The 136,841-nt window shown below is 42.1% G+C and overlaps 2 protein-coding genes, 1 long non-coding RNA gene and 1 pseudogene across 3 annotated transcripts; 3 read left to right on the top strand and 1 right to left on the bottom strand.

The window, feature by feature from the left end:
• The first annotated feature begins 12,115 nt into the window (after nucleotides 1-12,115).
• LOC135521648 (serine/threonine-protein kinase H1-like) lies at nucleotides 12,116-34,858 on the top strand. Its single transcript, XM_064947334.1, has 5 exons — nucleotides 12,116-12,399; nucleotides 12,655-12,754; nucleotides 12,971-13,337; nucleotides 13,536-13,741; nucleotides 34,406-34,858. The coding sequence occupies exons 1-5, from the start codon at nucleotides 12,116-12,118 to the stop codon at nucleotides 34,856-34,858; spliced, it is 1,410 nt and encodes a 469-aa protein (XP_064803406.1).
• A 1,935-nt stretch (nucleotides 34,859-36,793) lies between these two features.
• On the bottom strand, nucleotides 36,794-53,951 carry LOC135521649 (integrin beta-1-like; annotated as a pseudogene).
• A 3,772-nt stretch (nucleotides 53,952-57,723) lies between these two features.
• LOC135522623 (uncharacterized) lies at nucleotides 57,724-68,261 on the top strand. Its single transcript, XR_010452708.1, has 3 exons — nucleotides 57,724-58,028; nucleotides 67,171-67,265; nucleotides 67,519-68,261. It is a non-coding gene; the product is annotated as an uncharacterized LOC135522623 (long non-coding RNA).
• Nucleotides 68,262-69,728: 1,467 nt separating this feature from the next.
• LOC135522622 (enhancer of polycomb homolog 1-like) lies at nucleotides 69,729-121,322 on the top strand. The gene is made up of 14 exons (XM_064949060.1): nucleotides 69,729-70,287; nucleotides 87,453-87,612; nucleotides 88,388-88,533; nucleotides 88,790-88,996; nucleotides 89,216-89,364; nucleotides 90,997-91,153; nucleotides 92,439-92,597; nucleotides 92,871-92,960; nucleotides 93,260-93,408; nucleotides 96,799-97,220; nucleotides 114,197-114,366; nucleotides 116,228-116,369; nucleotides 116,625-117,039; nucleotides 119,360-121,322. Exons 1-14 carry the CDS (start codon nucleotides 70,135-70,137, stop codon nucleotides 119,433-119,435), a joined length of 2,595 nt encoding a protein of 864 aa, XP_064805132.1. The 5' UTR covers nucleotides 69,729-70,134; the 3' UTR covers nucleotides 119,436-121,322.
• The last annotated feature ends 15,519 nt before the right edge of the window (nucleotides 121,323-136,841 follow it).

Consider the following 136,841-nt stretch of genomic DNA (forward strand, 5'->3'; position numbering starts at 1 on the left):
GTAAAAGAACCCATGAGCACTAATAAGTGAAGATCATAGGAAAATGTCAAATGAAAGCCAAGAGCCTAATTTATTTATTTTAATTGAGGCATATATTTAATTTTTCTCCCATTTTCTATCCAAAACAATGTGGAATAAGCAAAGGCTTTGATGTCTTCTTAAAAAAGTCTTAAAGGTATTAGAAATACATCAAAACACAATCATGCTGAAGTAGACCCCTGCCATCTAATATCAACACATATTTAGTTTAGAATAATTTAAGTTTAAGAAAATATTGCCTTGTGCCTTGAAATTCCGTTACTAAAAACCCACGTATCTTCAAGATATTTTCTAATTTCTCTCCCTTATGAGGGAGAAGTACACAGAAATAACAAGTAAAGGTAGACACATCAATCTGTTGTAGTGTTTTTACTGATATCAATTTTGCTTATGAATTATATATTGTTTAAAACTTGAAATGTTGTTACCAAATCGATAACAGAATTTCAGAGAATCTGTCACGGAATTTCTGCAATTGAATTGGCTACAATGGGAAATCCTAGTAGCTGCAAACCACAGTTGGGTCACCTGCTACTGAACTCCCTTCCACTGGCAGACGATGTTCAGCTGATGGTCAACGCAAGAGTGTGAAAAGTCTGGACAACCCTTCCATGTCCCTCTCCCTCTCTCTTTCCAATTAATGTCACCTCTTCCAGCTCTTACTGACACTTACCCATGAGCCCCCTCTTTTTCCATTTACTGTAACAAGCTAACAAGCATCCTCACCCACTGAGCAGCGACCGAGACCAGACGCCCACAGACATAATTTTTTGGTCCGATCCGGACCGGCCTTGATTTCTAAGTACACAGACATCTGGACCGGCCTTCACTTGGCCCAAACATAGACATCCATGATTGGTTCGGACCAAATCTGAACCAGACAGACGTCTATGTTTCACAAATTTGAACACCACATTGCAGTACAGCAGATTACAATACAGTAGAGCACAGTGGAGTACAGTACAGAAAAGTATAGTTCCGTAAAGTACAGTGGAATAGAGTTCAGTACAGCGCACAGTAGAGTACGCTAGAGTTGCGTACACTATAATGTACTGTAATGAACTATACTCTACTTTACTGTACTCAACTTTACGATACTTCCATTTACTGTAACAAGCTAACAAGCATCCTACAAAGGTAGAAATATGCAATATCCTCCTTTGCATATTTGGTAATTATTCTAAACACTCGCTATTATTTTAATGAGCTTCACCACTAAATTAGCCCAAATTTGGTTGGTCAGGACCGAACACAAATCCATAATTATGGCAAAACTGGCTCTCATGAGGACCGTCACAGGGAAGGAAGACCCAGAGTTACCTCTACTGCAGAGGATAAGGTCATTACAGTTAACTGCACCTCGGATTGCAGCCCGAATAAATGCTTCACAGAGTTCAAGTAACAGACACATCTCAACATCAACTGTTCGGAGGAGACTGCGTGAATCAGGCCTTCATTGTCGAATTGCTGCAAAGAAACCACTACTAAAGGACACCAATAATAAGAAGAGACTTGCTTGGGCCAAGAAACACGAGCAATGGACATTAGACCGGTGGAAATCTGTCATTTGGTTTGATGAGTCCAAATTTGAGATTTTTGGTTCCAGCCACTGTGTCTTTGTGAGTAGGTGAATGGATGATCTCTGCATGTCGTTCCCACCGTGAATTATGGAGGAGGAGTTGTGATGGTGTGGGGGTGCTTTGCTGGTGACACTGTCAGTGATCTATTTAGAATTCAAGGGACATTCTGCAGTGATACGCCATCCTATCTGGTTTGCGCTTAGTGGGACTATCATAATTGTTTTCGTCAGGACAGTGACCCAAAACACCTCCAGGCTGTGTAAGGGCTATTTGACCAAGAAGGAGAGTGATGGAGTGCTGCATCAGATGACCTGGCCTCCACAATCACCCAACCTCAACCCAATTGAGATGGTTTGGATGAGTTGGACTGCAAAGTGAAGGAAAAGCAGCCAACAAGTGCTCAGCATATGTGGGAACTCCTTCATGTAAAAGCACCTGTGTGTAGCTGGTGTAGAGAGTCAGGCGCAGACAGCAAATATGAGTAATCAACATACTTTACTCAAAAAGACAAATTTACAAAGTAACAATCATGAGCCCACAAAGACGGACCGAATTACAGTAAACAATCACTCACAAACACACCATGGGGAACAGAGGGTTAAATAATAAACAAGTAATTGGTTGAAGCCAGGTGTGATAAGACAAAGACAGAACAAATGGAAAATGAAAAATGGATCGGCGGTGGCTAGAAAGCCGGTGACGTCGACCGCCGAACGCTGCCCGAACAAGGAGAGGGACCGACTTTGGCGGAAGTGTTACTTGAACTCACTTCAAGACTGTTGGAAAAGCATTCCTCATGAAGCTGGTTGAGAGAGTGCCAAGAGTGTGCAAAGCTGTCATCAAGGTAAAGGGTGGCTACTTTGAAGAATCTAAAATATATTTAGATTTGTTTAACACTTTTTTGGTTACTACATGATTCCATGTGTTATTTCATTGTTTTGATGTCTTCACTATTATTCTACAATGGGGAAAATAGTAAAAATAAAGAAAAACCCTTGAATGAGTAGGTGTGTCCGAACTTTTGACTGGTACTGAAAATGCCAGTATATTTCAAACGGCACAAGTAAAAGTTCAAATCAAATCAAATCACATTTTATTAGTCACAAGTGCTGAATACAACAGGTGTAGACCTTACAGTGAAATGCTTACTTACGAGCCCTTAAACAACAATGCAGTTTAAAAAAAACAAGTAATAATAACAAAAACAAGTCACAAGTAATTAAAGAGCAGCAGTAAAATAACAATAGCAAGACTATACACAGGGGGATACCGTTACAGAGCCCATATGCAGGGGCACCGGTTAGTTGAGGTAATATGTGCATGTAGGTAGAGTTATTAAAGTGCCTATGCATAGATGATAACAACAGAGAGTAGCAGCGGTGTAAAAGAGGGAGGGGGGCAATGCAAATAGTCTGAGTAGTCATTTGATGGTGTTCAGGAGTCTTATGGCTTGGTGGTAGAAGCTGTTTAGAAGCCTCTTGGACCTAGACTTTGTGCTCCGGTACCGCTTTCCGTGCAGTAGCAGAGAGAACAGTCTATGACTAGGGTGGCAATTTTTAGGGTCTTCCTCTGACACCGCCTGGTATAGAGGTCCTGGATGGCAGGAAGCTTGGCCCCAGTGATGTACTGGGCCGAACGCACTGCCCTCTGTAGTACCTTGTGGTCGGAGGCCGAGCAGTTGCCATACCAGGCAGTGATGCAACCAGTCAGGATGCTCTCGATGGTGCAGCTGTAGAACCTTTTGATGATCTGAGGACCCATGCGAAATATTTTCAGTCTCCTGAAGGGGAATAGATTTTGTTGTGCCCTCTTTACAACTGTCTTGGTGTGCTTGGACCATGTTAGTCTGTTGGTGATGTGGACACCAAGGAACTTGAAGCTCCCAACCTGCTCCACTACAGCCCCGTCGATGAGAATGAGGGCATGCTCGGTCCTCTTTTTCCTATAGTCCACAAACATCTCATTTGTCTTGATCACGTTAAGGGAGAGGTTGTTGTCCTGGCACCACATGGTCTCTGGCCTCCTCCCTATAGGCTGTCTCGTCGTTGTCGGTGATCAGCCCAAACCACTTTTGTGTCATCGGCAAACTTAATGATGGTGTTGGAGTCATGCCTGGTAGTGCAGTCATGAGTGAACAGGGAGTACAGGAGGGGACTGAGCACGCACCACTGAGGGGCCCCCATGTTGAGGATCAGTGTGGCGGATGTGTTGTTACCTACCCTTACCACCTGGGGGCAGCCCGTCAGGAAGTCCAGGATCCAGTTGCAGTGACCACACAGTCTTCCAGATCAGTAAGTTTTCTCATGCATGTTTCAGTGTTATTTGCCTCGAAGCGAGCGTAGAAGTAGTTTAGCTCGTCTGGTAGACTCCTGTTACCGGGCAGCTCTCAGCTGTGCTTCCCTTTGTACTCTGTAATGGTTTGCAAGCACTGCCACATCCAACAAGCGTCAGAGCCGGTGTAGTACGATTAGATTTTTGTCCTGTATTGATACTTTGCCTGTTTGATGGTTCGTTGGTGGGCACAGCGGGATTTCTTGTAAGTTTCCGGGTTAGAGCCCCGCACCTTGAAAGCAGCAGCTCTACCCTTTAGCTCAGTGCGGATGTTGCCTGTAATCCATGGCTTCTGGTTGGGGAATATCCATACTGTCACTGTGGGGACTACGTCATCGATGCACTTATTGATGAAGCCATTGACTGATGTGATGTAATCTTTAATGTCATCGGAGGAATCCCGGAACATTTTCCAGTCTGTGCTAGCAAAACAGTCCTGTAGCTTAGCATCTGCTTCATCTGACCACTTTTTTATTGATCGAGTCACTGGTGCTTCCTGCTTTAATTTTTGCTTGTAAGCAGGAATCAGGAGGATAGAATTATGGTCAGATTTGCAAAATGGAGGGCGAGCTTTGTATGCGTCTCTGTGTGTGGAGTAAAGGTGGTCCAGAGTTATTTTACCTCTGGTTGCACATTTAACATGCTGATAGAAATTTGGCAAGACGTATTTAAGTTTCCCTGCATTAAAGTCCCCGGCTACTAGGAGCGACACCTAGGGGTGAGCATTTTCCTGTTTGCTTATGGCGGGATACAGCTCATTCAGTGTGGTCTTAGTGCCAGCATCAGTCTGTGGTGGTATGTAGACAGCTACAAAATATACAGATGAAAACTCTAGGTAAATGTGGAGTGTGGTCTACAGCTTATCATGAGATACTCTACCTCAGGCGAGCAAAACCTTGAGACTTCTTTAGATAAGATATTACAGTTTTGAATATCCCATTGGTAGGTTAATCTTCCACGTAGGTCATCGATTTTATTTTCCAAATATTGCACGTTTGCTAGCAGAATGGAAGGAAGTGGGGGTTTATTCAATCGCCTATGAATTCTCAGAAGGCAGCCCGCCCTCTGGCCCCATTTTCTCCGCCTACCTCATCACGTAAATGACGGGGATCTGGGCATGGCCCAGGGGAAACAGTATATCATTCACATCGGACTCGTTAATGGAAAAAAAGGATTCTGGCAGTCCGTGGTGAGTAATCGCAGTTCTGATGTCCAGAAGTTATTTTCGGTCATAAGAGACGGTAGCAGCAACATTATGTATAAAATAAGTAAATAAATAAATTACAAAGAAACAAACAGAAAAGCACAATTGGTTAGGAATACGTACAATGTCAGCCTTGTTCTCCGGCGCCATCTTGTCAGGTTGTTCACTTGTTGTGATTAAAGTGCTAAATTTAAAAAACACCTGACATCAAGTTCTCTTTTCATGAATATGGCCTCCATGATCATTTTATCTGTCATTTAGAGATGATTCAGGGCACAGCAACTTAATGAGTAATTCAACAGGCTCCAATTTCAAATTAAACATGGTATTTTTAAGAAGTGGAATGTCCAGATCCTTCAGAAAAAAAACACAGTTTAAATAAGTTTGTCGCTGGCTTGATGGATGTGTGATACAGACATTAGATTAGCAGGAGTTCAATCACCAGGCACTCTATCACTTACCGTATTCAAATACTATATTCTCAGCCGACTATTTTGTGGCATAAAATTCGAAGATAGAGCTCAATTAATGCCAGCCTCCTTCCTTGATTTACTTTGCAACGTCTTGATAATGTTTAGATTATGTTGTTGGGCAATGGGAATAAATGTGGACAAATTCTTGTCTTTTTTAAACAACTAGATATCTTGTGTTTTCAGTGTGAGCACTATAATTGTACAGGTAACATATAAGAATATAACTTATTTGCAGAGAGAATAGCAAGGAAATGTGACCAACTATGTTTTTCAGCAGCTGTGCATGTTTTGCACTGTTGTAAGGTAGAGTTTAGTCTGATATTTCCATCTGAGCCCGCACACTAAAGGTCAGGTACTAAACAGAGCAGTTTAATGGCAGAATAAGAAAGGGGAACATCAAATTATTCACATAGATGGATCTTTTGAGGGTCAAATGTTTTCTGAGGTGATTCATTTTGGGAGGCCTTTCAGAGTTAACCATTATCCAACATTGTTTTAACAGGAATAGAGTAATGATCTCTCCACATATATTTCAAATTCATAATCTGAGTAATTATCTAATCTAATTAATGACCTTACACCATCACTTGCTATTAACTCTAGCCTGATGTAAAAGCAATTAAGAAACCATGTTCATTATGCGAGTCTATAGACTGACAGATGGACTGGACATAGCCTAACCTGAACATGGCGAACCAATGACCGAATCCGTCACCAGAATCCAATTTTGCCAACTTGCACAGTGTCCATGATTTGTTCAATCAAGACATCACAACCAATTTATCTGCTGTCCTTTCTACTCCACTTTGGCTGGGACAGTAGTAGCAGCGGGCAGTGTGTGTGTGTGTGCATGGGTGTGTGTGTGTGTGCGTGTGTGGGGGCACTAGTCTAAAGAAAATTGGAGTATCCGTCAGCCGTCCCGTAGGATCCTGCCTTTAGAAGACACAATATACATCCCAAATGGCACCCAATTCCCTTTATAGTGCACTAGTTTTGACCAGGACACATAGTACACTATATACAATAGGGCTCTGGTCAAAAGTATTGCGCTATATAGGGAATAGGATGCCATTTGGGATGCAAACACAGCATCCTCCTCCTCCACTCTGCCTCTTGACAAACCCAGCGCTCGCCTCACTAGTCAATGTAATTAGTTTTGTTTCTCTGCTATTGTGTTCATCCCAAATGGCACCATATTCCCTATATAGCGCAATACTTTTAACCAGAGCCCTTATTTGCTTTGGTGAAATTTAGTGCACTATGAAGGGAATAGGGTATAATTTGGGACGCATCCATTGTGTTTCTCCACAGCACCTTCTTCATTGTTCCCTGCATAGCTTCTGGAATGGCGATGGAAGTGTACCATTACACCATTACACCATTCCCCGGGATTGCATTAAAGGTTTTTGATCAAGTTTCACTCGTGTGAAAAATAAGTGTTATCCAAAACATTGATCTCTTCCTCTCTTCCTTCTTTTCTCCGAACGGCTCATAATAGACAAACATGCTCTGTGTATACTTGCCTGCTCTCTCGCCGCTAGCTTCTTTGCTGCAAAACAACAATTACAGAGTGGTGTTCCAGTGATTAATCAAGGACAGGTTTAATTAATCAGCGAGATAATACAACTAAACTGCAAATGGTTAGTTATTGATGAAGGGGGTTATGAGGGGCTTGACTCGCCACGGATGATAGAACAAATCTAAGAGATTGATAAACACAATTTTATTTTATCTGCCCAACTGTGGACCTCTCGGAAAATACCTCTTATCTAATGTGAACAGGAGGCTGCTGTGTTTAGGGTGTAGAAAAAGACTGAAAATGTGTGTGTGTGTGTGTGTGTGTGTGTGTGTGTGTGTGTGTGTGTGTGTGTGTGTGTGTGTGTGTGTGTGTGTGTGTGTGTGTGTGTGTGTGTGTGTGTGTGTGTGTCACAAGGGCACAACAGCGGGCTCTGAATGTGGGTTCTGCAGTCGTATGGAGTGCATTGTGGACACTGTACATACTGATATGAAATACCATTAACTTCTTATCACAAACCAGGGCTTCTTTTGACTTTATTCTATACCTTTTGTTTTCTTTTATGAAATTCACACTTGGGAAGTTTGTATGATTTATTTCAGTCAGTTGAAAGTGGTACTACTCTAACAGCCTCAAAAGCCTTTTAAACTAGAATATTGCCATGAACAGTGCATTCTGAAAGTATTCAGACCCCTTGACTTTTTTCCACATTTTGTTACGTAAAACCCTTATTCTAAAATTGATTAAATCGTTTTCTTCCCTCACCAATCTACACACAATACCCCATAATTATAAAGCAAAACCAGTTTTTTTTAAATATAACGTTTACATAAGTATTCAAACCCTTTACTCAGTACTTTGTTGAAGCACCTTTGGCAGTGATTACAGCCTCGAGTCTTCTTGGGTATTGTCACGCCCTGGCCATAGAGAGGCTTTTTATTCTCTATTTTGGTGTGACTAGGGTGGGCATTCTATGATATTTTTTCTATGTTTTTGTATTTCTTTGTTTTTGGCCTGGTATGGTTCTCAATCAGGGACAGCTGTCTTAGGTAACTCTTGCCTACATGGGTTTTGTGGGTAGTTGTTTTCCGTGTCAGTGTTTGCACCATACGGGACTGTTTTGGTTTTCATTTATTCTCTTGTTCTTTTGTATTTAGTGTTCAGTTAATTAAAGGAATTATGAACACGTACCACGCTGCGCTTTGGTCTACTCCTTCTTCCTCAGACAAACATCGTTACAGGTATGACGCTACAAGCTTGGCACACCTGTATTTGGGGAGTTTCTCCCATTCTTCTCTGCAGACCCTTTCAAGCTTTGTCAGGTTGGATGGGGTGTGTTGCTGCACAGCTATTTTCAGGTCTCTCCAGAGATGTTTGATCGGGTTTAAGACCTCATGGCTTGGTTTTTGCTCTGACATGCACTGTCAACTGTGGGACCTTACATAGACAGGTGTGCCTTTCCAAATCATGTCCAATCAATTGCATTTACTCAGCAAAGAGTCTGAATACTTATGTAAATGTATGTTTTTTTTTAAATGTACAAAGAATTCTAAAAACCTGTTTTCGCTTTGTCATTATGGGGTATTATGTATAGATTGCTGAGGGGGGAAAAGTATTTAATTAATTTTAGAATAAGGCTGTAACGTAACAAAATGTGGAAAAAGTCAAGGGGTCTGAATACTTTCCGAAGGCACTGTATCTCAATAGCTTGCATTGAATCAAGCTTCAATCAATGTACTGTAGCGTCCTCTTCTGGGGGTGTAGTTATACATCAAGCTTACTTACTTTTCAATCAATGTCAAACTGAACACATTTCATTTTCAAAGCAAAAATCACAAACGTCATGATTTTGAATACGTTCACAAATCAATTCCCTATTGTCACAAAATTATCTCTGTGCACTTTCCAGAAGGTGTGTTGTGTCTATTACTGTGCATTCTGAGAGTGATTGCTACTGAGAGCTGAGCAAAAAAACAATTTCCTTTACAAGATGGACAAACAAATTACTATTCAATTCTACATCATCCAACCATAATAAGAGCAATGAAGGGACTTGCTGAACTGAATGCAGAACATTACCACTACTCCTCTCCACTAGTGATTCCCATCCCACCAGTCCATAATGTGTGTGAGTGTACGAGTGTGTGTATACGTGTGTGTGTTTCCCATCCCATCTATTCTATAATGACTTTACTCTCCCAAGGACTCAACGGCATGCGGCAGGCAGGAAGCAGACATGCGGCAGGCAGTGAACAGCATTACCAACACACACACACAGCCAACTGCATTAACAACACCACACACATGTTGTGGTTCATCTGTAACTGGGTACAGCCTTTTAGTAATCAGATAGTGGTTCGATAAGACTGAACTGCTGACTCCCTGAAGAGGCCTTCTGAAGGACGATTTACCGCCTCGCTGCTGATCTGATGTATATCCTCTGTTGGCTTGAGACTACACTCTGTGTCTGTGTGTGTGTGTGACACAAAAGAAACACTGAAACAAACGTCTATTTTTGTCACCTCCTCATAGGTTCCAATGCCATGTAGAGCAGCAGTCGTTGCAGACTTACAGTTGTTGCCATATCTGTCTTCAGGTTGTGAAACTTTTTATCTGAAACAGAGAGTAAAGAGAATGGCATAAATGGGGTTGATCATCAGCTGTGCACCTGAAGGCAGTTTAATGGGTATACTAGTTAAAGAACCTGTCATAAATCTTGACACTAGTGACACTAGAATGGGGGAATGCATCAGTTGCAACTCAATAATCACTACGACTGAATTATTACTCTGTTGTTATTATAATTCAGAATATACACTGACTGAATGGGTCTGAAACAGCAGGTTGGAGGAAGGAAAGCTCAAACAAGGAATAACATCACAACCTGGTGTCTGAATTTGGAAACAGAAATGGTGATGACGTTGCAGTCATATCTGTCTATGTAAGGGTTCCCCAACTGGCAGCCCGCGGCCATTTTATTTGGACCCCCAATTGTTCTGAGCAAAAACATTTGAATTGCTTGACATAAGACTGAAAAAAGGCCAGAAAATCAGCTCCAAGTGATATTAATTTTGAAAATCTGTTCCAATGTATTACCATGCATAATAGAGAGATATATGTGATTGTTTACAAATGTAAGCAAGGTTTGAAGTGATATTGTTTTAGTCATCTGTTTGGGCTTCTTGCAGTTTATTTGCAGTCTATACATTTCTTGTAAATATGTTCCGGTCCCCAGACCATCCGCTCAAGAAAAAAAGAATCCCGCAGCTGAATCTAGTTGATGGTCCCTGGTCTATGTGCTATGGACGTGCCAGACAGACAGAGAGTGGCGTGTATTTATGGATGCCAAGGGAAGCCAGGCTTCCCCAAAACATTTGTCTGGTCAAAAAGAGTATGACATTGTTGCCGCCAGTAGCGTTGAATGGAAGGGAAGCCAGCGAGCATTTGGACTCCCTTGATAAAAAAAATGGTATACTAGCCAATCAGCGTTGAGCTAAACTGAGTGAGCGCAACTGTGAATGGTGCTTGTGCACCAAAAACAAAGTGTCAAGGAAAGTCAGTTTGGATTTGGCTTCACTCCTATCACATAGAAATATGTAATTGACAGTAACAACTTGAATTGCTGCATCTGGTTGTGTTGTTGTTCTGTGGTGGCTAGCTAGCTATCTAAAATTGTCCCTTTCCTGAATTAGGGATTTGGAGTTGTGGTTTTACTTAATTCTCCTTACTGGCCAATGATTATAACGGCGATTCTGATCCAACCATAAAATACATTGTGCCCCTGGAATGAGAGGATGGAAGTTCAATATGTAGCTAGATGTAGAAGGTTCACTGGCTAACATTTCCCATGAAAGGAAGCTAGACTAGCTAGAAAGCATTTTAGCAAGGTAGCCTAGGACAACAAAAAATAAAAGCATGTACTGTATGACAGTCATATAGAATTTGTCAACATGAATGAGAGGAAGATGGCATTGGCATTTCTAGGGTGAATCAACATGATTTTACTACTTGCATGAACGCACGCACACACACGCACACAAATCAGAACCATAGACAGCCACATCATATTTAGCTTATGTTGATTGGACTAAATTGCAGTTGCTCTCTGTGGTTCTAAATCAGTGGTTGTTCAGCAGGCCGAAAATGTCAGAAACATTAACTTGCTAGACCATACTGTAAGCCATGTAACTGTTTGTTACATGCAATATGCTTTGTGGACTTCACGGACAGAGGTTGCTCTCCGGTTTTGTGATGAAACAAGGGTGTGGTTGAATTTATTCTGCCACTGTGCCTTCTTATTGTCTCAGCCTTAGGTATATATCAGTGTCACAAGGCATATGAACTAACAGGTTGTAGAGAAAACAACGCAATTACACATAGGTTGTAATATGGCATTTTTTTTCTGGCTTTGCTTCCCCAGTCATATTGCCCACTTACCGCTACTGCAGACAGACACCACACAATGACAATTATAGAAGATGAAAGCTATAATAGGCCTATGGTAGGTTACTCTGTCATCAACCAGCATCACGGGCCAGGGTGGGTGGCAATACTACCAGAAATAGCCTAGTTCTAGAGGATAGCCCAGTTCGGAGATGATTATACTTTAACAAGCTCTGTGAAAGAATGTCAAAAGCTTCAAAACAACTCATACTGACGTGTTATCTTTGGCAACTGACTGATGTGGAAGAGCATCCGCACCTTGTGCACCTGCGTGACAGAATGTCGAGAAAATCCTTTTCCGTGAATCCCATCCATTCACACATTCTAAGCGTTGCCTGCACCTGCTCACTCACTCCTCCAGACGTCTCTTCACCAATTTAGCCGTGTATGTGTATTGTAGTATAGGTTCAAGCTGGCGTTGCTGCTGATCGAGTCTGTTAAGATTGTCTACGTTTTTCTTAGCGCACGCAATTACGCAAGCAGCAACTGTCCCTTTTCTCTTCATGCCTTTGTTAGTTGCGCTTTAGTAATGGGCTGCGGAAGCACCAAGGTGCTGCCAGAAAGCTCGGTTAAAAACGGTTACGTGAGCTTCGTGAAGTCGGTAGTGGGCTACAGTCACAAAAGAAAAGAGTTAGACGATGAGCTGCAGAAGTGTAAAGGGACGCAGAAAGACTTTTGGAGTGTTGTTCAGAGCAGTGGAGTTACGGGTACACAGGCGCCGTCATGCGTTCTACTGCCGACGGGCCAGGATGGGCAGAGGCACAACAAAGTGGCCAAGTACAAGGCGAAGTTTGACCCCAGAGTCACAGCAAGGTAACTGTATAAAAATCGTTAACGTTTGAAGATCAGTAGTAGCAATATAAATCAGTGCCGATTCATTGTAGGTACTTAGACTAATTAATTTGCTAATGTTGTTGATGGTGATGATGATGACTCCATATTCTATGATATTTCATATTTATCTGCCATAGAAGATCTCACCTCACTAGAGTTGAATACAGTAGAACAGAACTCTATTCTACTTCCCACTCACCCCTTTCTCTTCTCCCTCCTGCCCTCTCTCTCCAGGTATGATATCAAGGCCCTGATCGGTAGGGGGAGCTTCAGCCGGGTGGTACGCGTTGAGCACAGAGCCACCCGCCAACCCTTCGCCATCAAGATGATGGAGGTCTGTAAACGTATTTCTTCCAGTAGACCTAGGGAAGAGGTAGGGGGACAGTGAATGTTCATGAGGGGAGAAACAGAAGGAGAAGGAAGTGTGCAACATTAGTAAGGGCAATTACACCAACAAATTAAAAGGGCAGTAATATCAGTTGTCAAACTATTCAGGATTGTGTGTCGTTTTTTAAAGTAAAATAAAAATGTAATTCAACACTTGTTGCAGGTGGAGGCCAGGGAAGGGCGAGAGGTGTGTGACTCGGAGCTGGGGGTGCTACGCAGGGTCAGCCACCTCAATGTGGTACAGCTGGTGGAGGTGTTCCAGTCGCCCCAGAGGGTCTACATGGTTCTGGAACTGGCCACGGGCGGGGAGCTGTTCGACCGTGTCATCGCTAAGGGCCATTTCACCGAGTGTGATGCCACCAGAGCCCTGCAGATGACTTTAGCCGGGGTGGGGTATCTTCATTCTCTGGGCATCACACACAGGGACCTGAAACCTGAGAATCTGTTGTACTACCACCCTGGAGCCGACTCACGCCTGCTGGTGACTGACTTTGGACTGGCCAGCTTTGGGAACAGGGACCCTGGAGGGGGTAAGGATGGAGGTGGGGATGGAGTGGGCAGTGGACGTGGAGATGGGGGCTGTGGAGTTGGAGATGGTGGAGTTGGAAGGGGTGGAAGTCTGGGTGGAGTTCCAGGTGGTAAGGTAGCAAATAGGGATGGTAAGGAAAGCTGTGATAGAAGGGATGGAAAAGGAAGTGGAAGAGATGGAGGAGGTGGCGGTAGAAGAGACTGGTCCATGACGACCACTTGTGGGACGCCAGAGTACATGGCCCCAGAGGTGGTCTTGAGGATGCCCTACTCCTGCCAGGTGGACATGTGGGCCCTAGGGGTCATAGCCTACATCCTACTCAGTGGCTCCATGCCCTTCGAGGACGACAGCCGGCCCAGACTCTACAGAGCCATCCTCAGGGGAAGGTACAGCTTCCACGGAGAGGTGAGTTGTTGTTGAGTTCCATCATGCGTTTCTTAAAGGGGCAATCTGGGATTCAAACAACAACAAAGCTGTCGCCCCACTGCTTTTTTGGTAAACAGCAGAGGGATAGGGCTGGAGCAATGTAACCACTCTCAATTCATAGAGTTTTCGGTGCAAGGACTGACCATCCGTGAGATCCAAATCCTAGATTTCCTTCTTTAAATGTTTTTTTTATACTTTGAATGTCTTTTTGGTTGTTTGGCTGTGTCGTCCCATCGTGCACAGCAGGCCAATGATCTGAGTGAAGTCCTTCTACATCCACTGCCTGCCACGCATCACACACTTTCAAACACGGTCTTTCACTCATGCAGAAGACACACACACACACACACACTGTCACACAATTTCTCTCAACAAGGAAACATAACCATACAGTTACACAATCATATCCTCATCATTATTTCACCAGATAATTTCTAATTGTCTGAATCACTGAACTGAATGTCTCACTGAACATCTCAGAACCATCATGTGAAGTTTTTCTCCATTGATCCCCTTCAGCAGATCAGCATCGTAACACTGAATGGACACGTATGTTTTTTGTGGCGTCTCCATTTGATTCGGCTCTTTGAAAACGCTTAGAGGGTAAATAGGGCCTTGTCGTTCATGTCCTCTCTGCTCCTTTCTGCTCCGTGCTGTAACTGAACTGGATATTTTAACAGTTCTGTTTGAGCGCTCTCTCTCTCTCTCTCTCTCTCTCTCTCTCTCTCACACACACACACACACACACACACACACACACAAGCTCAGTCTCTGTGGCGGTGTGTTTGTGGGGAGGTTTGGGTCCGTTCTTTCACGCTGATTACACCCCAGCCTGGGATTATTCAGTGGGCTTTAAAGCATGGCCCCATTCTGTTGTATGCAGCGACTTGACATTTCAGTCTGCTCTATTATTCCAATGTTTACTGCGGCTACACTGACCAGACAGACCACCAAAGGAATAATGGATATGGCTGAAACCCTGGGTGGGATTTACAAAAAAAACATATTTCACATATTTATGGCTTTATAGAAATATTTCTTATGTAAAACTGAGAAAATATATTTGTGTTTTGGCTGTATAATAACCTTGTCTGCAACAGTTACGAAATGAATAACTAGTCTACTGATTTTGCTGCACTATTTATGTCTAGGGGTCTTAGGCCTAGCTACGTGGTCTGTAACCTGATTTGATGTGTGCATAAATGTAAGAAGTAAGCGTGTGCGACGAGGTGTTGAATGTACACGTAACTGCCAAAGTAAAGGAAACACTTGATTAAATTGAGGGAAAGAAAGTTTTTTGAAAGCAGGTGCTTCCACAGAAGTGTGGTTCCTGAGTTAATTAAGTAATTAACATCCCATCATGCTTAGGGTCATGTATAACAATGCTGGGCAGGCCGTTATTTTGGCCATTATTTTGGCTCCCATCGCTATGCCCCCATAGGATGACAGTGCCCCCATCCATCCACAGGGCACAGAGTATGTGAGCGGAGTTGAGCGGTCGGAAATGCCGCTCATCTCTCATGGAGTGGTGCTTGCGCACTGCTCCTGCGCTCCACGTCCTTTCCAACCGTTCCGCTAAAAAACGCTCCTTGCTGAAAAGGAAAAAAACTGTCTCTCCAAATTCACTCCATTCATTAAAATCACAATTTATCCAACAGCCATTGATTTTTATGACTACCTGGACCTACCATTTGGATATGAAGCATTGAAACCAAACCATATGATTTGAATGAAAAGTATTTTAATAAACAACAGGACATTTTAAGAAGTGCTCATCATTTTAAATAGGCTATGTGTTGTATTAAACAACATATAAACACTCTAAATAGGTCAGGAGACAGACAGGTAGCCTAAGAAGGATGAAAATGAATTATTTAGGCTATATTATTTCAATTATGTCATGGCTGGCAGGGACATTAAACACTCAGCATTTTAAACAACATTTAGTTTTATTAAATCATTATAGTCTATAAATTGCACATTTAGGCTGTGACTTAATTAGAATACAAATGAAACAAAAAAAGGCCTTATTAAGCTACATCTACAGTGCCTTTGAATTCATTTTTAGAAACATGAGTTTGGCAAGAGTCTGTGGCTTCAGGCTCATGCGATGGTGCCATATGCCATAGCTGACTCAGTCACCAGATCACAACCCAATTGAACAATTATGGGAGATTCTAGAGCGGGGCCTGACAGAGTTTTCCACCACTTTCTAATAAAACACCAAATTAGAGTTCCAGAAACTCAGGTTACAAAAGCCCATCCTTATACATCACATGTTCACAGGTGTGTGCAACCAGACTGTCTGTCTCTCATACCACCCACACACACTTACAGTGCCTTGCAAAAGTATTCATCCCCCTTGGCGTTTTTCCTATTTTGTTGCATTACAACCTGCAATTTAAATAGATTTGTATTTGAATTTCATGTAATATGAACACACAAAATAGTCCAAATTGGTGAAATGAAATGAAAAAAATGACTTGTTTCCAAAACAAATACAACATTTTAAACAAAAAAGGGGTGCGTGCATATGTATCCACCCCCTTTGCTATGAAGCCCCTAAATAAGATCTGGTGCAACCAATGACCTTCAGAAGCCACATAATTAGTTAGATTGCACACAGGTGGACTTTATTTAAGTGTCACATGATCTGTCACATGATCTGATCTCAGTATATATACACCTGTTCTGAAAGGCCCCAGAGTCTGCAACGCCACTAAGCAAGGGGCACCACCAAGCGAGCGGCACCATGAAAACCAAGGAGCTCTCCAAACAGGTCAGGGACAAAGTTGTGGAGAAGTACAGATCGGGGTTGGTTTATAAAAAAATATCAGAAACATTAAACATCCCATGGAGCACCATTAAATCCATTATTAAAAAATGGAAAGAATATGGCACCACAACAAACCTGCCAAGAGAGGGCTGCCCACAAACTCATGGACCAGGCAAGGAGGGTAAAGAGACCAAGGTTAACCCTGAAGGAGCTGCAAAGCTCCACAGTGGAGATTGGAGTATCTGTCCATAGGACCACTTTAAGCCGTACACTCCACAGAGCTGGGCTTTACGGAAGAGTGGCCAGAAAAAGCCATTGTTTAAAGAAAAAAATAAGCAAACCTGTTTGGTGTTTGCCGAAAAGCATGTGGGAGACTCCCCAAACATATGGAAGAAGGTACTCTGGTCAGATGAGACTAAAATGACGTTTTTTTGGCCATCAAGAAAAATACTATGTCTGGCACAAACCCAACACCTTTCATCACCCCGAGAACATCATCCCCACAGTGAAGCATGGCAGTGGCAGCATCATGTTGTGGAGATGTTTTTCATCGGCAGGGACTGGAAAACTGGTCAGAATTGAAGGAATGATGGATGGAGCTAAATACAGGGAAAATCTTGAGGGAAACCTATTTCAGTCTTCCAGAGATTTGAGACTCGGACGGATGTTTACCTTCCAGCAGGACAATGACCCTAAGCATACTGCTAAAGCAACACTCGAGTGGTTTAAGGGGAAACATGTACATGTCTTGGAATGGCCTAGTCAATGCCCAGACCTCAGTCCAATTGAGAATATGTGGTATGACTTAAAGAATGCTGTGCACCAGCGGACCCATCCAACTTAAAGGTGGTGGAGCAGTTTTGCCTTGAATAATGGGCAAAACTCCCAGTGATTAGATGTGCCAATCTTATAGTGACATTCCCCAAGAGACTTGCAGCTGTAATTGCTGCAAAAGGTGGTTCTACAAAGTATTGACTTTGGGCTGGGAGAATAGTTATGCACGCTCAAGTTTTCTGTTGTTTTGTCTTATTTCTTGCTTGTTTCACCAACAAAAATATTTAACATCTTCAAAGTGGTAGGCATGTTGTGTAAATCAAATTATACAAATCCCCAAAAATCAATTTTAATTCCAGGTTGTAAGGCAACAAAATAGGAAAAATGCCAAGGGGGTGAATACTTTCGCAAGCCACTGTACATCCATGAACACACACACACACACACACACACAAACAGACGTGCATACTAGTGATGCGCAGGTCAGCTGTTTGTTCAACCACACGCCTGCAATTGCTAATAACCCATCTGTGATAATGTGAAAATTTGAGGCCCCCACCTGACCGTAACTCGCAAATAGGCCAATAGAAAATGTGCTGTTACACAGGTGCACCTTGTGTTTGGCACAATAAAAGGCCACTCCAAAATGTGCAGTTTTGTCACAAAACACAATCTGCTTTATATCGACATGTACGACAATGTTTACTAGTTCCCGCCAATATCCAGCAACTTTGTACTTCAATGGCTGTACGAAGTTGCTGGATATTGGCGGGAATTGGTAAACACTGTCGTACATGTCGATACAGAGCACACCAAACATGCTCAATTGGTGACATGTCTGGTAAGTATGCAAGCTTTCAGGAATTGTTTACAGATCCTTGCGACATGGGGTCATTATCATGCTGAAACATGAGGTGATGGCGGCGGATGAATGGCATGACAGTGGTCCTCGAGATTTCATCACGGGTATATCTGTGCCTCCAAATTGCCATAGATAAAATGAAATTGTGTTTGAAGTCGGACAATATTCCACAGGCCACAATCAACAGCCTGATCAACTCTATGCAAAAGAGATGTGTCGCGCTGCATGAGGCAAATGGTGGTCACACCAGTGACTCACTGGTTTTCTGATCCACACCCCTACTTTTTTAAGGTATCTGTGACCAACAGATACATATCTGTATTCCCAGTCATGTGAAATCCATAGATGAATGGGCCTAATGAAGTCATTTCAATTGACTGATTTCTTTATATGAACTGTAACTAAGTAGAATCTTTGAAATTGTTGCATATTGCATTTATATTTTTGTTCAATATAGTTGGCATCAGTAAAGTTCTCTTTCATCTCTGCTTCTCTCGCTCAACAGACATTTAGGGACCGGGGAGAAAATGCAATAACTTTTAAAAAAGTGAAAGATTTTTCGTGCAAAATGTTCAAATGATATCAGTTTGGCCGGTTTTAAGGAAATTAAAAGCAGTGGAAAATACCCAACATGTTTCTGATAAGATTTCAGTACTGCTTGGATGCATATTATGGGATCCTGAGTGGCACAGTCAGCTAAGTCGTCACTACAGACCAGGGTTCGATCAAGGGCACAATTGGCCCAGCATCGTCCGGGTTAAGGGGGAGGGTTTACCCTGAGTAGGCCATCATTGTAAATAAGAATGTGCTCTTAACTAACTTGCCTAGTTAAATAAAGGTTAAAAAAAATACATATCTTATATGGTTGAAATACTATCAGCTTTTATCAATCTGATAGAGATAGCGCCTTTACAGACAGTCCCTAACTACTCATTCATTTTCTCAAGAGGCTGAAAGAAAAAAATCATATTTCTCCACTCCTGTTCCCAAGTCAAAATGTACATTTGGTGTATCATTTTACTGCAAGATATGCTTAATTCTGCAGGAGTTTGTATTATATTGGTTATGTGAGAGGTTATAGACCTACACGCAGTGTCGAGATTTCAGTTAGGCTTTTATCAATCTAAACAGTAGGCTATAGTTCCCTTGAAGTCCCCCATCTTGTAACTCTCGAATGTGTGTAGCGCTTCACAATAATCACACTGCACACTTTTACCACTTCACAAAATCACACCCAAACATTACTTTTATGGCCCTCCTTTCTCTTTATTTTAAACTCTCCTTTTCTCTCATTGAATTCTACTTCGACCTTGTCCTTTTTGCCACAGTGGATCGCCATTAACTTTTTCTGGCCAAGTTCCCAAAAAGCATTTGGCCATTGGCGAATATTTGGCGCATACAGTTAGTCCATAAAGCTTTGGCTTACATACTCCACTCAAAGCGTTAAAGGACCCCTATAGTACAGTAAATTGTGAGGAGCCAGCCAGAGATGGAGAGAGATAGGAAGATAGAGGGAGACAGTGAAAGAGAGAGAAATGGAGACAGAGCGAGAAAGAGAATGGGAGAGAGACAGAGGGAGAGAAAGACGGAGAGAGAGAAGGAGAGCGACGGAGAGGAGAGCGAAAGAGTGGGGGAGGAAGTGGAGGAGGAATGATAGCCCAGGTGTCATCCAAACTTCTTCCTTTTAAGAATGATGGAGGCCACTGTGTTCTTGGGGACCTTCAATGCTGCAGAATTGTTTTGGTACCCTTCCCCAGATATGTGCCTTGACACAATCCTGTCTTGGAGCTCTACGGACAATTCCTTTGACCTCATGGCTTGGTTTTTGCTCTGACATGCTCTGTCAACTGTGGGACCTTATATAGACAAGTGTGTACCTTTCCAAATCATGTCCAATCAATTGAATTTACCACAGGTGGACTTCAATACAGTTGAAGAAACATCTCAAGGATGATCAATGGCAACAGGATGCACCTGAGCTACATTTTGAGTCTCATATCAAAGGGTCTTAATACTTATGTAAATAAGGTGTTTTTATTTTTTTATGCATTTGCTAAAAATTCTAGAAACCTGTTTTCGCTTTGTCGTTATGGGGTATTGTGTGTAGACTGATGATATTTTTATTTTTATTTAATCCGTTTTAGAATAAGGCTGTAACGTAACAAAATGTGGAAAAAGTCAAGGGGTCTGAATCATTTCTTAATGAACTGTATGTGCCGGTACTCATTTTGGGTGCCGGTACCTTTTCATATTTAGTTGCAGTGACTCGTGAATACTTTTGAGCTAATATTCTATAGGAGCTGTCTGTATCCCGTTTTAACCAAACTAAATATGCTTCTCTGCATCTCTGCTAAATCTGGGTAAAGGATTGAAAGGAATGTGAGTGTTATTCAGTACATTTAGTAATTGCTTGCTTTTTTAAAGTCTACCAACCTTGCCAGCAGGCATGCCAGCTAACATAGTTAGACAAGCTAGCTACTCTAGCTTGATTGATAGGCTAAAATGGCTTCTTGGTGGCTAGTTATGAGGTTAGGAGATTGTGAACCTATCTGGGCTGAAGACAGCTTTATGAAAGTGCTAGGTGGCTAGTAGTATTACAGAGAAACAACAACAACAAAAATGTAACAAAAAATGTTTTAACGGGACAAATCTGAGGGGCACGTGCCCCCTATGGGCATGACGCCACGCATGCACACACACACACACACACACACACACCACTTCTCCTTCCCCCACTGCAGTACAGCATCACAGGTGTCACAACCCTGGCCTCAGGCTGCATGGTAGAAACTCTGAACTGGAGAGGTGAAGGAGGAGGGATAGGGGATAGATGGTGGGAAGGAAGTTGCCTCTGGGCTATTTGAGCCTTATCGCTCAACCTGTTCACTGCAAGCATGAGTTCATTGTGAACTTGCCTTAGCATGGTGATTTTTCTGCATTTGAACAACAAATTACAAAAGCCACACAATATTGACCTGCATGGTAGATTTAGCAGCAAGAGCTATGCATGATTCTAATAGTTAGCCCAGTCTGCCACCTAGTGAGGGGACTGTGAATGAACTCAGCAGTCCATACAGAAAAACAATCTCCTCTTTATATTCCACTTGAGTCATGACATTTAAATTTGTTTACCACCTGGATTTGATATTTAGACTTTGAATGGTCATTTATGTTTGGTATTACAATATACATGCAGGCCAGTTATTTGTTTGATTTAAAACACCTGGCTACATTCTTCCATTGGCCTTAATAGCTGTGCTATTATAGTGGTATATACTGTATGTACTAATGTTATATAAGGTTGTCTTTGTTGCTATGGAAAATCCCTGCTTGGGTTCCACTTCCCATAACAGCAGCTAATAAATCTTTAGCAGTGACTGTCTGAGAGGCTTGCGTGCAGTTTTACATTATTCAGAGTGCATTATCCACACAATCACATTAGGGCTGTAATCCTAGCCTCTAGCGTTTTCTTTATTTGTTGTAATTATATGTTTGTCAGGTGAGGATGGATCCTGGCGCTAACAGAGCCGGAGCGAAGCGACTCACTGACTCCTCACATCTTCCTGTCTCTCTAACAGCTAACGGCATGTTGCTCAATAAAACAGGCCCTGAAGTGTTTTCTCTTCTCAGGTTACATCCCCAAATGGCACTCTATTCCCTATATAGTGCACTACTTCTGACCATGGCCCTATTAGTAGTGAACGATGTAGGCAAGGGAATAGGGTGCCATTTGGGACGTAGTGTTATTCTCCTTCTTCCTCTGCCCAATACCTTTCCCTTTCTCTCCTAATCTGACTTTCTCCTCAGCAATGATATATGGTTCAGGCTCTTGTCCCTTTCCACCAAACCTAATAAATCCACTGTCTTTTCTATGTGAAAAATTTACAAAATAAAACAAGAAAATATACTTGTATTTCAGGTCGTTGGTGCACTACCACAGACAGAGTTGCCACAACTCTTTCCTCTTCTTCAGTGTATTGATAGATAAGAATACTTGGGGAAAGTATGAAGATCGTTCATATTATTGTAGTGGAGGCTGCTGGGGGGAGGACAGTTCATAAGGACATCCGTGATTGGGAGTCCAATAGGGCAGTGCACAATTGGCCCAGCGTCGTCGGGTTAGGGTTTGGCCGGGGCAGGCCGTCATTGTAAATAACAATTTGTTCAGCTGGGGTAGACAATCTGGACCCTCTCTACCTAAAATTATCCGCCGCCATTGTTGCAACCCCTATTACTAGTCTGTTCAACCTCTTCCGTATCGTCTGAGATTCCTAAAGATTGGAAAGCAGTCGCAGTAATCCCCCTCTTCAAAGGGGGAGACACTCTAGACCCAAACTGTTATAGACCTATATCCATCCTGCCCTGCCTTTCTAAAGTCTTCGAATGCCAAGTGAACAAACAGATCACCGACCATTTCGAATACCACCGTACCTTCTCTGCTATGCAATTTGGTTTCCGAGCTGGTCACGGGTGCACCTCAGCCACACTCAAGGTCCTAAACGATATCATAACCGCCATCGATAAAAGACAGTACTGTGCAGCCGTCTTCATCGACCTGGCCAAGGCTTTTGACTCTGTCAATCACCACATTATGATCGACAGACTCAACCGCCTTGGTTTCTCTAATGACTGCATCGCCTGGTTCACTAACTACTTCTCAGATAGAGTTCAGTGTGTCAAATCAGAGGGCCTGTTGTCCGGACTTCTGGCAGTCTCTATGGGGGTGGCACAGGGTTAAATTCTCGGGCAGACTCTTTTCTCTGTATATATCAATGATGTCACTCTTGCTGCGGGTGATTAGTTGATCCACCTCTACGCCGACAACACCATTCTGTATACTTCTGGCCCTTCTTTGGACACTGTTAACAAACCTCCAACAAGCTTCAACACCATACAACACTCTTTCCGTGGCCTCCAACTGCTCTTAAATGCTAGTAAAACAAAATTCATGCTCTTCAACCGATTGCTGCCCGCCCCCGCCAGCCCAACTAGCATCACTACTCTGGACTTCTGACTTAGAATATGTGGATAACTATAAATACCTAGGTGTCTGGCTAGACTGTAAACTCACCTTCCAGACCCACATTAAGCATCTCCAATCCAAAGTTAAATCTAGAATCAACTTCCTATTTCGCAACAACGCCTCCTTTACTCATGCCGCCAAACCTACCCTTGTAAAACTGACAAACCTACCGATCCTTGAATTCGGCGATGTCATTTACAAATTTTCCTTCAACACTCTACTCAGAAAATTGGATGCAATCTATCACAGTGCCACCCGTTTTGTCACCAAAGCCCCATATACTACCCACCACTGCGACCTGTATGCTCTCGTTGGCTGGTCCTCACTACGTATTCGTTGCCAAACCAACTGGCTCCAGGTCATCTACAGTGCCTTGCGAAAGTATTCGGCCCCCTTGAACTTTGCGACCTTTTGCCACATTTCAGGCTTCAAACATAAAGATATAAAACTGTATTTTTTTGTGAAGAATCAACAACAAATGGGACACAATCATGAAGTGGAACGACATTTATTGGATATTTCAAACTTTTTTAACAAATCAAAAACTGAAAAATTGGGCGTGCAAAATTATTCAGCCCCCTTAAGTTAATACTTTATAGCGCCACCTTTTGCTGCAATTACAGCTGTAGGTTGCTTGGGGTATGTCTATCAGTTTTGCACATCGAGAGACTGACATTTTTTCCCATTCCTCCTTGCATAACAGCTCGAGCTCAGTGAGGTTGGATGGAGAGCATTTGTGAACAGCAGTTTTCAGTTCTTTCCACAGATTCTCGATTGGATTCAGGTCTGGACTTTGACTTGGCCATTCTAACACCTGGATATGTTTATTTTTGAGTCATTGTATTGTAGATTTTGCTTTATGTTTTGAATCATTGTCTTGTTGGAAGACAAATCTCCGTCCCAGTCTCAGGTCTTTTGCAGACTCCATCAGGTTTTCTTCCAGAATGGTCCTGTATTTGGCTCCATCCATCTTCCCATCAATTTTAACCATCTTCCCTGTCCCTGCTGAAGAAAAGCAGGCCCAAACCATGATGCTGCCACCACCATGTTTGACAGTGGGTATGGTGTATTCAGGGTGATGAGCTGTGTTGCTTTTACGCCAAACATATCGTTTTGCATTGTTGCCAAAAATTTCAATTTTGGTTTCATCTGACCAGAGCACCTTCTTCCACATGTTTGGTGTGTCTCCCAGGTAGCTTGTGGCAAACTTTAAACGACACTTTTTATGGATATCTTTAAGAAATGGCTTTCTTCTTGCCACTTGCCACTCTTCCATAAAGGCCAGATTTGTGCAATGGACAGAGTCTCCCACCTCAGCTGTAGATCTCTGCAGTTCATCCAGAGTGATCATGGGCCTCTTGGCTGCATCTCTGATCAGTCTTCTCCTTGTATGAGCTGAAAGTTTAGAGGGACGGCCAGGTCTTGGTAGATTTGCAGTGGTCTGATACTCCTTCCATTTCAATATTATTGCTTGCACAGTGCTCCTTGGGATGTTTAAAGCTTGGGAAAAAAAATTGTATCCAAATCCGGCTTTAAACTTCTTCACAACAGTATTTCGGACCTGCCTGGTGTGTTCCTTGTTCTTTATGATGCTCTCTGCGCTTTTAACGGACCTCTGAGACTATCACAGTGCAGGTGCATTTATACGGAGACTTGATTACACACAGGTGGATTGTATTTATCATAATTAGTCATTTAGGTCAACATTGGATCATTCAGAGATCCTCACTGAACTTCTGGAGAGAGTTTGCTGCACTGAAAGTAAAGGGGCTGAATAATTATGCACGCCCAATTTTTCAGTTTTTGATTTGTTAAAAAAGTTTGAAATATCCAATAAATGTCGTTCCACTTCATGATTGTGTCCCACTTGTTGTTGATTCTTCACAAAAAAATACAGTTTTATATCTTTATGTTTGAAGCCTGAAATGTGGCAAAAGGTCGCAAAGTTCAAGGGGGCCAAATACTTTCGCAAGGCACTGTATAAGTCTTTGCTAGGTATAGCTCCGCCTTATCTCAGCTCACTGGTCACCATAGCAGTACCCACCCGTAGCACGCGCTCCAGCAGGTATATTTCACTGGTCATCCCCAAAGCCAACGCCTACTTTGGCTGCCTTTCCTTTCAGTTCTTTGCAGCCAATGACTGGAACAAATTGCAAATATCACTGAAGCTGGAGACTTCTATCTTCCTCACTAACTTTAAGTGTCAGCTGTCAGAGCAGCTTACCGATCGCTTCAGCTGTACACAGCCCATCTGTAAATAGCCCATCCATCCAACCAACTATCTACCTCATCCCCATATTTGTTTTTGTTTTTCTGCTCTTTTGCACACCAGTATTAATACTTGCACATCCTCATCTGCACAAATCACTCCAGTGTAAATTGCTCAATTGTAATTACTTCGCCACTATGGTCTATTTATTGCCTTACCCCCTTACTTCATTTACACGAACTGTATACAGATTTTTCTATTGTGTTATTGACTGTACGTTTGTTTATCCCATGTGTAACTCTGTCGTTCTTTTTGTCGCACTGCTTTGCTTTATCTTGGCCAGGTCGCAGTCGTAAATGAGAACCTGTTCTCAACTGGCCTACCTGGTTAAATAAAGGTGAATTAAAAAAGAAAAATAAGAACACAATTATATGTAAGGTCCCTCAGTAGAGCAGGGAATTTATAACGCACATTAAACAACAAAGACCAGGGAGGCTTTTCCAATGTCTTGCAAAGAATGTCAACTATTGGTAGATGGTTAAAAAAAGAAGCAGATATTGAATAATAATGGCAAAATTATTAAATACGCTTTGGATGGTGTATCAATGCACCCAGTCACTACAAAGATGCAGGCGTCAGTTGCCGGAGAGGAAGGAAACCACTCAGTAATTTCACGATGAGGCTAATGGTGACTTTAAAACAGTATCATAGTTTAATGGCTGTGATGGATCAACAACATTGTAGTTATTCCACAATACTAACCTAATTGACAGAGTGAAAAGAAGGAAGCTTGTACAGAATATAAAATATTCCAAAACATCCATCCTTTTTGCAACAAGGCACTAAAGTAATACTGCAAAAAATGTGGCAAGGCAATTAACTCTTTGTCCTGAATACAAAGTGTTATGTTTGGGGAAAAAACAATACAACATTTCTGAGTACCAATCTCCATATTTTCAAGCATCATGGTGGCTGCATCATGTTATCAAACCTAACTTTATTTATATGCGCCGAATATAACAAGTGTAGACTTTACTGTGAAATGCTTACTTACAAGCCCTTAACCAACAGTGCAGTTCAAGAAGAAGAACATATTTACCAAGTAGACTAAGATAAAAAGTAGCACAATAAGAATAACAATAACGAGGCTATATATAGGGGGCACCGGTACCGAGTCAGTGTACGAGGGTAGTTGAGGTCATCTGTACATGTAGGTGGGGGCGAAGTGACTATATATAGGTAACAAACAAACAGCGAGTAGCAGCAGTGTACAAAAGGGAGGGGGATCAATGTAAATTGCCCGGTGGCGAATTGTTCAGCAGTCTTATGGCTTGGGGGTAGAAGCTGTTGAGGAGCCTTTTGGTCCTAGACTTGGCACTCCTGTACAGGTACAGTGCCTTGCAAAAGTATTCATCCCCTTGGCGTTTTTCCTATTTTGCTGCATAACAACCTGTAATTTAAATGGATTTTTATTTGGATTTCATGTAATGGACATACACAAAATTAGTCCAAATTGGTGAAATGAAATGGAAAAAAATAACATGTTTCAAAAAAATTATAAACAATAAAAAATTAAAAAATAAAAGTGGTGCTTGCATATGTATTCACCCCCTAAATAAGATCTGGGAAACCAATTACCTTCAGAAGTCACATAATTAGTTTTAAAAAGTCTAAATGTGTGCAATCTAAGTGTCACATGGTCTGTCACATGATCTCAGTATATATACACCTGTTCTGAAAGGCCCCATAGTCTGCAACACCACTAAGCAAGGCGCACCACCAAGCAAGCGACACCATGAAGACCAAGTAGCTCTCCAAACAGGTTAGGGATAAAGTTGTGGAGAATTACAGATCAGGGTTTGGTTATAAAAAAATACCAGAAGCTTTGAACATCCCACGGAGCACCATTAAATCCATTATTTAAAAATGGAAAGAATATGGCACCAGAACAAACCTGCCAAGACAGGGCTGCCCACCAAAACTTACGGACCAAGCAAGGAGGGCATTAATCAGAGAGGCAACAAAGAGACCAAAGATAACCCTGAAGGTGCTGCAAAGCTCCACAGCGGAGATTGGAGTATCTGTCCACTTTAAGCCGTACACTCCACAGATCTGGGCTTTATGGAAGAGTGGCCAGAAAAAAGCCATTGCTTAAAGAAAAAAATTAACAAACACATTTGGTGTTCGCCGAAAGGCATGTGTAAGACTCCCCAAACATATGGAAGAATGTAATCTGGTCAGATGAGACTAAAATTGAGCTTTTTGGCCAAGGAAAACGCTATGTCTGGCACAAGTCCAAAACCTGTCATCACCCCGAGAACACCATCCCCATACTGAAGCATGGTGGTGGCAGCATCATGCTGTGGGAATGTTTTCATTGGCAGGGACTGGGAAACTGGTCAGAATTGAAGGAATGATGGAACTAAATATAGGGAAATTCTTCAGGGAAACCTGTTTCAGTCTTCCAGAGAGTTGAGACTGGGACGGATGTTCACCTTCCAGCAGGACAATGACCCTAAGCATACTGCTTAGGCAACACTTGAGGGGTTTAAGGGGAAAGGAGAACATATTCATGTCTTAGAATGGCCTAGTCAAAGCCCAGACTTAAAGATTGCTGTACAGCAGCGGAACCTATCCAACTTGAAGGAGCTGGAGCAGTTTTGCCTTGCATAATGGGCAAACATCCCAGTGGCTAGATGTGTCAAGCTTATAGAGACTTGCAGCCGTAATTGCTGCAAAAGGTGGCTCTACAAAGTATTGACTTTGGGTGGGTGAATAGTTCTGCACGCTCAAGTTCTGTTTTTTTGGCTTGTTTATTTTTTGTTTCACAAACTAATTATTTAGCACCTTCAAAGTGGTAGGCATGTTGTGTAAATAAAATGATACAAACCCCCAAAAAACTATTTGAATAATTCCAGGTTGTAAGGCAACAAAATAGGAAAAAAGCGAAGGTGGATGAATACTTACGCAAGCCACTGTATGCTTGTAGTCGCTAAGGACTGGGGAGCTTTTCAGTATAAAAAAACAAACAGAATGGAGTTAAGCACAGGCAAAATCTTAGAGGAAAACCTGGTTCAGTCTGCTTTCCACCAGACACTGCGAGATTATTTCGCATTTCAGCAGGACAATAACTTAAAACACAAGGCCAAATCTACACTGGAGTTGCTTACCAAGAAGACAGTGAATGAGTGGCCGAGTTAAAGTTTTGACTTAAATCTACCTGAAAATGGCTGTCTAGCAATTATCAACAACCAATATGACAGAGCTTGAAGTATTTTGAAAATAATAAATGGCTAAATGTTGCACTATCCAGTTGTGGAAAGCTCTTAGAGACATAACCAGAAACACTCACAGCTCTTATCGTTTCCAAAGGTGCTTCTACAAAGTATTGACTCAGGGGTGTGAATACTTATGTAAATTAGATATTTCTGTGTTTCATTTTCAATAAATGTGCAAAAATGTATAAAAACCTGTTTTCATTTTGTCATTATGGTGTGTAGATGAGTGAATATATTTAATCCATTTTAAATTCAGGCTGTAACACAGCAAAATGTATAATAAGTTAAGGGGTATGAATGCTTTCTGAAGGCACTGTAAACAATCATCAGTCAGAAAATTATGATTCTGAAAGACAGACAAACACCGGCATGTGGTGTGGGAGCTCAATCAAAAACTGCTTCTCTCAGGTGTGAAATAACACAATGAAGGGAGTCTGTGAGGAGCATGTTTATGGTGCTTTGTGTGCAGTACTTTCTGGTCAGTTACAGACAGACAGTTGACTTCTCCCTCTTTCTCTTCATCTCTCTCAGCTCTCTCTAGTGTAGTACACCGTGTCTATGAGTGAGGCCTGCTTCTCTTTAAATTCATCTCCCTGGCAACAGTTTTGCAATTGTCAATTTCATGGTTGATTAATTGTCATTACTGGGTGAGAGACACAAAAGGAGAAATGCATTTCTGGATTAAAATAGAGAGGAGCGAGACCTTCCCCAAAGAGCGAGGTTTATCTGCTTTTGCGAGGTTGAATTAAGAATAAGAGAGAAACATCCATTCGTCCACTGTTTTCGTTGGGTTGTTGTTGTGGCCCTGATTGTACAGAAGAACATTTTAAAGTGAGATGTTTGATATATTTTAATAGAAGGTATCATGCTCTACTTAGCAGTAAAGTGAGAAAAGCTTATCATGCATTGCATTGTGCATTGACAGTAATAATACAAGTAAATGGCACTTAGCTTGAGGTAACAAATGATTACACTATTACAAATAATCAAAGTCTCAAAAGTATTTATAGAGAGAGCTTAGTGTGAAGGAAATCAGTCATTATTTTGGGGTTTATGATTTTCTTTGTTGAATGACATTGATGAGTTTGAGTCTTGGTTGTTTAGGCGACTGTTAGATTTGGTAGATTTTGTTCTTGAGCTATTATGGTATTAAAGTATTATAATCAATATACAGTACCAGTCAAACGTTTCGACACACCTACTCATTCAAGGGTTGTTCTTTATTTTTACTATTTTCTAGAATAATAGTGAAGGCATCAAAACTATGAAATAACACATATGGAATCATGTAGTAACCAAAAAAGTGTTGAACAAATCAAAATATATTTTATATTTGAGATTCTTCAAAGTAGCCACCCTTTGCCTTGATGACATCTTTGCACACTCCTGACATTATATCAACCAACTTCACCTGGAATGCTTTTCCAACAGTCTTGAGGAAGTTCACACATGCTGAGCCCTTGTTGGCTGCTTTTTCTTCACTCTGCGGCCCAACTCATCCCAAACTATCTCAATTCGGTTGAGGTTCGGGTGATTGTGGAGGCCAGGTCATCTGATGCAGCACTCCATCACTCTCCTTCTTGGTCAAATAGCTCTTACACAGCCTGGAGGTGTGTCGGATTATTGTCCTGTTGAAAAACAAATTATTGTCCCACTAAGCGCAAACCAGATGGGATGGCGTATCGCTGCAGAATGCTGTGGTAGCCATGCTGGTTAATTAGGGATAGCCCCTTTTTTTTTCAATTTTCACCAAAAATGACACACTCAAATCTAACTGCCTGTAGCTCAGGCCCTGAAGCAGGTATATGCATATTCTTGGTACCATTTGAAAGGAAACACTTTGAAGTTTGTGGAAATGTAGGAGAATATATCACAATAGATCTGGTAGAAGAAAATACAAAGACAAAAAACAACCATTTAAACAATTTTTTTACCACCATCTTTGAAATGCAACAGAAAGGTCCCACATCTAGCCATCACTCTGGTTGTAATTCTGATGGTGTAAACAAGATGGCAGCCGTGTGTGTGCCAACGGATAACTTTAAGTATGAGCAAACTACATGACATTTAGTGTGAAGTCACCCAGGTACATTTGGGCAAATCGTGAAGAAGACATTTTTTATTTATTTAACCAGGGAAGTCAGTTAAGAACAAATTCTTATTTACAATGATGGCCTAGGAACAGTGTGTTAACTGCCTTGTTCAGGGGCAGAACGACAAATGTTTTACCTTGTCAGCTCAGGGATTTGATCTAGCAACCTTTCGGTTACTTGTCCAACGCTCTAACCACTAGACTACCTGCCACCCTATTACAATTTTCTGCAAGAATATCGTCAAATCAGAATACATGGACTTTTATTTAGCTTTTCCAGTATTCGTAGCCATATTATAAGTGCAACATTTGCAAAACACCCAGTTTTCATAAGTTCACAACTCTCCATATTCTAATCATTTTTGACCAAAAGGAAAAGTCTTGCAGTCGCACAGCTACATTTTGCAACAAATACGGGGTTTCCGAATACTCCCGTAAAGCCCGGTTCATTGGCTATCTAGCTAGCTTTGTTTGACCCCGATTGGTGCTTTTTTGACAAAATTATAGTCAATCAAGTGAAGACTGCCCACGTCATCGGCGTGCCATGAAGGTCTCGCTCTCTGACCAAATTTGATGTCCTATAGGATGTACTACACCCCTAATGATATAGTGAAGTCTGGTTACTTTCTAGTATCTCTGGGGAATAAATTACGAACGTGATTTGACTGGTTGAAACAACGTTTAGGGTTAGATTTTCACAGATTCCTTTCTTTGCAAATTGAACGAGTGGAAATACAAAATCGATCATGCATGCTATATGGACTTTTTTCTGATATGATAAAGAATTTTATCTAACAAAACTACACTTCATGTTATCTCTGGGACCATTTTGATGATAAATCAGAGCAAGATTTCAGAATGTAAATACAGATTTCACCTTCAGAGGTGAATTTACCAACCCTATTGTGGTGAAAAAAGTGTTTTCAATTGGACAGTGCAGTTATATTAACAAAACTTTAAGCTTTCAGCCGATATAACACACTTATATGTACCGGACATTTGTTGTTTCTCTAAAATCTGCGAACGTGACACAAGGCGCTGCATGATTTCCAACTGTCCCGTTGATGGGTCGCCTATCCCTAAGAAGTTTAATGCTTTTGAGCCAATCAGTTGTGTTGTGACAAGGTAGGGCTGGTATACAGAAGATACCCCTATTTGGTAAAATACCAAGTACATATTATGGCAAGAACAGTTCAAATCAGCAAAGAGAAACGACATTCCATCATTACTTTAACACATGAAGGTCAGTCAATAGAAATTTGAGCATTTCTTTAAGTGCAATCGCAAAAAAACATCAATCGCAAAAGCCACAGGAAAGGAAGACCCAGAGTTACCTTTACTGCAGAGGATAAGTTCATTAAAGTTACCAGCCTCAGACATTGCAGCACAAATAAATGTTTCACAGAGTTCAAGTAAAAGACACATCTCAACATCAACTGTTCAGAGGAGACTGCGTGAATCAGTCCTTCATGGTCGAATTGCTGCAAAGGAGCCACTACTAAAGGACACCAATAAGAAGAAGAGACTTACTTGGGCCAAGAAAACGAGCAATGGACATTAGACTGGTGGAAATCTGTCCCTTGGTCTGATGAGTCCCTATTTGAGATTTTTGGTTCCAACCGTCTTGTCTTTGTGAGACGCGGAGTAGGTGAACAGATGATCTCTGCATGTGTGATTCCCACTGTGAAGCATGGAGGAGGAGCTGTGATGGTGTATGGGTGCTTTGCTGTTGACACTGTTTGTGATTATTTTAGAACTCAAGGCACACTTAAGGAAAGAAATTCCACAAATGTACTTTTAACAAGACACACCTGTTAATTGAAATGCATTCCAGGTGACTACCTCATGAAGCTGGTTGAGAGAATGCCAAGAGTGTGCAAAGCTGTCATCAAGGCAAAGGGTGGCTACTTTGAGGAATCTCACATGTAAAATATATTTTGATTTGTTTAGCACTTGTTTGCTTACTACATGATTCAATATGTGTTATTTCATTGTTTTGATGTCTTCACTATTATTCTATAATGTAGAAAATAGTAAAAATAAAGAAGAACCCTTGAATGAGTAGGTGTGTCCTATTTTTTGACTGGTACTATATGTATTATTAATATTGATTTCACCTGTCACTGTTGTCAACGCCGATGCTAAGCATGCTATACTTTCTAATTGTCACGCCCTGACCTTAGAGATCCTTTTATGTCTCTATTTTGGTGTGAGGTGGGGGGTGCATTTTATGTTGTGGGTTCTATGTTTTCTCGTTCTGTGTGTTTGGCTGGGTGTGGTTCTCAATCATTGTCTCTAATTGAGAACCATACTTAGGTAACCTTTTCCCACCTGTGTGGTGTGGGTAGTTATTTTCTGTTTTGTGTGTCTGCACCAGACAGAACGGTTTCTTTCGTGCTCTTCGTTGTTTTTTTGTTAATCAGTGTTCAGTTCAAATAATAAAGATGAACACGTACCACGCTGCACCGTGGTCCTCCACTCCTTCCAACAGCCGTTACACTAATACCAAAACAATTGCATTATTGCCTGCTGCACCTGTGAATGTGGAGAGGTGACACAAAGGTCACTAAGTCACAGTGCACTTCAGGCTTTTTTAGCACAATTTGGGTTACTGTTAAGAACAACTTGATTATGAGGATCATTGTCTCTATGACAGAATGCCAAAAGGATTCTGATTTATTAAACGGATTATATATTCTTTATTGAAAAGACACTGCACGTTGATGACGGTCTACTTGTGAGTGTCATTTTATTCATTACAAAGGGGGATAATTTGACATTTGAATTAACAATGAACTGAAAGACCCCATAGATGTGGTGTGAAGCAGGGTTGTTTTGTGAAGCTAGTGTAAATAAAATAATTATCCTAGGACCCATTCCCACATAGACCTAAATCCAGTTTTGTCATATTCATTGTTACAAAGTAATTCAGCCAAGACCGGTCCATTTACCCAGTGACATTTAGCTGTGCTTTTGTATTTCTCATCCTGACTGTTGGGCAGCAGAGTTCAGGGAACACACTCATAGAGACCTATTTAATCAAATCTTGGTCTGTGTGTCCCATATGTAGTACACTATAAAGGGAATAAGGTGCAGTTTGGGATGTATACCTGGAAGTTGGTGTCAATTTTGATTGAACGGGACTTTGAATACGTCCTGTCATCGTCCAATCAAGTATTTAGAAACTAGATTCACCGAATCAAATGGCTGTTACACTTGAAGGGTATCTAGGGAATAGTGAGAATGGACTCTGCTATTTTAGAAATGCAGTATAATCTGCAATATAGACCATCTGGTATTAGTATTTTATTAGGATCCCCATTAGCTGTTGCGAAAGCAGCAGCTACTCTTCCTGGGCTCCACATGAAACATAAAACATGACATAATACAGAACAGTAAAAGACATGAACAGCTCAAGGACAGAACTACATCAATGTATGTGAGCAGTGGAGTCTAAAGTAAATTAGTTGAGGTAAGTCCTACTAAGGGCATTAGGACAGATAGCTGTTATTATGAAAGTTGACCTTTCATTTCTAGTCTTTATAACAGGTCTAAGTCTGTACTGTAAGTCGTATTACTGTATACATAGTGTGAATGATTACCTCTCTCCTCTCCTCTTCCCATCATAGCCCTGGCCCTCTGTTTCCAACCTGGCTAAGGACTTCATTGAGCGCCTCCTAGGGGTGGACCCTTCATCTCGACTCACCGCCATCCAGGCCCTCCACCACCCCTGGGTGGTCACCATGTCAGCAAGCTCCTCATCCATGACCAACCTGCATCGCTCCATCTCCCAGAACCTCCGGCGGCGGGCATCTCGGGCCTCCGTACCCTCCTCTTCGTCATCCTCCCGATGCCCCAGCAGCACAGGGTCCGGGGCCAGCCACAGTCGATCTACACACCAGTGGGAGAAAGATCTGCTGCAGAAGAAGCAAACCCAGAGACCCACCACCCAGAACCAGAGACGACAGCCAGGGAACCAGGCTACGACCCAGTCTCTAAGACCCACCTCCCAGCCCAACAAGCCCCCTGAGCAGGTTCAGCCAGCGGGCTCCACTACCACCACCCAGCCAGGGTCGCCCTGACAAAAACCCAGTCACAGTCAGGCTAACATCAGCAGCACAACAGCTGTTCAGGCTAAGTCTGCCGTCTTGCTGCTGCAGACATCGGCGTGTCTCCCAAATGGCACTCTATTCCCTATTTAGTGCATTACTTTTGACCAGTGGTGTCTGTGGGTCAGGCTGAAAGCTTTAGCCTGTTCTGTTCCTGCCACTCTGTCTTAGTTACAAACCCATGCTCAGCTATACACTCTGATCCCGCTCAGGCTACCTCAAAGCCACACAGACTGAGGCTTTTCCTAAGACAGTACCATCTCCAACCCCAGCAGAGATGATCAGACTTTGCCTTAAAGAATAGGCAAAACATCAGATTTTTAAGGTGTCTTATAAGTGAAACTCTATTTTCTTTCAGGAAAGTAAAGGGTTAAGTAAATAAGTATGAGTGAAACTCTGCGGGATGAGGCTTGACAGGCAGGGGTACGCTACCTCTTGAAACACCCAGCTCTGTAATAGTGTAATAAACTATCATCAATATTTAAATTGAGTACCTGAAAACTTTATTTCAAATCCAAAACATTCTAGGAAAAGGCTATGCGGGGAGGAAAACAAAAATAAAATCAAAGTTTGAAAGTGCATCAAAATGCAAATAGGATGGGAAGAATAATTGCTCCATTTCATCTGGCATTATCACAAATTATATTCATGATTTTTTTTGTGTTTTTTATTAATCTTGGTGATTCATATTCTCAGTTGAAGATGACTTGGGGTATGTGCTTAATGGCACTCTATTCCCTATATTGTGCACTACTTTTGACCAGAGCCCTATGGTTCCAGTGCACTATAAAGGGAATAGGGTGCCATGAGGGATTCAGACTTGCTGTCTGACTTACTTGGCTAGTTTCCACTTTGGAGAGGAGAGGAGACAGTAAAACTGATGCTGGTTCAATGATGGAGTCAGATGTAACATATAGCCTATTTGTGTGGAAAGGCCTCACTACACCACCTCTTTACCCCAGTGAATGGTTGTAAATATAAATATGAAATCTAATCTGCCTGCCACCTGCATGTTTGTTTTCTTAGTGTCTGCATCCTTTTTCTTATTCTGATGTAAGGTGAAATAAACTGTATATTACTCCAACAAGTTAATGTGTTGATGATATATAATGATCTGTATTATTTGTCCACAAGGTGAGCACCCTGTGGCATGGCTGAATGAATGCATCCTTAATGGAAATGATGAGAGGCACTAATGTGTGTTCTTCCATTGTCCCTTGGTGTGGAATTATCTTTCCCATCACAGGCTCAAGGGCCTAAGAGTGAGTAGACTTCTTGAGTTGGTTTAAACGCGTCCATCATTTCTCCTTTGGATTGACAAGAGATGTGATGGCACTCTTGTAGATTGGCTTCTCACCCTGTAATGGTATAGAGGAACACTATCGGTACATATATGATCCCCAAGGATTTCTCCCTCCACAACCCTCATTCACAGACAGTGAAGAGACAAAACAGCTAATGTACTGTATATTCTTGTGAGTCTGGGGAAACACTTTCCCTGATACGTCTGACCTGTAGCTTCCATGGTGTCTACAGCCACACCAGGGCAAGCCAGACACTGAGAATAGGCCTACGTCCCAAATGACACCCTATTCTCTATATAGTGCTAGGGGACCTGGCCAAAAGTAGTGCACTATATAGGGAATAGGATGCCCTTTGGAACGGAGCCTGGGCCTGCGGTCAGAGTGTATAGCAGGGCGGGCAGGACTTGCAATTAGCCAGGTCATCCCTCCCAGTTCTTTGTGGAAGCGGGCGAACTCTCGATGGTCGTGGATGGAGGTGAGTCGTTACCAGAGCAGTACAGAGAACTTTATTTCAAATACAAAACGTTCTAGGAAAAGGCTATGCAGAGAGGAAAACCAAAATAAAATCAAAGTTTGGACCCAGACACCACTGCAGTCAGCTGAACTACATCAGCACCTGACAGGCAGAAAATAAGATCAGACATTAAAGACACAACCTCCCATTTCAATAGCCTCACTTTGCCACTTTGAAGAAGCAATTGGTGTGTCATTAATTCAAATTACCTTCGAACAGCAGGAATTATGACAGAGTGTGGCTTTAAATCTGGGATTTAAACAGCAACAAACTGGTTACCCAGCACACTTTTGGTGAACAACTGAGGTATGGGGCTGAAGAAATTAACCACAATCAAATGAGTGAACATTCATGAGTACAAAATGATTATTATATTTGACAATATAGGTTTTAGTACCTCTCTTTAGGGCTGCGTGAATGTGGGCAAGGCCTGTCTCTGTCTGGCCAGATACAAGAAGAGAACCAAGCAACCGTCCGTGTCCCTCTCCTTACATCTGTGGAAACTGTTGGAGGGGTGGTGGTGCTCAGAGGCAAGGGGTAGCTGACCAGGTTGCTTCCCACCAGGGTAAGGACACCAGGGTAAGGTTCAGGTGGGCACATCTCCTCTGACAGACCCTGGTAAAAGGCCAGACACAGGATGCAATCACTGTGGAGGGAGGAAAGTAGGATCGATGCAAAGTTGAAAAGCTATTTCACTTACGTTTTCTCTTTCTGTATTGCTATGTGATTATATGTATAACGTTTGATGTGTCTCTCTTTCATGAATACTTGTATGTAAACATTTAACATTTTTGTCATTTAGGAGACGCTCTTATCCTGAGCGACTTACAGTTAGTGCATTCATCTTATGATAGCCAGGTGAGACAACCAAATAGCTAAGCCATAAACTAGGTTTCCATCCAACCTTTTCATGCTAGTAAAGTACATGTCGGATAAAAATGTCACAACAGGCCTGATGGAAACAGAACATTTGTTGGTAAACTTTCCAAATGTCGACAAAACAAAATAAGCTAGACAAGGTGGGTTCTTTTCGTGTCGGTAAAATGAATTATGCGAGAAATGTCTGTGCGCAAATATTGATATAATAACCATCATCACAAAGTCAACTTGGAGTCACGCGATGACATGTTGTGTGGAAAGCATGCAGTTTATTAGGCTACAGATGAAATAAATGATGATGAATTTCACAGGGTGGTGAATTTCACACCTGCTCCCGCTCTCCCCCCCCCCCAGGCTTGCCCTGCATTACGCACTCCTGCCATCATCAATTACGCACACCTGCCTACCCTCATCACACGCATCAGCGATTTTGGACTCACTCACATCACCTGTTTATTCCCTCCCCTATATTTGTCAGTTCCCTAGCTCTGTTCCCGGCTGCTGCATTGATCGTTATTTGTCTGTGTTAAACGGTGTGTTACACTGTTCCTGTCTCGTCCTATGTCCGTTCCATATTAAATGTTTGACTCCCTCTACCTGCTTCACCTCTCCAGCGTCATCCCTTGACAGGTGGTTAAAGTGCAAGGTGATGAGCTTGATGCTCCTTTCCAATAAATGTCCATGGGCTTATTCTGGTGACATGATCATCTATGCTTGGCTGCGGTTTGGCAAATAAAAATAATCTCGCTCTTTAGTCCATAATGATCTCATTGTGTAGGCTATACCCGTGCTGTATCTGCAAGCTGTTGGCGAGAGTGCCCGTGCCAATACCAGAGTGGGCACACTCGCTATGTGACGCAACAATTTTTGTGAGAAAACCATCAGTTGAGTTGAAAATGTGATGGAACCCCAACCATAACTTTTTATTCAGTACATGGGAATTGTCATCACGCACAGCCTTTTATTTCCACAAGTCAATGTGATGGAAACACATCTCTGGTGGGGAAATGCCCATATTGTTTTTATGAAGATTTTATAATATTCTTATGAAAATCTGTCGCCAATTGGATGGAAACCTAGCTATTGTAAGTAACATTTTCCTCAATAAAGTAGCTATCAGCAATGTTGGTGCTTGTAGGAAGAAGTCAAGTCTGAGTGTAGAGCTCTCCTTGCAGTCAAATTCCAATGTATGCACTTGTTCTTGCAAATGTTAGATATAAATGTTCACTTGGCTGCCACTCCGTACCTGTGTGCGGTGCATGCGCTAGGGCAGGTGGGGCAGAGGTCACAGGCAGGGCCCTTGGTAACGTCCGTCCTGGCAAAGACAGGCACCACAGCTGCAGACGCCCCTCCCTGCACAGGCTGCTATGGGACAAACAGTGGGCACTCCGCACGGAATCACAGAGACGAGACGAATGTGCACACACACACTGACCATTACAAAGACAACGTTACAGTTGACCTGCCTATGTAAAGCAGTAGAAAACAACTGTATGTCAGATGTGAGAGAGAGCACACACCTACCTCCACATGGTAAGCCCCGGTACTGGTCACAGCGGAAGTCACTGCACTCACAGAACTGCACATAGTAAGCATGAAATGTGGGATTTTTGTGGCTTTTATGGCACAAACACTTTCCACAAACATACTCCCTATACCCACTGCACTCGTCTGAGGCATTGTCATGGCAACACAGGTGTCTCCCATGATCCCCTTTGCCCGGCTTTACTTTCTCACACAACGTTCCGACACACCCATCCCTACAAGTGTAAGAGACATGATGACCTCGTCATTCATATTCAATGGGGTAGGATTTGCAACTAGCACTATATATGGAATATGATGCCATTTGGGACACAGATTCTTACCTGCACACTCCACACTCGAGGGCACTGTTACCATGGCTACAGGCTGGGCAGTGTGGAACCCTGTCCCTCTGACATGGACGGTCACATATGAGCTTCAGCAAAATCTCCAGCTCCTCACTATACCCCTGGGGCTTGATGACCCCTGGGGCTTGATGACCCCACACAACTGTCCCATACTGGTACCAGACAGACATGGAGGGGCAGTGGTTCCATTAAACTTCACCTAGACGAGAGATGTGAATATAGCCTGAATATACAGTAGTTATGTAGCCCTGAAATACATCTGAAGTCAGAAGTTTACATACACTTACGAGTCATTAAAACTTGTTTTTCAACCACTCCACAAATTTATTGTTAACTAACTATAGTTTTGGCAAGTCGGTTAGGACATCTACTTTGTTCATGACACAAGTAATTTTTCCAACAATTGTGTACAGACAGATTATTTCACTTAAAATTCACTGTATCACAATTCCAGTGGGTCAGAAGTTTACATACACTAAGTTGACTGTGCCTTTAAACAGCTTGGGAAATTCCAGAAAATGATGTCATGGCTTTAGAAGCTTCAGATAGGCTAATTGACATCATTTGAGTCAATTGGAGGTGTACCTGTGAATGTGTTTCAAGGCCTACCTTCAAACTCAGTGCCTCTGCTTGCCATCATGGGAAAATCAAAATAAATCAGCCAAGACCTCAGAAAAAAATTGTAGACCTCCACAAGTCTAGTTCCTCCTTGGGAACAATTTCCAAACGCCTGAAGGTATCACGTTCATCTGTACAAACAATAGTACGCAAGTATAAACACCATGGGACCACACAGCCATCATACCTCTCAGGAAGGAGACGCTTTCTGTCTCCTAGAGATGAACGTACTTTGGTGCGAAAAGTGCAAATCAATCCCAGAACAGCAGCAAAGACCCTTGTGAAGATGCTGGAGGAAACAGGTACAAAAGTCTCCACCGTAAAACAAGTCCTATATCGAAATAACCTGAAAGGCCACTCAGCAAGGAAGAAGCCACTTCTCCAAAACCGCCATAAAAAAGCCAGACTACGGTTTGCAACTGCACATGGGACAAAGATCGTACTTTTTGGAGAAATGTTCTCTGGTCTGATGAAACAAAAATAGAACCTTTTGGCCATAATGACTATTGTTATGTTTGGAGGAAAAAGGGGAGGCTTGCAAGCCGAAGAACACCATCCCACACGTGAAGAACGGGGGTGGCAGCATCATGTTGTGGGGATGCTTTTCTGTGGATGGTGATATATTGAAGCAACATCTCAAGACATCAGTCAGGAAGTTAAAGCTTGGTCGCAAATGGGTCTTCCAAATGGACAATGACCCCAAGCATACTTCCAAAGTTGTGGCAAAATGACTTAAAGACAACAAAGTCAAGGTATTGGAGTGGCCATCACAAAGCCCTGATCTCAATCCTATAGAAGATTTGTGGGCAGAACTGAAAAAGCGTGTGCGAGCAAAGAGGCCTACAAACCTGACTCAGTTACACCAGCTCTGTCAGGAGGAATGTGCCAAAATTCCCCCATATTTTTGTGGGAAGCTTGTGGAAGGCAACCCTTAAACGTTTGACCCAAGTTAAACATTTTAACGGCAGTGCTACCAAATACTAATTGAGTCTATGTAAACTTCTGACCCACTGGGAATGTGATGTAAGAAATAAAAGTTTAAATGAATCATTCTCTCTACTATTATTCTGACATTTCACATTCTCAAAATAAAGTGGTGATCCTAACTGACCTAAAACAGGGAATATTTGCTAGGATTAAATGTCAGGAATTGTGTAAAACTGAGTTTTAATGTATTTGGCTGAGGTGTATATAACTTCAACTGTATGTATCTCTCTCTCACACACACACACACCTCATCACCAATGGATATATTGGAGCACCACCTTCCCTGGTCCTCTCTCTCCAGCAACTCTTCATCATTGTTCTTACAGTGGGAGCTGTATGATATCTGGAAGCCTGCTGGCAGCTATCTCTTCTCCATAACAACCTCAGAGGTCAGGTCCTGGGGTCAATAACAGAGTTAACCTTTTTAGTTGAGTGTGTGTGTGGGTCTGTGTGTGTGTGTGCGTGTGCGTGTGTGTGCATGTGTGTGTGACAGTTAACCTCTGTAGCTGAGGAGGTGTCAGCAGTTCGTCAGCAGCCTCATACACACAGAAATAATGGCCTGTGTAGGAAGGGAGTATTTTGCTGCACTTACGTTATATGCCTATTATACGCGGGATGTTTTGGGAGTTGTTGGAGAGCGTTCTGACAGCACTTTTCGAGAAGGTGCTCTTCAGGATCTGCCAGAAGAATAAAACAACACTACATCCATCTTGATAAAATACAGAAGAGTTACTGTTAAACTATATATACTGTATTGTGCTGTCAAAGATATTTAGTGTAATGTTGTGGTTGGAGGGAGGGAGGGAGGAATGGATGAGGAGGAGGAGGAGACAAAGATGGGTTTCTACCTCGTACAGGTGTGGGACGTCCTCGGTCACAGCAAAGATGATCTGGATATATTTTTTTCGCTCAGCTTCTCAGCAAGTTGAGCCACAGAGGGATTGTCCTAACAGGAAGACAGACAGTACATTCTCTCTATTTCTATCTCTACCCCCACTCTATCAGACAAACATTCAATTTCCTTCTCTGAGAAGGGATAAATAAATCCAATTTAGAAGGAGTGTGGGGATCCATATTTCACATGTCCATTCCCCACCCTGGGTGGGTACTTATCCAAACAGAAATGGTCTGTAACACACTCAGTATCACAGTGTGGATGGAGGCTCGATAAAACACACACACACACACTCATAGACTCAAACTCACAGACTTAGTTTAGGAGATAAAAGGCTCTGTCAGGATTATTCCATGGTGAACCCGGCTGTTTCAAATCAGGAAGTGCCTGTCAGTATCCTCTTTACAAATGATATTGACCTTTAAATCACTGCCGTTGACTTCTGTCTGTCGGCTACTTCTGCAGTCTGTACTGCATGGATTTACTGGCACTCCCTAATATCCTCTCACACTAGCTACTGTAAGAATATAAAGGAAGATACCACTATTTAGTCTTCCGTTAGAGACATGCTAGCGTGACCAATGGGATACAAACCAAGGTTTCCTGCATGCACTCTACAAGTCTGTATTATCCCACTGCGTTTTAGCCTTGGAATTAGCTCAAGGAACTCTGTGATACTTGCAAATCCTATTGTGTTTATTGAGGGGTTCTGGATAGAGCATAGCTGTACCTGGAGGTTACCTCTGGTGTACACATTGTTTTCCAGGTGACATTTCCCATTGTTGGGCAGAACGATCAAATCAAATCAAATCAAAATCCAATTTTATTTGTCACATACACATGGTTAGCAGATGTTAATGCGAGTGTAGCGAAATGCTTGTGCTTCTAGTTCCGACAATGCAGTAATAACCAACAAGTAATCTAACTAACAATTCCTAAACTACTGTCTCATACACAGTGTAAGGGGATAAAGAATATGTACATAAGGATATATGAATGAGTGATGGTACAGAGCAGCATAGGCAAGATACAGTAGATGGTATCGAGTACAGTATATACATATGAGATGAGTATGTAAACAAAGTGGCATAGTTAAAGTGGCTAGTGATACATGTATTACATAAGGATTCAGTCGATGATATAGAGTACAGTATATACGTATGCATATGAGATGAATAATGTAGGGTATGTAACATTATATAAGGTAGCATTGTTTAAAGTGGCTAGTGATATATTTACATCATTTCCCATCAATTCCCATTATTAAAGTGGCTGGAGTTGAGTCAGTGTCAGTGTGTTGGCAGCAGCCACTCAATGTTAGTGGTGGCTGTTTAACAGTCTGATAGTCTTGAGATAGAAGCTGTTTTTCAGTCTCTCGGTCCCAGCTTTGATGCACCTGTACTGACCTCGCCTTCTGGATGATAGCGGGGTGAACAGGCAATGGCTCGGGTGGTTGATGTCCTTGATGATCTTTATGGCCTTCCTGTAACATCGGGTGGTGTATGTGTCCTGGAGGGCAGGTAGTTTGCCCCCGGGGATGCGTTGTGCAGACCTCACTACCCTCTGGAGAGCCTTACGGTTGAGGGTGGAGCAGTTGCCGTACCAGGCGGTGATACAGCCCGCCAGGATGCTCTCGATTGTGCATCTGTAGAAGTGTGTGAGTGCTTTTGGTGACAAGCCGAATTTCTTCAGCCTCCTGAGGTTGAAGAGGCGCTGCTGCGCCTTCTTCACGATGCTGTCTGTGTGAGTGGACCAATTCAGTTTGTCTGTGATGTGTATGCTGAGGAACTTAAAACTTGCTACCCTCTCCACTACTGTTCCATCGATGTGGATAGGGGGGTGTTCCCTCTGCTGTTTCCTGAAGTCCACAATCATCTCCTTAGTTTTGTTGACGTTGAGTGTGAGGTTATTTTCCTGACACCACACTCCAAGGGCCCTCACCTCCTCCCTGTAGGCCATCTCGTCGTTGTTGGTAATCAAGCCTACCACTGTTGTGTCGTCTGCAAACTTGATGATTGAGTTGGAGGCGTGCGTGGCCGCGCAGTCGTGGGTGAACAGGGAGTACAGGAGAGGGCTCAGAACGCACCCTTGTGGGGCCCCAGTGTTGAGGATCAGCGGGGAGGAGATGTTGTTACCTACCCTCACCACCTGGGGGCGGCCCGTCAGGAAGTCCAGTACCCAGTTGCACAGGGCGGGGTCGAGACCCAGGGTCTCGAGCTTGATGACGAGCTTGGAGGGTACTATGGTGTTGAATGCCGAGCTGTAGTCGATGAAGAGCATTCTCACATAGGTATTCCTCTTGTCCAGATGGGTTAGGGCAGTGTGCAGTGTGGTTGAGATTGCATCGTCTGTGGACCTATTTGGGCGGTAAACAAATTGGAGTGGGTCTAGGGTGTCAGGTAGGGTGGAGGTGATATGGTCCTTGACTAGTCTCTCAAAGCACTTCATGATGACGGAAGTGAGTGCTACGGGGCGGTAGTCGTTTAGCTCAGTTACCTTAGCTTTCTTGGGGACAGGAACAGGCTCGCTCCCAGGTTCACTGTCTCCAGCAAAGTGGAAGCCAGCATCAGTGGAGAACACCAGCAAACGGGTGACGTTCCTCCAGCCAATATCCTCCTGGGAGAGAAAAGAGAGTCAAAGAAAGAGAAGGAAAGAGAGAAAGACAAAGTGAGAGGCCCATTAATACGCACAGCCAATTGGTCTAAAAATGATCCCAAAGGGAGTTAAGGTAACACAAACACACTAACCCAGACAAAACAACATAACAATCCAACACAGCAGCTCTACCCCCTACTGGGTGTGTATCCAACCTCACTTTATTTCACACATGGCGGCCTGCATCAAGGCATCCAGGCCCCCTCTGGTGAGTCAAGGTTTCCGGAGTTTCGATGCCCCCCTCATGGTCTCGTCAGAATGGTTCAAAATAATGGCATTTAACAATTGTAGTTATATGTCCCCTCTGCTGACATACAGTATTAATTATATGTCACTATAATGACCAATGACTTATATATACAATTTATATATACACATGCCCTACCAGGGCACAGGTGCAGCAGGACTCTCTGGGGCTATAGCTGGGTAATGTGGTTGGGGTCCAGCCTGGGCTGGTGTTTCTGGTCCTGGGGTCTGAAGGTGACCTTGTGGTTCTCCAGGAGGGAGTGGAACCTCTGGGGTTCTTGAGGTGCTCCACCAGGCAGCCTCTCTCCAGCAGAGCCCTGGAGGTGTCACAATGCTCCCACGTATGCTTACCTGGTTCTATGAAATTCTACACATCATGGAAGAACAGTAAAACAAAGTATCATGCTATTTGGACATTATATGAAGAAAAAAAAATGCTTTCTTAGACTAATGTACTCCAATAATTTAAGTAGCAAATGTAATTCAAGTAGGCCAGATGACTGAACCCTCTGTTACAAGAGCTTACAGTACCTTCTCCTTACACCAGGCACAGTGTGGTCCAGACTCCAGACACTCTCCACAGCTCTTGACCCCTCCTGTCTTCTCTGGCCTAGGGCAAGGACAACAAGTAGAACAACAACCTTTCACTGCCACCCACTGCAATGTGCTTTATCATTCTCTAGACTCAACAGAACGATCCTCCTGTAGTTAATGTAATATGAAATTGTGAAAGGGGAAAGAATTATGATCATTGTTATTTTTTTGCATTTATACCTCTATTATGAGAAAGGTATTGATTTCCCTTGATTTCCCTTAGTGTAGTCCTGGCAGCAAAATAACAGCACAGCACATCTGACCATAAACACAAAAACAGTTTGCTGACTAGAATTTGATAGCCTTTCCTTTGTTGAGGAGAGAGTGGAGAATGATTGATCAGCAATTCTTTAGCTTTTGTAGCCCTTTCCTGCGGTCAATGACCAAAAACGCCCTCTGATCTCATGGTTGGAATGTTATTAATATTATTCAAAATGTCATAATTAATAAACTTGTAGTTTAATTTTCGAAGAAAGCTCTGTGTTTCTATGCAAACTGTTTTGTTATATTTCAATCTTCTGTGATGTATATAAAGTGTAATATTGGGATGCAAACTCAACAGAGACCTGACCATTAACCCCTCCCTCCTGCAGGACAGCCCTCCCCTACCACTAATCCAAGACCAGCTCTAACAGCAGCCAACTTCCCTGGGCGTCCCAAATGGCACCCTATTCCCTCCATAGTGCCCTACTTTAAATTAAATCAAATCAAATTTTATTTGTCACATACACATGGTTAGCAGATGTTAATGCGAGTGTAGCGAAATGCTTGTGCTTCTAGTTCCGACAATGCAGTAATAACCAACAAGTAATCTAACTAACAATTCCAAAACTACTGTCTTATACACAAGTGTAAGGGGATGAAGAATATGTACATAAAGATATATGAATGAGTGATGGTACAGAGCAGCATAGGCAAGATACAGTAGATGGTATCGAGTACAGTACATACATATGAGATGAGTATGTAAACAAAGTGGCATAGTTAAAGTGGCTAGTGATACATGTATTACATAAAGATGCAGTAGATGATATAGAGTACAGTATATACTTATACATATGAGATGAATAATGTAGGGTGTGTAAACATTATATTTGGTAGCATTGTTTAAAGTGGCTCGTGATATATTTTACATCATTTCCCATCAATTCCCATTATTAAAGTGGCTGGAGTTGAGTCAGTGTGTTGGCAGCAGCCACTCAATGTTAGTGGTTGCTGTTTAACAGTCTGATGGCCTTGAGATAGAAGCTGTTTTTCAGTCTCTCGGTCCCAGCTTTGATGCACCTGTACTGACCTCGCCTTCTGGATGATAGAGGGGTGAACAGGCAGTGGCTCGGGTGGTTGTTGTCCTTGATGATCTTTATGGCCTTCCTGTAACATCGGGTGGTGTAGGTGTCCTGGAGGGCAGGGAGTTTGCCCCCGGGGATGCGTTGTGCAGACCTCACTACCCTCTGGAGAGCCTTACGGTTGTGGGTGGAGCAGTTGCCGTACCAGGCGGTGATACAGCCCGCCAGGATGCTCTCGATTGTGCATCTGTAGAAGTTTGTGAGTGCTTTTGGTGACAAGCCGAATTTCTTCAGCCTCCTGAGGTTGAAGAGGCCCTGCTGCGCCTTCTTCACGATGCTGTCTGTGTGAGTGGACCAATTCAGTTTGTCTGTGATGTGTATGCCGAGGAACTTAAAACTTGCTACCCTCTCCACTACTGTTCCATCGATGTGGATAGGGGGGTGTTCCCTCTGCTGTTTCCTGAAGTCCACAATCATCTCCTTAGTTTTGTTGACGTTGAGTGTGAGGTTATTTTCCTGACACCACACTCCGAGGGCCCTCACCTCCTCCCTGTAGGCCGTCTCGTCGTTGTTGGTAATCAAGCCTACCACTGTTGTGTCGTCCGCAAACTTCATGATTGAGTTGGAGGCGTGCGTGGCCACGCAGTCGTGAGTGAACAGGGAGTACAGGAGAGGGCTCAGAACGCACCCTTGTGGGGCCCCAGTGTTGAGGATCAGCGGGGTGGAGATGTTGTTGCTACCCTCACCACCTGGGGGCGGCCCATCAGGAAGTCCAGTACCCAGTTGCACAGGGCGTGGTCGAGACCCAGGGTCTCGAGCTTGATGACGAGCTTGGAGGGTACTATGGTGTTGAATGCCGAGCTGTAGTCGATGAAGAGCATTCTCACATAGGTATTCCTCTTGTCCAGATGGGTTAGAGCAGTGTGCAGTGTGGTTGAGATTGCATCGTCTGTGGACCTATTTGGGCGGTAAGCAAATTGGAGTGGGTCTAGGGTGTCAGGTAGGGTGGAGGTGATATGGTCCTTGACTAGTCTCTCAAAGCACTTCATGATGACGGAAGTGAGTGCTACGGGTAGTCGTTTAGCTCAGTTACCTTAGCTTTCTTGGGAACAGGAACAATGGTGGCCCTCTTGAAGCATGTGGGAACAGCAGACTGGTATAGGGATTGATTGAATATGCCCGTAAACACACCAGCCAGCTGGTCTGCGCATGCTCTGAGGGCGCGGCTGGGGATGCCGTCTGGGCCTGCAGCCTTGCGAGGGTTAACACGTTTAAATGTTTTACTCACCTTGGCTGCAGTGAAGGAGAGTCTTATGGGTCCTGGTCAAAAGTAGTGCACTATATAGGGAATAGGGTGCCATTTGAGACGCAGACCAAGTGTTAGATAATACACGGTGCTGAGCAGCGAACAATCTCTCAGTGGAAGCAAAGACCGGAAGACGAGGGACTCCTCCTTACTGAATATCTGGCAGTAACACAGCCTATGCTCAGTAAGTTGAGGAAATGAAGAGGACTCTCTCTCTCTCTTTCTCCTTCCATGCAGTGAAACTTCACACAGTGCTGCTCTGATGATATGAATTATAAAGGAACACTCACTTCAACTCTGCCACATACTGAATCGAAGGACATTACACAGGTCTGCACTGCCCTCTAGATGAGGTCTCAGCCAGGTATGTACATTTCAGTGCAAAGTAGAGAACAGTAAAGTGTATTGTACTTTAATCTACTCTACTGAATTGAACTATACTCTACAGTACTCTACTAAATTGAACTACCCCGTTGAAATGTAAAGCGGTTATGGTTTCGGGTAGAGGTGTCCTAAGGATCACTGATAGCACTGGTTTTTATAAAGGGTAACACTAGTGACATAGAGTGGAAGGACAGTTATTCCCTGTAAAAGATTGTTCATATTTAGTTGATATTTTAGTTTTTTAAGTTGTCAACTATGCAAAGTTAATACTTTATTTTGCATAATGACATTTCAAGTGTGAACAAAAATATATTGTTTTACTCAAAATCTGTCACTTAACCTTGACTCATGACCCGAGGGACAACCCAATTTCATGCTACTGACCATGTTCTTCAATATATATTTGTAAAAATGGTTGTCAATTTATCTGTCTTACATATGTTTTATTAACAATAAAACACTTCAGTGTTTTGCACTTCAGTGCAGTGCTAGCTGTGCCACTAGAGATCCTGGGTCGATTCCAGTCTCTGTCGCAGCTGGGAGACCGATGGGGTGGCACGCATTTGGCCCAGCGTCGTTCGGGTTAGGGGAGGGTTTGGCCGGCAGGGATTTTCTTGTCCCATTGCGCACTACCAACCCCCTTAAGGCAGACAGGGCACAATGCACTGACACGGTCGCCAGGTGTACGGTGTTTCCTCCGACACGTTGGTGCGGCTGGCTTCCGGGTTAAATGGGCATTGTGTCAAGAAGCAGTGGGGCTTGGCTGGGTTGTGTTTCGGAGGATGCACGGCTTTCGACCATCGCCTCTCCCGGGTCTGTACAGGAGTTGCAGCGATGGAACAAGACTCTAACTACCAATTGGATACCATGAAAATGGGGAGAAAAGGGGGTAAAATAATGAACAAAAAAATATATATACAAAAACAAAAACACTTCAATTTGAACAAAACCACATATTTTGTGTCATTATCTGACACTTTTAAATGTTTTTCCTGGTGCTTAAGGCCAGGTTAGGAAATCTGCCATTTTTGTAGAATGAACCAATCATATCTTTGCTCGACTGTTCTCACTGTTAACCACAGGGCAGTTAATCTCTTTTTGGTCACATGATGCCCAATTTTCACACTGTCAGTTTATCATAAACATTTGTATAAACCTAGATGGCTGCTGATGACATTGCTGAGAATGTAATAAATTGTCAGATTAATCATTTTGTGCTGTTACCATAGTCCCTCAGTGGCACGATGCAGACAGCTAGCTAGCACAAAACTCTGTGTGACACGCATAGTTTTTACAGCCAACAGGGGGTGGGCCATGACTAGAAGGGATCCAGCTTTTGTCAAATTAACATCAAAAGTAGATTTTTTGGGGTTTCATTTTAGCTATAACCCTGACCCTAACCGTTTTCCTAATCTTAAGAATGTGAAATGTCAGAATAATAGAAGAGATAATGATTTATTTCAGCTTTTATTTATTTCATCACATTCCCAGTGGGTCAGAAGTTTACATACACTCAATTAGTATTTGGTAGCATTGCCTTTAAATTGTTTAACTTGGGTCAAACGTTTCGGGTAGCCTTCCACAAGCTTCCCACAATAGGTTGGGTGAATTTTGGCCCATTCCTCCTGACAGAGCTGGTGCAACTGAGTCAGGTTTGTAGGCTTCCTTGCTCGCACATGCTTTTTCAGTTCTGCCCACACATTTTCTATAGGATTGAGGTCAGGGCTTTGTGATGGCCACTCCAATACCTTGACTTTGTTGTCCTTAAGCCATTTTGCCACAACTTTGGAAGTATGCTTGGGGTCATTGTCCATTTGGAAGACCCATTTGCGACCAAGCTTTAACTTCCTGACTGATGTCTTGTGATGTTGCTTCAATAAAATCCACATAATTTTACTTCCTCATGATGCCATCTAGTTTGTGAAGTGCACTAGTCCCTCCTAATATTGTTTGTACAGATGAACGTAGTACCGTCAGGCATTTGGAAATTGCTCCCAAAGATGAACCAGACTTATGGATGTCTTGGCTATGATGTCAAGCAAAGAGGCACGGAGTTTGAAGGTAGGCCATGAAATACATCCACAGGTACACCTCCAATTGACTCAAATGATGTCAATTCACCTATCAGAAGCTTCTAAAGCCATGACAAAATGTTCTGGAATTTTCCAAGCTGTTTAAAGGCACAGTCAACTTAGTGTATGAAAACTTCTGACACACTGGAATTGCGATACAGTGAATAATAAGTGAAATAATCTGTCTGTAAACAATTGTTTGAAAGATGACTTGTGTCATGAACAAAGTAGATGTGCTAACCGACTTGCCAAAACTATAGTTTGTTAACAAGAAATGTGTGGAGTGGTTAAAAAACCGGTTTTAATGAATCCAACCTCGGTGTATGTAAACTTCTGACTTCAACTGTACATCTTTTTTTTATCACCATCAACATTGAATTGGTTTGGACATTTGAGAACTTCTCCAAACTACAGTACTTCTGTAATCAACTAGCTAGTTGTTTTGACTAGCTAGATCATTTCATCTTCTGGAGCCAAGGGCAATTGTGATTTTCGTGTGTGCAGTTTTCTGTACATAGCTTTGGAATGGTTGCTTCAACTGATGGATGGAGGGGTTTTGCCATCAGAAGACTTTCAGCTGCATTTTTGCTGCTTTTGATGTGCTTTTCACCTGTGGTAACCATGGAAACCAAAGACGCAACCGGCGCACATGGGATAGCCTGTTTCGTCTTATACCTCAATTCTACTCTGCACCAGGACTGGATGGGATGCTGAACATAGTCAAGCCACACCAGCAAGCCCATGTTTGGACAGGACATCCCAGGAAGCCAGGAAGAATACGGGGAGTGAGGCACAGGCTAAAGAGACTCGCTGCGACCAACGCCGGCAGGTGACAGGTGGAGGGTGTGGTCGCTCCACCATCCGAGGCAGAGGCCCAGTGCTGCATGAAGATGACAGAGTTGAACCCTTTGTAGGAGAGTGGACAGAGGTTCATTCAATGGTTCAGCAGCCTTCCTTGGTGAAGTGGAGAACTCAAGAGGGCGAACTCAACCAAGTGCCCCCAACGGATCTTCCTGTAGTCTCTTTCAAGCCACTCACGCCCAGAAATGTGCATTGTTTACATCTTAATGTATGCAGTCTACAGCCAAAAATAGATGAGATTTGCTTGCAAGCCAGAAAGAGTAACGCAGGAGTTTTATGTTTCACAGAGAGAATCTTACATCAAAGACTCAGAAATAGAAACCTTCCTAATTACCCAAAAGGACAGAAATCAGAGAGGAGGGGACGTGAGCAGACATTGGTTTTAAAATGAGAACTGATTTAAACCATGATCACATGGAAGCAGTTTGCCTGGATATATTATTACTTAAGTGTCAAGCAATCTTGTTAGGGGGCTCTGTATAGACCTCCAGAATAGGGGTTCTGTATAGACCTCCAGACCAGAGTGACTTTTATGAGATCCTTGAAAATAAGTGTACTGCCTTATGTGACTTTCTAACCTCTGAAGTGATTCTACTGGGTGATGTAAATACTGATGTACTGAACATGAGCTGCCCCCTGTATAACATTTGCAAAACTTTCTGTTTGACTCAGTTGATAAATTAGCCTACAAGAATCTCTGACATGAGTCAGACTGCCATTGATCTCAATATGGTATCAGATAATCACAAGATATCCCAAAGTAGTGTATTTGCATATGGAATTATCAACCATTTCTTAATAACCTGCTCTAGGAAAGTGAGTAAAACCTGTTAAATTGTCACAATGCCTTCAAGACCAGATCCCTCTAAAACTATGACAAAGAACAATTTAATAAACTACTAGGATAGGTAGACTGGTCTAATGTTATGGAAAGTGAGGGTGTTGATAGAGCATAGGAACTCTTCCAAGGTATATTTCTCAGTACTGTGGACAAGCTGGCACCCTTAAGTGAAGAGGATCAAACAAAGGACAGAACCCAGGATCGTAGGGAAATCTTCCTTCCATCACCATGAGAAACAATGCTCTAAAAGACTTCAAGAGGTCAACATTTCCAGAGTCCTTCACTCAATACAAACACCTAAGGAATACAGTTCAAAGATCCAGGGCTCTCATTTATCAATGTGGCGTAGAAAAACTTGTATGAAGAACATTTAGAATGTTCGCAAGTACAAAAAAGTTGGTATTTCTCAAATGCTCGTACGCTTCATTTACACACACCTGTAAGTATTTTGCCTTGTTACATCAGACATGTTCTAAAACACTGTGCTAGTGCTTGTGAAGTCTCATTTACATAAAAAAAACACCCTAAATGACCATTTATGGTCACAAACTTTCCCTTTAAAGCTGCAAGAAATGTCACTAATTTCTGTCCGCCAACATGGAGAAATCAAAGAAGACATAGAAAAAACACTTTCGGACGCAGAAATTGAACATTTGATCACCGAAGTGGAGAAAAAAACAAGCCATACTTTTCGGAGCCCTCAGCAATGGCTTGACAAATAAGAGAAAAAATATTGCTTGGGAGCATGTTAGAGCTGTGGCCAATTCTGTCTCATCTAAGTGCAGAACAGTTAACGAAATGAAAAAGAAATGGTTTGATTTGAAAACATATGCAAAAAAAAAATATTCACAAAACAAAAATAAGTGCAACAGGAGGAGGGTAGAGTGACTCTTCACTGTCTGCTGTGGACCAGCGCATTGGCAGCATAATTGGATAGACCCCAGTGTCTGGCATCATTTGTGATGGTGATACTGAGGACCCTCTCCCAGACACTGAATACCAGATACACCAAATGATAATAAGTAAAGCTTTATTTTCGCAACCATATTTAGACATGAAATCTTGACAGATGTGGGTGATTTGCCTGACCCCCTCATCCCCAGGCCTACCAGAACGATGTCCTCTTTGGCGAGCGCTTCAGGACTGAATCAGTCCTGAAACAACAAGAAGAGAACAAAACATACTCTTGAGGATGTATGCAATGGCCTGAGAGGGATAAATCAATCATTGAAAGATCTTGATTGTGTCAAATATTTGAGACAATAAGTTCTGGTGCAATGTAAATATGTTTTCCTTGTCGATTTGATTACAATATTTGGAAGAACAGATACCTAAAACCGATATTGACTATTGCCCTCAGTGCCAGAGCTATGGGTAGAGGGAAACACTCCCTGTCAGGCATGGGCTCATCGGGTCTGGATGGATCATTCAGTGGAATGCTGTTTTTGGTTGCAATGTTGTGGAGCACACTGCATCCTTGACAATGTAGCAAACCTAAAAAGGAAATTGTACATTCTATTACATTCACGTAATGGCATTTGAAGGAATGTCATTTCAGAGGCAAACCTTGCTAGGCTGGTATTGCAGTGTGCCTCCTGTCCCAGACAAGCACAGCCAACGCCCTTTCAGCAGGCCTATGGTGCGCTCCGCTGTTGTTCTTGTGCCTGCGTAGTCTTGGTTGTACCTGGCCACTTGTTGGTTTGAGGGGTTTGTGAGGGGAGTCATTAGCCATGGTTTTAATGGGTAGCCCCAGTCTCCTGCGGTTATGAACACAACATGCAGATATTGTTTCCCAGTAGAGTTCTAACAAGGCAAATAAAATCTTGCAAATAAAACATGTCACTTACCAATAAGCCGTCCATCCTCAACAGCTCCTTCCTGGAGGTTAAGGCCTACTGAACTGTTCTGCACAATGAATTATTCATGTGTCCAACCTGGCCATTTGTCCACTAAATTCAACAAATCCAAATGTGAATCACAGATGACCTGCACATTGACAGAATGGAAACCTTTTCTGTCGACGACGTTGAATTCGTTCAATGATGGTGCTTTTATTGAGATGTGGGTGCAGTCAATTGCTCCAAAGACATTGGGATATCCAGTTATGGTATGGAAATACCTTTTCCCGCTGGCCTGTTGCACATTAGTGTATGGAAACTGTATGTATTGTGGGGTCAATGAAATAATGCCATGAAGGACTGCAGGCAATATTCAGCTCATGGTTGGTTGTGAAATGCCAGACTGATCCGCAATCTCCCTTTGGAATGTTCCAGTGGACAAAAATCCCAGGGTGGAGAGGACTTGGGTATGCACTGGGATGGCGATTCGTCTCCCTTTCTAATACTGGAGAGAGTTGGTTGCAGAGATACAATAAAATAGGCCTTGGAAAATGAAATCTACTAATAAGCGTCGCTCTCAGCAAAAAATCTGCAAGCTCATTGAAAACACGCTCCCTGCTTAATGCAGCTTGTGCCAGGTCCTCCAGCAATGCAAGATTGGCCTTTTTTGACAAGTCACAATGCCCCAGTGTTGCCTTTTATATTATTTAACTGGTTTAACAAAATTGACTCTAACTGTACATTCCACTCTCTTTTTAATTTACTTTATTATTCAATTAGGCTTAAATGGCTTCATGTTTATGAATTCGATAGCACCCTGAGAAAACGTTTTGTAGCTTAAGAGTCTATAAAAGAAATACATTAATAAACTATTCATGTATTATCTTTTATCGTCATAGTTTATGATTTGGTCCAGCATTTCAATCCTTTTTCCATTTGGTTGGTGGTATTTCATAAGCAGTTAGACTTTTCTACCACAAGGTGCTGTGCGTACGCATGGTCCGAGGTGTGCTTCAATTTACACACATTCTCAAGTATAAGTACAAATGGATAAATCCCACACTTTGCTTAGAAATGATCGCACGCATGGTTTACGTGTTTGTACGCAACATTGATCAATGAGGGCCCAGGACAATAAAAACGCCCCAGGGACCTCTGGAAGACTTTCAACGACATAGGCAGTAGCAACAAGCCCAAAACAAAGTCAAACAGCATTGGACTGAACATCAATGGTACTGTAACCTTTGACAGAGCACAGGTGAGTGATCATTTAATGAGATTTTCCCCACTATTGCCAGCAACCTTGTTGACAAACTCCCAGAATGCTCTGGCACCTTTGGAAACTATCATATAAAAACCTGTTATTCAGCTCAGGGCATCTCCGAAGGACAGTTTGCGTTTTCCCAGGTTTCAACTTCAGATGCTTAAAGATCTAGACAAACAGAAAGCCACAGGACTGGATAACATCCCAGCTAGATTCCTCAGTGACGCTGCTGATCATTTTGGACCTTATGTAACACACATCATCAATCTTTCCATTCAACATGGAAAGGTACCACCAGAGTTGTTCCTTTATACAAGAAAGGAAGCAAAGTTGAACAAGGGAACTACAGACCAGTGTCAATCTTGAGTTTGTTGTTAAAGGTTTTAGAAAGAGCACTCCATTAACAGATCATAAAGTACATTGATGACCATAACATTTTATGTGACCTTCAGTCCAGTTTTAGACAATCCTATTCTACTGATACTTGTTTAATATAAATGACAGATTTTATCAAGCAAGTAATTGACAAGGGCAACTTCTGTGGTATTGTCATGCTTGACCTACAAAAAGCATTTGATACTGTGAACCATAATATTTTGTTGTACAAACTGAGAGCAATTGGTTTTGCACCGACTCCTTATTATGGGTGGCCATACTTAATTGATTGGGTCCAAAGGGTGGATGTGGGCTGGTCACTGTCTGATGCTAAGGAGATAAACGGTGGTATCGCCCAGGGGGGGGCATTTTGGAGGCTTTGCTTTCTTTGCTCTACATAAATGATATGGACTCTGCCTGTTCATGCCCTCTGTTCTGGGATGATTCTGCCCTCTTGGTTTTACATAAGAAAAAGGATATTGTTGAAAAGACCCTAGGCATCAAACTGACTAAAGTCAGTAAATGGTTATCCAACAGCAAACTGTCTCTGCATTTAGGAAAGACAGAATGTATCCCTTTTGGTTCTCAACACAAAGTGAGAAACTCTTCCAACTTCTTGGTCAAGTGTAATGGTGTAGAGCTGAAGGAAAAATGCTCTGCTACATACTTTGGATGTGAACTGGACCAACACATGACAGGTGAACTCATGGCTCTGAAGGTCATTGGGAAGGTTCACTCCAGGAAAACGTTTCTAGCAAGGGTAGCCAAGTTCCTGGATACAGAGACTATGAGGACCCTGGCAATATCTCTGATACAGGCCACTATGACTATGCTTGTATTGCATGTTTCAGAGTCATAACAAAAAATCTTAAGTACAAATTTAAATGGCCCTAATCAAACTAATGAGAATTATGCTCATGCTCAGCCCTAGGACGGACATTGGTCCTAATAATTTCAAGGAACTGAACTGGCTTCCAGTTGATCTCCGGGTGGTGCAAATCAAACTGTTGATGTTTTTTTAAGTTATACATGACTTTGCCCGCAGTTACGTCTGGTTATTTTCATTTCATTAGACTCTCATAGCCATCACACCAGAGCCAGTGTTGCTCATATCAGACTCCTGCGCTATAGGAGCATGGCTGGAAAAAGCTATTTACTTAACACTGGTGCAGAGGAATGGAATGGTATACCAAACCATATAAAATCCATCCCTACAATAGGGAGTTTTAAGATAAAGCTTAAGAAATGGTTTATGGGCAAAATGCTTTAAAACTGCACAGGCTTAAATAAAGTATAATTGTTTCCAGAACGTTACTTGGTAATCTATTTGATTTGTTTTACGGTTTCCTCCCTATTGACGAGATGTATTTTGTTTTGATGTTATAATCTTCTATATATTTTGTTTTCATGTATTTACATGAGGGCCACAATGAATATAAGTATTTGTTTAATGTTTTATGTCATCCTCGATTATTTTAATGTCATAGTGCCATATCCACATGTGTAGTTGCATTGTTTTAAAATGGTCAAATAAATATAATCAAAACTCTCATCCGTGGCTGATGGGAATGAATTAGCCCATCCAAAGGGAGGCAGAAACAGATGAAAGCAGGACAGATCTCCTCCCCCTCCTTTCCCTTGCATCACACTGCAAAAATCTATTTCAGAAGGAATGTTGTCACTGTGTATGTCTGGTATATGATCAATGTGTCTACACTACACTACATCTCCAATAATACTCTTCCACAATAAATCCATATTATCGGGTCAGATGACCCATGTACACAGTCTAGCCCCATTGAAGGAAATTTACATCAGATGGGCCATAAATGTTTAAAATATAAAAGTACAACTCATTTGGTAATTTCACAGTTTTACGATTGACTTTAATTTTAATATAAAATTATTCTGAGATCTGACCCTTTCTACCAGTTTTTTGTTGGTTTTTACTCAGTCCTTCGAAGTAAACTAACCAGTGAGCTCATTGTCCCCTAGCTCTCTACAGGTGATTGGTGCCACTCGCTGTCCAATCACAGTCTGTTTGCCATTGCAAAGTTATGGCTTGGTCAGCTGTAAGTAACCTTTTGGGTGAACTGATTTTTCGCTACAGCTAGCCCTTTCGAGTAAGTTATCCGACGTTGACAGCAAACATCACACATAAAATGTTGCTTCATTCTAAATACCGCATAGTGTTTGTGGATTGCGTGCTAGACAGCAGTACCAACCCAGCAACAACTATGTATGCGCGGTTTGCAATGGATAACGTTCGCTAGCTAAGTACGCTATTGCTAGCTGGAATATTCGTCATGTCGACTAGTTATCATCCTCCCTGGTAAGTAAATGTTCTTGTTTTGTCTTTTAGACTCAGTAACTATTCTAGCTACGTTGAGTAGCACATTTAATAATTTACGTTTTTGAATTTAGTTAACCAATACAATTAGACGTCGCCGAGACAATCGACGCCCATGCCGTTTTTAATCACAACCCTCGTTTTAAATACAACTTGTTGGTGTAAAATAATCAAATGTCCTTCCCCATAATCTAGCCAGCTACGTACACTGTTCATTCTATATACGTTAATGTTGTAGCTATAACGTTAAATAATTAACGTTAGCTACCTGCTAGCAACCGCTCTCGTTCTTGAGGAAAACTATTTGATGATAATTTCAGTAACTAACGTTAACACTGCTCCAACATCTGCCTGACCATATTCGCTGAGGGCAAGCACTGAAATAATTCGTAAAAGCAGATTTTATAGTGGGTGGAACTCTACAAGAAGTTGGCTGGCTACTGTGCTGTTTGCTAGTCAACAGCTATCTAACGTACTTTTTGATGACCGCTAATTTAGCTAGTTACAAATTAGCCAACCATTTGTAACCAAGTCAAGCGACCAAAGCGCAAATCTCACTAGCTAACTTTAGCTAGTTAATGTTGTAACTACCATTTTTGTGTCCGTCTCTAACTAACTGAAACGTTTGGTACATTTGATTCCCACTTGTCTGGAATCTGGTTGCGGCCAGCTCATTTCCTCAAATGGTCTTCTCTCTTTCCGCAGTTTTGTTATCGACAGCAAAGTAACCTTCGTTCAGTTTACATTTTCTTGGCCATCATTGAGGGCGGGTTGTCGTCGACTATTTGTGGAGGCGCTGTTGCCAAATATTTTTTGCAACTAACCTAAGGTAGACCACTGCTTGTCGTTACCAATTCAGGAAATTAATCATAGTGGGCAAACAAGCAAGGTGGGCAGAGCCAAGAGCGAGCTAGCAAAATCCTATTGGCGCATTCTAGCATGTATTTGCATATTTCCGTTCGAGAACGTCTACTCTGAAATGCGCATTTGCAGTAAGTCAATTCGCCCTTGTGCTCTTAAACAACGCAATTTACTTAGGCAAAGGGTAAAGTCTACAAAACGTAGTCCATTCTGTTCGTAACAAAGCTGTATTGAGATCAAATGTTTCATGGATGAGAACATTTGCAGAATGTCGGCCAAATCCATCTTGCCCAGTCTTCTCCCACTGCTGCCCACTGGGCATCCTTTCATCACCATATTTGGTGTTGAGTGGAAACGCCAACGGGATGCGTCAGATTTCTACATAGTGAACTATCTGGGTCATTGTTCTATATGTGCTGTTGCTCTCTCATTGACTGGCTAGTGGCTACTCATGCACATGGCTTGGCTACATGAAATCCAGCTAGTAATTGTAGGGTCAATAGCTATCTGGTATCCTTGGGATGTTCCTACACCATTGCCCATTCTAGTACAGTTAAATAGTTAACACACACACGGACTTAGCGGTCTACGGCACTGCATCTCAGTGCAAGAGGCGTCACTACAGTCCCTGGTTCGAATCCAGACTGTGTCACATCCGGCCATGATTGGGAGTCCCGTAGGGCGGATTACAGTTGGCCCTGCGTCGTCCCGGCTGTCATTGTAAATAAGAATTTGTTCTTAATTGACTTGCCTAGTTAAATACAGGTTACACACACACACACACACACACACACACACACACACACTACACTGACCAAAATGTTATTTTGTTTGAATTTACGTATGTCCCCATTACCAGTAAGACCTAACCGAAACCTATTTCTTTCGCTTACTTGCTGTGCTATTTCGTTGTTCATTTGTTAAGTTGTTTAATTCTCAACCAGGATGGCCCTATTTGACGTGTCAAATAACACTATGGCCAATCAGGACTTGAATATGGCTGCACATCACATAATTTAACGCGTTCATACATTTTTACGTAATTATTACAGATTGATTACACTATCATTTGTATTTCATGTCACAATGATTCATCGTATGCTATGATGCTGGTAAAGTTGTCTCGTGGACCTACAGTGCTGGTAAATTTGTTTTGAAGCTAGCTAGCTCATGGATGCAAACAATATTCTTCTCCAAAAACATTGCAAAACTGCTCTTTCAGTTGCAATAGTTAGCTAGCTAACTACAATGCTCAAAAAATAAAGGGAACACTTAAACAACACAATGTAACACTTCTGTGAAATCAAACTGTCCACTTAGGAAGCAACACTGATTGTCAATAAATTGCACATGCTGTTGTGCAAATGGCATAGACAACAGGTGGAAATTGTAGGCAATTAGCAAGACACCCCCAATAAAGGAGTGGTTCTGCAGGTGATAACCACAGACCACTTCTCAGTTCCTATGCTTCCTGGCTGATGTGTTGGTCACTTTTGAATACTGGTGGTTCTTTCACTCTAGTGGTAGCATGAGACAGAGTCTACAACCCACACAAGTGGCTCAGGTAGTGCAGCTCATCCAGGATGGCACATCAATGCGAGCTGTGGCAAGAAGGTTTGCTGTGTCTGTCAGCGTAGTGTCCAGAGCATGGAGGCGCTACCAGGAGACAGGCCAGTACATCAGGAGATGTGGAGGAGGCCGTAGGAGGGCAACAAATCATCAAATCAAATTTTATTTGTCACATACACATGGTTAGCAGATGTTAATGCGAGTGTAGCGAAAGGCTTGCGCTTCTAGTTCCGACAATGCAGTAATAACCAACAAGTAATCTAACTAACAATTCCAAAACTAATTTCTTATACACAGTGTAAGGGGATAAAGAATATGTACATAAAGATATGAATGAGTGATGGTGCAGAGCAGCATAGGCAAGATACAGTAGATGGTATCGAGTACAGTATATACATATGAGATGAGTATGTAAACAAAGTGGCATAGTTAAAGTGGCTAGTGATACATGTATTACATAAGGATGCAGTAGATGATAGAGTACAGTATATACGTATACATATGAGATGAATAATGTAGGGTATGTTAACATTATATTAGGTAGCATTGTTTAAAGTGGCTAGTGATATATTTTTACATCATTTCCCATCAATTCCCATTATTAAAGTGGCTGGAGTTGAGTCAGTGTGTTGGCAGCAGCCACTCAATGTTAGTGGTTGCTGTTTAACAGTCTGATGGCCTTGAGATAGAAGCTGTTTTTCAGTCTCTCGGTCCCAGCTTTGATGCACCTGTACTGACCTCGCCTTCTGGATGATAGCGGGGTGAACAGGCAGTGGCTCGGGTGGGTGTTGTCCTTTATGATCTTTATGGCCTTCCTGTAACATCGGTTGGTGTAGGTGTCCTGGAGGGCAGGTAGTTTGCCCCCGGTGATACGTTGTGCAGACCTCACTACCCTCTGGAGAGCCTTACGGTTGTGCGCGGAGCAGTTGCCGTACCAGATGGTGATACAGCCCGCCAGGATGCTCTCGATTGTGCATCTGTAGAAGTTAGTGAGTGTTTTTGGTGACAAGCCAACTTTCTTCAGCCTCCTGAGGTTGAAGAGGCGCTACTGCGCCTTCTTCACGATGCTGTCTGTGTGGGTGGACCAATTTAGTTTGTCTGTGAAGTGTATGCCGAGGAACTTAAAACTTTACTACCCTCTCCACTACTGTTCCATCGATGTGGATAGGGGGGTGTTCCCTCTGCTGTTTCCTGAAGTCCACAATCAACCCAGCAGCAGGACCGCTACCTCCGTCTTTGTGCAAGGAGGGGCAAGAGGAGCACTGCCAGAGCCCTGCAAAATGACCTCCAACAGGCCACAAATATGCATGTGTCTGCTCAAACGGTCAGAAATAGACTCCATGAGGGTGGTATGAGGGCCCGACGTCCACAGGTGGGGGTTGTGCTTACAGCCCAACACTGTGCAGGACATTTGGCATTTGCCAGAGAACACCAAGATTGGCAAATTCTCCACTGGCGCTCTGTGCTCTTCACAGATGAAAGCAGGTTCACACTGAGCACATGTGACAGTCTGGAGACGCCGTGGAGAACGTTCTGCTGCCTGCAACTTCCTCCAGCATGACCGGTTTGGTGGTGGGTCAGTCATGGTGTGGGGTGGCATTTCTTTGGGGGGCCGCACAGCCCTCAATGTGCTCGCCAGAGGTAGCCTGACTACCATTAGGTACCGAGATGAGATCCTCAGGCCCCTTGTGAGACCATATGCTGGTGAGGTTGGCCCTGGGTTCCTCCTAATGCAAGACAATGCTAGACCTCATGTGGCTGGAGTGTGTCAGCAGTACCTGCAAGAGGAAGGCATTGATGCTATGAACTGGCCCGCCCGTTCCCCAGACCTGAATCCAATCGACCTCATGGCTTGATTTTTTTGCTCTGACGTGCACTGTTAACTGTGGGACCTCATAAACACAGGTGCATGCCTTTACCACGGGTGGACTGCAACCAAGTTTAGAAACTCAAGGGTGCATCTGAGCTCAATTTCAAGTTTCATAGCAAAGGGTCTGAATACTTATATAAATAGGGTATTTCTGTATTTTTATTTAATACATTTGCAACATTTTCTACGCCTGTGGGGTATTGTGTTTAGATCGCTGGGGATTTTTATTTATTTAATACATTTTGGAATAAGGCTGTAACGTAACAAAATGTTTAAAGTCAAGGGATCTGAATAATTTCTGAATGCACTTATATGCCGTTTATAGGCCTAATGAATACAGTTCATTATATTGATGTTCTTTTATTGGTCTTCATCATCATCATCCAACCTCAATACCACTGCCTTCAGAATACCCCAGGTTATAGAAAGACTGCTGCGCCACTCGGGAGCCATAAACTAAGGCACTGAGATGCAGTGCTAGACTAGTCACTACAGACCCTGGTTCGATCCCGGGCTTTATCACAACTGGCTGTGATCGGAGTCCCATAGGGTGGCGCACAATTGGTCCAGTATCGTCCAGGTTAGGGGAGGGTTTGGCTGGGGTAGGTCGTCATTGTAAAATAATAATTTGTTAATAACTGACTTGCGTAGTTAAATAAATGTAAAAAAAATCCCTGTTTTTAAAGATCCTAAACACTGAAAATCATGTTTTTCATAAAATTGGATCATATTTTAATGAAACCAGTTAGTGGTACATAGATCAGGATGGATCATAAAGTTACTGGTCCCCCTCCAAGTCACACTTAGATTCAGGAGGCAGGCATTACTATGGATTTACTTCCAGCTTATACAGCGTCACATAAACTGGAAATGTAATACACCAATGCTAGCATCATATTATCTTACCTAAATTTAAATACAGTACCAGTCAAAAGTTTGGACACCTACTTAGTCAAGGGTTTTTCTTTCGTTGTACTATTTTCTACATTGTAGAATAATAGTGAAGACATCAAAACTATGAAATAACACATGGAAGACATCAAAACTATGACAGTGTCACCAGCAAAGAACCGCTACACCATCAAATCTCCTCCATGCTTCACGGTGGGACCCACACATGCAGAGATCATTCGTTCACCTACTCTGCATCTCATAAAGACACTGCTGTTGGAACCAAAAATCACACATTTGGACTCAGACCAAAGAACAGATTTCCTCCACCCTGAAGTCCGTTGCTCGTGTTTCTTGGCCCAAGCAAGTCTCTTCTTATTATTGGTGTCCTTTAGTGATTTCTTTGCAGCAATTTGACCATGAAGGCCTGATTCACACAGTCTCCTCTGAACAGTTGATGTCTGTTCCTTGAACTCTGAAACATTTATTTGGTGCTGTAATCTGAGGTGCAGCTAACTCTACTGAACTTATCATCTGCAGCAGATGTAACTCTGGGTCTTCCTTCCCTGTGGGGGTCCTTATGAGAGCCTGTTTCATCATAGCGCTTGATGGTTTTTGCACTTGAAGAAATGACAAACTGTCATTTCTCTTTGCTTATTTAAGCTGTTCTTGCCATAATATGGACTTTGTCCTTTTTGGTAAAATACCATCTTCTGTATACCAACCTATCTTGCCACAACCCAACTGATTGGCTGAAACACATTAAGAAGGAAATAAATTCCACAAATTAACTTTTAACAAGGCACACCTGTTAATTGAAATGCATTCCAGGGGACTACCTCATGAAGCTGGTTGAGAGAATGCCAAGAGTGCAAAACTGTCAAGGCAAAGGGTGGCTACTTTGAAGAATAGTTTTGTTAAAATAAACCCTTGAATGAGTAGGTGTATCCAAACTTTAACTGCTACTGTATGTATAGCCTTAACCATCATGTGCACCTTGCTTTGGCTTTATCTACTAGTAGCTAGCTGAAGCAGAGCGTACTGGTAACCTTTCATTTGTGGTGTGATTGTTAGTTAACAAGCTACTTACCAGCGTGCCGGTAAAATCACACTGACTGTATGCCGTAGTGTGACATTAACCTTACACCAATATTTCGAAGAATGAAGACATCCGAGAGCAGTGGCTGCTTTTCATTTGGGGTGGACAGACTGCACTGAAAATTACGACCATATCATATGTGTGTGCAGTGCACATTTTGGGTAAAGTTGATTTATTAATTGTGGAAAACATTCAATGGGTCTTGTCAGGAAGCTAATCCTGAAGATGGATGCTCTACCATCATTCACAGTGGATCTTGCAAGCACTGACCGTAATGTAAGTATCATAGTTTGATGAGTCTGACACGGTAGCTGACATTTGGGAGATGTTAGATCATTCAACCGTGGCTGTTTTGACTTGTGAACGGTATATTTTCTTTGACACGCCTATAGTCAGTTTTTATTTATTCTATCCCTAAGCCCCTTACAACTGAGTCTCAGATCTGCTAGCACACAGACAGTGCTGAAAATCAGTTTTTCCATTTGGTATTTTATTAGGATCTTCATTAGCTGTTGCAGAATCTACTTTTCCTGGTGTTCACATGGAACTTGACATACAGAACATTAATAGACAAGAACAGCTCAAGGACAGAACTACATACAATTAAAATGCCACACAGCCTACGTATCAGTACATACACACTAAGTATGTAGGTCAAGTAGGGGTGAAGTGTTATGCCGGGAGGTGTTGCATTCAGGTTTTTTTAAACCAGGGTTGCTGTTCACTTGAACAATCTGAGATGGGGAGTTCCGTGCAATCATGGCAATATATATAATACTGTATATTTTCTTGAATTTGTTCTGGATTTGTGGACTGGAAAAAGACCCCTGGTGGCATGTCTGGCGGGTTACGTGTGTGTGTGTGTGTGTGTGTGTGTGTCAGAGCGGTGTGTAAGTTGCCTATGTAAACCATTTGGAATTTAACACAATGTTCCTTATAAAAATAAGAAATGCAGTCACTCTCCTCTACTTTTAACAAAGAGACTGGCATGCATAGTATTGATATTAGCCCTCTGATTAGTGACGAGCAAGATGTGCTGCTCTGTTCTGGGCCAGCTGCAGTTTTTTGAGGTCCTTTGCAACACCTGTCTATGTGACTGGCCAATAATCAAGATACGATAAAACTAGAGCCTGCAGGACTTTCATTGTGTGGTGTCAAAAAGCAGAGCATCTCTTTCACAGACCTCTCCACATCTGTGTAAAACTATTCAAAATGCAAATTTCGATCAATTTTGTTGCCGACTAACTGACACTCATTAACCGGTCAATAAACGGTTACATTTTTTCCAAACAGTAAAATGGCGTGACCAACAGAAAACACTATCATAGATCTGTATGTAATGACAAGATGCTTATGTTTTCCCCCTAACAATAGGAGTAGTCCCAATGTGGGAAGGCAGGCGACAAGCTTATGCCCAAAATAAGCCCATAGAAACACATTGGATTTATTTTGGCGAGAGTAAAACCTTGTGCTTCGCCTCTAACTCTCTGATACTATGCATGCATACAAAGACTGGACATTGTTCATTAAGAGCTTCATGGAAACTTGCAACAAGTGCAAGCCTATTGTCTTACAGTCAAAGGCTATGGCCTATTATTGAACATGCAACTTGTGTAATGAAACCGCTAATAAAACTTAACTTGTCAAACATTTGCCCAAATGCAATTCATGGAAAACAGTTCTAAACTGTTTCGCTAATGCGAGCAGTTCCATATATGACAGGGATTAGAATCTCCATTTGAAATTTAGGGGGGGTATCTAATAGCAACTACTATAATGGGTTGCTAATATGACTAGAATTGTGCCTTTTGGCTTCTGGACAACAAAAGAAAGTTGACATAAAAACCAATAGAACAGGAGAAAATGGCTGGTTAATGGCAGTCTTTATAAAATAATTGCCTCCCAAGTTTCTATGGGTCGATTTTCACAAGGCTACTTTTAAGCAAGGTAAGACACCTCATTATTTAAAGTAAAAACGTTCAGGTTTCAAACAATTATACTGCCTCAAGCTTTGCAAAGTGGTGGGTGATGCGCTGATAGTCAACGGTTGACAGGCTGTAGCCTATGCATCCGAATGGGAGGTGCGCTTTACAAGTTGAGATTGAGAAATAAAAATAGCTCCTCCATTCTAAAACTGATGCAACTCTGTTTAGGGCTGCAGTGATTTCACTAGCTGTGGTTGCTGACGCGTATAGCGTTGAATCATCTGCATACATAGACACACAGGCTTTGTTTTAATGCCCGTGGTAGGTCATTAATAAAAATAGGAAAGAGTAGCGGGCCAAGAGAGCTGCCCTGCAGTACCACACTTTATATGTTGAACATTAGAGAAGCTTCCATTAAATAATGCCATATAGATTCAGAGCTGAGGTTGAATAGCCATAACACGTTTTTTTTTTTTTTAACAACTCGTTATGGTCAATAATATCAAGGGCTGCACTGAAATCATCAGTACGGCTCCCACAATGTTTTTAACCATTTCTCTCAACCAATCAGTAATTTGTGTCAGTGCCGTTCTCTATAAGCATGCTGAAAGTCTATTGTTCATTTGTTTGGAGAAATAGCATTTTATCTGGTCAAACAACTTTTTCCCTAAAGTTTGCTAAGCCTCAGCAGCAAGCTGATTGGTCAGCTGTTAGAACCAGTAAAGGGTGCTTTACCATTTACCATTCTTGTGTGGGTTGTCTTGCAGTTGATGTAGCTTGTGTCATTGGGTCTAATCATGATGATCGGGGGGGGGTTGTTTCACTATATCTCCTTTTGTCTTGCCACTGTCATCAAACTAATGAAATACATTATTGTTTTTATTCAAAATGTACTGTCTGTCTGCACAGCTTCCCAGGCAACCATCACAGGAGGAATGCTGTAATACAAAAACAGCTTTCCCAAGGCAAAGAAGGATATTCTGTGAAGACAGACCCAACATTCTGTAAGTCATTTATTCATATCAAATCTGCATTAATTGTGCATTTCAGGCACACAGAAATTCCACATACAAACATTGAAAAGTTTCACAAAAGTGCCTGAACAAATATTGCATATTTCAATTTCAGCACTTGAAAACACTTGAAAACACATTGTAGAATGAGATTTCTACATTAACAAATTGATAGCATCATAAATCAGAACATTTAAATTCACTACATATTTAACAAACTTTTGCCTTTTCAAAAACATTACAGGCTACGCAGACAGGCTCCTGGATCTCATCTTGGATCAATGTCCCCCTTGATCCAGCGCCGTATGTGGGGAAGCTGTGCGAGCTATCTCCCCAGTGTAAGAGGCCTGACAAGGAGGCCATAGCTGGATTTGTCTCCCGCTTCAGTCTTGAGGGGGTGACTGAAGCCAAGTGGGTGACTGACGCCTGCTTGATTGAAGTGGGGTACATGGGTCCCCCTCCTCTCCCCATCAATCTTTGTAGTTGGTTGCATTTCCTAAAGTTTTAGTAGTTCACTTTACTTGACATCACATCATTTTGTTACTTTTTATAGAATTTGTCAAGCATTCGGACTGGAGATTTGAGTTACAAATTGAATAAATCAGTGGGTCCTGCGCACTGTAGGGACACAAGGGCGGCAGGGTGCCTATACTAGGTTTATGGCTGTAATTATATTTTTATGTCAAATGTCTCAACATTATTTCTCACTTTTTTTCTCAAGTTTTCATGTTGATCAATATTTTGGATATGCTAGCCTATTGTAAATGATCAAATGTCTGATCAATTCATACAATTCTGAATATAGTCATTTATAATGCTAATGCAGAGGCACCAATGAATAGTCCAGTACACTTATTGTATGCTGTTTTTCATGTACATTCCCTTACGTCTAAGCTTCTAAGGTGATTCAGGCTTTATAAATTGTTGTGAGGAAGTGTATCGGTGAACTATATTCTGTAATATAATTACAAAACAATAGAAATGCAATTGTGTATTGCTGCGGTTTGTCTGATATCCAACAGTCCATGATCAACTCAGAGCATTTTCCAGAGAAAATGGGTTGAGGAATACATACTATTTAGGCTCGGAATGACGTGACCCATTGTTTACCTTGTTACCTGGCAATGCCCATAAGGGTGTTTCAAACAGCTGTCAATCAAGGCAAGGTCATGAATATAAGCTCCCCACCCAAGATACAATTTCTTATTCTGAGGATTTTAATAGCATACAAATATTATGGGTTTTGGTCATAGGCTATTTTTACTTGGGGAAATAGGATGACTGCAAGACCTTAAATGTTAAAACGAGGGGGTCGAAATTGTACTTCACACTGAGCCAGCTGTGTGCGAAGGTAACCACTGAAACCCTATGGAGAGAAGGGTTTGAGAGCGAGGTTGGAGCATGTGCTTTCAGGTCCAGTAGCACTCTAGGTTTGGGCCTGCATCCTATCTTCTGATCACCAAATGAACTCTAACCTTAGCGGCAAAGCTTGTGTTTAAGGTTGAGCATAATGTTGCTAGCAATAATCAGGATATTTTGGATGAACCTTTACTTGTCGATACTTTCTTTGTTCTCAATTCAGATGGCACCAGTGTCTTAAACTGTGTGTCCTCGATAACGAGGACTTGTGTGTGTAACTATTTGAGTCACACTGACGCGATGTCATACCTCCTCTAAATGTGGCCGGGGGGGGGGCATCTTTCAGGTGGGATGTTAAACGGGTGTCCTGACTCTCTGTAGTCACTAAAGATCTCATGGCACTTATTGTAATGATGAGTCCTGGCTAATGAGCTAAATTTCCAATCTGGCCCTCATACCATCACAGTCACCTAATCATCCCTAGCTTACAATTGGCTCATTCATCCCCCTTCCTCTCCCCTGTAACTGTTCTCCAGTTATGTCGTTGCTGTAAATGATAATGTGTTGTCAGTCAATTTACCTGGTAAAATTAGGGTTAAATAAAACATTTTTGGGGAAGATTGGTTGAAGTAGGAAATAACCAACACTGCGCAGTACTCTTAGGTTATGCCACAAGAGGGCGACATTGACTAAGAAATGGGTCCCATAAAATTAGTTCTCATCTTTGGTACACTGATTAGTGATTTTCTTTTCATATTTAGTTAGCAAATGATTTTCACAACAGTCTGCTGCACTTGTATACAACTATGCAACATACAACTATTCAAGTAGCCCCTCGAGTTCATGCAGCGTATCATTTATACAAACTATCAGTTGCTTTAGTTTATTTTACAGTTCAAATTAAGTTATTGTATTCCAGGTTGTTTTTTTGGGGGGGGGGCTGCGTTTTGTGCAAACTTAATAATCGCGCCAGGCCAGTCTGTCGCCCTGTGCTGTAGAATAAATGTAAAAAAAAAACACATTTACAGCAAGAGATTATGTTCGCCAGTTTGCGCGCACTGGTTTGCAGCTGCCTCCTAGTATGTGAATATTCATTCCAGGCAGTTTTTACGGTGGGAACGTGAGAGTACTCCCCTTCCCCCAGCACCCCCCTCCCCTGGGCTCCGCGAGCGCGCACGCGTGCAAAACCGTGTGGGAATGGCTGTTGTGTGACCGGGGGTTGGGCCGCTAGGAGCTGCTAGAGTTTGTAATGTCCGCCATGTTGGCCATGGCGTATTGAACCAGGGAGAGCGGAGCCTCGGAAAAAAGAGACCGACAGAGAGCGATCAAAACCCGGGCCTTCCCGGCTCCGTTCGCATCTCCATATACCTACCCTACTACCAATCGAACTGTTGACTTCTGGCGAACATCGCAGATCCATCCATGAGAACTCAAAGCAGTACTGTTGTGAACCTTAGGTTATCGGTTAGATTAATGCTGAATCTTACATTATAAAAAAAACATGAGTAAATTGTCGTTTCGGGCACGGGCGCTGGACGCTACCAAGCCTCTACCCGTCTTTCGCTGCGAGGACTTGCCAGACCTGCACGAATATGCCTCTATCAATCGGGCAGTACCGCAAATGCCAACTGGGATGGAGAAAGAGGAAGAATCGGTATGTTTTATCGCTGGCAGATTCATATTTGATATGTATTCCACATTTTCACAATATGGGGGGCGTCGCTACCTTGCCTGCGCAACTTTGCACAAAATGGCGGCCATATCGGTTTACCGTGAACACGGTAGATAGCGACGTAATTTGCGTGTTACACCTACATTTTTCCGTTAATCTATTCCTAACCGTGTATTGTTTCGAATTTGGGTTCGTTAGCCGTGTTGTGTCCACTTATTTCAAATGGAATTGTATTGGAAAGCACAAAGGGGTCACGTGATTCGTTTCGCATCCGCCATTTTGTTGACTTTCACTTTGCCAAAGACTGCTGGGGATGGGCTTTGAAGTGGTGCCCTTACCATGAACAAATACCAGGGGGAGACATTGAGTCGACATGTTTTGAATGTGCAACACATTTGGACAGATCGCTAAAACCGACCATGTTCGTGTCTGGAAGTGTCACAAGTAGCAGTGTTGTCACGATACCAGAATTGATACTGTACCAGGTTTGGTATCACGATACTCTATACCGAAACGATACCACTGCAAAAAAAGAGGGTAGTAGCTGAAGTCAGAATAACCATGGATTTTTTTTTTACACATTGAACAGTCTTATAGTATTTTCAATTCCTTTAAAAAATACAACTTCATATTACCCTTTACAAAAATAGATTTCTGTTTTGAAACTGCAGTACGTGTAGTAACTGGTTTTGGACGCAGTAATTACAGAATTAACTACAGTGTAATGCAGATACACAGCAAAATTACTGCAGTAAAAAATGTATATATTGGAAGCAGTATTTGCTGCATTCTGCAGTGTTAATGCACTCCTTTTTTTGTAAGGGAATATCAAATGTGTCTTGTGCAAAACCCTATCGGAGACTCGAAGCATACAATTGAAATCTAAACTGTTTTAAAATGTAATATGATACATATTGGTTAATTTGCTCATCTATGACCTTATTGGGTCAACTGCTATACATTATACCTATTATTCATTACAGCTAAATAATTGAATGCATTAAATTAATAGTTTAGTTCCAAAATGACAACACATTGAAGCTAATTTCTGAAACTTCTATATTGCAGTAGTCGACACACCATATGATGGATTTTACACAGCATAATGATTCCCAGGGTGCAATGCTCCGCCCAGGGCTGCTGGCTGGCTAGTGGCTACTGCTAGCAAGACCAGCTAACTTATGAGTGCATTTCACATTAATTTGGGGATGTAATCATATCAGGATCATGTGAATGTCAGGCTGAATATATGTTCATGTCATTGTCGCTCATGAGCACTTTACATTTAGTTGATAGTAGAATGTTACGATGCAAATTAGAGGTTGACATAGTAACAGGACTCTCTCTGACACGTAGGATTCCGGCAGGATTGGTATAGATCTTTCATTCTCATTGAAAGCAAGTTTAAGGAGCAATAGCTCTGCTTTTTCCCATTACTGTTTTTCTTTTGCAAACCAGCTTCAAACAGCTGACAATGTTTTTGGTTATGGAAAAGGGTACAGTGATTCTCTACACTAAACTTTGTTTTGTCACACAAACTGAAATGTAAGTGAACTATTTTAGCAACCAGGGAAAGGGCGATTTCTGCTTATTTATTTTTTTAATTATAACATTTCCTTCAGTCAGCACACACGCTCACCTCGCACCATGTTGTAGTCATTTACTACTTTACCTTCGATGCACACAATTACACATGTCCAATATCCACGAGTTCATCCGACTCTTCAGTAAGTACAAGGGCTGCCGTCATTGCCAAAATCTCGTAATGTGGTTATCAGCTGTGTACATGCAACTGTCTCCTGAGCGCTGAGCAGCAAAATGGAGCAGTTGCTATGACTACTCAGCAGCTGTATTGCATTAGTGGAAACCAAAACTGTTCAGGGCATTTCTGCTGCTTTTGACCAGCAGAAATGACTTTTTCAGGTTAGGAGAATTAACGTGGCAGGATTTGGATGAGCTAAAATTGTCCCGTTGTGACTCTTAACATCTAGCTACAACGAGGCTTGCCCAGTGAAACATTTTGGTTTCCACTTAATGCAATGCTGCAGAATTGGGATGGGACAGGAAAGTTCCAGGGTTATAGAACAATAGCAGTATGGGAATTTTGTTGACAGGACACGAATAGATTTTTACTCTTGTGTCAAACTAATGCAAATGTCACGTGTTAAAATAGTTTGTCGTTTGCAACGTGAACCTTCCTTGCGCTGCAGTGCTTTGTAACACTTTTTGCATAGTTGTTTCGGTGGACTGGTCCTCATCTGCTCTGTAAGCAAAGTATTCCCATAGATCACCTCTGGGGCCAGTTTTGTCAACAAGCTGCGGCCGTGGAGGTATGATGTTTTCGTTAGAAGCCATGCTGTCAGCATTTTCTCTCTCTTGCTTCTCAAGTGGCTTGTGCTGTCAGCTGCATGCAGAAGCACAACTAGCGAGCTTACTACTTCCCCCTTGAAGATTCAGACATATTACTAGTGACTCGATCCTCTCAATCTGTGTGACGTGAGACACATTTAACAGAAACAAGAGAAATTCTAGTACCGAACTGTTTTTCATGTTATAGTCTCAAAGGTATCTAAGTTTCGGTATACCGTGCAACACTAACTACTAGTCAATCATTTTTGATTATGAACAGAAAAATAGGCGTGCCTGTCTTTTCTAGTTCAGGAGCATGCGCATAAGCTTTTCTTAGCCATGTGTCTCAGTGACAGGAGTAAGGAGAGATGGGGTCTGTTGTTGGAAGTTTGACCATATTCTAATTCTTCATTCAAGCTGACTACAGCCGACAGAAAACAAGCATTTTAGAATCCAGTGCCAGCGTTCATAAAGCATCTCAGAGTAGGAGTGCTGCTAGATATTAGATAGGTAGCTATAGCAATCTATGAGTATAGTGAAGCCCAGACTCCTGAATGTAATATAGCAAGATCTGAGTGTTCAGGCCAGGGGTTGGAACCAACATAATCTTCCAGTTCTTCGTTCCGCGTTTCCGACCGGTAAAATACATTTCTAAACCCGTGCGAAACCCCACAAAGTACCGTTTTATCGTTCTTTTTTAAAACTTGTAATCAAGTTTTTTTTTTTTACATTTAGCACATTAAATGACATCACTGATCAGTGCTGCTCGAGCAGGTAAGCGAGTTCTTTACATGCGTGATGGACAGACAAGTGCCACCTATGGTGCAAGATGCAACTGAAATTTTGCCGGTGGAGAGCGAGTGAGTGGATTGAGGAGACTTAAAGCGCGGTGCATCTTGTGACATGCATTGTCTGACTTAGGTCAACAGAATTATACCTAGGGAGGAACTTTGAATATCCTTTGAGCTCGCTAGCTAACAAGCCCACGTGCAGACCGGCACCAGAATTAAAAACACGTCTTACCTTTTTGTAGTTAATAAATCTAACGTGAAATGTGAACTATACCTATAGTATCCTTAACTAGCATTGGAAATGTTAATCCATTCTTCACTAATTAAATCTCCATCTTCTGAATCACGCTTGTAACGTAAGTACAGTAGTCTATGCTTCGGAGGGGGAGGCGCAAGTAGCCTTAACACACACCGGCAAAGATTTTCAGCTTGCAGGCAGACACTGGAATATATTTGATTGACCGTGAAGGCTTTGCATAGGCGCATTGTTTAGCGTTTTTTGGGGGTGGGGGCTTTTTTTTTTTTATGCCTGGAGCGTAAAATAAAGTTATTAACCTGTTCCCATGCTTTTAAAATAACAGTTCTGTTCCAGGAACAGTGTGGATGACCTTTTGTTCCAGGTTACATTTCTTTCTGTACCTTCAAAAAAATGTTTTTGGTTCTGTTCTGTGAACCGGTTCCACCCCCTGGTTCAGGCTGATGCTGTGTGTGTGCGCATTTTTACACTGTCAGGGGGTTTGATGCAAAACAACTTTGACCCAGTTTTGGGTTATAATCCAAAACAAACCCAGTGGCCAATTTTGAGCATTGTGTTATGGTCTGAGAGACAGTGGGTTATTGCCTCTTCATGACCTCACCAGGGCATCAGAGGGGGGTGTCTTGTGCTGAGATGCCTCAGTGAATGCAAACAGAGGAAGGGACTGGGGGTGCAGTTCATTTTACTATCAGAAGAATCCCACCAGCCCCTCTGTCCTGTGCTTTCTCTGTTATGTAACTGCCTGGAGTGACAGAGACCGAGGGAAATAGAGGCTGTTTTACTTCAGGGGCCCAAGTGATATGCAGCGTGGCTGCTTTACTGTCTGACCCACATTTACACCAGTGGGAACTGGATGGGGAAACCCTGGATCTGTATCCTAAATGGCACCCTATTCCCTTTATGGTGCACTACTTGTGAACAGGGCACACAGTGTTAGTGGTCAATTAGTTCATTATGTAAAGAATATGGTGCTATTTGGGACGCACTCTGGGAGCTGATTAACTTAGGCAAACTGGATGGATTGGTAGCTAGCTTCTCCTGACCAGGAACTGGTCTGGTGGTTTTAAATCTGGAACGCAAAGCTTTCTGGCTGGCGGGCTATTGTGAAACCATACCGGAATCAACAGGATGCATATTTTATACAGCTCAATGTTTTATGCAGTGTTTGTGGAATTTTGAAATGTAGGAACGTGAGGGAAACAAAGAAATTGAAAATACTGTTTCTATAATGTCCATAATAACTTTTCCCTTTACTGTCCTGTACCAAATTGATTGTTGTTGTCTTGTGGTGGATTTGTCTTTGTACAGTTGGGCTACTTGGTTAGTGAATGGACTGGGTCAGTAACCAAGCGATCGCTGGTTTGAATCCCGAGCCGGCATGGTGGAAAAATCTGCAGTTCCGCCCTTGCGCAAATCAGTTAAGCCCCGCACTTCTCTGATTCAGATGGGCTGTTTGAATACAGAAGAAATATTTCGTTGCGCAACTGACTAGGTATCCCCTTTGAGCGCTTGGCTATTATGTCCCATGTAGTGAACAATTTCCAACCCCTGCCTGCCTCGCACAGTTTGTGTTTTGTAATCCGTCAAGAGGAACATGTCAAGGACAGAGCTAGTGTTTCATGATCCTAAACATTATTACACCTAGCTAGGTAGCATCACAGTACACACAGCCTTATACATCCCTGCTTAAATGTTGAGATGCTGCATGATTTGAGTTCAGTGCACCTGCTACTTTACTAGAATTTACTATTAGGCTACTATAATCTGTACAGATATCTACTTGAATACTGAGCTAGTCCTTGATCAGGCATGTGTGGGCAGTTTTAATTGAATGTAAGAAATTAATTTAGGGCTGTCACTGACTTTAAAAAAAATTGTCGGCCAGGAGTTGTCTATTCTTTCGACCAATCGTCTGGTCAACATTTTTACATGTGTATTTCTCCATATGGACATGCCCTATATGTTTTAATAAAATCAACAATATGTAGGCTACAGCCAGATTTTCTGATGCTTCAAGCACACTGTGATTCAATAATTGAAACACAAATGACTAAGGAGGGAGCCTAACCAGAAGGGGGAAAAAACTGTTTCCGAACCACCGCTGCTGCTGGCTTTCGCAGATTCTGCCACTATGTTCCCAAAGTTGCCAGTAATGGTCTTCACCAGGGGTCAGCAACCTTTCCCATTTGCAGTGCCAATTTATCTTACCATTTCAACCGATCTGCATGCCAGTCTTTGTATCTCAATCATTGGCATGTGGTTAATCAAAATTGTATCTAAATCTAAAGGAAAATATACATCTAAAATTAACTTCCATTGCCAACGATGTAAAAATAGCCTACACAAATTCAACAAATAAAAACATTGCAGCCTGCAGGTAGAACATACACTGTGTGGCCTGTCTGCAAGGAACTTGAAACATTGTATCAACTGTGTCCACCCCAAAAGTTAACAATCTTGCAACATAACATTTAAAAAGTTATGAACCCTCAGTTTCCCATGCCAGTGAGCTCCATACAGACAGCTGTATTTGTGCAAGGATAAGTAATCAGGTAGGCCTATTTTTAAGACGTATCCACCATATCCAAGCATAATTTCTCCCCTTACACGCAGAGTGGTTATCGAAAGGGGGAGAACTGGAAAGATCTTTCAAATTGACAATAGTTCTTAAATATAGGCTTTCTCAATGGATGTAAATTGTGATTGGGTGTCCCATAGGGCAGCTCACAATTGGCCGTGTTGGCCGGGGTAGGCTGTCATTGTAAATTAGAATTTGTTCTTAATGGACTCGCCTTGTTAAATAAAGTGTTGTTTTTTGTTTTTTATGCCAGGTAGCCTAGACCTACATTTTATGCGTAATCAGGTGCGTGTCCTTACTCAACATTGACCGGAGCACTCCAAACAAAATAATTAATAAATTGACCACTTGTTTTACATTTAAGTCATTTAGCAGACGCTCTTATCCAGAGCGACTTACAAATTGGACTTGTGAAAAGTTTGTTTATTTCATTCCATTTACAAGTGTTGCCTAGGTTGTGCGCTCTGCAAACGTGTCCACTCTGACAATGAACTTTTAAAAGTAATAATAATATATTGAATGCATCAACAGACATTACAGTAACCAAACAAGCATTGTAGATTGGGAATTAAAAGTAAATTATACTGGTGTGCCATCCCCACGTTCTCTGCAATGGATTAGTCTACTGAGACGGGTGTCAGTCAAGATGTGAAACAAATAATTGTGGCACAACTGCTCGACTAAAAATGTTCTCAGGTCAAACAGCCTATCGACCGAACAAACGACTAACTGGGGAAAGTTGTAATTGAATTGAATGTAAGCCTACCTCTACCTTTTGATTACACCGCTCTGACTGAGAAGACTGGCTTGGAGTCATCGGCTGTGTCACAAATGGCACCCTTATTCCCTATATAATCCACTAATTTGGACCGAGAGACTGGCTTGGAGTCATCGTCTGTGTCACAAATGGCACCCTTATTCCCTATATAATCCACTAATTTGGACCGAGACCCATGTAATCAGCTTAAATCTGAACACCTGCTGGAGGCCACACTTTGGTTGTCAAGGCAACTTTTATTGGAGTCACCTCCTGTGCATCCAGGGATCATTAAATCATTGGAATGAATCAGCTGTGAAAATAGGCTACGTGACATTCTGTTTTATTTCTGTTTTAGGGGTGTGGCATAGCTGTGTCTCAGGTAGTTTAATGGCAGTAGGGTCTTGTAGTGCTAGTCTGGTTCCAGAGGTTTCTACTCTTGTCAATGCCAACTCTGTTTTGCATGACCAAGATTGAGAAGGAGTTGGCGTGATGGCACAAACAGACTGGAACTGAGGCAAGCATGCTGCTTCTTGTAGCAAGGTTTCTGTATCATAGCTATCATGGACTTTCCTATCAGGGTCCTTCTCTCCCTGTCACCACCCACACTGCAGGTTATACCTGCCTTAGCTAATACTGCTACGACAGGGGTCTTCGAGCTCTTCTTGCCCAGGGATTCTTTCCCAGGCAAATTGGCAGCCCAGGAGCCCCACATAATTAGAAGAGGAAGTGTGAACTCTCAGCTCTTTCCCTGGTTAAACAAAGGTCGGCAATACTCCAGTAAGTATAATTAGCGCGAATGAGTAATTTGTTACATTTTAGGGAGTGGCGTAATGAAGTTGGCATCATTAGGAATAAGATCCTTTGCTTTTTCTACTGTTGAAACAGTTGAAGTCACAAGTTTACATAAACTTTAGCCAAATGCATTTAATGAGTTTTTGACAATTCCTGACATTTAATCCTAGTAAAAAAAATCCCTGTCTTAGGTCAGTTGGGATCACCACTTTATTTTAAGAATGTGAAATGTCAGAATAATAGTAGAGATTTATTTCAGCATTTATTTTTTTGTTACATTTACATACTCTCAATTAGTTTTCGGTAGCATTGCCTTTAAATTGTTTAACTTGGGTCAAATGTTTTGGGTTGCCTTCCACAAGCTTCCCACAATACGTTGGGTGAATTTTGACCTATTCCTCCTGACAGAGCTGGTGTAACTGAGTCAGGTTTGTAGGCCTCCTTGCTCACACATGCTTTTTCAGTTCTGCCCACACATTTTCTATATGATTGAGGTCATGGCTTTGTTATGGCCATTCCAATACCTTGACTTTGTTGTCCTTTAAGCCATTTTGCCACAACTTTGGAAGTATGCTTGGTGTCATTGTCCATTTGGACGACTAATTTGCAACCAAGCTTTATCTTCCTGACTGATGTCTTGAGATGTTGCATCAATATATCCACTTAATTTTACTTCCTCATGGTGCCATCTATTTTGTGAAGTGCAACAGTCCCTTCTGCAGCAAAGCACCCCCACAACATGATGCTGCCACCCCCGTGCTTCACGATTGGAATGGTGTTCTTTGGCATGCAAGCCTCCAACCTTTTTCCTCCAAAATAACGATGATCATTATGGCCAAACAGTTGTTATATTTTTGTTTCATCAGATCAGAGGACATTTCTCTAAAAAAAAGTGTGATTTTTGTCCCCATGTGCAGTTGCAAACTATATTATGGCTTTATTATGGTGGTTTTGGAGCAGTGGCTTCTTCCTTGCTTAGTGGCCTTTCAGGTTATGTCGATATAGGACTCATTTTATTGTGGATATAGATAATTTTGTACCGGTTTCTTCCATGTCCATTTCATGCATTTATGTAACCTGTGTTCAGGACAAATATGTAAGTCGCTCTGGATAAGAGCGTCTGCTAAATGACGTAAATGTAAATATATAAGCACCTAACACTCAAATCCCATTTGTTACTTAAAATGTTTTATGGGCTACACATTCTCCATTTTTGTGTGTGCTCTCGCTCGCACGCCCACACAGGTCCCATAAGTTACTAGCTACATACCTAGCTAGGTTGCACGCGCTACATATCTGCGACTTCGCTCTCTAACTCTCACACACACACACATTTGGATTTAATACGCTAGCTAGCTAGTCAGTCTTCTTGTGCCTCATGACACATACTGACAGACACAAACACCCAAGCTTTACACAGTATTCACCGCCCACTGAACTTGACTAATGGTTGAAAGGCAAGCACTTATCATTGGTGTGTTAATTAAATCTTGTCATGTCACCTGACCATCTCCTCGGGGGTTCTTTGGACTTGCAAGGGCAACTGAACTCGCAAGCAAAAACAAGAAATTTGCATCACTGACATATATTCCCCCTCGACCGACTAAAACACAGTAATTGACAGATCCACCATTAACGGGTGGACTTTTTTGGTTGCCTGCTCAAGGGGCTCTGCCTATACTTTGGTGAGCTCGTCTGTGTCTGCGGAGTTGCTGATGAAGACCCTCTCAGGCTCCAGTGTCACAGTAGTCGCCGATAAGTTGACACCACTGATCGTCTGACCCAGTTCTCAGCATAACATGACAATTCAAAAATCAAGTTATTTTTCTCTCTAATGAGGAATCCAGCGATGCAGTAGAAAGCTTAGCTAGCTAAGGTGTAGTCACTGTCACTGCTGCCTATGAATGATGGGTTTGACATTTCTGAAGAGCCAGGTAAATGTTCTGTTTTCCTGCAGATGATACTCTACTGTAGTTTTGATTGGGCCAACAGGAAAATCATCAGATTTTGAATATCCTATTGAATCTAGATTCATTGTAGATGAAGGGGAGCAGACGGGTTAACCTCAAAGTCTAACATATGGAATTGTTTTAAGATGGTCATACCATGCATCATTTAGCTATTTGATTTAGAATTTTAGGACTCCTTTAGGTATCAAAAAATATAATTGAATTTGCCCTTTACTACTATAGCCCATAGAAACGCATTGAATAACACATTCATAAATTACCAAAAAACAGTCAAATAAATCATTTTCTGCCAAATGTTGAAGTGGCTGTCCTATATCTGGAAGATGTAAGAAAGATCAGCACATATTTATATTTTTCTGGACACATGTAACCCCTTATTTTTGTTGGCACTAAACTACCTTCATTTTTTTTTATGGGTTACCTTCAGATGAGTCCTATGACACGTGGAGGTTGTAGAACGAAACGGAGAAGACCGTCGTGTTCATTCCTGAGTCTCTCCTTTCCATAGTGGTTATAATAGTTTGTAGGACAAACCATTCGGATGCTACAGACGTTTGTGAGAAGGCCGATTTTTGGGATATATCATGGTCTGACAAACACCTCTGTAGCTCGGCCACCTCCATTGCAGAAGGACGACGTAGTCGGATTTGGTAGATTGAGATGCAGCCCATGCAAAACAAATTATCTCTAGTTTAGTCACCTCCCTGACAAAGGCGCCCCCCTCCCCAGATTGCTCAGTTTGGCAGGCGGCCAGCACTAGGACGAGTCTTGGTTCCATACTAATTCCATTTTTTAAGATTTATTTTTAAAATTTATTTCACCTTTATTTAACCAGGTAGGCAAGTTGAGAACAAGTTCTCATTTACAATTGCGACCTGGCCAAGATAAAAGCAAAGCAGTTCGACACATACAAAAACAGAGTTACACATGGAGTAAAACAAGCATACAGTAGAAAAATAAGTCTATATACAACGTGTGCAAATGAGGTGATAAAAAAGGCCATGGTGGCAAAGTAAATACAATACAGTAAAACACTGGAATGGTAGATTTGCAGTGGAAGAATGTGCCGGTACAGAGAGAAATTATGGGGTGCAAAGGGGCAAAATAAATAAATACAGTAGGGGGAGAGGTAGTCCAAACAACTAAGTTATAGATGGGCTATGGACAGGTGCTGTAATCTGTGAGCTGCTGTGACAGCTGGTGCTTAAAGCTAGTGAGGGAGATAAGTGTTTCCAGTTTCAGAGATGTTTGTAGTTTGTTCCAGTCATTGGCAGCAGAGAACTGGAAGGAGAGGCGGCCAAAGGGAGAATTGGTGACCAGAGAGAGATAGCTGCTGGAGTGCATGCTACAGGTCGGTGCTGCTATGGTGACCAGCGAGCTGACATGCGGGGACTTTACCTAGCAGGGTCTTGTAGATGACCTGGAGCCAGTGGGCTTGGAGACGAGTATGAAGCGAGGGCCAGTCAACGAGTGCGTACAGGTCGCAGTGGTGGGTAGTGTATTGGGCTTTGGTGACAAAACGGATGGCACTGTGATAGACTACATCCAATTTATTCAGTAGGGTATTGGAGACTATTTTGTAAATGACATTGTCGAAGTCGAGGATCGGTAGAATGATCAGTTTAACGAGGGTATGTTTGGCAGCATGAGTGAAGGATGCTTTGATGCGAAATAGGAAGCCAATTCTAGATTTAACTTTGGATTGGAGATGTTTTATGTGAGTCTGGAAGGAGAGTTTACAGTCTGACCAGACACCTAGGTATTTGTAGTTGCCCTTGGGGCGGCAGGGTAGCCTAGTGGTTAGAGCGTTGGACTAGTAACCGAAAGGTTGCAAGTTCGAATCCCCGAGCCGACAAGGTACAAGTCGTTCTGCCCCTGAACAGGTAGTTAACCCACTGTTCCTAGGCCGTCATTGAAAATAAGAATTTTTTCTTAACTGACTTGCCTAGTAGAATAAAGGTAGAATTTTTCTTTTTTTTTTAAGTCAGAACCATCCAGAGTAGTGATGTTGGATGGGCGGGCAGGTGCAGGCAGTTTCCGCCTAAAGACACCCTAATCCTACTGCCTGTAGCTCAGGCCCAGGGGCAAGGATATGCATATTCTTGGTATCATTTGAAAGGAAACACTGAATTTTGTGGAAATGTGAATTGAATGTAGGAGAATATAACCCAATAGATCTGGTAGAAGAAAATACAAGGAAATAAACATACGTTTTCTGTTTTATTGTTGCTGCATCATCTTTCAAATGACCAAGAACAGCCAAACATACAGATAGGATGCTGTGGATGATTTGAATGAAGAACAGAAGATGGCAACAATAGCTGAGCAAAGTTTTGGACAGAACTTCAAAAATTAGCGAGCGACATGACATGAAGTCACCCAAATGTACCCAAGTGGCCGAATTGGTACAGTAATACATTTTGAAGGAAAGAACTATATACATAAATGCTATTCCCCCCCCCCCCCCTTTGTGCCCTGAGGCACATTCATGCCTGCAGAGATTTAATCTGGGCAGGGGAACACCAGTGGTTGGAGCAGAAGGGACAGAGGTAGAGGGGACAGAAGGTGCTACAGTGGACTTGCTGTAGCTAGCAACCTCCTGGATGAGCAGCTCCTGCATGGCAGGATCACTGTTACTGGATCACTGTTACTCTAACTTCCGCGACGCATATAAGGCCCTGCCCCGCCCCCTTTCGGAAAAGCTGACCACGACTCCATTTTGCTGATACCTGCCTACAAACAAAAGCTAAAAAAAAGAAGCTCCCACGCTGAGGTCTGTCCAACGCTGGTCCGACCAAGCTGACTCCACACTCCAAGACTGCTTCCATCACGTGGACTGGGACATGTTTCGTATTGCGTCAGATAACCACATTGACGAATACGCTGATTCGGTGTGCGAGTTCATTAGAACGTGTGTTGAAGATGTCGTTCCCATAGCAACGATTAAAACATTCCCTAACCAGAAACCATGGATTGATGGCAGCATTCGCGTGAAACTGAAAGCGCGAACCACTGCTTTCAATCAGGGCGAGGTGTCTGGTAACATGACTGAATACAAACAGTGCAGCTATTCCCTCCGTAAGGCTATCAAACAAGCTAAGCGTCAGTACAGAGACAAAGTAGAATCTCAATTCAACGGCTCAGACACAAGAGGCATGTGGCAGGGTCTACAGTCAATCACGGACTACAGGAAGAAATCCAGCCCAGTCACGGACCAGGATGTCTTGCTCCCAGGCAGACTAAATAACTTTTTTGCCCGCTTTGAGGACAATACAGTGCCACTGACACGGCCTGCAACGGAAACATGCGGTCTCTCCTTCACTGCAGCCGAGGTGAGTAAAACATTTAAACGTGTTAACCCTCGCAAGGCTGCAGGCCCAGACGGCATCCCCAGCCGCGCCCTCAGAGCATGCGCAGACCAGCTGGCTGGTGTGTTTACGGACATATTCAATCAATCCCTATACCAGTCTGCTGTCTGCGGACGACACAACAGTGGTAGGCTTGATTACCAACAACGACGAGACGGCCTACAGGGAGGAGGTGAGGGCCCTCGGAGTGTGGTGTCAGGAAAATAACCTCACTCTCAACGTCAACAAAACTAAGGAGATGATTGTGGACTTCAGGAAACAGCAGAGGGAACACCCCCCTATCCACATTGATGGAACAGTAGTGGAGAGAGTAGCAAGTTTTAAGTTCCTCGGCATACACATCACAGACAAACTGAATTGGTCCACTCACACAGACAGCATCGTGAAGAAGGCGCAGCAGCGCCTCTTCAACCTCCAGGAGGCTGAAGAAATTCAGCTTGTCACCAAAAGCACTCACAAACTTCTACAGATGCACAATCGAGAGCATCCTGGCGGGCTGTATCACCGCCTGGTACGGCAACTGCTCCGCCCTCAACCGTAAGGCTCTCCAGAGGGTAGTGAGGTCTGCACAACGCATCCCCGGGGGCAAACTACCTGCCCTCCAGGGCACCTACACCACCCGATGTTACAGGAAGGCCATAAAGATCATCAAGGACATCAACCACCCGAGCCACTGCCTGTTCACCCCGCTATCATCCAGAAGGCGAGGTCAGTACAGGTGCATCAAAGCTGGGACCGAGAGACTGAAAAACAGCTTCTATCTCAAGGCCATCAGACTGTTAAACAGCCACCACTAACATTGAGTGGCTGCTGCCAACACACTGACTCAACTCCAGCCACTTTAATAATGGGAATTGATGGGAAATGATGTAAATATATCACTAGCCACTTTAAACAATGCTACCTTATATAATGTTACTTACCCTACATTATTCATCTCATATGCATACGTATATACTGTACTCTATATCATCGACTGCATTCTTATGTAATACATGTATCACTAGCCACTTTAACTATGCCACTTTGTTTACATACTCATCTCATATGTATATACTGTACTCGATACCATCTACTGTATCTTGCCTATGCTGCTCTGTACCATCACTCATTCATATATCCTTATGTACATATTCTTTATCCCCTTACACTGTGTATGAGACAGTAGTTTAGGAATTGTTAGTTAGATTACTTGTTGGTTATTACTGCATTGTCGGAACTAGAAGCACAAGCATTTCGCTACACTCGCATTAACATCTGCTAACCATGTGTATGTGACAAATAAAATTTGATTTGATCCTCGCCATGCAGAAACATGTCCTCCGCCTGGATGTCAAAACTAGCTTCGCTGAAAGATTAATCTTTCTGAAGCAACTCAGTCTCGCTGTATCTATTTCCTCTATAATTTGGGTTAAATCTGTATACCTAGACTTTGTTTTAGCTTTTCCTGATTTATTTGCCTTATTTATTTATTTATTTATATATATATATATATAACTTGTTTAAAATGCTACTGAATATGTACTGCTATGCGCAACACCCATGGCTCCGTCAAGTAGGATTTGCAATGGTGAATGAACCTTTTTACGCCAGAGTTTACGACAAAGGCTGGTCTTCAAACATATAACCATTACATATTGTCGTTTACCTCAGCTTATTGGCTAATTTCCAAGCTAGATTTCAAGATGATCATTGGGCCAAAATACAGTCAACCAAAGTTGAATGAGACGGAAATCAGGACGCAAGCGGTTTACAAATGTTTCGTTAGGCTATAAAAATGTCTTTTTATCAAACAAAACGAACATTCACTGTGTAGTTAGGATACTTGGCTTTGCCACCAGAGGAAGATCTTCAATGGTAAGCGATTTATTTTGTAATTTCTGACTTTCATGATGCTAATGCTTGGTTGGAAAATGCTAGTAATACTTGTGTGTGTGTGTGGCGCATTCCTCAGAAAATAGCATGTTTGCTTTCGTAGTAACGGCTTTTTGAAATCTGACACAGCGGCTGGATTAATAAGACGTTCATCTTTTAAATGATGTAAGATGCATGTATTTACAAGAATGTTTACTATAACAAATTATGTATTTAGAATGTTAGCTCGGCAGTTTCACCGGATGTTGGCCTGGTGGGTCGTTAGCGTCTCACCTACCCTAGAGCGGTTAAGAGCAATTGGAGGCCACGGAAGGAGAGTTGTATGGCATTGAAGCTCGTCTGGAGGGTTTTTATTGTCCAAAGAAGGGCCAGAAGTATACTGAATGGTGTCCTCTGCCTAGAAGTGGATCAGAGACTCACCAGCAGGAAGAGCGACATAATTGATGTATACAGAGAAGAGTCAGTCCAAGAATTGAACCCTGAGGCACCCCCATAGAGAACACCAGAGGCCCGGACAACAGGCCCTCCGATTTGACACACTGAACTCTATCAGAGAAGTAGTTGGTGAACCAGTCGAGGCAATCATTTGAGAAACCAAGGCTATCGAGTCTGCCGATGAGGATGTGGTGATTGACAGTCGAAAGCCTTGGCCAGATCAATGAATACGGCTGCACAGTATTGTTTCTTATCGATGGAGGTTAAGATCTCGTTTAGGACCTTGAGCGTGGCTGAGGTGCACCCATGACCAGCTCTGAAACCAGATTGCATAGCGGAGAAAGTATGGTGGGATTCTAAATGGTCAGTAATCTGTTATTTGACTTGGCTTTCGAAGACCTTAGAAAGGCAGGGTAGGATAGATATAGGTTACATTGGCGTGTTACGTTCAGTAGTTCCAAAACATGCAGTGATATTGCAGAGAGCCACATGAATTCACAGAAATACTCATTTTAAATGTCGATAAATACTATTTTTAGACATGGAAATATAGATACTCTTCTCTTTAATGCAACCGCGGTGTCAGATTTCAATTTTTTTTCACAGAAAAAGCATAGTCTGAGAATGGCGTTCAGAGCACAAACCAGCCAGAGAAATATCCGCCATGTTCGGTAGTCAACAGTATTCATGAATAGCATTTATAAATATTCACTTACTTTTGAGCTTCATCAGAATGCACTCCCAGCAATCGCAGTTCCACAATAAAAGCTTGTTTTGTTCGATAATGTCCATTTATGTCTAATTGCTTCTTTTGTTAGGGCGTTTGGTAAACAAATCCAAAGGCGCGATCTGGTCCATTCTGACGAAACGTTCAAAAAGTTATATTACAGGTCGAAGAAACTTGTCAAACTAAGTATAAAATCAATCTTTAGGATGTTTTTATCATAAAAGTTCAATGTTCCAACTGGAGAATTCTATTGTCTGTTGAAAAGCAATGGAACGATAGCTACCTCTCAAGTGAAAGCGCGTGACTGAGAACGAGGCTGTAGGCAGACCACTGACTCAAAGAGCTCCCATCCGGTCCCACATCACATCAAAATAGACTACGGGGATGGTATATTGAATAAAAAATGTTAAAGCAGGAATGCATCTAGTCATTTTGATGTGCAACACAAACCAGTGATGGTCATGCATTCTGGGTTGACAATAAGGCTGCTATAGGTTGCTATAGTTTACTGTCAAAATAGGGCTCCAGAATTTGTAACTTTTTTGCTGAATAGGTAACCTTTTGCCTACAAGTTTTTGTGCACAAGCTTATAGGCTGATTCATTTGGGGCTAACTTAGGTTGTGGAAACTATAAACAGGTTGCTAACTGTAAATATTGCTGGTAGGAAGCCCTGTAATTGATTAATCTAACAGCAAAGTTAATGTCCTAAACCTTCCAGCCGTATGCTAAGTAGAGGGCACAGGTGAAGGGATAGAGTGTCAGCCACAGCAGCCGGCCTTGGTAAAATGGGCAAGTTTGGCACTTTCATAGCAGGAATCAATGCACTTTACTTAAGGTGTACCTTTTTAGCCTCCCAAAAAGTAGGACGTTTTATGTGTGGTGACCAGCTAGAATTTGCAATGATCTGACCAATAATGTTTTTACTCGCACAGCCAAGTCAAATGGTCGCAAAATACAACTCAATGGTCAGTCTGGAGCCCTGCTACAGTGAGAATGCTTCATGGTTGACTCCTTTCACATACGGGTGCAAACTCCTGTTTTTAAAGGTGTCAGTCAGTGTGCTATGTGGTTTACATTTCACCGAAGCGATGATGTTGCTTTGTTAATTTTGCTGGCCTCCAGACTAACCTCGTTTAATGTTTTCCTTGTGTATGTCATTGCACCTCACCAAAAGCACTGTTGTTGACGATGTAGGTCTAATGACTGACTCTATGACCTCTCCTTTGTTATATTCCTCTCTCACAGGAGCACCATCTCCAGCGGGCCATCTCTGCACAGCAGGTGTACGGGGAGAAACGGGACAACATGGTCATCCCCGTCCCCGAAGCAGGGAGCAACATCGCCTACTATGAATCCCTCTACCCCGGGGACTTCAAGATGCCAAAGCAGCTCATTCACATACAGCGTGAGGACTATTACTATTCATGTAGCCTGTCTGTCTTTCTCCTGTGTGTCTCTGCCGCGCCTGTGTGTGTCTGCCGCGCCTGTGTGTCTATCTGTCTGCAGTTAGTTGGCAGATGTTTGTTTTTCTTGTCTTGAGTGTGCCTGGTGTGTCTGCTGGTTTTCCTGTGTGTGTGCGCATACTGCAGTTTGTTTTTGTGTTCATGCTGCTGCGTGTTCATGCTGCTGCATGTGTGTGCTCTGTCTGAGGTATGTTTAAGTGATTGTGTCAGCCCCTGGGGTGTCTCTAATAGCAGCAGTGTGATCTCAGACGTGTCCTGCTGTCTGAAAGCATTTGAGCTCACTCACTCACCCACACACACAATCACACAGGCTGCGGCGGGGGGAGAGTGGGGCACTCTGTCTGTCGGTCTGGATACTCAGTAAGCCCAGGGGACCCCCTCTCAGCCCCAGTTTACAAACACTCCTGTCTGCATTGTTTTTTTTAAAGGACTTTCATGTAGAACCAGATATGCAAAGGGATGATGGCAGGCTTTTTGCAAGCTTAGCGTATTTCTGGAGTTGGCAGCATTACCCTGCTGATTGTGGGCAAAAAATAGAGATGTGTTTTTATCAGAATTCCCATTTATCATCTTTCTGTAACACCTATTCACTATAAAGTACACTACTTTTGACCAGGGCCCTTAGCTCTATATAGGGTGCCATTTGGCAAGCACTCTAAAAGTACTGCAAAGTGTTGTTGGCGTTATTTCTTACTTCAACCCGGTTCTCTATCACAGCTTTCAGTTTGGATACAGAGCAGCCGGACTACGACCTGGATTCAGAGGACGAGGCATTTGTGAATAAGCTGAAGAAGAAGATGGAGATCACCTCTCTGCAATTTGAGGAGATGATTGACCGGCTGGAGAAAGGCAGTGGCACACAGGTACTTTAACCACACCACAATGGTCAAGGCATTTCTTAGGCCAGTGTTAGGACATAGGCCAGTGTTTCTCAAACCTCTCCTTGTGTACCCCAAGCCGTTCTGCCTATTTGGTCAAATAAGTGGAATGGCTAGGGGTCATTAAGGAGAAGTTTGGGAAGCACTTTTGTCGGCTGTAGGTGTTCATGATTAGTCTAGGTGGTTTATTGAGTACTAGGAAGAACCGTGTGACTAAATGTGTGTTGCCTCCTCTCATCAGCTGGTGAGCCTGCAGGAGGCCAAGCTGCTGCTGAAGGAGGATGACGAGCTGATCAAGGAGGTGTTTGACTACTGGACGAGGAAGCGGAAAAACTGTAAGAGTAGCTCACTCATCCCCACTGTGAAGCAGGAGAAGAGAGACGGATCCAGCACCTCAGACCCCTACGTGGCCTTCCGCAGGAGGACTGAGAAGATGCAGACCAGAAAGGTGAGGTTTGGAGGCCAGTTCCCACAACAGGGTCTTTAAAGACAATGCCATCACCCAGACACAATTCTGGACTTAGCTGTAACCTAGAGCTAGTTTCCTAGGGCCTGCATTGGGCATACATTTTAGTTCAAGAAATCTGGGTCCAGGAAACTGGCCTACAAAGTGTAGTAAGGAGAGAATCTTGTTTACTTACATGTGCCTCCGTAAATCGATCTTTAGAACCGTAAGAACGACGAGGCTGGGTATGAGAAGATGCTGAAGCTGCGGAGGGACCTGAGCCGAGCCGTGACCATCCTGGAGATGATCAAGAGGAGGGAGAAGAGCAAGCGGGAGCTGCTACACCTCACCCTGGAGATCGTAGAGAAGAGGTGAGAAATGCCTTCAAAGCTTGTTTTTTCCCCTCTGGTTTCTCGCTGGGTTTTGGACCTTTAACAACTTTATTTGTCTCAGTTGCTAACTAGGCTTTAGAATGCTATTTGCTGTGGGTATAAATGATTGGTCCCCCAAATCAAAGAAACAGTTGCTTTCTCTGTGATTGCAGGTTAATGACTGTCTGCAGCTGTTAGTTTTCAGGCTGATTACACACCTGCCATTTTGGTTCTGTGAATTGGGTACTAGCCTGTGGGTTTAAACCTACTGTTTGTTAACCCAAGGAGCCTCCTTTGGGAGTCAAGGCAGGCTGGGGATGCATCCCAAATTGCACCCTATTCCCAATATAGTACACGATGGGCTCCGGTCAAAAGTTGTACACTATAATAGGGCAGTGATCATCAACTAAATTCAGCTGCGGGTCGATTTTCTTTTGAGTGGATGGTCAGGGGGTCGGAACATAATTACAAATAATTGGTGGACTGAAAATTGACCGCAAGAAGTTAAAACGGATATAATATTTGACTAAAACGTAATTATTTCAAACCTTGCTTACATTTGTAAATAATCACATATCTATTTTATGTGTGGGAATACTTAAGAACAAATTTCCAAAATTAAAATAACTTTTTTGTCATGTCTTTTGCTCGGCAAACTTGGGATGCCAAATAAAATCACCTGCGGGCTCAAGTTGGGGAACCCTGATGTAGGAAAGAGTGCCATTTGGGACAAATCCTGTATGATGGGTATTAGCAGAGTTGACCAAGGCCATGTATTTATTTTTATGGAGTCAGGCTTTGCTGCTCATGTTAATTGGGGGCATCATTCAGTGCTCTTTTTTTTTTGCATGCATTATCAATTAGAATTTAGAATTCACCTTATTTGTGCAGTAAGGTCAAAGCAATGAGCTCATTCACTTTTACTCAATACACTGGCCATAAAAAAATGGTTTTGTCAATACATAATAGAATAAGCTGGGCTTATTGTTGGTTAGTTGCATTTATCTCTTAATTTGTTTTGTTGGGGCTTGCTGTCCCTTTGTTGGGGCACATTGTGTCCCAAATAGCACCCTATACCCTGCAAAGTGCACTACTTTTTACCAGGGCCCTATGGACCTGATCAAAAGTAGTGCACAATGCAGGTTGCCATTTGGGAATCGCATTTCCAAACATGACAAATCAGAATGGGATAGATTCCATCTGAAAGTAGATGTCACTGCAAGTTTAGATTTTCCTTCTTTCCTTGAGTGCTTTTGATTTGTAGTGACATTTCAATTTCCGCCTGTTATCAGCCTGCCCTGCGCTAGAGTCTGCATCCTGATGGTTTTATTTTTACTCACACAGTTGGATTGGCGTATTGTTCTATGATGGAAGATGTTTTGCCCTTGTACAGCAGAGACCCAGGTGGCCAACTTCCTTCACTACTTTTCGCAGTATTTTCTCTGATTTTAGAAATGGTGTCACCTGCTCACATCCAGTAACTTGCCTGTGCAAAGTACAAAAAGTACTTATGAAAGACTCATGGTTAGGCAGCACACTGCTGAATGCTCCTGCAGTTTAATTGTGCAACGTTTTGACCTAAAGGTATTTCTCCAATAACCCTCACCACCTCTTCCTCTGTGTCCTCCCTAGGAACGGCATGCCTGACTACGGTAGTGAAGTTATGGCAGAGGCCCTGGCCCAGAGGGCCCTGGTAAAGCCCGTCTACACGATACCCATCATTCCCCTCTCCAACAGCAACCAGTACCGCCACCAAGACCACATGGACATGAAGGAGTACAAAACTAAAGTAAGAAACACATATCAAATCACATTTTATTTGTCACATACGCTTAATACAACAGTTGTAGACCTTAATGTGAAATGCTTACTTACAAGCCCTTAACCAGAAATGGAGTTAGTAAAATATTTACTAAATAAACAAAAATCAAATCAATCTAAAAGTAACACAATACATTTACATAACAAGGTTATATACAGGGGTACCGGTACCGAGTCAATGGACAGGTTAGTTAAGGTAATTAGCTGTTGTATTGATAAGGTGATGGGACACCATTATGGTAGCTTCAAGAACGTCTTTACTAAGATAACACCGGATATGTTACACAGCATTATGGGTACTGTAGTAAATCATGCTACAGCTTTCGTGACTTATTTAGCTAGCACTACTAAGGGTGCCATTGGGGGGGACAGCTCCTTCTCATTATGACTATTGAGCAGTCAATCAACGCTGGGCGATGAGTGACTCTCCTACTGTTTATCCCCACCCTCATCTATTGATGTAACTGTGTCCCTCCGCACTCCTTGTCCACACCCCACTTTGCTTTCATTCCTTCCATTGATTTAACTGATGCCCCCTGTACTGTAGCCTTACTCCCCTACCTCTTCCCTGCTTGTGCTTCTAGTTCAGACAATGCAGTAATATCCAACAACCTAACAATTTCACAACAATTACCGTATACACACAAGTGTAAAGGAATGAATAAGAATATGTACATAAAAAGATATATGAATTAGTGATGGTATAGAATGGCAAAGGCAAGACTAACCTCTACTAGTGGTATGGAGGAGTGTGTTCAGTCAGGGAGGGGTTGAGGTGCGGGGTCTGCTCTTTGGGAAGGCAGGGAGGGGTGGAGTGTGTTGTGGTCAGTGGGTTGGGGGGGTGGGGGGGGGCGGCGGCACAATCTGTCTGGGCAGAAGCATCTGGTGCATGCCTCCGTGCCTTGCCTCTCATCTGCATACCAATGACTCACTGTTCTGTTTCTGAATGGCACCACCTCCATATGAAATGCTACAGGGCTCGGAATACCTTTTTGTAGCACAGCCTCTCTATCCTTCATAGGACTTGCTATATATGTTTGTTCATTTATTGAATAGGACAGAGGTAGAGAGGAAATATGGAGGATGGAGTGTGTTGAAATAGCAGTGGGACGGATTCAAACCCTGCTGCAGCGGTATATGTGACCTGGAGGCAGCGGCTTCGACCGCGAGACCAACCTAGGCACACTCTGAATCCCTTTGATAATGTAGACCCCTGTGTAACAGTTTTCCTTTTCTGCTCCTCCTCATTCCAGCCGGAGAAGACGGAGGTGGTCAGAACGAAGAGGAAGTACGAGAAGAAGCCTAAAATCCCTCCTCTCTCTGCACCCCAACACTCTGGCCCCTCTGTGTTCAACCCCAAGGACCTCAATCAGTATGACTTCCCCAGCTCTGATGACGAACCCTTCTCACAGGTAAACTCATAACGCCGGTGGTGATGAAGTCTGCGTCGTAAATGGTACCCTATTTAGTGCACCGCTTCATGGGCCCTGGTCAGAAGTAGTGCAACTGTATAGGAAATAGGGTGCCATTTGGGGTGCAGATAATGATGGTGGTGATGTTTATCGGTCTATTTGTTGTAGCAGTTGGATATGTGATTGCAATCATGGCTGTTGTCTTGAGTAGCCAGCCCCATTTGTTATTGTCTCTGGCTCTTATTGTAACTCCCCCCCCCCATGTTTGTTTAGATCCATTCAGGTTCCTCGGAGGCAGAGGAGGAGAATGACCCAGATGGCTGCTTTGCGTTCCGGAGGAAGGCCGGCTGTCAGTACTACGCTGTGAGTAGAGTAGCTGCCTGCGCTCCTGTGACTCCGCTGCTCTATTTATAGCCCATACGCTGCTCTTTCGGCCAGCCACACACACACACACAGCCAGGGCTGCCGCTTTTTTCTCTTCCACGCTCTGCTGACCACATCAACGCCTTACTGACGGAGCCTTCCCGCTTTGTCTCTTCTCTCTCTCCTCCCTCCCCTCTCTTCACCCTTTTTCTATTTTCTTCTCTCTATTGCTCTCTCTCCCCCATTCTATCTTGCCATCTCCCTCGCACTCTCTCTCTGTCCCTCTCTCCCTCCCTCAGTCTCGTCTGGACCAGAGTGGTAACTGGCCGTGGGTCAGCCCCTCTGGGGGCGGTTTGGGCGACCCTCACTTCCGTTACTGCCTCACGTCCCTGACGGTGCCCCGGCGCTGCATAGGGTTGGCAAGGCGACGCACGGGCAGAGGGGGCAGGTGAGTTCAGACGCCCTTACCGCTGCCTAGGGTTGTGTCCCAAATGACACCCTATTCCCTATGTAACTCACTACTTTTGGGCTCTGGTCAATAGGAAATAGGGTGCCGTTTGGGACACATCCCAAATTTCGCCTTGAGGCTCTACTAGCCTGTTGTAGTAGCTGTTCATTTGACAGGGGATCCTATTTCTGTGCTGGATGTCATTGAGGAGATTAAGTTGGCAAGTGGTGACAGTTTCTGACACACTCACTGCAACACGCACACAAAGATTGGAAAGAACTATCAGGTCTTTGAGGAAGGCTAGAACTATACTACTCTCATAGTGTGACATGCAATTACAGCTGCAACATCTTATCTTGCTTATACCACCTGCCCGGGGCTCTGAATTCAAGGTCTTCATGGACCTAAAAAGTTGGGCTGTTCTGAAATGGACCTGGGGCTTTCCCATCCGGACCCAATATGCGTAAAAAATGTTTTAATTCCGAACACACCCAAGAATAACTAGACCCGGTACGTAGAGACCTGAATGGATCCTGACCCTGTCCGATCTGAGGGAAACAGCAGAAAATGTATATATATTTTTAAGCTACTTAATAAATAGAGCTGATAACGCGCGAGGTAGAGAGAGGTACCGCTCTAGCAGGGACAGTGCTGTGTGTGTGTGTGTGTGTGTGTGTGTGTGTGTGTGAGCGAGTGACATGGGGAGGAAGGAGGGAGAGATGAGCAACCAACCAAGCCGACTCGCTCTACACTAGATAGTTTATTGAAAACATGGATACATTTGCACAATTAGCACTTCTTGTCTCTCAAATGCATTGTTACAGTTGTTGGTTAGCTACCTAGTACATTTGGGCCATATTAGCATAGACATGGCATCAGTCAAAATAAGGTATCATTAACAAAATACAACAAGCTGAAATGATTCCCCACATGGAAGCTTCTTGTCATTGTTGCTCGCTATTTGACCGTTATGAATAATAAAGCACACCTTCCGGCCACATAGATGCGTGCGCATGATTTTCGTAACATTGTCAGTCAACCTGTCTATTGCCGCTTTGATGATTTATGATTGGCAAGCAAGCTACATGTGCCACTTGTGAAAAGCAGGAGCATAAATTATACAATTTATTTCTCTCTCTACTGCAGCAGTCGTTTGGATCTGGATCTGTACAGGCCTTTCCGGACAAGTCAGTTAAAATTACACATCCCCGTGACAATCATATCAGATCTGACCAAGACCTGTTACTAGGGCTGTTGCGGTGACCGTATTACCGCCACACTGGTGGTTATGAGTCAGGAAGGCAGTTGAATTCCACAAGACCGTTTAGTCACAGTAGATAGGCTTCTCCAAGCTCTGCTGCTGGTCGTTAGTAGTCTACCAAACTTGCTAACTGCCTGCTACTCAGCACTCTATTGTCCCTCTAATCACTCGGACATAAATGAAAATGGAATCAAACACTTCATGAGAGCTCATGTTGCTCAACATTTCTATAGGCTATGCAATTGCGTGAGAAAACAGTAATGGCCACGACTAAAAAGAGGATCCCATCAGCTTTCTATAGACTAGGCCTACGCCTACTATTTATTTCTCAATTTTCCTAATATTAAGCACATTGTTTATCTTTACAACATTTACATTTAAGTCATTTAGCAGACGCTCTTATCCAGAGCGACTTACAAATTGGAACAGGAGTATAGCCTACCTGGGTGGCATGAAAGCGTTCTCCATTCGTTATTTAAGTGCATAGATGACGTGTTTTTTTCCCCACTGCCCCTGTTTCGAGACATTCTAAATCAAAACAAATTTGACACATATTATTTAGTATATGTAAAGACCAGATTAAATCAAGAATAGTCTGATGGGTGACTATTACCCTATCACGTGTAAATTATATATTATCACTTGTGAATGATACCCAGAAACTGACTTTTCCCAACACTCTTTGAAATCAGTCGCACACCGCATGTAGCCTAGGCCTATATGTTTTAATAAGGTTTGTATCATAACTAAAATTATCAAATAACTTCTTACAGTTAAGAACATTTTAATTTGCTTTACAAAGGGTTTAGAGCTTAACTGGCATACAGTGGCGTGCGTATTCACCCCTTTGGCATTTTTCCTATTTTGTTGCCTTACAACCTGGAATTAAAATATAATTTTGGGGGTTTGTATCATGTGTAAAACAAAACATGCCTACCACTTTGAAGATGCAAGGTATTTTTTATTGTGAAACAAGCAAGAAATAAGACTCAAAAAAACAGAATCTTGGCACATCTAGCCACTGGAATTTTTGCCCATTCTTCAATCCAAAACTGCTCCAGCTCCTTCAAGTTGGATGGGTTCCACTGGTGTACAGCAATCTCCACAGATTCTCAATTGGATTGAGGTCTGGGCTTTGACTAGGCCATTCCAATACATTTAAATGTTTCCCCTTAAACCACTCAAGTGTTGCTTTAGCAGTATGCGTAGGATCATTTTCCTGCTGGAAGGTGAACCCCCGTCCCAGTCTCAAATCTCTGGAAGACTGAAACAGGTTTCCCTCAAGAATTTCCCTGTATTTAGCGCCATCCATCAAAAACAAAAATATATTTTTATTAAGTTTTGTTCAGTTTTCTTCATACTATAAAATAATTTTAAGTATTGCCACGGAATTCTAAGCAAATCTTGTCTTCTAAATGAACTAGTCTAGCCCACAGCCATTTGGCGTATCCACATTAGGACCTAACTTAGAATACTCTGAGTCCTTATATTCTTCTGAAATAGACCACATTTTCTTCATATCATGCTTCTTTAGACCGGTCTAAAATAAATAATGGATTTATTGTGACGGTGAAGGCTGTATTACATGTATTTATTATACTTCTTTTTTTAATGTAGATGTTCCAACAGCCTACAAACCACTGATGCAGACCACGTGTGGAAACCAGGCGATGCTAAATGTGTTTATGTTAATTACTGGTCAATTACCTTGGGACCGACAGTTATTTGCTTGACAAATCACGTCTGACTAAATTTCATGACCGACACAGCCCTACCTGTGACATCATTTAGAATTCTGGGTCCCGGATCGGGTCTCGGGTATTCGGGTAAAGGTAGATCCGTGAAGACCTCTGCTCTAAATATATCCACGGCCTACTATCTCATGTTGTGTAAACAGGAGTCTGTGGATGTGTCCCAAATGGAACTCTGTTTTCTCTATATACTTTTGACCAAGGCATGTGTTCCCTATATAATGCTCTACTTTTGACCAGGGTTGCTCTATTTTTGACCAGAGCCTTATAGGCCCTGGTCAAAAGCAGTGCACTATATAGGGAATAGGGTGCCATATAGGACTCAGTTTGGTGTTATCGTTGCTGTGATTGTAACGAGTCTCTCTGATTCTGTTTCAGAGTTTTGCTGGACAGAGCGCACACAGATCTGGACAATATTTTCCACAGCCTGGACTCGGACCCCGAGACCGAATCACTTCAAGCCTCATCTCCTCCCACAAGCTCTCCTCTCCGCAGCGCAGCGCCTGCCAGTACCTCAGACACCAATACCTCGGACCGAACCAATGCTCCCAACAACCACCACCCCTCTTCTTCCTCTCCGTCATCTGTGGACCTCAGTGAGATTCTGTTGAACATTAAGTCAGGCCGCTGGAGGCACTTTAGGCCGCGGACGCTATCCCATCACCCCCTGGGTGGTGACATCTCACGCTACAGAGGATTTAGAGGATTTACGCGGAGTACGTCCTTGGGACAGAGCAGGCTCTTGGGGAGTGGAGCTAACGCCCTACCCCGCACTGGCCCAGGAGCTACACCCGTTACTGGTGAGTTGTGCTCCTCCTGCTTTGTGGTTTACGCTAGAATTCAGCTATTGTGGGCAACCTGCCAAGTCCTGCTTGAGAGTACTGAAGGGTGTTTGTTTCTGTCACTTACCACTTCGCTTTACAGGCGCTATACAATGCAGATATAGGTATGGTATGTGCTGTTTCTGAGTACTGGTTTGTTAAGAGTTTGCTGTGCCTCAGTCCTGAATGTAATGTACCCCAGCCCAGTGGCGGAGGAATATCTGCTATTCTGTGTTCCACATAGCACCTTATTCCCTATATAATGTACTACTTAAGTTTTGACCTGGGCCATATCCTCAAAGAATCTATGAGTAGGAGTGCTGTCCCTAGGATAAGTTTTGACTTTTAAATAATAGTTTAAAAGGGCGGACCTGATCCTAGATCAGCACTCCTACTCTGAGATGCTTTGTGGAAATGGACCCATGGCCCATAGGGCACTCGTAAAAATAAAAGTAGTGCACTATAAAGGGAATAGGGCGTCATTTGGGATGTAGTATTCCACCCCCTTGCTTTAGGGCACTATTTTGATGCTCTTGAGGACAGGTATTCTCTTTAGAAATCGGATAAATATATGTGTTTGGCAGGGAGAGGAGGCGTTTGTTTTGACCTAGTCACAGGAGCATTGTTTCTTGAAAAGACCGTTTTTTTTGTTCTGGCAGAGCTATAAAGGTTTAGTGTGAATCAGAATGAGAGAATTGAGCAGGCTTTGAGTGAGTGTGTGTGTGTGTGTGGTATGTGGGGAGGGGTGTAATTGGAAAATGTCTCCATGCATGAAATTGTGAGCTACCATTGTTTAGTGTATGTGCCTGCGTGTGCCTGCAAGAGGGAGGGTGCGAAGGAGAGATAAATGTGCATTTTTAAAGGCTCACTGTTCAGCTATTCTGTATCTGATCCTGATTAGGTATTTAATGGTGTATTTTTCTCCTTCAGAAAGCGACGCCTTTTCTGGCTGTAAACCAAATGAACATTCTTCATTCATACGCTGCTTCCTTATAAGAGTACATTAATTCCTGTTCTCCCAGCTCGGGGAGTCAATTAGAAATGGTGTCGTATAATTAGATTCAGAAGAGGGCCAATGGCTGTCGAGATGAGTCTGCTGCATGCTAAACACTGTCAGGCTTACTGCTCTGGTCGTCATATAGGTATCTCAAGCTAGAGTCTTGGCTTGTTCGAGTTTCGCCTTGATAGTCCTATCCTTCATGCTATGGTGTCTGAAGACTGCAATATGGAGAGCAATAGTAATGGTGTCTTTTTGTAGGCAATAGTGGAGGCTAACTCCGCCATGGCATCGTTGACCAAAGCCTGTGGGGGAAGTACTGCGGTTTTTGTATCAACGCTGAAAATAAGGTCCGTGTTAAACACAGGCTTAGGAGATCTTACATGCTGACTACACCGGCTCATGTTGATTTTGTCTATCCCTCCAGACGCGATCATGACACACAGGTTAAAATACCAAACTCAACTGTGAATCAATTATATAGATTTTGTGGCAGGTCAAAACACAGGGCACATTCATGGACATTTAGCTAGCTAGCTGTTGTCCTGGGAGATAAACATTGGGTTTGTTATTTTACATGACATGCATATTGTCATTTTAGATTGGTCTTTGTAGAATTTTGACCCAGCGTCCTACACAATTGTGTTTCTCTTCTCTGACAGTTAATCCACAGATTAAAAGGTAAACCTAGTTTGTTTTTAGTTATCTTTTATTATTCTCTCGTTTGTCTTTCACGCATCCTGATATCCAATAAGGAAGGAACTTGTGGATCATTTCAAATAGATCAAAGTTCTATTTTAGCGCTTGTTCACGTGTGTGAGCGGTGTAGGTGAAATGATTGAATAACATGTAATATGTAAATCTATTTTGCAACGCTCGCGCACGCCACATCCAATGACGTTTGCATGTTGTATGTTCTATGAAATCATCAACAGATAACATCACATTTTGTGCATTTTTAAGCATTTATTTATTTTGAACAATCATTTAAAGGCTTCATAATTCACGACGGTCTTGTTAACTGACTGCTATTGGCAACTACACTGATCAAAAATATAAACGCAACATGTAAAATGTTGATGCCATGTTTCATGAGCTGAAATAAAATAATCCATCCACCTGAGGTGTGGCATATCAAGAAGCTGATTAAACAGCATCATCATTTTACAGGTTCACTTTTTGCTGTTGACAATAAAAGGCCACTCTAAAATGTGCAGTTTTGTGATACAACACAATGCCACAGATGTCAATGGTTTTGAAGAAGCGTGCAATTGGCATGCTGACTGCAAGAATGTCCACCAGACCGTTTGCCAGAAAATGTCATGTTCGTTTCTCTTCCATGTGCGGCTTCCAACATCGCTTTAGATAATTTGGCATTAGGTCCAACCGGCCTCACAACAGCAGACCGTGTGTAACTTGGACCTCCGCGTCCGGCTTTTTCACCTGCGGGATTGTCTGAAACCAGCCAAATGGACACCTGATGAAACTGGGTGGTTGCACAACCAAATAATTTCTGCACGCTGTCAGAAACCGTCTCAGGGAAGCTCATCTGCGTGCTCGTTGTCCTCACCGGGGTCTTGACCTGACTGCAGTTTGGCGTCATAACTGACTTCAGTGGGCAAATGCTCACCTTTGATGGCCACTAACACGCTGGAGAAGTGTGCTCTTCATGGATGAATCCCGGGTTTCAACTGTACCTGGCAGCGTGTATGGCTATGTGTTTGCCTGCGGTTTGCTGATGTTAAGGTTGTGAACGGCGTGCCCCTTGGTGATTTTGGGAATATGCAATGTGCCGGCATAAACTACGGACAACGAGCACAATTGCATTTTATCGATGGCAATTTGAATGCACAGAGAGAACATGACAAGATCCTGGGGCCCATTGTTGTGCCATTCATCCGCCGCCATCACTTCATGTTTCAGCATAATAATGCACGGCTCCATGTCTTAAGGATCTGTACACAATTCCTGTAAGCTGAAAATGTCCCATATCTTCCATGGCCTGCATAATCACCAGACAGATCACTTATTAAGCATGTTTGGGATGCTCTGGATTAGAGGTTGACCGACACCGATCCCATTTATTGGAGGACCATGAAAGGCTGATAACGATTAATCAGACGGGGGTTTTTTTTTTTTTTTTTTATTATTGTTTTTTTTGTAATAATGACAATTACAACAATACTTAATGAACACTTATTTTAACTTGATACATCAATAAAATACATTTAGCCTCAAAAAAATGAAACATGTTCATTTTGGTTTATCTAAAGTTCCATGTATAGTAGTTGTATCTTTATCAATGTTTATTATGAGTATTTCTGTAAATTAATGTGGCTCTCTGCAAAATCACCGCATGTTTTAGAACTACTGAACGTAACGCGCCAATGTAAACAGATTTTTTTTTAATAAATATGAACTTTATCAAACAAAACATACATGTATTGTGTAACATGAAGTCCTATGAGTGTCATCTCATGAAGATCATCAAAGGTTAGTGATTCATTTTCTCTTTCTGTTTTTTGTGACTCCTCTCTATGGCTGGAAAAATGGCTGTTTTTCTGTGGCTTGGTGGTGACCTAACATAATAATTTGTGGTGCTTTCGCTGTAAATCCTTTTTGAAATCAGACACTGTGGCTATATTAATGAGAATTTTATCTTTAAAATGGTGTAAAATGTTTGAGGAATTTTAATTGAGAGTTTTGTTGTTTTGAATTTGGCACCCAGCACTGTCACTGGCTGTTGCGAGGGGGTCCGCTTGCGGAACGGGGTTCCTAGACAGGGATCCTCTTAGAGATCGGGCTACTTTTTTCAACATTTTGTTAAAATTCGCGCAACATTTCAACGTCCTGCTACTCATGCCAGGAATATAGTATATGCATATGATTAGTATGTGTGGATAGAAGCCACTCAGAAGTTTATAAAACTGGTTAAATCATGGCTGTGACTATAACAGAACGTGTGTTGCGGGCAAAACCCCAAGGAAAACTGATCCCAAAAAAAAAAAATCAATGCGCCAGTTGTCTATGGCAAGGGAAAATAGATGGCTCCCAGTTGACAATTCCTACAGCTTCCACACGATGTCGCCAGTCTTGGCAATTGGGGTGAAGTTATTCCTTGGTGCAATGAAGAAAAGGCACTTCCTGTCATCAGGGCATAACAAAGGCAGTTTTGGTACAGAGAATATCGACCATCATTTCAAGACCTGCTGCTATTGAATACAGATCGCCCCGTGATGAATTAGATCGATTATTAACGTTTACTAACACCTAAAGTTGGATTACAAAAGTAGTTTGAAGTGTTTTGTCAAAGTTTATAGGCAACTTTTTTAATTAAAAAAAATGACGTTGCGTTTTGAAACAGTGTTTTTTCCTGGATCACACAGACTTCATAAATGGACATTTTGGGTATACATGGACCGATTTTAATCGAAAAAAAAGACCCAATTGTGATGTCTATGGGACATATTGGAGTGCCAACAAAGAAGCTCGTCAGAGGTAATGAATGCTTTATATTTTATTTCTGCGTTTTGTATAGCGCCGGCTACGCTAATTATTTTGTTTACGTCCCCTTCAGGTATTTCGGGGTGTTGCATGCTATCAGATAATAGCTTCTCATGCTTTCGCCGAAAAGCATTTTAAAAATCTGACTTGTTGGCTAGATTCACAACGAGTGTAGCTTTAATTGAGTACCCTGCATGTGTGTTTTAATGAAAGTTTGAGTTTTAACGAGTGCTATTAGCATTTGGCGTTGTGCATTTGCATTTCTTGTTGGCAAGGTGAGATGCTAGCGTGTCAGCTTGCTCTAAGAGGTTAAGAACAGTCTTATTTTTAATGATGGCCTTGGAACGGTGGGTTAACTGCCTTGTTCAGGGGCAGAACGACCTTGGTCAGCTCAGGGATTCAATCTTGCAACCTTACAGTTAACTAGTCCAACACTCTAACCACCTGCCTCACATGGAGCCTGCCTGTTATGCGAGTGAGGTAAGTTGCTAGCTAGCAAGCATTAAACTTATCTTGGAAAAAATAATCAATCAATCATAATTACTAGTTATAACTACACAAGGTTGATGATATTACGAGTTTATCTAGCATGTTCTGCATTGCATATAATTGATGCGGTGCGCATTCGCGAAAAAGGACTGTCGTTGCTCCAACATGTACCTAACAATAATCATCAATGCCTTTTTAAAATCAATACAAAGAAGTATATATTTTTTAAACCTGCATATTTAGCTAAAAGAAAGGTTAGCAGGCAATATTAACCAGGTTAAATTGTCACTTCTCCTGCGCTCATTGCACGCAGAGTCAGGGTATATGCAACAGTTTGGGCCGCCGGGCTCATTGCAAACTAATTTGCCAGAATTTTACGTAATTATGACAACATTGAAGGTTGTGCAATGTAACAGCAATATTTAGACTTGTGGATGCCATACGTTAGATAAAATACAGAACGGTTCAATATTTCACTAAAAGAATAAACGTTTTGTTTTCGAAATTATAGTTTCCGGATTCAACCAGATTAATGACCTAAGGCTCGTATTTCTGTGTGTTATAATTAAGTCTATGATTTGATATTTGATAGTGCAGTCTGACTGAGCGATGGCAGGCACCAGCAGGCTCGTAAGCATTCATTCAAAAAGCACTTTTGTGCGTTTCGCCAGCAGCTCTTCGCTGTGCTTCAAGCATTGCGCTGTTTATGACTTCAAGCCTATCAACTCCCGAGATTAGGCTGGTGGAACAGATGTGAAATGGCTAGCTAGTTAGCGGGGTGCGCGCTAATAGTGTTTCAAACGTCACTCGCTCTGAGACTTGGAGTAGATGTTCCCCTTGCTCGAGGGTAGCTGTTGTCTGTGTTCCTGATTCGAGCCCAGGTAGCGGCAAGGAGAGGGATGGAAGCTATACTGTTACACTGGCAATACTAAAGTGCCTATAAGAACATCCAATAGTCAAACGTATATGAAATACAAATTGTTCGAGCCCAGGTAGTGGCAAGGAGAGAAATAATCCATATAATTAGTAAATGTGGATAGAAACTTCAGAGTGTTTTCTAAAACAGTTTGAATGATGTCTGAGTATAACAGAACTCATATGGCAGGCAAAACCTGAGAAATAATTCAACCAGGAAGTGGGAAATCTGAGGTTTGTAGTTTATCAGCTCAGCCCCCATTAAAGATACAGTGGGATATTATTAGTTATGTTTCACTTCCCAAGGCTTCCAATAGATGTCAACGGTATTTAGCACCTGTTTTGGGGATTCTACTCTAAAGGAGGGGCTCATAAGAGCACTTTGAGTGAGTGGTCTGGCAGAGTGCCACGGCCTCGGTCTGGCGCGCTCACGTGAAAGGTAGCTATGCTCCACTTCATTTGTACAGACAAAGGAACTTTGAACTTAATTAAGTGTTATGTTAAAAACACCCTTAAGATTTATTCCATACTTGGTTTGGCACGTTTCTACGGGCTGTAAACTTTCTACGGGCTGGAACTTTTTGTTCGACGCGACCTGAACACGCTTTTGGATTTGTTTACCAAACGCCCTAACAAAAGAAGATATTTGGATATCACTGATGGACATTATCGAACAAATCAAACATTTATGGTGGAACTGGGATTCCTGGTAGTGCATTCTGATGAAGATAACCAAAGGTAGGTGAATATTTAAAATGCTATTTCTGAGTAATGTTGACTACCCAATATGGCGGGTATCTTTTTGGCTGCTTTGTTGTCTAAAGGCTGTACTCAGATTATTTCATTGTTTGCTTTCTCCCGTAAAGTTTTTTTGAAATCTGACACAGCATTTGTATTAACTGACTTACCTATTTAAATCGGCGTCCAAAAATACCCATTTCCGATTGTTATGAAAACTTGAAATTGGCCCTAATTAATCGTCCGTTCCGATTAATCGGTCGTCCTCTACTCTGGATTGACGTGTACGACAGAATGTTCCAGTTCCAGCCAGTGGGACAACATTCCACAGGCCACAACTAACAGCCCGGATCAACTCTATACGAAGCAGATATGTCGTGCTGCATGAGGCAAATTGTTGGTCACACCATATACTGACTGGTTTTCTGATCCAAGCCCCTACCTTTTTTTTAAGGCATCTGTGACCAAGAGATTCATATCTCTATTCCCAGTCATGTGAAGTCCATAGATTAGGGCCTGATTAATTTACTGATTTTCCTTATATGAACACGTGCCAATTTGCTTTGATGGAGTAGACGGTTGGGGACCAGAGCATAATTCTAATAATTTGTAGACTGCAAATTTACCACAACTAAGCCCAAAAATAGATTTTATTTGAAAATAATAATAATTTCATACATTGACAAAATCATGTCTCTTTTTGTGTGGGAAAGAACAGATTTCCTAAATTATTTGCAGCGTTGATCCCAAACCCCCATACACTTTTCGCATAGCGAACAAACCAGAAGTAGACTGCAAACTAATTTACGATTTTAGGACTACAAGCTGGTGAGCTCTATACTTTATAGGAATTTTTACGTTTTAGAATTATGTTTGATGTCAGAAAGCTAACCTTGGTGTGTAGGGATGATCCCATTTAGTCGCTTGGTCAATTGTTTAGTTGTTGGTCAACAGATATCTTTTTGTCGAATGATGCCAAATATATATATATTTTTTAAATGCATGACACACGAGACGCCTGTCTCAGTGGACTAATCCATTGCGGAGGTCGCAGGGATGGCACACCCGTATCACCAGTAGTACATTTACCATTAATTACCATAATTTCTAATCTACAATGTTTGTTTGGTTATGATAATTTCTGTTTATGCATTCAATTTATTATTATTTTTATATTGCAGGCTTACTGTTGTCATTGTTGGAGTGGACAATTTGTTTGCAGCGCACACAACCTAGGCTACACTTGTAAATGGAATGAAATAAAACAAAACTTCCACAAGTTGTCAATTTATTAATTCATTTGTTTGGAGCTCTCCTTTCAATCTTGAGTAAGGACATTCACCTGATTACACATAGAAATAGGCCTAGGCTACCTGGCCTGTGAGTAAATGTAGGCATGTAAATGTGCCCATTTGGGAATCTGATACTATTTCTGATTGTCTTAACTCACCACCACTGTGGAGCTTCTCAAAGTAATTTTTTCTTTGCCTCAAACAGCCAGTAAACAAATGTTTTTACATCCATTGAGAATGATAATAGTTCCTCAACGTAGCCTATTGACTTTGCTATATTGATCTCTGCCTCCCTCTTAAGTCACTTGTTATTTTTAATTTAATTGCTTAGTGCATCAGGCAAGCTCAGTAGCCTACAAATGGTGTATTTTATTCAAACAGCTGTATACGGGAAAATACATGTTTAAAAATGTTGATGAATTTAGATGACTCTTGGTCGACCAATAATAAAAAAAAATTTTGTCGGTGGCAGCCATATCAGTGTGTTTTCCTTTCATACCCCCTTGCGGTTTTCTAGGCCACATGTTGAACTGCATTACCATTTTGGGGAGGCATATTTTGCTGTGCACTTGCTTCTGTCGACACTGGTGTGTATGTTTATGTTCACTTAGTCAACTTTTGATGTCACGAAGTGTATATTGTATTACCAATAGCCTATGTTCTGGCTGTCACACCTGTTTTGCTTAGATCGAAAGGATAACCATAGGAGCTAGTTCATAGCTAGGCCCAGTTTTTCTCCTGATAAGCTATCTTTCTGAAGGAGGTATTTATGGGCTCAGTCAAATGTTTGACCGAGGTTTGACCCAGTGTAGAGAGTGGCCCAATAAGAGGTTACATGATTCTCAAACCACACCTGGAATCTGAAAAGATGTATTGACCCAAACCGCAGCGACTGGCTAAGTATAGGATGTGGATTGATAATGTCTTGACTTGGGCTTTGAGGTTAACCTCTGTCTGTGAGCTCAAACATGGGCCTTTACAGTGGTTCAGCACAGCCTTGTGCATCACCGTAACCTTAGGATTAGGGCAATTGTAGTGTTATGGATATGACATTTGCACATAAAATGAGAAACCGAATGTCTCTCAGAATTTTCTTATCAAGCTTAAATTAAAATGTTAATGTGTATATTTGTAGAACCCTAAATGGGAAGTGTCGACACAATTCTAAATAATACCACAGTGACGTAACAACTTCCGTTATGGATGTGATGGAAATGGACAGGCATTTTAGGTCACAATGGATGCATCAGCAAAAGTCTGAATCTCAATCTTAGGGTAAAATATTAATAGCCGCTTTGAAAGTAAGGATTGACTACACAAAAACCAACGATGCAAATATAAAAGTGTGTGTGTGTGTATATGTGTATATATGTGTATATGTACGTGTGTATATATATATGTGTGTGTGTGTGTGTGTGTACGTGTGTACGTGTGTACGTGTGTGTGTGTACGTGTGTGTGTACGTGTGTACGTGTACGTGTACGTGTGTGTACGTGTACGTGTGTGTACGTGTGTATGTATGTACGTACGTGTGTATGTATGTACGTACGTGTGTATGTATGTACGTACGTGTGTGTATATACGTACGTGTGTGTGTGTATATACGTACGTGTGTGTGTGTGTATGTGTGTGTACGTGTGTATGTATATACGTACGTGTGTATGTATATATATACACACACACACACACACACACACACACACACACACACACACACACATATATACACATACATATGTATGTATGTGTGTGTGTGTATATATACATATGTAAATATACACATACACATGTATATATACACATACACATGTATATATATGTATATATACACATACACATGTATATATATGTATGTATGTATATACATATATACACATCCACCGCCATCACTTCATGTTTCAGCATGATAATATATTACATATATATGCATGCACACTTCAGAGAGGACAATTGACTGTTATGGATGTGACGCTGTGGATAATAAGTGTTTATATATTAAAGTTTTATTTTCTAAAATTCATCATACTTTTGTCATCTGACAATGCAGTGTACCGCAAATAAACAAGAAAGCCTAGTGGTTAGAGCATTGGACTAGTAACCGAAAGGTTGCAAGTTCAAATCCCCGAGCTGACAAGGTACAAAATCTGTCGTTCTGCCCCTGAACAGGCAGTTAACCCACTGTTCCTAGGCCGTCATTGAAAATAAGAATTTGTTCTTAACTGACTTGCCTAGCAAAATAAAGGTTAAATAAAGTATATTGAATAATTATTGCATAGGCTCTATGTGCACTTGTGGGTCCCATCTTAACCAACCATAAATGCATTTCATTTCTGTATTTGAAGAACTCAGTTTTCATTCTGAATTAGAGTGCTATATACCTCAACAATTCATAACACTAGAGGTAAATGTTGTTATGGATGTGACAGGGTCCCAAAAGACAGATCGCAAATGATCCACTGCACTGCATTTCAAATGTACAATGTTTCAGTCATTTCATTTTAGATCTTTAATGACTGTTTTATTTAAAATATTTGTTTCTTATCAATCACCTACTGAGTAACAATAAACATACAAAAAATAAAAAAATATGACCTCATGCTTTATTAATCTCATACCCTTTAAAACCTCTCTGGGATATGTGGAACGATAGCGTCCCACTTGGCCAAAAGCCAGAGAGAATGCAGAGCGCCAAATTCAAATAAATTCCTATAAAATCAAACTTCCATTAAATCACACATGTAAGATACCAAATTAAAGCTACACGTGTTGTGAATCCAGCCAACATGTCAGATTTCAAAAGGGCTTTTCGGCGAAAGCAAACGATGCTCTTATCTGACGATAGCACCTCCATAAACAAAATAACATATTTCAACCCAGCAGGCGGGACACAACGCAGAAATAAAAATATAAATCATGCCTTTGACGAGCTTCTTCTGTTGGCACTCCAATATGTCCCATAAACATCACAAATGGTCCTTTTGTTCGATATATTCCGTCCATATATATCCAAAATGTCAATTTATTTGGCGAGTTTGATCCAGAAAAACACCGGTTCCAACTTGCGCAACGTGACTACAAAAAAATCTCAAAAGTTACCTGTGAACTTTGCCAAAACATTTCAAACTACTTTTTTTTAATAGAACTTTAGGTATTTTTTTACGTAAATAATCCATCAAATTGAAGACGGGGATGATCTGTGTTCAATACAGGAAGAAAACAAACTGAAGCATGCTTTCTGGTCATGCGCCTCTATCAAACAGTACACATGAAGTGACCCTCATTCAAGTTGGCTGTACGTCTTCATTACACAAAGGAATAACCTCAACCAATTTCTAAAGACTGGTGACATCCAGTGGAAGCGGTAGGAACTGCAAGCAAGTCCCTTAGAAATCTGGATTCCCAATGAAAACCAATTAAAAAGAGTGACCTCGAAGAAAGAAAAAAATCTGAATGGTTTGTCCTCAGGGTTTCGCCTGCTAAATAAGTTACTCAGACATGATTCAAACAGTTTTAGAAACTTCAGAGTGTTTTCAAACCATATATTTTGGGGGTGAGTAGCAGGCAGTTGAATTTGGGCATGCTTTTCATCCAAAATTTCAAATGCTGCCCCCTATCCCAGAGAAGTTAATCTGCCGGCACATCAGGCTCAAAATCAGGCTTTATGAAATGTTACCTCCTCCCCCCGTTGTCCACAAAAGGACACAGGGACTGGACAACTTGACCTGCAGCCACCCAAGCCTTGTCCTCCTTGGCTGGGAAGATGTACACACATCCTGTGTGGTAATTCCTCTTGAACAGCATCAGAGTCAGTCTTTATCTGTTACCAATCCCACAAACTGTAGAGTTTCTCCCCCCCCCCCCATATGGACTCTACAAGGTGTCAAAAGTGTTCCACGGGAATACTGGCCCATATTGACTTCAATGCTTCAGTTGTCAAGTTGGCTGGATGTCCTTTGGGGGGTGGATCATTCATGATACACACGAGAAACTGTTGGGCGTGAGTCCCAGTAGCGTTGCACTTCTTGACACAAACCGGTGCGTCTAGCACCTACTACCATGCCCCATTCAAAGGCACTTGTATTTTTTGTCTTGCCCATTTACCCTCTGAATGGCACACAATCCACGTCAATTGTCTCAAGGCTTAAAAATCCTTCTTTAACCTGTCTCCTTCTCTTCATCTACACAGATTTGAAGTGGATTTAGCAAGTGACATCATCAATAAAGAATCATGGCTTTCACCTGGTCAGTGCATGTCATGGAAAGAGCAGTTAATGTTTTGTAGACTCTGCCTATACGTCTAACCCTCGACTCAGGGATTGATACTCATTTCATTCTCATTCTCTTCTCATTTGAGATAGCTGTGCTCACTCCTCACTCGTCCCTTATCATCTCAACTATATCTTGACATATGTCATTATGTTAGATGTCTTTCCTGTGAACTTCATTTTATGCGAAATGATAAAACAAATATGTTTCATTGAATTATAATCTATCAGTGGCACACGGTTTGCACTTTCACAGACATTTCTTGTCAGGTCATAAATCACCTGAGACTTGACAGCTGCAGACTACACAGATGCAGACAAATATTGTCACTGGAGGGTACCTGTAGTTACTCAAGGAAGTAAACAAACTCAGCATGACCAGTGAAAGTTTCTTATGGATTTTCAAGACTTTAATTATCTTTATGACTTTAAGACCTTTATGCCATGTGATTTAAGGCAATGGTCCAGTTAGCAGAACGCATGATTGCAGTTCATAAGAGAACGAGAGTACACCCGAAATAGATCACACACACAGATTGCCCGCTAGCTTGTTTACTAACATAAACACACTTCTGAAGCGGTAGGAAGTGCATGAACATTCTATTATGATCGCGTTATGCAGTGCTGCTGACTAGTGAGTCATTGATCGTGTTATGCGTCCGTAACGATCACATCCGTTACGCTTAGAACGAGTACTGACAGAAAGAAAACCCATTTATACATCACCTAAGCCCTAGATGAAAGTTAGCTTTGCACAGAAAGTTTGTATACAATCATACTTGAAACGCATCCACAGTAACAACCTTTCATCAAAAACATTATGGATGTGACACTCCCTGTCCAAATAAACTTTCTAGCTTCACTAGAATTCTATACTAGCACTCAATGGACAAACATTTGTTTGATATGGTTTCATTAACCTTATGATTTGGTTAGAAACACAGTACTAAAACAAGTTCTGTGAGCCATTGCCGAAAGCTATCATATCTGGTTGACAAATGCTTATTTTGAAACTTTGTATTCTATTTGTAGTAACAATAACATTCAATTTGGCAAATAAATAGTCCAAATGTAGTCTTTACTTCAAAAGGCACACATTTCAAGGCAAATATGAAAGTAGTTTAATTAGGAAATAAGCCATTTAGTTTTTTCATACTCCGGTTGACCTTACTATGAAATTGCTCTTTTGTCATTGCTTTGTCAACTTGCTTTGGCAGTCTCTCGCACCAGAGACATGGTTAGTCTTCGATTAAGGCTAATGTGCACTTTATAGTGAACAGAGCACTATTTGGGATGCGGTCTTGGCGTGCGAAGTGAAATGAGTGAGTTTGTTTGAGACAGACTAGCAGCTGCGTATCCTGTTAGACCAGTCACACAAGGCACTATTGATCTGATCTACGGAGTTAACTGAAAAAAAAAACGTTATCACAGGAGTGAGTCTGACAAGTTTATATTCCTGGCTAATGTCATAGAGGGCTAGGTATTGTGATTCATTTTGTCAGCCACGGTAAGGGTCGAATTAGGAAATTTAGGACTTAGATCGAGGGTTATACTGAGTCTGATTATTTGATTACAACCGTAGACCTATCACCGAACAAAATTGACGTCGTAGAAAGCTAGCTATTTTTTATGTCTTCTATCAGCCATGCTAGTGACTCAAATAAACAGTCACCAGCTTCGTGAAGATATTGAATGTTGTTCTATCTAGAAGACAAGCTACAGGTGTACGAAGTCAGCCTTGGAGCCAATTACAGTTGTGTATATGCAGGAAATGAAAGATAGACATTGGAGTGGCAAATTGCCTAGCGTGTGCACTGTGCAGCCTTTTCTTTGCTTTACTATGAGTTGTGGAGAAATATAGGATCTGCATATCACCTAAACTCCCAGGGATCTTTCTATCATGGAAATCCTGGAATTTTTAAATGGCGTTTTTCCAGGCCCGGAAAAGTTTTAGAAAATGATCAAATCTGAAAAGTTATGGAAATGAATTTAATAATTTCCGTTATTTATTTAGGCATTTAAGAATGACACTTTAGCCCTTGATTTATTGCGCGCACCTCACCTGCATCTGTGCGAGACGAACGGGCCGTTGCTCATAGAGAGAGAGAGCCAGTCAGACATTGCATCAGCAGGTAGGCCTAGACTATAAAATATGATAGAGAACATACTAATAAGTAGGTAGCCTATTCAAAACATACAGTACGCTCTAATGAACTTTTTAGCTATTAATGTTTATTGATGTTTTCGTCATGCCCCAGAAAAATGTACACTGACACTCACGAATAAGGACATATGAAGTTGATTTACTTTTTTAAACATCTACATACATGATGTGTTACCCCGCGGGATGGTTGAGCTAACGTAAGCTAATGTGAATTGCATGAGGTTGTAAGTAACAAGAAAATTTCCCGCGGCATAGACATCTATGGGAAGAAAGCTTAAATTGTTAGTCTAACTGCACTGTCCAATATACATGAGCTATTTAGTGAAATAATACAATGCTATTGAGTGCACAGTTATGAACTTTAACATCTATTAATAAACCAATTAGGCACATTTGGGCAGTCTTGATACATTTTGAACAGAAATACAATGGTTCATTGAATCAGTCTAAAACTTTGCACATACACTGGTTCCATCTAGTGGCCAAAATCTAAATTGCGCCTAGATTCCTTAGTCATATATTGGCCTTTCTCTTGCATTTCAAAGATGATGGAACAAAAAACAAACAAAAAACAACATTTTTCTTGAAAGCTTGTTTTGTAGATGCTTCCAGTTGATTTGACAATCCAATGTATGGGACAGTGCAACTCAATGGATGCTAGTCAGCCTGCAAAGTAAATACTTCTAAGGTGAATTTCCAGAGTAAAAAGGGGAATTTCCAGAATAAAATTTGTTGGCTTGCTTCAGTTGATTAAAAATACTGAGTCTACCATTAGGCTTGGTCTGTATACCAGGGTATTTGGAAATAGCCACGGGATGGTTTTTCAATACCATTGAAAATAAATATTTAAGTTTTTCTGTACATTTTCATAATTGTTGTTACTTAAGTAAGTACCTGCAGTCAACTTGTGCAATATGTAAGAAGATGAAGCAGTTTGCGTTCTTCATTTCACCTGTCACATTATTTTACATTATGAAGCTTACCGTAGTTTCCCAGCAGGAGCAGGTGAGTCCAGCTATGTATTGACAGGGCCGTGTATTATATTGAAAGTATACTTTATTTAAATTTTGGCTTCAATAGAGGGATCAGGGGCATTCAACTTTAGTTTCCTTTCCAGAAATTACATTAGTGAAACAGCTTTGTCAGAAAATAGCTTCTTTTTCATCAGATGACAAGAGAAGTGCATCGCTATGTGACTGGAAGCTAAATGAGCTTACAATTAAAAACCAAGGTATTTTGGGGAACAACTATGCATGGCTATAATCTTTCTGTTGTCATAGAAAGAATGTAGCCAGTTACATTTCCTTATGTTTTTCTTGCATTCTACCGGAGAAAAGGAGGCTTCACCAATAAAAGTACCAGAGAAAAGTAGAATTCTGCGTAAACGCGACACCTAAGTTTAATTTGCTAGTTATCAAGGTGACAGAACATCATATTGTTGGCTTTCTGCCATGGTGAAGTCAAAGCCCTTTGTTTGAGTTCTGTACAGCTTCCACTTCTCTTTTGATTTCCTTGTTTTTTTCCCTCTCGGTTTTCAGCCTGTCTGCTGCTCCTCCATCTTCTCAGAGCAGTCAGGCCTGTTGCCCTAGCGACTCCAGTGGATGTATGCTGCTCCAGAGCCAGTACTGTTAATTTGCATGATGTCTACCATTCGCTTTTAAATGTCCAAACTCACCAAAAATGACATTCGGTAGCACCTACCAATATACACTTAACAAAATGTAAAGTCTTGGTCCTATGTTCCGTGAGTTGAAAGAAAAGATACTAGAAATGTTCCATACACACAAAAAGCTTATCTCAAATGTTGTGCAAAAATGTGTTTACATCCCTGTTCGTAAGAATTTCTTATTTGCCAAGATAATCCATCCACCTGACGGGTGGCATTTCAAGAAGCTGATTAAACAGCATGATCATTACACAGGTACACCGTATAATGGGGACAATAAAAGGCCACTCTAAAATGTGCAGTTTTGTCACACAACACAATGCCGCAGCTGTCTTAAGTTGAGGGAGCGTGCAATTTGCATGCCGACTGCAGTTATGACCACCAGAGCTGTTGCCAGAGAATTTAATGTTCATTTCTCTACCGTAAGTCGCCGCCAACATCATTTGAGAGAATTTGGTAGTACGTCCAACCAGCCTCACAACCGCAGACCACGTGTATGGCGTTGTGTGGGCAAGCGGTTTGCTGATGTCAACATTGTGAACAGAGTGCGCCCTGGTGGAGGTGGGGTTATGGTATGGTCAGGCATAAGCTACGGACAACAAATACAATTGCATTTTATACAGTTACCTAACAGGTATTCCACTTTGATGTATTGTACTGTGTGTGTGTGTGTGTGGGGGTGGGGTTAATGACAGGAGGTGGTACATGTGATCTGAGAGCTCCCAGTGTCAATACCACATGGTGCTTGTTTATTTATACGTACATAGATGCCCCAAATTGTTGGTCATGGAAATTTGTTTAAGTCATGGAAAAGGAATTTCATGACATCAGTCAATGTGTATGAACCCTGACTCTTCATTCATTCTCCTGTGACCAGTTTGTGTATAACCCATGTGTGTATAACATTGTTATCCTGTCTCTGTAGCATTCACAGCAGAGCAGTACCAACAGCACCAGGAGCAGCTGGCCCTGATGCAGAAACAGCAGCTTGAGCAGATCCAACAGCAGCAACAGGCACAGCAACAGGCACAGCAGCAGGCAAACACAGACCCATCCTCTACTACTACATCCACAGCACCACCACCCAACACACAGGTCAGTAGCACTCCTCTGCTCTGCTAAACCAGCCACTCACCTACTATAACCACATCATCTTTTCCAAAACGGCTTTGTGTGTATTTGTGTAGGTTTGCTTGTTTCGTTACGTTTCTTAGTCAAGCGTCAGTCAAAAGTTTGTTAACACATGGAATAATGTAGTTTAAAAAAGTGTTAACGACATCACGCTACCACGTTCCCCAAGGGCACCCCCCCCCCCCCCCCAATAGCTCAAATGAAAGATAAACACCTTGTTCATCTACCCAGCGAGTCAGATTTCTAAAATGTTTTACGGCGAAAACATATTACATATGTATGTCAAACCACCACAAAGACACATACAATATGTAGCCATTTTGTCAAGCAAAAGATGCAATCACAAACGTAGGATTAAAAGAAAAATAATTCACTAACCTTTTGAAAATCTTCATCAGATGACAGTAATAGGACATGTTACACAGTACATTTGTGGGGGTTTTTCAATTATATGCAATTTATATCCATAAATCTCCGTTTACATTGAGCCATGTTCAAAAAATGCTACAGAAATGTACGGAGAAATTATAGATAGCTCCGCCAGATAACGCCAGATAACAGCAATACACATCATAAACTTTGACTAAATATACATGTTCTACATATAGTTAGAAAGATACACTGCTTCTTAATGCAACCGCTGTGTTACATTTATTGTTAACGTTACAGAATTCGTTCACTAGGCAATAATCTGAGGCGGCGCTCAGACGTAAGCAATATTTCTGCGCTATGTTGGAGTCAACAGAAATAAAAAATTACCACCTAAATATTCCCTTACCTTTGATGGTCTTCGATCAGAATGTAGTGGAATGAGTCATACTTACCCAATGCATCGTTTGGTTTCAGGTTGTGTGTCTTTGTATTAACATATGCTAATAGCTTCAGCTGAAATGCACCCAAAATGACTTCTGGTCCCGCACAGTTGCGCATCAAAACTTCAAAATTACATATTATATGTCGACTAAATTGGTCACACTAAGTGCAGAATCAAGCTTTAGGATGTTATTAACGTACGAAACAATTGGCGATTCAACCGAAAGAACGCAACTCTTCTCAGACGAGCTGGAACAAAGAATGCCCTGTGTACAATTGCGCCAGGACACGCAGCTATATTCTCGTGACACTTCAGTATTTTGCCCGCCAACGGGCCAAAGCTCACGGGATTTTCTCCATTACTCGCCCTATTGAAAGAACACATCACGCTGAAGACAAACTGTTCCCAGATCCGTAGCTGGTTGGGAAGGGTGGGGGCGATGATGTCAAAGTTGGCCTAACTTTCCTGATGAGAGAGAGAGTTTGGGAGAATGGCTTCCCTGTGAGTTCTGCTTTACATACAGACATAATTCGAACGGTTTTAGAAGCTTTAGAGTGTTTCCTATTCAAAAATTATTATTATATGCATATATTAGCAATTTTGGACAGATTTTTTTTTTTCTGTTTTACTATGGGCACGCAATTCCTCCAAAGGGGGCAGTATTGTGCATAGCCTTAACAGGTTTAAAGCATAAGACACGCTCGGTACATGTATTTGATTTTATTAGAACACATAGGGTGTCTTTATATATTTTTTAAAAATACACGTTTCTAAAATTCAGACCAATCAATTGGTCGAAAGAAAATACCACTATCGATCGACCAAGATTTGGTTTTAGTCGGGGAAAGCCCTCGAAGCCAGAAAGCCTTTGTGTTGCTTTGAGGGAGCTTTGCATCCTGTCTGAAAAAATAACCAGGGGAATGACTGATTTCACTGACTCTTCCATGTTTAATATGCTCAGTGGTTGTACAATCACATCACTCGGTCTGTCTCCATCTGTCCTTCCTCCAGTGTATAATATCTAAGACGTTAGACTCGGCCAGCGCCCAGTTTGCTGCCTCTGCCCTGGTGACCACGGACCAACTGATGGCCTTCAAGGGCAAGGAGGAGGGGGTTCTGGGAAGTGGTGTCAACGGGGTCTTTCCAGGCTCAGGTGAGCAGCAGCGCCAATGGGATCTGAGCTCTTTGGGCCCTGGTTAAAATTAGTGCACTATATATGGATAGAGTACCATTGTAGGACGCAGACCAGATTTGCAAATAAATACAATTGAATAGAGAGACAGGACTGTAGAGTTGAGGAAGTGCTCTAGTCTTATCAAAGTATTTTCTTTACCCATCTCCTCACAGCATTTTACTGATGAATGACATGTATGGTATAGTCTAATGTATTAATGTCTCCCTCCCTCAGGAGTTTACAAAAGCTTACACCTCGCCAGCACCACCCACACCCACCACCCCAACACCAACCAGACTCCCACTCCTCCTCCATCAGCCCCCACTTTCCTTAAGCCCTCCTCCACCACTACATCCCCTGTCACCGCCTCCTCCCTCAGCTCCCCAGCTAACGCCCACGTGAATCCCCTCCACTTGGGTAGCAACGCTGCCAACTCCACCACCACTCAGGTCCTGATAGGGAACAACGTCCGTATGAGCGTACCCTCCTCCCCTGTCCTCCCCAGTCTGGGCGGCACCACCACGCGCCACAGCCACATACCCAGGGCTCTGGGAGCCCTGCCCTCCTCTGCCTTAAAGATGGCTGCCAACACCAACTGTCAGATGCCCAACAAGGTCACCGGGGCTTCTACCATGGACATAGGATCCAGGTGAGATGATTTAACATATTCTAACAAATTCACTTTGAATAACATACTGTTTAACCTGTTGATACTCCCCATCCCATATCCGGGATCGTGAATAAAGCCTCAGGCTCATTAGCATAACGCAACGTTAATGATTTCTGAAAATCGCTCTCAAGCTTAGCCTTTTCTTAACAACACTGTCATCTCAGATTTTCAAAATATGCTTTTGAACCATAGCAATTCACTAATTTGTGTAAGAGTATGCTAAGCTAGCTTAGCATTTTGAGTAGCATTTAGCACGCAACATTTACACAAAAACCAGATAACCAAATAAATAAAATCATTTACCTTTGAAGAGCTTCGGATGTTTTCAATGAGGAGAATCTCAGTTACATAGCAAATGTTCAGTTTTTCCTGAAAGAATCTTTGTGTAGGAGAAATCGCTCCGTTTTGTACATCACATTTGGCTACCGAAACTAACCGAAAATTCAGTCACCAACAACGTCAAACTTTTTCCGAATTAACTCCATAATATCGACCGAAACATGGCAAACGTTGTTTGGAATCAATCCTCAAGGTGTTTTTTCACATATCTCTTCATTGATATATCGTTCGTGGAAGCCTGCTTTCTTCTCTGAATTCCATGGAAAAATACTTGCAGCTGACTTTTGTGCACCAATTTCGGCGCAGGACACCGGGCGGACACCTGGTAAATGTGGTCTCTTATGGTCAATCTTCCAATGATATGCCTACAAATACGTCACAATGCTGCAGACACCTTGGGGAAACGACAGAAAGGGCAGGCTCATTCCTCTCGCATTCACAGCCATATAAGGAGACAATGGAAAACGGAGCCTCAAAAATCCTGCTGATTTCCTGGATGCCGTTTCATCTTGGTTTTGCCTGTAGCTCATGTTCTAGGGCACGCACAGAGAATATCTTTGCAGTTCTGGAAACGTCAGTGTTTTCTTTCCAAAGCTATCAATTATATGCATAGTCGAGCATCTTTTTGTGACAAAATATTGCGCTTAAAACGGGCACGTCTTTTTATCCAAAAATGAAATAGCGCCCCCAGAGTTTCAACAGGTTAATTAAGGCATGCCCTGACTTTAACTGAATGCTATTATAAAAACATACTCTGACACAGATCAAGGCTATTCACAAATGATAAGGTTAGGGGTTGTGATGAATCTGTTATTTGTTTTAATTAATTGGTTAAGCCATGAAACTACCCCTCCCGGATCCGGGATAATTGTCATCAACTACACCAATTAGCATAACGCAACGGACAAAAAATCTTACTAGAAAATATTCATATTCATGAAATCACAAGTGAAATATAGTGAAACACAGCTTAGCCTTTTGTTAATCACCCTGTCATCTCAGATTTTGAAATTATGCTTTACAGCCAAAGCAAGACAAGCATTTGTGTAAGTTTATCAATAGCTTAGCATAGCATTATGTCCAGCTAGCAGCAGGCAGCTTGGTCACGAAAATCAGAAACGCAATCAAATTAAATTGTTTACCTTTGATGAGCTTCAGATGTTTTCACTCACGAGACTCCCAGTTAGACAGCAAATGTTAATTTTGTTCCATAAAGATTATTTTTATAGCCGAAATACCTCCGTTTGTTCTTCACATTTTGTTGAGAAATCCACCGGAAATTGCGGTCACGACAACGCTGAAAAATATTCCAAATTCGACCCATAATATCATCAGAAACATGGCAAACGTTTTTTATAATCAATCCTCAAGGTGTTTTTCAAATATCTATTCGATAATATATCAACTGGGACAATTGGCTTCTTAGTAGGAGCGAGAGGAGCAATGGCCGCCTTTGTCTATTACGCACAAATCACTCTGAGAGCCACCAGCTGACCACTGACGCAATGTTGGCGTTCACGCTCATTTTTCAAAATAAAAGCCTGAAACTATGTCTTGTCACTGTAGACACATTAGGGAAGCCATAGAAAAAGGAATCTGGTTGATATACCTTTCAATGCTCAATGGGGAGGCATAGGAACGCAGAGGTTTCAAAATGAGTCACTTCCTGATTGGATTTTTCTCAGGCTTTCGCCTGCAATATCAGGTCTGTTATACTCAGACAATATTTTTACAGTTTTGGAAACTTTAGTGTTTTCTATCCTAAGCTGTCAATTATATGCATATTCTAACATCTTGGCCTGAGAAATAGCCCGTTTACTTTGGGAACATTATTTTTCCAAAAATGAAAATACTGCCCCCTAGTCTCGAGGTTAAACAAATGTTATCAACATACAGAGTTAAAGTTAATAAGGGGTCTAATGGAAGCTGTTTTTGACATGGTGTTTGTCTTGTATTCTAGCAGGGATAATCACGATCAAGACAAACCAGCTCTTAACAGTATAGCGGACAACACAGTGGCCATGGAGGTGACGTAGCAGAGTGGTGGTGGTGCTGCTAGCTACCATGACAGTCCAGCCAGGCCCAACGCTACCCAACCCTCTGCTGGCCAACCAGTCCTCTGCTGAGAGTCTGCTCCTACTCTCTGAATCCACTCTTTAGGTGCTGTGCATCGTAGCATTGGGAATGCAAAAGGGACGGTAGGCGGGTGGTCAGCGGGACTCCCCACACATACACACAACGGACTACATACGGAGTACGGACAGACACATTTCCACGGCAACTGTGGGGATTACATGGGTTGCTATTCTCATCTCTCATGCTTTTTAAATGTTTTTGTTTTTGTATTCGTTACTGTTAATAAGAGTAAAAATTGACATTGTGTAAATTATGAATATGGCAAATTAGTATCTGTACAGTAACTAAATATTTGTAATACCCCCCTTGTATATATGTTACTTGAATACAGAAACTTGTTTTATTTGTGATGTTTTGCACTTGGGAATAAAAATAAAAAAGCGATAAACTTGTGAGTGTGAGATGTGAGAGTTGTATAAACGAAAGAGACATTTCAGAAGAGACGTTTCATCACATGCATGGTGCAGAGCCTGCTGTTTTATCTATTTATTGTGCTGTGTTTACAGTTTCCTTTTTTTCTTTTTGCACTGTACCTTCATTGGTTCCTGTGCTGTAGTAAATGTTAGGTAGCTACGGACTCCTGGGTATTTTGTATATTGTAAACACAATGCAGGTTTTTCCCCCCCTTTGGGTCCCTGCGCTTTTCTTTGGATCATGTGGAATTCAATGGTGATATACAGATTGGCTCACCTCCCCACAGAGTCTGAGGTGGAGGACATGGTCAGCTTTGGTTCACTTCACTTAGCGGGGTTAAAGCTCTTCCTGGGATCTTCCATTTACGTTATCCCGATACAAGTAACAAACTAGGGATGAAGTCTCTTCCTAGAAGCATCTCTCTCATGCTTCTGATTCAAAGCACTTATCGATTTTGTTTTCTGTTTTTTTATCAATATTAATGCTGCTTTTGTATAATTTTGGTTCCTTGTTTTCATGCAATGCCCCCCCCCCCCCCCCCCTTTAATTATTTTAACCCCACACACATTTTTGTAAAACAGAATTGAGTTATTTTTGTATTTTTCTCCTGTTTTTGTGGTAAAAAAATGATTGTAAGCTTCTTCGTATTGACAGACTTCATTATTTTGTTACTTGTTTATGCATAGGTGATAAGGGAGGTGAATGGCAGTTACAATTGCTGTATGTATCATCATTCCAATTTCTGACAAAAAAAAATGCTAATGGGGGTAGCTATGGAGAAAGGCTAATTTTCTCTTATCTCACCGTTTCAAACTCCAGACGGCTGCAAGGCCAAAAACCACAAGTGTCGGGTGCCTTCCCTTGGGGGAAAAAAACGTGCTCTCTTCTGTGAAGAGTAAGGCACAAAAACAGTGCTACTCCTAGTAGTACTTTTTGTCTGTGTCGTCAGAATCTGAATGCCCAGTCCAATGGCAGGATTTATCCTTGAGGTTTTCTTGTCCCACCTGGAGGCTGAAAAGAATAATGAAAATAAAAAAAGTGACAGAACTCTACGATAATATAAGACAATAAAGCCCAGGTCATTATATGTGGATTATGTGGCTCTTTGTGTTCTGTTGGGTGAATGTTATGGGTTTTGTTTGTTTGTTTGTGAGCAAAAATTGGCATATTTTAAGAACGAGACGTTTTGAATAATGTAACTCATGCCATGCAGCGTTTGTGTAGGCCTACGGATGTTTCAACTGGGTGGCTGTGTGTGTAAGAGAGTGAGAGCGCAATGTTTTGGGAGTTTTAAGATGGTTTATACTGCATTGTTGCATCTTGTTTACATTATCACATTTTGATGCTGTAATTAAAGCACAAGTATCACAGAGCTGAAAGCCATCCGGTTTCCCATTTAAAACGGATTACTCAAAGGGTAAATAAATGTTAGTTTGATTGTGCATGCCTCGCAGGTTGACATTACCTCAACTATTAGCACCCTGTTTGAAAGGAACAAAGACATACTGAAAGAAAAGACCACGCATTCTTTGACCAAGTGTAACCTCATTATTTGATTGTTATTGGGAACAAAAATGCCAAGCTATACATGCAAAGGGAATTATCCCCCTTTCTTGCCCAAATGCTATCCTATTCCTGACGTAGTGCACTACTTTGGACCAGGACCTAGTGCATTAATAAAAATAAATGTACTATATAGGGAATAGGGTGCCATTTGGCACTCGGACCATGCAGGCATGTTCATAATTGATTCCACACCAGCGGATCCCAACAGCACAGCCAAGATAATTCAGTCCCTCTGTAACCACCACTTAGATAAAACAACGAATCAAGTCGGCTTTCTCATTACAACAGTCTTAAGGAACATCCCAAATGGCACTGTATTCCATACATAGTGCACTACTTTAAACCTGGCCCTATCCAAAGTAGTGCACTTTGTCGGGAATAGGGTGTTGGGCTGCTTCAAGCACTCTGACGTGAGAGAGAAATAAAACTGCACACACACTCCCAACAATACACTCACACTGCTCCCAGGAACAATTCACCATGACAACGCTATGCCGTCAAGATACAGCTCGGCAGCACATGGAATTACTCTGCTTTCAGTTAACCCCTCCAAGCAAACAGCTGAAATATAAAGCTCACTCTCTTCGTCTGTCATTCACTCTCTCAAATTGCCCTCATTCTGTAAATACGAATTCTTTGGCTTGGGTTTAGCTTTCAGAGTATAGCACAAAATGGACCGTGTGACCAAGATAACCCTGGTGGAAAACAAGATGCATCTGTTCACAACTGGATCAGATGTCTTCTTCAGGGAGGTGATTAGAAGGGCTGACAGCCAAGCAGGTTTAACCCCTTCCTCGCCACCTCACTCCATCTGCCTCTCGGTCTCCCTCTCGTCCCTCTCTCTTTCCCCCTCAGTACCCCATCAACCCTCGCCCTGGCCAACAGGTGCAGTAGTCTGAAAGGGGACTTTGTTGATTGATAGCCTGGTACTGTCTATGATATGACTTCTCAAAAATATATTTTTACCTCTGGAGAGAGATAGCCTTTCCTGTATAACATGATCACGTTACTCAGGGATGAATTATGATTTGCTTCTCAGTAGGGTTAGATTAGACTTTTTCGAAAGAGATGGAAGAATGAAGAAGTTTAATGACTATGTTACGTCCCAAATAGCACCCTATTGCCTATGGGCCCTTGTCAAAAGTTGTGCACTGTGGGGAATAGGGTGCCATTTGCAGTGGTGCGAAAAGTATCCAATTGTGATGCTTGAGTAAAAGTATAGATACCTTAATAGAAAGTTACTCAAGTAAAAGCTAAAGTCACCCAGTAAAATACTACTTGAGTATAAGTCTAAAAGTATTTGGTTCTAAATATATTTAAGTATCAAAAGTAAAAGTGAAAATAATTTCAAATTCCTTATATAGAGCAAAGCAGATGGCACCATTTTCTTGTTTTTAAATGTTATGGATAGCCAGGCGCACACTCCAACACTCAGACATAATTTACAAGTTATGCATTTGTGTTTAGTGAGTCCGCCAGATCAGAGGCAGTAGGGATGACCACATGTTCTCTTGATAAGTACATGAATTGGACCATTTTCCTATCCTGCAAAGCATTTAAAATGTATTGAGTACTTTTGGGTGTCAGGGAAATTGTATGGAGTAAAAAGTTCATTATTGTCTTGAGGAATGCAGTGAAGTAAATGTAAAAGTTTTCAAAAAAATAAATAGTAAATTACAGATACACAGAAAAAAATACTTAAGTAGTACTTTAAAGTATTTTTACTTAAGTACTTTACACCACTAGCCATTTGGGGCACAGCCTATTTCATTCAAGTGAGGTGATGTAGTCAGACTCAGTTCTGTTTTCAAGCTGGTTGTCTTCACTATGACATGTGAGCAGAATAAAGTGCATCATGTGAAGCTGTGGTAAACAGAGGTAGTGTCCCAAATGACACCCTATTCCCTTTATTGAGCACTACTTTTGACTAGGGTCTATATTGCTCTGGTCAAAAGTAGTTGTGGTGTGAGATCAATCTGTACTGAACTTTTCTATTTCACCGGGTGTCTACTCTACAGTGGAGACACATACAGACACATACACACATTGCAACAATCAGTCACCTACGCTGGACTGAAACAAACTCAAGCTGAGGAGGGTCAAGCCAGGTAATATGTTGCAGCCAGCCGGTGCTGTTGAACTTGTTGTGCTTGCACAGTCCTTGAGTGAAAATTGCACTCAATAGAGAGAGGCCATTTTCCTTAGATGGCCATTCTCTCTAGATGGCCATTCTCTTTAGATGGTATTATGAGTGTTCCTCCGTCTGTGCTCAAGTGGAGAAAACACTTATGAAAACACTCTACTGTGGCAGCCTTTTACAGAGCTCTCAGTAAGAGTGGGTTTTTTAACAGGAACATTGGGTTTTTATTGGCTGATCTCAGAGTGTTGACTGTTGGATGTTGTTCTGGTTCTGTGCATATTTCAGCAAGAGAGCTCAACCAGTGATTTATGTTATGTATGTTTCTTCATGTATACTGATTTTTTTTTCTTCTGATCTAAGAATGTTTGCATGTTTGGACATATGTGAGCTTCTGTTTAGTTTTTTCAGTGTCATGTCAATCTGATGCAGACGGTCTGCAGTGACAGTGTGACACACTAGGGAACAAGTCACTAGTCTGGGCTGAGCTTGGGGACACCGAACAGAGTGAGCACTTACAGAATAACCACATGAATTTCACATTTCCATTTAACAGACACTCTTATCCAGAGCAATGTGGGTTAAGTGCCTCGCTCAAGTGCACATTCACAGATTTTCACCTAGTTGTCTCGGGGATTTGAACCAGCAGCACCCTGCCTACGGAGATCACGTGATCACACGTGATCTTATGTGAAGTTAATGTGATAACGTGGCAACATATAAAAGTAACATGTGATAACATAATACACGTGAAAACATGATCTAATGTGAAATAAATGTGAAAACATACGGATGCAAAATTTCAAACATGTGATACCATGAAACTACAAATTTGAGCACATGATAACATGAGCTCATGAAGTAAACGTGACAACATGGGGATGCAAAATTTCAAGTGTTTTTTGCATGTGAGAATGCAATTTCACATGAGAGTTAGATTTTCACAGGAGGTGAAAACGTTATTCTCCTCAAATGTAAAAAGGTGGTGTTAACATGTGAACTCTAAATATAATACATGTGAACATATGGAGGCTGCTGAGGGGAGGACGGCTCATAATAATGGCTGGAATGGAGTCAATGGAATGGTATCAAATACATCAAAGATGTGGTTTCCAGGTGGTTGATATCACTCCATTGACTCCATGCCAGATATTCTCCTTCCAGACATTCATGAGCCGTCCTCCTTCAGCAGCCTCCACTGATGGTTTACATGTGAACAACTGAACATTTCAGCTCAACATGTGAAAACATCTATTTCACATGTGAAACTCAGTCATTGACAGACATGGTGGCGTGGCAGGAAGATCGGCATGAGGCTGTTGAGTTCAACTCCCAGGTGAGTGTCACTTTCGTCGTAACAAGGAGACCAAGGCTCAGCTTGATTGGAATACATTCTTCTTTTATTAAAACAAAGAACACTTAAACAAACTAACAAAATGAACGTGAAGCTATAAACAACTAGTGCTGACATGCAACTACACAGACAATAACCCACAAAACCAAAAAGAAAATGGCAACCTAAATAGGATCTGGACTGCCGAGGCACACTCGGCGTGGTGCGTGGTGCCGGCACTGGTGGTGCCGGGCTGGGGACACGCACCTCAGGGCAAGTGCGGGGAGGAGGAACAGGGAGTACTGGACCCTGGAGGCGCACTGGATGGAGAGGTCGAGGAGCAAGAACAGGACACAACTGACTGGGAAAGCGCACTTGAGGGAGAGTGCGAGGAGTTGGCACAGGACGCACTGAGTCTTGAAGGTACACTGGAGACCTGGTGTGTATAGCCGGCATCAATTGTTCCGGAACTTTAACACACGTTTCGTAACGAGTACGGAGAGCTGACTCAAACTGAGCTGACTTGGCACCAAACTAACAACACATTCTTTTGTTCCAAATCCGTGCGTCCTCCAACTCAACAACTCCCCCATTTCTCTCTCCTCCGAATCCTCCTTCTCCTTCTACTGGCTCTGGTTTACTCCTCGGCTCTGCCGACTGCTCCATGTGCCACCCCCAAAAATGTTCTTGGGGTTTCTGTGGTTGCCTTGACTCCTCGTATCGTCGCCTTTCCTCCTGCACTATCTCGACCTGCTTCCATGGCAGGGTCTTGTCCCCTGCCATTACCTCATCCCAGGTCCAGGATGTCCTCCACTCATCTTTCTCCTGGGCCCAGGATGTCCGCTCCTCATTCACACGCTGCTTGGTCCTTATTTGGTGGGTTATTCTGTCACGTTCGTCGTATTGAGGAGACCAAGGCGCAGCGTGACATGAATACATACTTCTTTTAATGAAAGAACGAATACTAAACAAACGTGACGCTATATAAACAGAGTGCTGACATGCACTGTTTTTTATTTATTTTCATTTTACCCCCCTTTTCTCCCCAATTTCATAGTTTCCAATGAATTTACTTTACAACTCCCGTACGGGCTCAGGAGAGACAAAGGTTGAAAGCCCTTTGTCCTCCGAAACACAACCCAACCAAGCCGCACTGCTTCTTAACACAGCGCGCATCCAACCCGGAAGCTAGCCACACCAATGTGTCAGAGGAAGCGACCTTGCTTAGCGTGCATGGCGCCCGGCCCGCCACAGGAGTCACTGGTGCGCGATGAGACAAGGATATCCCTACTGGCCAAACCCTCCCTAACCCTGACGACGCTAGGCCAATTGTGCTTTGCCCCACGGACCTCCCGGTCACGGCCGGTGTCGACAGAGCGACGAACCCAGAGTCTCTGGTGGCACAGCTAGTGCTGCGAAGCAGTGCCCTAGACCACTGCGCCACCCAGGAGACCTTTTCCCTTCACTGTTAACGGAGGGCTAATATCAACAAGATACATGCCAGTCTCACTAGGCTTAAAGTAGAAGAAAGATTGACTGCATCACGTCTTGTTTTTGTGAGAAATATTACCGTGATGAAAATTCCAAATTGTCGGCATAATCAAATAACATACAATGCTGACAGACAGACATACATACTCCACCAGGCATTTCACCAGGGGTCTCTTCACAGTCCCCAAGTCCAAAACAAATTTAAGGAAACGCATAGTATTGTATAGAGCCATGGTTGGATGGAACGCCCTTCCATCTAAAATGACCCAAGCAAACAGCAAAATCAGCTTCAAAACTACACCTCACAGAACAACGCCTCTCCCTTAGCAAGTAATGTTTTACCAGCAGCTTTAAACAACATTCAGCTTATAAAGGCTTCATAAATCCTTCATAATGCCTCCATAAGCACTAAGTAAATGTGTTACAAACCATCTATAATTGTATGTCATGCTTTATAAAAGGTTCATAAATGTGGTATAACTGTGTGACATAATCCTCTATGTCAAATGTGACATAACCCACTATGTCGAATATGATATAAACATGTGCTTTATAAAGGGTGACATGTCGTGCTGAAGGATGGCATACGCTCTAAGGTGATGTCATATTAGTCACATTACACCTAATCTCAGACACTTCCATCCAAATGCGCAGAAGGTCTGGTGGACCAACGCATCAAACTTGCCCTTCATTAGTTAGGGTTAGGTTTAAAATCACATTTTAAGAAGAGAAATTGTGGAAATAGGAAGTTTTAGAAATAACTATGACTTTTTGACTGTATTAAGGAGTGACGATGACAAATACTTTGCGCAGTAAGGTCCCTCCTATAGAATTCTATGGACACTCCCACTAAGGCCAAATAGAATGCCAAGAGTGTGCAAAGCTGTCATCAAGGCAAACGGTGGCTACTGTAAATAATCTAAAATATAAATATATTTTGATTCAGGTTTTAAATGTACTTAATTATCAAAAGTATAAGTATAAATAATTTAAAATGTCTTATATTTAGCAAACCAGACAACACGACTTTCTTGTTTTTTTTTATTTTACGGATAGCCAGGGTCACAGTTCAACACTCAGACATAATTTACAAACAAAGCATTTGTGTTTAGTGAGTCTGCCAGATCAGAGGCAGAAGGGATGACCAGGGATGTTCTCTTGATAAATGCATGAATTAGACAATTTATCTGTCCTGCTATGCATTAAAAATGTAACGAGTAATTTTGGGTGGCAGGGAAAATGTAAAGAGTAAAAAGTACATTATTTTCTTGAGGAATGTAGTGGAGTAAAAGTAAAAGTTGTCAAACATATAAATAGTAAAATAAAGTACAGATACCTCAAAAAACTACTTACTTTACACCACTGGTGAAATCATACACAAATAGCCTATAAAATAGCAAAGCACGTGACATATACTCACATGCGCGCTACACACCTAGTTTCAACGGAATATAATCTGCAGGCAGCAAGAACACGCAGCTCTCAAATGGTTTTGGCATGGAGCAGAAAATGAATAATGTCATCGGTAGCCGGTAGGTAGGAAAGACGTTTCAACATATAGGTATGCAAACCAGGTATTGAAAAAGTTTGGTCCGAAGTCTTGGTTAGTAGGCTATTTGTGATATGCAATTCAGTCAACATGTGCTATTTGCATCAGATTCAGCAAAACAAAAAAATAATACATTATTATTACACAGTTCCTTTCACCAGATGATGGTCATTTGAAACAACCCTTTCCTACAGTCAATGACCAAAAGCCCCCTTGGCCTCATGAGTAGAATATATTCATATATTTTTAAATAATTAATCAAGTTTTTTTTTAATTATGAAAATCTGGTATTTGTATGTCAAACCGTTTTGTTTTATTTCAGTCTTCTGAGATATATGAAGTATAATATTGGAATGCTAACCAAACAGTGCAGGGCATGCTCACTGAATTAAAGGGCAACAAACTACAGAATCTGAATTTCTTCGATTTTTCCCAGACCTCATAAGTCATCCCCTGATGTGATTTAAGCATTGTTGTGAACACAGAACATCCAATTTAGTTGCTTTTCTATTAGAAAAGTGTGAAAAAACTGGGGTGAACCAGAAGTAACTGGGGGTAATCCGAAACCTGGAAAAAGAAAAAAAACAAGAAAGCAGTAGTCAAAAAATTTCACAAAAACAGATTTTAAAAGGCCCTACCAAATTAACCCTTTATAAAGCATTGCATATGGTTATAGATTGTAACACATTTAGCTAGTGTTTATGAAGGCTTTATGAAGCATTTATAAACTGCATGTCATTTAAAGCGGGACAGTGTTTTGTCAGCACAGGACCTAATGTATTTCTATATTTATTTTAAATATTTGTAGCTCTGTCCTTGAGCTGTTCTTGTCTATTATTGTTCTATATTATGTCATGTTTTGTGTGGTCTCCAGGAAGGATAGCTGCTGCTTGTGTGTGTGTGTGTGTGTGTGTGTGTGTGTGTGTGTGTGTGTGTGTGTGTGCGTGCGTGCGTGCGTGCGTGCGTGCGTGCGTGTGTGTGTGTGTGTGTGTGTGTGTGAGAGAGAGAGAGAGTACAGAGTAAGGTAAGGTACGTAGATGGTATGTAGGAGCCTCAGAAGAACAGTCAGAGGGACATGAATGATAAAGACTTGATACTTTCTGGATGATTAGATGATCAATTGTCCAATCATTGTGTACGAGTGAGGAAGATTACACATGTGTGTTTATTCTTGCACATAAGAGTTGACAGGGATAACAATTGAATTCCTGTCATTCAGTTTATACTGCTGTTTAAGCGCAGTTGCCACAGCAACCGTTTACGCTCATCATCTAGATTCTTACTTTTCCGATTCAGTCTTTTCCGATTCAGTCTTCTTAGAAATGAATAAGGAGGGTTTGAATACAGTACATTTATGTATGTTTGCTCAGGGATCCAAGATGGCGTAACAGTCAAAAGTCTTTGTCCATTGTCTTGTCGTGTCCCATGTATGTATCTTTTTAGATATTTTTTTAAATATTTTTCTTAACCTCAACTTCAAAATACTCTCCTGCAACCCGCCTCATCCAATGTGGTGTGTATCTGCTTTTTTCTAAAGTATATTTCTTTACCTCTGAATCGGAGTCCCCCAACAGAGGCTAGCCAGCTAACTAGCTACTAGCTAGTAGTCAGCTAAACACTGCTAGCGGTCATCAGCTACCTTTATCTCGGACGCGATTCAAACCAGAGCATATCGGACCTATTTTCTCTCCATATCCCCGGATTCCTACCACAAGCTCTGATCCTTCTCACCTGGATCATCGCAGCTAGCTAGCTGCAATCCGAGTGACTACTCCTGGCTAACGCCTCTGTCCCGAAGCAAGCACCAATTAGCCTGGAGCTAGCCCATGCTAGGCCCATCTCCCGGCTAGCTGAAGAGGTCCATCAGCCACTCCTGGACCCCTTTTACTGCCGGTACGGGGTACGGAACCTGGCCGATTCTTCACGACTGGACTACCGACGTAATCTGCTCGAAGGGGTTACTCAACTGGCTCCTACGTCGCGACGTCCCCTGAATGCCCATCTGCTAGCCTGCTAGCCGTGGCCCACTAGCTGTCTAGAGCATATCGGACTGTTAGCTAATAGGTCAATCGGCCAATTTCTCGTGCCACTATTCCTATTTTGCTAATCGGCCTGGGCCCCTTTTACCACACGAAGCCCTGCTTATCCATCACGACTGGACTATTGACGTAATCTGCCCAAGGTTTTTTTTCCAACAGGCCCCTTCGTCGTGACGTCCCCTGAATGCCCATGTGTTAGCCTGCTAGCCGCGGCTAGCTGCCTAGAGCATATTGGACTGTTAGCTGAATAGATCCATTTGCCAATTGGACTGGACCCCTCTGCTACAAGGAACCCCACTAATCCATCATGACTGGTCTATCGACGGAACCGCACGAGAAGGCTAAAAAATACTTTCCTCCATCGCGACGTCCCTCTAAGGCCCTTCTGCTAGCTTGCTAGCCCCCGCTTGCTAGCTGTCTGAATCGCCGTGTCTCCTGCCAGCTCAACCATTCACTGGACCCCTATGATCACCTGGCTACGCTTGCCTCTTCCTAATGTCAATATGCCATTTTCATTACTGTTCTGGTTATTGTTTATTGTTTTATTTCACTGTAGATCCTTTAGCCCTGCTCAATATGCCTTAACCAAACATTTAGTTCCACCTCCCACATATGCAATGACATCACCTGGTTAAATGTTTCTAGAGACAATATCTCTCTCATCATCACTCAATGCCTAGATTTACCTCCAATGTACTCACATCCTACGATACCTTTGTCTGTACATTATGCCTTGAATCTATTCTATCGTACACAGAAACCTGCTCTCTGTTCCGAATGTACTAGACGAACAGTTCTTATAGCCTTTAACCGTACCCTTATCCTACTCCTCCTATGTTCCTCTCGTGATGTAGAGGTTAATTAAATCAAATCAAAATGATTTATATAGCCCTTCTTACATCAGTTGATATATCAAAGTTCTGTACAGAAACCCAGCCTAAAACCCCAAACAGCAAGCAATGCAGGTGTAGAAGCACGGTGGCTAGGAAAAACTCCCTAGAAAGGCCAAAACCAAGGAACAAACCTAGAGAGGAACCCGGCTATGAGGGGTGGCCGGTCCACTTCTGGCTGTGCCGGATGTAGATTATAACAGAACATGGCCAAGATGTTCAAATGTTCATAAATGACCAGCATGGTCAAATAATAGTAATCACAGTGAACAGGTCAGACTTCCATAGCCGCATGCAGAACAGTTGAAACTGGAGCAGCAGCACAGTCAGGTGGACTGGGGACAACAAGGAGTCATCAGGCCAGGTAGTCCTGAGGCATGGTCCTAGGGCCCAGGTCCTCCTCCTCCGAGAGAGAAATAAAGAAAGAAAAAAAGAAAGAAAGAAAGAAAGAGAGAAAGAGGGAATTAGAGAGAGCATACTTAAATTCACACACGACACCGGATAAGAAAGAAGAAATACTAGGATAGGAGAAGTACTCCAGATAACAGACTGACCCTAGCCCCCAACACATAAACTACTGCAGCATAAATACTGGAGGCTGAGATAGGAGGGGTCAGGAGACACGGTGGCCCCATCCGATGATACCCCTGGACAGGGCCAAACAGGCAGGATAAGGTTAATCCAGGACCTGCAGTGCCTAGCTCCACTCCTATTCCCCAGGTGCTCTCATTTGTTGACTTTTGTAACCATAAAAGTCTTGGTTTCATGCATGTTAACATTAGAAGCCTCCTCCCGAAGTTTGTCTTATTCACTGCCTTAGCACATTCTGCCAACCCGCATGTCTTAGCCGTGTCTGAATCCTGGCTTAGGAAGACAACCAAAAACCCTGAAATGTCAATCCCTAACTATAACATTTTCCACCAAGATAGAAATGCCAAATGGGGCGGAGTTGAAATCTACTGCAGAGATAGCCTGCAGAGTTCTGTCTTACTATCCAGGTCTTTACCCAAACAATTCGAGCTTCTACTTTTAAAAATCCATTATTCCAGAAACAAGTCTCTCACCGTTGCCGCTTGTTATAGACCACCCTCTGCCCCCAGCTGTGCCCTGGACACCATATGTGAATTGATTTCCCCCATCTATCTTCAGAGCTCGTGCTACTACGTGACCTAAACTGAGACATGCTTAACACCCCGGCAATCCTACAATCTCACACAAATTATCAATGAACCCACCAGGTACAACCCCAAATCTGTAAACATGGGCACCCTCATAGATATCATCCTAACCAACCTACCCTCCGATCACTGTCTCATTGCCTGCATCTGTAATGGGTCTGTGGTCAAACGACCACCCCTCATCACTGTCAAACTCTCCCTAAAACACTTCAGCGAGCAGGCCTTTATAATTGACCTGGCCGGGGTATCCTGGAATGATATTGACCTCATCCCGTCATTAGAGGATGCCTGGTTAATCTTTAAATGTGCCTTGCTCACTATCTTACTTAAATAAGCATGCTCCATTCAAAAAATGTAGAACCAGGAACAGATATAGCCCTGTAATGCAAATTTTCAGGGAAGTTAGGAACCAATATACACAGGCATTTAGGAAAGCTAAGGCTAGCTTTTTAAAACACAAATATGCATCCTGTAGCACAAACTCAAAAAAGTTATTGGACACTGTAAAGTCCATGGAGAATAAGAGCACCTCCTCCCAGCTGCCCTCTGCACTGAGGCTAGGAAACACTGTCACCACCGAAATTTCAATAAGCATTTTTCTATGGCTTCCATGCTTTCCACCTGGCTACCCCTACCCTGGTCAACTGCCCGGCACCCCCCACAGCAACTCGCCCAAGCCTCCCCATTTCTCCTCCTCCCAAATCCAGATAGCTCTTTCTCTCTCTTTTGTATTGTCTGAGATTCCCAAAGATTGGAAAGTTGCCGCGGTCAGTTGCCGCGGTCATCCCCCTCTTCAAAGGAGACACTCTAGACACTCTAGACCCAAACTGTTACAGACCAATATATATCCTACCCTGCCTTTCTAAGGTCTTCGAAAGCCAAGTTAACAAACAGATTACCGACCATTTCAAATCCCACCATACCTTCTCTGCTATGCAATCTGGTTTCAGAGCTGGTCATGGGTGCACCTCAGCCACGCTCAAGGTCCTAAACGATATCATAACCGCCATCGATAAGGGACATTACTGTGCAGCCGTATTCATCAACCTGGCCAAGGCTTTCGACTCTGTCAATCACCACATTCTTATCGGTAGACTGAACAGCCTTGGCTTCTCAAATGACTGCCTCGCCTGGTTCACCAACTACTTCTCTGATAGAGTTCAGTGTGTCAAATCGGAGGGGCTGTTGTCTGGACCTCTGGCAGTATCTATGGGGGTGCCACAGGGTTCAATTCTCGAGCCGACTCTCTTCTCTGTATACATCAATGATGTTGTTCTTGCTGCTGGTGATTCTCTGATCCACCTATACGCAGACGACACCATTTTGTATACTTCTGGCCCTTCTTCGGACTCTGTGTTAACTAACCTCCAGACAAGCTTCAATGCCATACAACTCTCCTTCCGATGCCTCCAACTGCTCTTAAATGCAACTAAAACTAAATGCATGCTCTTCGTTGCCCGCACCTGGCCGCCCATCCAGCATCACTACTCTGGACGGTTCTGACTTAAAATATGTGGACAACTACAAATACCTAGGTCTCTGGTTAGACTGTAAACTCTCCTTCCAAACTCAAATTAAGCATCTCCAATCCAAAATTAAATCTAGAATTAGCTTCCTATTTCGCAACAAAGCATCCTTCACTCATGCTGCCAAACATACCCTTGTAAAACTGACCATCCTACCGATCCACAACTTCGGCGATGTCATTTACAAAATAGCCTCCAACACTCTACTCAACAAATTGAATGCAGTTTATCACAGTGCCATCCGTTTTGTCACCAAAGCCCCATATACTACCCACCATTGCGACCTGTATGCTCTCTTTGGCTGGCCCTCGCTTCATACTCGTCCCCAAACCCACTGGCTCCAGGTCATCTACAAGTCGCTGCTAGGTATAGCCCCCCCTTATCTCAGCTCACTGGTCACCATAGCAGTACCCACCCGTAGCACACACTCCAGCAGGTATATCTCACTAGTCATCCCCCAAAGCCAAGTCCTCCTTTGGCTGTCTTTCCATCCAGTTCTCTGCTGCCAATGACTGGAACGAACTGCAAAAATCACTGAAGCTGGAGACTCATATCTCCCTCACTAGCTTTAAGCACCAGCTGTCAGAGCAGCTCATAGATCACTGCACCTGTACATAACCCATCTGTAATATAGCCCATCCAACTACCTCATCCCCATACTGTATTTATTTATTTATCTTGCTCTTTTACACCCCAGTATCTCTACTTGCACATTTATCTTCTGCACATCCATCACTCCCGTGTTTAATTTGTATATTGTAATTACTTTGCCACCATGACCTTTTTATTGCCTTATACCTCTATTATCTTACCTCATTTGCACACACTGTATATATATATATTTTTCTACTCTATTATTGACTGTATGTTTGTTTATTTCATGTGTAACTCTGTGTTGTTGTATGTGTCAAACTGCTTTGCTTTATTCTTGGCCAGGTCACAGTTGTAAATGAGAACTTGTTCTCAACTAGCCTACCTGGTTAAATAAAGGTGAAATAAAATAAACAAAAATAAAATAGAGCAGCTGAGAGCTTTATGAATTGGACTGGTGCAGAGTATTCAGATCGGGTTTAAAGTGTAATACAGTGTAATGGCTGTGTAAATCAAGTGTGTTTATGTTTGTCTGCCTGTGTCTGTGTGCAAGTGTGTGTGTGTGTGTGTGTGTGTGTGTGTGTGTGTGTGTGTGTGTGTGTGTGTGTGTGTGTGTGTGTGTGTGTGTGTGTGTGTGTGTGTGTGTGTGTGTGTGTGTGTGTGTGTGTGTGTGTGTGTGTGTGTGTGTGTGTGTCTGTGTGTGTGTGTGTTTATGTGTCAGACAATCAGACAGTCAGCTCTCCCGTGAAGCAGAGAGAGGGGACATGCAGCACTGCCCTGTCACTTCAGAAGAGGTTCCGGCAAACTGGGAGAGAGGTGGTAGGTCGATTGGTTGGTTGGTTGGTTGGTCGTGTGGGGGGGGATTGAATAACAACCTCCTGTATTGTAACGTATTGTACCGTACCATACAGCCTCTCACAATACATCTTCATCAGGCCAACTCCCTCGCTACGTCTCAAATGCATCCTATTCCCTATAGTACACTTCATAGGGGATAGGGTGCTATTTGGGACGCACACCCATTACATGTTTTTATCACGTCACTTCACACTGGGCACACATTTCAATATACATGATCTATTTATTTAGGTTGACAGCATGACATTGAAACAACGACATTGATTCAAACATACAATTCTACTATCAACATTGAAACAAGGTCAAATAAAATATGTCTAATCAAAAATAAAAATCGATGTAATTTCAACCACCCCAATATATCTTGTATATTGCATGTTTTTTAGTTTCTATGTGAAATATTCCATGCAATTTAAATGTATGTTGAAATTAGATTGATATAACAACCTGTTAGTCAGGTTAAGTCAATGTATTTTCAAGTCCAATGTTTTTTCCGCCTTGATTCCATGTCACAATATGATGACAAATTATATTGAAACAACATTGATTCAACATTGATTCAACCAGTGTGTTATCATTTGGCACAAAAGCCCTAGAATTATTTGACACTTTTCTGTTCACTCCTCACTAATGCCTTTAATGGAAAAAGGCTCTTCAGAATGACAAGCAGTGAATGGCATGCTAATTCAGAATTAAACAGGGGTTGTGTCCAAAATGGTGCCCTATTCCTTATATAATGCACTACTTTTGTAGGGGATAGGGTGCCATTTTGGATATAGCGAGGCTTTCACATTCATACACTTGGCTTCCGTGGTGTGTTCAGCCTGCTTTAAATGAGCCGCTTTATTGATAAAACGTTACATTCGCTAAAGTGAGAGGGATGGAAATCCATCTCGGTCCTGATTGCTTCATCTTGGAGAATGCACAAATGTATAGCTGTGTGTTGTGTGAGAGGAATCCCAATGAGGTGATGATGGAGGACAGAAGCTCTCGTCCCTCAAATGCCAAATTAGATGCCTTTTTTTCCAAAATTATGTTTGGTTTATTTCCCTTCTGGGATAAATAAAGTAAATCATGCTATTTTCCTTTTGGAGAGAATAAGGTGTGTAAAAGCAGTTCAGAAGAGGCAGGACATCTCCTTGACTCAAGATTGAGAGGTCCACTGGACACTGGGTAGGTTTGCAAAATTGCAGTAACTTTCCAAAAAATTCAAGCTTTTTTAAAAATCCATAAAGTTACAGGAATTTTGCAACCCTACTGTGATACCAAACAATACTTGAACAGAGCGATATTCAATGTGGGTTCCAGGCTATGGCTGCCCTTCACATTGTCCCCAAGTGGATGTTTTGTGCCCACAGACAGATAAACCTTCCTTCCATATCTTCTGTAGATAGACAAGTGGAGGAGTGATGTGACCTTTCCATCTGCCCCTGGGGACAGAAAAATTAGGATCTTTCCCTGACAAAAGATTGAAAAACGGCAGCCGGTAGGCTTCTGTTGCTAGGCAGCAAGGCCTCACTGAAACAGTGTGTCAACAATAAAAGACAAATGAAAAATAGATTGCATTTCAGTGCGTTTGAGAATGGACACATTGGAATCAGCGATGTAGAGGCTCGTACTGTATGTATGACTGCATGACTTTGTAACCACTTTGTAACCATGGTTGCAACATAGCTTTTTAGAAGACACGAGAGCTGGTAGTAAAGGCTAAGGGTGCATCCCAAGTGGCAGCCT

Source organism: Oncorhynchus masou, chromosome 30, assembly GCF_036934945.1.
Source record: "Oncorhynchus masou masou isolate Uvic2021 chromosome 30, UVic_Omas_1.1, whole genome shotgun sequence".
In the NCBI taxonomy this organism is placed as follows: Eukaryota; Metazoa; Chordata; class Actinopteri; order Salmoniformes; family Salmonidae; genus Oncorhynchus; species Oncorhynchus masou.

Coding starts and splice junctions, on each gene's coding strand:
- LOC135521648 (XM_064947334.1), top strand. CDS start 12,116: ATGGGCTGCGGAAGCACCAAGGTGCTGCCAGAAAGCTCGGTTAAAAAC. Junction 13,338..13,535: donor GAACAGGGACCCTGGAGGGG/GTAAGGATGGAG, acceptor GCGGTAGAAGAG/ACTGGTCCATGACGACCACT. Junction 13,742..34,405: donor GGTACAGCTTCCACGGAGAG/GTGAGTTGTTGT, acceptor TTCCCATCATAG/CCCTGGCCCTCTGTTTCCAA.
- LOC135522622 (XM_064949060.1), top strand. CDS start 70,135: ATGAGTAAATTGTCGTTTCGGGCACGGGCGCTGGACGCTACCAAGCCT. Junction 91,154..92,438: donor TGAAGGAGTACAAAACTAAA/GTAAGAAACACA, acceptor TCCTCATTCCAG/CCGGAGAAGACGGAGGTGGT. Junction 92,961..93,259: donor CCGGCTGTCAGTACTACGCT/GTGAGTAGAGTA, acceptor TCCCTCCCTCAG/TCTCGTCTGGACCAGAGTGG.